General features: G+C 40.9%; 1 protein-coding gene across 1 annotated transcript; it reads left to right on the forward strand.

The window, feature by feature from the left end:
* The first annotated feature begins 437 nt into the window (after positions 1-437).
* On the forward strand, positions 438-112,420 carry fat4 (FAT atypical cadherin 4). Its single transcript, XM_067599980.1, has 17 exons — positions 438-6,026; positions 61,648-61,779; positions 67,957-68,218; positions 68,986-69,336; positions 71,683-72,605; positions 74,558-74,732; positions 86,659-86,839; positions 89,230-89,480; positions 89,753-94,102; positions 95,684-95,788; positions 96,107-96,414; positions 100,241-100,326; positions 101,833-102,012; positions 102,472-102,596; positions 104,186-104,403; positions 107,657-107,918; positions 109,864-112,420. Exons 1-17 carry the CDS (start codon positions 924-926, stop codon positions 111,771-111,773), a joined length of 14,922 nt encoding a protein of 4,973 aa, XP_067456081.1. The 5' UTR covers positions 438-923; the 3' UTR covers positions 111,774-112,420.
* Positions 112,421-144,179: the final 31,759 nt, after the last annotated feature.

Consider the following 144,179-nt stretch of genomic DNA (forward strand, 5'->3'; position numbering starts at 1 on the left):
CTTTGTAGTACCCAAATGTGATTTTAAAGTGACTTATTTACATTTTGTGTTTAATTTTATCTCCTGTTGTCCCAAGTAGCTTATTTGTAAAATATTGCTGTAATATTTCGTTTTTGTGAACATGTTCTCTTATTTTCTGAAGTATTTCCATCAAAGGATCTGTATTTTTCTTTTTGTCTTGGGTGTCTGAGTGATTTTCGGATCCTGAGTTCATTAAGACAGTTTTAACACACATTAATGTGTTATTGAAATAATTAGGAGCGCTCGGGGCATCATTACCTGTCTTATTTGATTGACATCCTCCTCTACAAGGAGACTGCGGGCTGCGCTGCACAATGGAAGGGGGGGGAGGCGATGGGAGGGCGGGCAGGAGCACCGCTATCCAATGGGATTAGTGATGGGAGGGAGTTTGCCGAACTCCAGCTTTGTCCTAACTTACTGGGACTCCTGAGCACAATATGACTGAAGCTCCTGCACCGTTATTCCACGGGACGGTGCGTATGTTCTGCCGCCTGCACACACACTACACTGTTCACTTGCGCCCTAACTTTGGATAAACTTTTTACGCATCTCCAAGGAGCCGGGAACTTTTCTTTTGTTTTCTGTTTTTGAAGGGATTGTGAGAATCCGTCCTGAAAATGCTTTTTGAGGAGTTGAAATGAAGCTTCCCTGATCTGCAGGAATCATTCTCTCCATTCAGAGGATTTCGTTGCATTGAAACGCAGCGCTGCGCAGGATAAAATACTTCTGGAGTACTTTTGGACACCGAACAAGTGTGGAGAGAGCCGTTGTTGGGTTTCCCATTGAGTTTTCTCTGCACATTTTGCTGGAATACAATGCTTTAGTGACACGTCCAACTTCAGTAAAGTTGATGCATCATAGGCATGGACTCTGTCTGAGAAAGGTGGACTGGCTATCTGACCATGGCGCTCACAGGTAGGGGCTTAGGCCGGTTTCATTTGGTTTTACTGATGTTATGGACTCTGTCGCAATACTCAGCATCCAGCCAAGTCCGTCAAGAGTTTCAGATCCTGGAGGAGCAGCCCATCGGTACCTACGTGGGCACAATAGAGACCAAGCCCAGCTTCACGTACCGCTTCAGCGAGAACCACAAACTTTTTGCAATTAACGGCACCACGGGAGTCATTTACACCTCATCGGTGATTGACAGAGAGGTTTTGCAAAGTGATGTCATCAACGTCGTGGTGCTGTCCAGCCAGCCCACCTACCCCACTGAGGTCAGGATAGTAGTTTTGGATATTAATGATAATTCCCCGGTGTTTCCAGACGCGTCAATTGTCGTGTCTTTTAAGGAGGACGCCAGCAGTGGCAGGCAAGTGATCCTGGACACTGCTACAGATTCAGACATAGGAAGTAACGGAGTTGATCACACCACGTACAGAATAGTGAAAGGCAACGAGCAGAGGAAATTCCGCTTGGATATTACAGTCAATCCTAGTGGAGAGGGGGCATTCTTGCACCTTGTTTCAACCGGAGGCTTGGACAGGGAAGTTACTCCCTTCTACCAGCTCCTGATAGAAGTGGAGGACAAAGGAGACCCGAAAAAGTTTGGCTACCTGCAAGTAAACGTCACTATTCAAGACATAAATGACAACCCCCCTATTTTTGACCAAGACCAATATCAAACCAGTGTTTTTGAGGATGCAGCAGTAGGTTCTAGTATTATGCAGATTACAGCATCAGATCAGGATGAGGGAGCTAATGCTGAAATCAGGTACTATTTAGATGAAGGAACACCTTTTCAAATTGATCCGAAAGCAGGTACTATTATTATAAAAGAGGGTTTGGATTATGAAAGTAAGAAAGAGTACTCACTGACAATTCATGCTGTGGACAATGGGGTGCCCTCACTATCAGGCAGAACAGAAGCCACTATCAAACTTTTAGATGTGAATGATAATGATCCGGTAGTAAAGTTTAGGTATTTTCCAACCACCTCTAAATTTGCCTCTGTGGATGAAAATGCACAAATTGGCACAGTTGTGGCTTTGCTCACTGTTTCAGATTCAGACTCCCCTACAGCTAATGGTAACATATCTGTTTCAATCTTAGGAGGCAACGAGCAGAGACACTTTGAAGTGCACACATCTCCTGTGCCCAATTTAAGTCTGATCAAAGTGGCCAGCGTGTTAGACAGGGAGAGAATTTCCTCATACAACCTGACTGTGTCTGTGTCAGACAATGGCAAGCCTATGGCCCGATCTTCATTTGCCAGTCTGGTTATTTTTGTGAATGATATCAATGATCACCCACCCATATTCCAGGAAACACTGTACAGAGTAGATATCAGTGAAGACATACCAAAAGGCAGCTACATTAAAGGGGTTTCTGCAACAGATGGTGACTCTGGGCAGAATGCCAACCTGCGCTACTCTCTGGTGTCTGGAAACGCTTTGGGCTGGTTCTCCATCAGTGAAAACAGTGGTCTGGTTACCAGCGCCGCTTTGCTGGATAGGGAAATAGCATCTGAAATTGTGCTCAACATTAGTGCCAAAGACCAGGGGCTACAGCCCAAGATTTCTTACACAAAACTGATAGTCAACATCACTGATGTGAATGACCAAGTGCCCACATTTACACAGAGCACATATCATGTTTCCCTGGTGGAGCACGCTCCTGCCGGCACTGAGCTGGTGGTGCTGTCTGCCTCAGATGACGACCTCGGGGCCAATGGAACTATCCGGTTCTCATTTGATGCAGAGACTCCAGCCAGCGTCCAGAAGCTGTTTCGCCTGGATGCCGTGTCAGGGCGATTAAGCACAGCCGTGGAGCTAGACAGGGAGGATCAGGCCTCCTACTTACTCCACATCCAGGCAGCAGACGCAGGCAGCCCCCCTTTGCACTCCGTTGGAAAAGTCAACATCACTCTGAGGGATATCAATGACAATAGGCCAGTTTTCTACCCTGTGCAGTATTTTGCCAATGTGAAAGAGAATGAGCCCTCAGGCTCTTATGTAACCACCGTTTCAGCCACAGACCCCGATTTGGGTAGAAATGGCACAGTCAAATATATGATTACAGCTGGAGACTCATCCAAATTCCGCATCAATAGTAACACAGGAAAAATTACCACGCTTGTGCCCCTGGATAGAGAGGAGAAGACTGCTTACCAGCTGCAGGTGACAGCAGCAGATGGTAGCGGCCTGCGCTCACACACCCAGGCTATTGTGACTGTAACTGTCATAGACACACAGGATAACCCACCAGTCTTCAGTCAGAAAGTGTACAGCTTTGTCATGTTTGAAAATGTGGGCATCGGGACAGTTATAGGGACCGTGTCAGCCACAACCGTAGATTTGAACACAAATATTTCATATCTAATCACCTCGGGGGACCAGAGGGGGCTTTTTGCTGTAAACAGCGCAGGTCAGATCACAGCAACGAGCCAGATTGACAGAGAGGAGCAGGGATTTTATCAGCTGAAAGTTGTAGCCAGAGCTGGCGAGATCACAGGAGAGGCCTTTGTTAACATCACAGTGAAGGACTTAAATGATAATGCTCCTCATTTTATTCACACTGTGGAGCATGTGAGCGCAGTAGAAAACTGGAGCACAGGTCATGTCATATTCCAGGCCAGAGCTTCAGATCCTGATGAAGGGACAAATGGCGTAGTGGTCTACAGCCTCAAACAAAACCCCAAAGGTCTGTTTCATATTCATGAGAAGCATGGCCTCATCACGCTGACCGGACCCCTGGAGGTCACCACCAGTTCTTACGAGGTCGAGGTCATAGCATCAGACATGGGGGTCCCCCAGCACACCTCCAGCCTCATCCTCATTGTCAGCGTTTATGACGTGAATGACAACTCACCCGTGTTTGATCAGCTCTCATACGAGGTCATCATCTTAGAGTCTGAGCCTGTCAACAGCCGATTTTTCAAAGTGGAGGCCACCGACAAAGACTCTGGTCTCAATGGGGAGATTATGTATGACATTGCTGGTGGCAACACAGGTGATGTTTTTGGCATTTTTCCAGACGGGCAGTTGTACATCAAAGCAGAGCTGGACCGAGAGATCCAGGACAGATATAACTTAGTGGTTGTAGCCACAGACAGGGCAGTGGAACCGCTAAGTGCCACTGTCAATGTCAGTGTGATTCTAGATGACGTAAACGATAACCGTCCACTCTTTAACAGCACCAATTATGTGTTTCGTTTTGAGGAAGAGCAGAAGAGGGGGTCGCTGGTTGGGCGGGTTTTTGCTGAGGATAAGGACTTTGGCCCAAACAGTGAGGTCAGATATACATTTGAGACACCGCAGCCCAACTTTGAGCTGAACGCCATCACAGGGGAGTTGACAAGCACGCTGCAGTTGGACCGCGAGTCACTCATGAGACAAAGAGGCGCCGCCGTGTTCAGCTTCACGGTTGTCTCGTCAGACCAGGGTCTCCCAAAGCCCCTCAGAGACCAGGCCAAAGTGCAAGTTTACATTCAAGACATCAACGACAACTCGCCTAAATTCACCAAAGACATTTACCAGGCCTCTATCTCAGAGTCAGCTCCAAACATGACACAACTGCTGCGGGTCTCTGCCTCCGATGTGGATGAGAACAAAAATGGACTAGTTCATTATCACATCGCTGAGGGTAATGAGGAGAGACAGTTCACAATTGATAGCAGCTCTGGACAGGTTACTTTATTTGGAAAGTTGGACTATGAATCTACATCCTCCTACTCTCTCAAAATCATAGCTGTTGATGCTGGAGCTGTTTCCTCGTCCTCCTCATGTATGCTTAGCATTAGCGTTCTGGATGAGAATGACAACTCCCCCTCCTTCCCTAAATCTTCACTGTCTGTGGACGTCCTTGAGAACATGAGGATTGGGGAGCTGGTGGCCTCTGTGACCGCCACTGATTCAGATTCGGGTCAGAATGCAGACATTACTTACAGCATAACAGCCACAAACAACCACGGCACTTTCAGCATTAGCCCCAACACTGGCAGCATCTTTTTGGTTAAAAAGTTGGACTTTGAAACTCAGTCATTTTACAAACTCAACATCACTGCAAAAGACAATGGCAGACCACCCCGCTCTTCATCCATTCCTGTGGTTATTCATGTAAGAGATTTTAATGATAACCCTCCGATATTTACCCCTGGTGACATATTTAAATCCATCCCTGAAAATCTCCCCATCTCGGCCTCAGTCATGGTGATTACAGCTCATGACACAGACGCAGACATAAATGGGCAGCTGGAGTACTCCATTGTTCAGCAGATCCCCAGAGGAAGCCACTTCAGCATTAACCCAAGCACTGGGCTCATATATACCAACAAGGAAATTGACAGGGAGTTTTCCAACATGTTTGAGCTGACAATCAAAGCCACCGACCAGGCAGTCCCAGTTGAATTCCGCCGTTTTGCTCTAAAAAATGTCACAATATGGGTCACAGATCTGAATGATAATGTTCCTACTTTTATATCCCAGAATGCCCTTGTTGCTGAGCCAAACATAGTTATCGGCTCCATCCTGACAACAGTGGTGGCTTTTGACCCTGACGAGGGGGAAAACGGGGAAGTGGAGTATGAGCTTGTGGAAGGGGACTCAGACACTTTCATCATGGACAGGTATAGCGGGGATATTCGTCTGGCCTCCCAGCTGGTACCGGCTCGACTTATGTACACTCTTGCAGTGTCAGCCACCGACCACGGCAGCAACAGGAAGACCTCCAGAACTGAGCTGACCATAATCCTCCAAGGACTCGATGGTCCTGTTTTCACCCAGCCCAAATACATCACCATCCTGAAAGAGGGCCAGCCGCCAGGCACCAACGTCATCTCCCTGGATGCCTCGAGCCCGCGGGGCTCTGCGACCAAAGTGGAGTATTTCATCGTAGCGGTGCGCAGCGGTGGGAAAGCCGTCGGACGCCTTTTCACCATCGGCCGGCACACTGGAGTGATACAGACGGCTGCAGAGTTGGACAGAGAGAAAGGCTCCGACCTCTACCTGGTGGATGTGTACGCCATCGAGACAGACGCCAGTCAGCCCAGAACACAGCATGCTGAGGTTAGTACACTGCTGACTTTTCTATTCTCTACAGGTACTGGAAAGCCACCTTATATTTTGCTATATTGGTCTATTTGATCTGTTTGGCAGGCAGAGGGCATGAACTCACACGCTGGCATTTGTTAGAGACATTTGGATGGAATAAGTGTAATGAGATCAAGGTTTGAACTGGAAAAAATGGGGAGTGAGACAGTCCAAGTCACACATAAAACAGAGCCACCTATTGCATTTGTCTGCTCATTAATTAAATTCCTTTTTTACGCATGGGTCTATATTAAATCATAATTTTCTTGGACATGAGTAAGAAGGCCTTGTTCTTTGGCATGATAACTTTATTGTTCTCGTTTCCAAAAACATACTAACCAGAACAATTCATCTTGAATGTTCCTTCTCTAATATTTGAGCAGTCTGGGAAAGGGAAATAAGTGTTGCAGGTCTTCTGCACAAGCTCTTCTCCTCCTCTTCTGATGCACTGAAATATTCTTATCAGTGGATATGAGCTGTACAAATCAAAAAAGGGCCACTTTTAATTTCCCCGCTGTAGACATAAATCATTCCAGGCTGCTGTTTCAGGTTCAAGGCCCACAATGGTTTCCTCAGTGTCTCAAGTAGAAATGAAAAATAGAGTAATTCATAAGGTCTTCCAGTGCAGGTATGCGTCATCAGTGCCAGTATTACTTTGAGCCTTTGAGCCTGAGGCTATTTTGGCACTGGGGTGGTCCTGGGGTACCTTTATACCACCAGCAACTGCTCCACAGGCAATAAGTGACCATTAAAATTGGGTGACCTCTTAAGACTCTTGTGAAAAGATGCTGAGGGCAGAGGGAGTGAAACTTAAGCTGTCCATTGAGTTTGCAATATGTGATGTACCTTTTTCAGGCTTTTTCAGGGAGTTAAATTCTCTGAAGTGTAATGCAGGAACCCTAAACCCAGTTTTGGGTAGCTAAGGCCTAGCCACTAGTCAAATGAAAAACAAATGTGATTCTATATATGTTTTGAAAATTCGAACCAGGAGTTGAAATGCCATGTTATTACAGGCTTGATGACACACATACTGCATAAAAATTAGACTTTTCAGAGCAAAAACAAAAAAAAGGTGTTAGCCTTCTCCTTCAAAGAAATGTGTTTTGTGTTACTGCGTTTCAAAAACAGCTCATGTGAAATGATTTAAGTTTAAGATTAGAAGGATGCCTTTGACAGTTGTTATTGATGCCTTTTCAACCACTGCAGATATTGAAAGTGTAATCCAATACAGCAATCAGTTATTTGGAGACAAACTCACATATTATTGAAATCAAGGATTACTTGGCAAAATCGTGTTAGCTAAGTTAACTTAAAGGTTTGCTGCGGCCAAATGGGAATATCAAATGTTCTGTCACTTTGCCTGAAGCGAAGATGGCAATCAGCTTTCCTGCAGACTCTACTGTCGGACTAATGAGAGAATATAGTGCTTCGGCGCTCCGTTCCCAAACCTTAAACTCTAGATTGGTTTCATGCTAAGCTTGAACTTTCTCACCCCACGGAGAGATGACTTTACCATACCACCTGGCTGAGTAGTCAATCTCTCCTCTTTGAGAAGCGTGAGATCTAATAACTTGCAGGAATTCAAATGACCTTCCACATTTAGAAATATAGCATAGATTTTGTGCTGCAAAGCAAAGGGCAGTCGACTCTATGGCTTTCATTTTTATAGCAAAAATGCATACATTTTGTATCTCTACTCTGTCAATGTGACCTCAAAGCACAGTGTGGTACAGTAGTGTAAACCTTCAGACTTAGACTAATGTTTTTTCAGTGCAGTGTTTATACACCAGATACCCGGTAGCAACTAGGGGATTATTTCCATCCCTGGGGTTGTGACCCTTTCACATTCTCCATTTCCCATTCTCCCCATTGATTGGATACATGAGGGAAAGCTGGCATTTTTTTCATCTGCTATGCACCATGTGTGATGTTTTGGAAACACTCAAACAAAGAGAATTTGGCTGGACATGCTTTATCGACAATCGTTATCTTAAACAACTCAGGGCCCTGCTGGGCCTGCTGTGGAAAGAGTGGAGAGAGGGGATTCTGGGATTTTTCCTGACCTTCTTGGCATCTTAGAAAGTGTCATTGTTAGTGATTGTTGTTTAGATCTGTCATTGCAGGACTATATGGGCCCTTTGTCTCAGATCTGGGCCATGTATGTGTGCAATGGGCTTTTCATACAGAGAGTTAGACAATAATATTTGGTTGTTCTACTTCAGCAGCTTCTGAGTGGCAGTTTTGGAATGTTGGGAAAATGACTTCATTACCCAGAAATCTTTGTGTTTCTTCCTCTTTGTGGCTGTTAGGGACAAAGATGCAGAAAAAAAAAATCTTGGTAGCAGATTCGTCCATTGTTGGAGTATCCGAATTCCATTCATAGTTTTATGGAGGATGTTTTTTTTACTTCACTCCAAGTTTTGAATCATCACATCCTGTGATGTCCTTGTTTAGAGGTGGAGAGAAGGTCATCCCCCCACCCATCATACTGAGACAATCCACACTGGTTTGTATATGGCAGATGTCTCTCTATGGGCTGAAACATTCAAGTGTTGGTTCCACTTTTCACAAACTAATCAGTGATGTGACAGCACGTGTTTCCTATCAACTGGGGAAGACAAAACACCTGCACTGACTGGAGTGTGATCAAAAGTGTGCTTGAAAGCTTTAACTGTTAGAGAGAAGATGAAGGTTTCTGCTGGGATTTACCCTTGAATTCATTTTTTTCTAATGTTAAAGGAGGTTTTACATGCTTTACAATCATGCAGTGATATTGCAGATCATACAGTTTTGACACTTTAGGGTTCATATGTTGGTTTCAAACAGCAGAATGACCTTTAATCACCTTTAATTAACCAGATAAACAAGAGAACAGATGCAAAGGTCAAACTCAGAAGCAGGGCTGAAACTAACTATTATTTTCATTATCAGTTAGTCTGTTGATTAGTTTTCCAATTAATTGATTAGCCATTTAGTCTATAAAGTATCAGAAAATAGTGAAACTTGTCCAACACAAGTCTTCAGATAGCTTTTTTTGTCCAACCAACAGTGCAAAACCCCAAAATACACAGCACAATGATAAAAGACAGAAAAAAGGGGCAAATACTCACCTTGGAGAAGCTTTAATTAGCAAATGTTGAATAATTGACGAATCATTTCAGCTCAAATCAGAAGGCATATCAAATATTCTTGCTCCAGAGACATCCTGTGTGATAGGAAGGTCGGAAAGGAATTCTCCACCACAGAAATCCATAATTTGAGAATAAAACACTCTGACACAATCATTACTGGCAGTCCTGAATGGTGACCTTGGAAAAGACTGTAGCTCGTCAACTTGGAATGACAACCGTAACAATGAAATTAAATTTGAAGTCCATCAAAATGTCATTTTTAAGTTCTGAAGCTACTTATGCAGCACATTTCCCATCTCCCCTGTCAGTCAGTATGCTCAGCATGTTTTCAACACTGATACACAACCTCATTTGTAAGTTACTTTGGACAAAAGCATCTGCCAAATGAATAAATGTAAAATGTGTGGCTGACTGTACTGATGCTGTACTAGTTTTTGTTTTAATGTGACTTTCATTATACCTGCATGGTTGTGATCTATAGCTCTTCCTAGAGGGTCATGAATGAATAGCACCACAGTTATGTTACGCAGCTTTGTTTGTGGCTAGCGTTTGTCTACCAACATAAGAAAATGTTGCAGCAAACTTTTCAGAGCCACCTCTCTGAAAATAAACTCGTAAAATAATAAAGAAATCACAGAGAACAAGCAGAAAAGATTTTTTTTCTCCTTGTCATTCCCACCTCGACACTCTCTGTTTCTTATCTTCCACACTCTTACCCTCCATCTGCCTCCTCCTCACGTTCAAACCCTCCAACCCCTATAGACTGGACTGCTACACTTGTTTTCTTAAACTCACTGTGAATCAAAATGAAGTGCTGTTTTTTTGGAGAGGCCCTCAAGTGCCACATCAGTCCTTGCCCCCTCCTCTTAAAGTCATTGTTCCCCCCTTGAAAGTAAACACAGTCGGAGTGTTCAACAGGCCTTCCTTTGTTTTGCCTTTGCAGATAAAGTGCTGCACTGCCCCGGCCGCGATTCGGGAGGCTTTTGTTATTTTTTTGTCTGTGCCAGCGTCTTGCCTTGGCAGATTTAGGAGTGTGTATGGATGCCCCTGTCAGCCAGCCTTCCTCCCCTTTCCTCACCAGTGAGGGACATACAGTAGAGCTGACGGGGAGTTGTGAGATTGAAGAAAGAAAGAAAAGAGTGTTTTGGGAGGGTGCTGGACTTGTCAGACTGTGTTATTGGGAGTTGTGGGAATGAATGAAGAGGAGGGGGGGTGGGGGGGGCGAGATGGAAACATTTTTAGGAGGGTTCTCAAAGTACCAGACACAGGCAGTGTTGCAAGGTATTATGGGAAGGAAGAGGCAATGGCAGGGCTCTGGATCATGTCCTGAGCAGGTGGGAGCAAGAGCGCTCAGTCTGCCAGCCCACAGTCAAGGAATGCAGATGACTGAGGCAGATACAGAAATTAGTGTTGATTTCTGTTTTGAGCTGCGTTATATTCATCTTCCTCTTCGTTAAACTGTCCTTGCATCTCTTTCTGTGTCTGTCAGCCGGTTTTCTGTCTTTGGGAAGGCTGTTTGTTTGTGTCTGTCTCTGTGTTGTGGATCAGTCTGATTCATAAATCTCGTTAGCAACAAACTTCAAAGTCGGGCTTTCTCTTTCATTACCTCTTTGCTTTCCCCGTGTTTTGGTGACGCTGAACCTCCTCCAACATGAACTCTGAGGGAAATGTGATTAAGGCATCAGAGGCGGTGTTGAGGTTGGCTTGTGTGGAAAAGATAGAGCCTCACTGAAATATAAAACCTGTAAAGCCAGTCGGGTCAACGAGGCAGAGAGGAGAAGGTCGTGTACTGCTGGACAATATGATCCGGATGCTGGTTTCTGTGTTTTTGTGTCCGTGTATGAGTATTAATAAAAACTGAAATATCGATGACCGCAGATTCCAGAGAAAGGTCGAACAGTGTTACAGATACCCCCTTCAGCGATGCATTTAGCGCTCTTTGTCCAATCGAACTGGACAGAAAAAAGGATTTGATTACATTTGAATTATACACAAGCTTAGTATTATAATTTTATATTCCTCGGAAGGGATATTTTACAAGAACTGGACGAGGAATGATGCAGAACAAACTGCATCCTTGTGTATTGTAATTCATGGTTTAATTGCAATATTTTGAGTGTGTCTGTTCATGTGCACATGTGCTTGAGAAAGGCACAGGGTGGTATCAGTCCTCTCCTGCCATAACCTCGGTTGTAATTCATGCAGTAATCTGGCCGGACACGGGTTTTTGATATGGTCATCCAGGAAGGTGACGCATCTGCTTTCCTGGTAGGTGGTCGCTCCGGGTGAACCTGTGGGTGACCCAGTGCTGAGGAGTGCTGGTTGTCTCAGAGCGCTGCCTGTCCGTTTTTATGAGACAATCACCATAAAGCTTGGATAAACATTCGCTCATGCATAGATGTGTGCAAGCAAACGCTGCCAGAAACACACACACACACACACACACACACACGCACACACATGCACACACACTGACCACAAGTAAGGTTCAAACTTACACAAACTCAAGAGCAGGGAAACTTTAAATGGTAGCCACAGTCAAAATAATTCAGTTTCACTTAGATTATTATGATTATGTTACTGTCAAATAAGATCATCTGGATACTTTGTGATTCACATTCTGCTGAATGAAAGTGAGTCTTATGATGATATCTTAAAACTAGGTTACTCATGCAGTAGAAATGTGCAATTATTTTTTAAATTAGTGCCCTGTGACGAGAGATAACTGAGAAAAAGGCTGTAGATTCTGTATATCACTCTTAAGGGGGAATCCTACAACAACCAGAATGCATTGCATGTGTCTCGTCCAATCAGACTGACTGACTCTACTGACAGTGTGTTCACAGCCAGTCTAGCACCTAAGACAAAGCTAGCAGAGACAAAGGAGCATTACTTTACTGAGGCTTATTTTCATTTACAAAATGTTTTTCCTTATCTAATATGGATATAAATCTGGATATATTGTACCGGTGTGCAAGGATTATAAAACAAATAGTGCACTAGAATCAGTTATGTTATGTGGATTAACGAGTGCTGCACGGTGCTGCTGAATGCAGGCACAAGTTACAGATAACACAGTAGCTGTTCACTCTGTATTCAGAGTTTGCAAAGTCTGATATTATATTCTGTCAAAAAACAAAGTCAGGTTTACCAAAGCACTGCAAAGTTTGTTGCAGCACAGTCTCTGTCTGTCTCCTGTCGATGCTGCAAAGCTTCCCCGACTGCGGCGCCTCTCTTTGGGCTGCTGCTGTACCGTACCTCTGGTTGTGGCTTCCTGGTGCTAGATGGAGTGTTTCGGGAGACTCACATTTTATGGTCCTCGAAGGCACCACTACAGAAAATGCAGAAACATAGTTTGTAGTCTAATGCTGATCTCCACCAGGTGATGAGTTTTGTATCACCTGGCAAACTTTGCTGGCAAATGAGTGGTTGCAGGCAACATGGAGGGAAGTTAAACATTGTTCATTTGTATTGTAATGATACAAATCGTCAAAGTTTCCCTTTAACAGAGCCAACAGTTTATGTCGTCTTTTTATTACATGAGACTGTTTGTTAGTGTTTGTCTTTTTCCTTTCATTTTGTGGTAACCTGTTTGGAAGAGTGTTAAACTGCTTTCCACCTCGTTTGACGAGTTCAAAGTAATATTAAAGTTACTGTGTTTTTCTACAGAGTTCTTATTCACCAGGAGAGATGTAAGTCTCCAAGGTTTTAAGTGTACTTTGTACAACAAGCTGTCTCACATTTCACCGTATTTGACTTTTTTCTCATCAGGAAGCAGCGACTGGCACAGCTCATTATACACATTTGTCAAACTCAGACCTGAAAGGTCAGAAGCGGGGTCATATTCTTCTGCTGTGAGCCAAGCCTCAAGTTAGTCATGAAAGAGAAAAACTAAATTTTTTTTTTGGCCACGGGCCACAAAGGCTGTTAGATCCTACAATTCAGTCAGTTTCAGTGTATCACCAACCAATCAAATTTTTGGAAGAGATTCAGATCTTTAGACATGCTTGGTTATCTGTTTGAATAGACAAATTCAAGAGCTGTGGCATAATTTTCCAGCAATATGAGGTTATATGATAGTGTTGTCTGATTGTTTCTCATGTTTGGCATTTGTTTGAACCTGTTTAAAATCCAAATTTTTCAGGTTTAAGGTTCAGGTTTACTTGTAGCTAATTGGAAAGTTGGCTTTCAAAACAGCATACAACAGAGTCAAACATCACAAATAATGATGGATAATATGCAGAAACATACATGGTGCCTTTAAAAACAACAGTGGAGAGAGGGCTTGTGACCTGTTAGAATGAAGCATGTCTGGACTCTTCGTCACAGCTCGCATTTCTTTAACATCTGTGACCATTTCAACCAAAGAATTACGATTTTACTGTTTTATTTGAAAACATTTTAAAAAACAAAGACTAAACATCATTTGCAGGTGCAGCAGAAATGTTTTTTCAACTCTCATATTCTGTTAACCATCTTGTGACCCCTCAGATTTGTATTGCGACCCCTTGTGGGGATCCTGATCCCCAGATTGGTGAACCACTGCTTTAGTTTGAGAAATACTTGTGTAGACATGTTTTTCTACAAACATTCATTTAAAGAAGAGGTGAAAAGTTAAAAATGTTAAATATTGTCTGAACATAAGCAGATTACTTTTTCAAAATAAAATAATCTGAAACTGGCAAAATTTTGATTTGAATTAGAAACTATTAAAGAATTAGTAAACTAGATTACAAATCTGACTAGACATCCAAACCCAGCTTTTGGTATTTGGCAGTTTTCAACACATGTTGGTCCATACCCAAAAAGTACTGAGGTTTGATACCCAGCCCTAGAGCTGTTTGAGGTTTCAGGAAACTCTAGATATTGTTGTGAGATCTAGTAAAAGTGCACAAAAGTGGAAATACACAAAATCACCTTGAGATTTCAATGGCATTGTTTTGACTTTGTAGCACTCATTGTATTGTCTTTTGTGGCAAACTGAATTGTCATGGTGTGGTGACTCCTCCCTGCTGCTACTCTAAACAGGTTAAAACAAAAAAATTATTTAAACACTCTATTTTAAACTTGGTTTGCCGCTAAATTCTGTTTATAAAGGGTATATACATGTATATTAAAAGAAAACTCTTTCAGCGCTGCGGTTGACCGTCCGCTGCCTTTTTTCTTTTTTTTTTTCTTCTCATTTTTTTCCTCTTTTCTGCCTCATGCAAAGTCAACGCTGAACCTTCGGTTAGAATAATAAATGAATGCGGCCAGAACTGTGCATGCTCCGTGGAGTTTTGCATCATCGGGTTTATTTTCACATCAGAGATACATTTCTCCTGTTCTGTGACTTTGATTGTCATGCCTCATTTGGGAGGGGTCATTGCTCTGTCTTAAGCACACATGCTCTGACCAAATGTGCGACTGAAATAGTATTAATCGCCGCCGGGAATGCCTTTCTCCTTTGGTCTGCAGAATCAGGCGTGATCAAAAGGGAGCCGTTTACCGTTTTTGTAGTGGGGAGGGGAGGGAGGAGGGGAGGAGGAAGGGGGGATTTATTCAAGTGCAATCAGAAAGGTCCATCAGAAGCTGTGATCTAAAGTTTCCAAGCTCTCTAGTCACTCAGCCGCAGCAAGGTTGATTGGGAGTAGCTGAAGTGGGAATGATCAGGTATAGCTATGATTCGGTGTCGTGCATTTTCCCTGAACAAGTGCTACAAAAGGGAAATAAATCTTTCCTGGAGTATGACTACATCTCAGAGATTTCTTCATCACTTTTCTCTGCATTGCGCTGACTGTGAAGGGACCATAAAATATGCCCAAGTCTGTCCAGCTTTGAAAAAAAAAAAAAAAAAAAATGTTCCACTACTTTCACTTGTAAAACGAAGGGGGTTAGAGAGAGAAAGAGGGAGAGCGGAGGGTTGATTTTGGCACATATTCTCCGCGGTAATAATGGATCCCAGCTACAGAATGATTTGTTCTTACACGTGACTTACTGAGCGCTCTAGCATCAACAAACACTCGAACACATCCACATGCAGAAGTACACACTGCAAATTTCCATTGTTTTCAGAGCTCAGACTTCACCGTGGTGCCTCATTGCCCTGTCTCTCTGCTTTTTGTCTCAAAAAAAAAAAAGAAAGAAGAAAGAGTTTTGCTCCTGCTCTTTTGCACATCTCACTTCCCCTGGCCGTCCATCAACGGCACCTCCAAAGTGACATTTAGTGCAGTCGCCTCCTTTACGGATTCTCCCACCTCCAGGGACATCAAACGAGAAGGGGAGAGAGAGAATGTGCGTTTCTGCATCGTATGCAGTGTTTTCACATGCACACACACACACACACACCTCATCTCCCTCAGCTTGTGGTAAGACGAGCGACCCCGGGCAGGAAGGGGTATCTCTCACAGCCGGACAGATAATTTAGGAGCTAGATGGGAGATGGAGGGAGGGAGAGAGGGAGGAAAGGAGGGGGGGGGGAGCACTAAGGTTTGAGCTGGGAGGGAAGGCTGGAGTAGGGCTTTAGTGTCAGAGGCAGGAGACAAGCAAAGATAGACTGGCACCAGAGAGCGAGAGCCCATGTTATTGTTATCTTCCCTCTTATTTTATGAGTTTTCCATCAGGAGATCCACTGTAGCTCCTGCTCTGCGTGCAGCAGACACTCGAGCTTTATTCAGAGGTTAACCATATTGTGATTAAGCATTTGTACAAAACTTAGTTTTTATGTTTTCTAGATGTGTTGTTGTGATTATACTTCTTTTCAAGCTTGCAAAATCCTGTGCTTTTCCTCGCTCTCTGTGCTGCGCAGGTCTTAACTCAAAAAATAAGCCAAGCCACAGTCGATTTGCAGCTGTTTTCAATTTCGGAATTGAAATATTTCAGCTTTCAAAATGTCCCTGCATGACTTTTCCAGCACTTAATTTCTGTGCAAGTTACTAGATTTTTGAAATCATGCAAGAGGGTGTTATGCCTACCATACACTAAAAATACTTTGAGATACTGACACCCTATCACATATAAAGACAAGGTGTCATAATTTTTCAAAGACCGGGGATCTTACAGGATCACTATTGGCAAGACTACAACTAGATTCCTTTTGAGATTATTTCCTATCCTGCTCCTGGTGGAAATTTACAAGAAGAACAACTGTCGAACAATGGAGCAGAAACAGAAGCAGCTTTTTGGCCACAGCTGCCCATATGTGTGCAGTGGTTTGTTCTGAAAAAAACAGCCAAAAAAGAAAAAGAGAAGACACCGCAGAATGTGGACATAACCCTGGTTGAGAGAATGTGGGACAGCGAGGATGCTCCTCCCTGGAGTCCCCGCCATGTTTACTATCCACTTAGTTCGGTTGTTGACAATGTTCACGTCATTGAACTTCAGTATTTGCATGAGCTAAGACGAAAAACTTCTGATAATATGAAATATCAGAACGTCAAGATGTGAAAAAGACTGACTTGAGACAGCTCGGACTGAGTTTTATAACCACATTACACCAAACGATTGAGATGATGGGAACCCGCCACAACTCTAGCAAAACCCTCATGATTTTATTCCGACATCGTAATTTTGTCTGTGACAGTGAAAGCTTGAAAAGTCGTTTGGTGTAAGGCCGGCATAAATCGTAATTCTCTTCATGCGATTCATTTGACAGCTTGTTGGCCTCGTCTCGGACCTCAAACATCCATTGACCTATCTTATATGAGCTAATGGGTTTTTGCTGTCATTATAGGTTTTTTTAATGCTTTGTCATTACAAACTGGCGCTCCGCAGCCAAGCATTGTTCAAACCCGTAAAGTGGAGCTTCATTTCTTACATTTCAGTTCCGATTCCAAAGATACTAAATATGTCAAGCTGGGGAAAAGTGTATAAAATGATGCACTTATCATCGAGTATATACAGTAAGTCAGACTGTCATAATATCATACTGACAGACAATATGAAATAAGATGGGATTTCTTTTACAACTTAAAAGTCACTTAAGGGGAAATAAACATTTTCTCACTTACCTAGTGGCATCTATCCATGCAGAGTTTTATTTTCCTAGATTTTGATATATTCAATCCCATTTCAAATGAGGAAGATATCTCAAAAACTAGCCAAATGATACCGAATCTGCGTGAGTACTCGTAGAGGAAAAGGAAAATGAAAATATGCTTTGTTCTCTTTTACACCCTTAAAGTTTTTATTGAACTTACAGGTGCTTCTTATCACTGTGCAGCACAGTTGAAGCAGCTTACAAACCTCCAGAACACACAAGCTTCCTTATTTGTAACATCGCTCATACGCATCATCCTCCCGTGTGTTGTTTTTTCAGAAAGACTGTGGTTGTTTGAGCACATAGCCGGGTGGAATGTCTCGGGAAAATAGCTTGTGGTCACCGAGACAATAACTGCTGAGCGTGAGCCTCACTTTGGAGGATTATTATCTCATTCAAGGAGATTCTTGGATCAGTCGGCTTGATGTTGGCACGGCTACTCTGTATTTCCAAAGCAATAATCCTAGAGCATCTTTTTCACTGAAATATCATAGAGTACGCTGGATGCAAGGTTTTTTTTGCCTTCATACGGTTCTATCTTGCACGGTATACGGCTCAGCATGGCAGCTACCAAAGGCTGGCCCTCCATAGCAAACAAAAACACTGTGTTTACACAAATCTCGAACAACTGATCTCCTGTCAGAAACTGAGAGCAGAAAGAGCTCCTGGCTTGAAATAGCTAGCCATTTTGGTGAATGTGGCCTTCCTCTCCCCTCTCCAGTTGGGCCTGTTTAATTGAAAACAGCTGGCGAGGGTTCTGGGAAGCGATGTGGAGCGTCTAGTCAACGTGACTCAGGCTCTCGCTCGCGTTTGGGGTACCTGAGCTGCCCTCCCTGGCTCTGTTCTAAGACAAAAGTCATGTTTTTATTAAAGTTGGTGATATCTCAAGCTGGAGAGGAAAGTCTGACTGTTTTGAGCTCTGAAAGAGGCGAAAGAGAAAGCTGTGGCTCTGGTTTTGATTACATTCGTTGACAATGTGCTATTTTTGCTCTTTTTATTTCTTCTCTTTTTTTTTTTTTTTGCCCACTCTGTGATTTTCCTATGCAAATGGAGTGAAGTGGCCTAATTTCACCAGGCTCCATTGTGCGAGGATGTCGAGGTGTAATTTAACAAAGTGCTGTTCTCTAAGTCGACTTTATGGTCTTTCCTTTCAAACACTGGCATATTTAGACTTTGTTTGTATTGTGGATGGCTGTGTGTGTGTGTACATGTGTGCCTGCTCGTTCATGTACATGTCTTCAGCCTTAAACAGTACAGTTCTCGCATACTTTTTTTGCACACAAATCTAACAAATCTTGGCATCCTCTTCTCATCTTTCTGAGGTTATCCCTCTTGGCGTCTCTGGCACCGACACGTAGCTCACCGAGATGAAAAAAAAAAAGAAATTAAATAAATAAATAAGACAAAAAAAAACCAGCCAACTGAAAAATGAATCATCCAAAACTTTGTCTAAACTTGGCTGGCCCGCTGTTGACGGACAGAACGTAATGAAGACTCCCTCCTAGGACATTGTGTTCTTATGGTATTACATGGAGGGTGATCAGATATTACATTATGTCTCTATCTCCTCCAGGGGGCTTCTGTTAGTGGGGCTTCACTTACATTGAGGTCTGCAGACTGCATGCAGAAGCCTGTGGATATATGAGAGAGAGAGAGAGAGAGATGGAGAGGAGGGCTGTACAACAACAACAACAGCACAATACACGAAACCTTCGCTTAGCTCCTTCAAAATCTGCCTCCTTATATGCTTTTCACACTGCAAAATCTTCCATCTTGTAAAGTCCTCTCTCGACTTGAGTCACAATTTCAGTCCCAAATCCCCCTTATTTTCTTCAAACAAGTGAAGAAAATCTGCCAGCGCAGTAAGAACATTTCAAGTTATTTTCAATAGAAAATTAACTTAATTCAAATGTTTTCTAGCAATTAGTGTCAGCGATTTAAAAAAAGAACGAATCAGGCAGGTTGCTGGACGACAATCAAGAAAAATGAAACATGAATACTTTAAACAACTTGATTTTTATTGTAAGCAGGTTTAAATATCCTCACCGCAAGGGCAGATATTTTCCCTTGTTTTACAAAAATAAGTTTTTAAAGGGAAAACACACTGAGATCACTTTACTCATCACGGGGAGTACTACTCTAACTTCTCTGTGAAAAGTTACTTTTAATGTCGTATCTCTCCTCTGGTTCTGGTCAAGTCAGAAAGATCAACCCTCGTGATGTCATTGACATTGTTATCTGAGACTCGGAGACGCATTTTCATTTTCATTTTCATTGGAAAGTCGTAAATTTACCAGACAGGGATGATCCAATCAAAGATGACAATGAGTTGCATAACGGGAGGTTTGGGATCAGTTTCCTGGAGCTTGACCAATACTAGGGAGTAAAAGTCAGGATATCTCTGTCTCTACTACTGTAATTTGGACAATTCTTTTATAATCTGTGCCAGCTTCATGGACGTGCCGGAGAAGGACTCAATTACAGGAAAAGATGTTTTTTAAACAATTTTTTTTGCAGTGCAGCATTACTGTAGATCTTCATATCTTATCACATAGCTTTTCATTTTAATTTATTTTGTTTTTGTTATGTCTGAATTGTTACGTTTATACATCGTAGACTTTAAACAACTGCGTTGCCAATACCTTACTAAATTACCAGTCAAACCTAAAGTGAATCTGAATTTGAGTGAGAGAGGCAGTAGGACAAGAGACAGACCTTACATGTGCATGAGGAAGAAAGCTGGCGTGTGTTTGTGTACGCTGCGTGTGACTTTGTGTGTGTGTGTGTTTGCATCTTTCCCTAAAACCGCTGGAGTCTTGAGGCACGCCAGCTGCCTCGGTGCTAATCCCTCCTCTTGCAGATTTACACACGATCCTGCAGAGGTTTCATGCCCATCTGATGCAGTTATTTGATAATGAGCGAGTTATCCAATGGAAAGCAACGCTCTCATTCTCACTTCCCCAATGAATCATGTGACCTTTGACCTGAGTTGGCAGACCTTGAGCGGAAGCTTTGCCTCTTGTCTTGGCTGTTAAACAACCAGCTATGTGTGTCTCTTAAGTGTGTGTGTGTGTGTGTTATGTGATTGTGTTTCATCAGGCCGATAAATGTTTGTCTGTGTGTGAGCGTGTGCGTGTGTGTGACAGAGTCCCACAGCGCGGTAGACTGGCAGCCCGGGCGTGAACTCGGCATGCTTCCTTTATTCCTCTGACGTCTGACAAGGCTGAGGCACTGTTGGTAATGATGTGGTTATTACTTCCCATCATGCCTCGCTACAGGCCGAGCCTTAAAATAGTGCAGTATATCCTCTCTGTCCCTCATGGGCTGCCTATGGAAGCCAGCACTTTGCTGCTCCGTTATGAAGTGTTTTCACTCCACTGAGACACTTACTGACACACTCACGGAGCCTCGTTCACAAAACTGCTCTCTGGCCTCATATTTGGTTTCATCATATTTAATCATATTTTAATTTCCCTTTGGGGTTAGTGAAGTAAATATCAATCTATACTGTCAAAAATGAAAATATTATCATGTCTGCTTCTTTTATTCTTTAACATTTGATATATCTAGGATACTTTTGAAATACTTACAGATATAATGTGTCTTTTCTGTTTTTCCCAATAGCAAAAATAAGATTTAAATAAAGTGTACTGAGTGAAGTAAAATGTATCTCTTTAAACAATGAGACATTTCTAATAGCCTATAAGTATATTCTGGAGACAAACAATCAAACTAAAGAGCATTTTAGTTTCTTTCAGCTCGTTGTTTTGGCTTTATGGCCCACAACTTTACTGTTTTTGTTCACTCTCATGACCTCATTTCTTGTTGCAGAAGGCAACTGTTTTCAGAAATAAAAAAAAACCTCTGATAAAGCCACTGCATGTTACCTAGCTGGGTAACATCGTGGAGCATTTAGCCAGATATAGTATTTACCACAGGAGCTGCTAATGACCTCAACGGAACTACTAAAAGGAGAGTTAAATGTCGGACTTAAATTCATCCGGTGGCCAGAAACTTTATAAGGTGATAATATGTCAGTGTTGTGTTTACAGCTTGTTCAGGTGCAACCAAGAGGCCAAAACAACCCCTGATGAATGCATGTTTCAAATACATGTCTATACATGAATGCAGAAATGTTAATCTTTTAAAGCTAACTGCTAGGAGATCAGTTAGTAATACTTCCAAAAAGTTGTAGTTTTTCATGAAGGTATGCCTCATTTAAGACAAAAAAATCTTTAATTGTAGGTCATGAATTTTTTTTTTTTTTCAGTAAGAGGTTTATCTTTTTGAATTTCCACATGGAAATCAAAAATCACAAGAATTTATGAGACACTGCTGCTGCCATGACTGCCCCGGTCCGTGGCTTCCTCTCCAGGTGGACGGGCGGCTCTTTTCTCTCCGGCGCTGCCGACGAGGTATGAAGCCGTGCGGAGGACAGAACGAAACCGCATCACAGCCGGAACGAGACGCCGCCGTGCCCGGTGGAATCAAAGACGTAATAGGGCACGGGCGTCCGATTTCAAATCGTCTTTGAAACTCAAGATTTATTCTCAGGCTTTTATATGCGACCCCGGCTGTCGGGTTTGCATGAGACCTCTTACTCTGGCTGTGAGGAAATCGTGGTTGCCCGAGGCCTGCAGTAATGCCAGCTGTGGTCATATGGAACCAGTTTGATCCCCTGACTGTCAAATGCCCCGTCTGCCCCCGGTTTACACTTCCATATGGAGGCTGCGTGGACATGGTGCTTTTTGGTATTAACACAACAACGAATCCAGTCTTTGACAAGAGCTGGGATTGTATGTCGACTTCCTCTCTCTCCCACATGAGGGTTTGATGATTAAGAGGGCAAGTGTTGAAATATAAAGTGGATTTGACACCGATTCTGAGGAAATATTTTAGGTTTTTTCTGTCTTTCTTGAATTCTCGGTACATATCTGTTGTTATCATAGCATAATCCACAGAATTTACATGCAGATAAGTGTATATTTCGCTATTAGTCAGTTTACATTTGTTGCTTTTTGTGTGCAAGGAGTCCTTGAGAAAAATTATCAGGCGCACAGGGAGGGAATGTGTTTTGTTGTCAACAGCAAGTGGTTTGGTAGCTGATAGCCAGCGTATACAAGCAGACAGAGAACAATGTGCCACCTACTGAGAGGTAAAATTTAAAGAATCACAGCACAGCCCACACTGTTTGATTAACAAGTAATTTCTGGGAAATTCAATACAGAAACACACCTCACCTCATCCTTCAATATCACAATACTGTCATGAATTGTGACCCTAATAATAAGTATTTACATTTAAAGGACCATGCCATTAGTTTTCATGTTTCAGCCCATTTATTACAAATCACTCGTGTGTTTTAGAAATGTGAATGTAGTTTGTCTAGCAGTCCAGACAGCCATTTGTTTTTATTACTTTCCCAATTGATATAAAATAAGTATTATCTTAAGTATTATGAAACTTGCTGGGTTTGTGTAATCCATCACAGTGAGCACCGAGTCTGCACAAGGTTTTGCCAAGGCTGTATTATTGTTGTGTGGTAATTCAGTGCAAACACGAGCAAAAATTAATGCAAACGTGGCGTTCACTAATGGAAAGATTCAAGAATCATACAGAAATCGATGGAAACCAGATAGCCGCCTGGAACAGTCAAAAACATACACCCAAAAATCAACAACTGTACAACTACATTTGAAAATATTAGTTTGATCTGTTTCAAAAAATGATGAAACTTGCAAACGTACAGCGTGTCACGATCTGGAGTGCGTTATTATGGGATTATGCTAAGAAGACGAAATGAGGATCAACATCCTTTCCACACCATTTGAAAACCTCTCATCTTCAAAAAAAAGTGTTTTTGTTTCCCTCATTAATCATGCTCGTCTCACGAAATCAGATTCATATCAGTACGACACAAATTAGCCCCTGCAATCATTACCCCATTGTTGGTGTTGTTTACATTGTTGTTTTTCCGCTGCTCTGCATATATGAGTTCCCTCTCGCTTTAATTCATTCTTGCGCCGAAATTAACTTGGGAGAAGTCCCAGGATGATTCATTTAGGGTGTATATGATTAGGACCAGCCTGGAAGATCAGAGGCTCTTTTTATTCTGTAGCACCGATGTTAATTCATCTAACAACCCCCACCCCAACACCCCAACTCCCCTCCTTCTCTCAATCCCTTCCTGTCTTGTTGAGGTTTTATTCTTTCCGATTATAAGACCCCCGACGCCCTTGCACGGTTTGTGTTGGATGGAAATGAGGTCTACCCATTTCTTTAGGGATGGGATGGATAGATCAGTGGATGGATGGATTGAGGGGATAGAGACCCCAGTGTGGAGGCTCTCTCTCCAGGTCTCCATTGAGCGGAGATTACATCGCCGGTTGGTGGCTGTAAAATGCAGCGCTCTGCTGGCAGACACCAAACAGGACTCACAGGAGTCTTTTCAAACCTCGCCATTGTTAGCAAGGGATTATTCTTCGGGTTGTTATCCCATTACGCTGTAATGGTAGCAATTTTCTGCTTAGGAATTTGGCTTTTTCTTGAGGGAAATGCATGCCAGAATGTTTTTGAATCAACCATTTATCATCGGCAATTTGTAAAAATTGTAAATTACATTCCCATGGCTGGTGACTTTTTAGATGACTCCCTCAATTGTCTCCTGGATCCGAAGTGAAAAATATTTGTTTTCATTGAGATGCTGATACCCTGTATTTACATGTAAAAACATATCATGCTCCTTTTGTGTGGAGCAAAAAACTTTAATCACTGTAAAACTGCTTAGAAAATGAGACGAGAGGCAGGTATTAATGGATTCTTATTAAAACTCTGCAGAATTCCCCCAACACAATGCTTAAAGTGAAATTCTTGGAATATTTTGGGCATTAATTTTTTTACCGACGTGAACAACGGTCCTTTCTTTATTATGGAGCGGGACATCAACAAGGCTTTTCAAAGTAATGCTCTTAACAGGTCATTAAGCTTTTTTTTTTTTTTTTTTTTAGTTTTTCTGTAAGTTTGCCCAAACACTAAAACCTTGTGTCTTTCACGTCTGATTAGTGACACTTTAATAAAGTCGTTTAAAGTTCAGCGGACTGAATTTTCCACCTTTTCTAGTGTTTCTATGGTCACAGGGAAACGACCCGCATTCAGGCCTGTACGCAATCTTTTAAATGCAAATCCTTTAAAAGTAACTGTGTAATTCTGTCTATGGGGACTCTCCCGACTTGGCTGCGAGAGAAAGTGTTTTTTTATATAAGGCAACCACGGCTGTTTTTCTTTCTGTCTTCTTGATCTGACAGCAATTGACTAAGCCAGTCCTTAAGGCGTGACAAAAGCTTGGCAAAATCTTTACATTTCTTTTCCTCCTTTCTCCCCCTCCCTTCTCTAACTTTTCTTGGATGGGCCAAGGTGGACAAAGCCTGTCTTCTCTTCCACTTGATTGGGTCAGAAGGCTGAAGTTAAATGTTTGGTTCAAAATTGTCTTAGCATTCCCAGCATCATGTTTTTCCTTTCTTTTTTTTTTTTTTTTATGGCGTTCAGGGAAGCTCGGAAAACTATGTCGAATTGGCCACAATCAAATCATTTACGGTGAGCTCACAGCGAAGGAATTAATGCATTTTATATGAGGATGCCGAGTTTGAGGCAAAGTCCTCTCAGCAACATGTGAGAAAACTCCCTCTCTCCCCATTACTCTCTCCTCTTGCTCTCTCTCTCTTTCTCCCTCTGTTTTACTTATTGAAATTATAGCTGTCACCCACTTCACAAGGAGGAGAGCCAGGGGAAGCAGGTCATTGACTTGATTTTCATGGGAAGGCTGATTCGGCCATTCAGGGTCTGATAGGTCCAGTATTGACAGCCCTTTGCGCGAGGGGAGGGGAGCATGCCGCCTTCATTGTACCCACGGTTTGCTGAGGAAAAACAAGAGAGCGCCTGGGAGACAAAGACCTCAATGGGAACAGTAGCCCCTGTGTCCCCTTGCCTCTGACTGCTGCTGCTGGGAGGCTTGTGTCTTCCATTCTGGCCTCAAGTGCTACTCCCACCCTCTCTCAAACACCCCACCACCCCCGTCTCCCGCTCTTTTTTCATTCTGTCAAGTGGCTGCAGAGGTGTTGCCGTTTCATTCTCTGACCCCTGACACCCTCCCTCTGAGTCCCATCGCCTCTGAGTGCAGAGGTTGTTTGTCATCTTCATTTGTAGAAGAGGCTCTTCACTTGTATCCATCGTGGACCATACAGGGGGCCTCGCTGGTGTTCTCACTGGCTGATATCGGCCTTTTACTGTAATGTCACTTGTCTCGTCAGTATCAGTGATTATGTTCTTTTTTATCTTCCAGTACTGATTCTGATACATAAAGTCAGGGTGTAGGGTAATATTGAATACAGATCTACAGTAGTTAAAAGGATGTGTTAAATACAAGTAATTGGGGGTAATTATAGCCTACATCACTTGAGTATCTCCATTTCATACTTCTTTATACTTTCATGCTACTTTATACTTCTGCTTCACTACTTTTCACTCAACTCTACGTTTATCTTACAGCTGTAGTCACTACAGATTACAAAATATTTAACTTATCAACTTATCAAGTATCAAATAAAGTAATCAAAAGTCATCAATACTTGCTGGTGATGATGGAGGTGAATCTGTCTCCAAAACCTTCTATAAAGCCTGACATGTTTTGCAAGTAAATGCAAACCAACCTTTTATTAGCCTAATCATATTATATGATTATCTATATCATACTGAAATTAGATGCATCTAAATAAGTATTGGACAAATGCTGTTTTAAAGGCTCCACTGAACCTTTGAAAGAGCATTTAGATCATCTTAAGAAAAAGATGAAGAAAAACCCTTTGACAATATAAATATCTGTAATTTCCATTTTAAATACTGGCTGAATATAATATCAACTACATTCTAAATAATGGATCCAGTATGACACCATAGCTGCAGCTGTGTTCAAAAACATTTGAATAAAACACTGGTGTAAGGGTCACTAGTGAAGTCCCTCTCTCAAGCACTTGCACTTGTTTTTACAAGTTCATGTTAGCCAAAGAGCCCTGGCCACTCATCAGAGATGTAGTACACTAGTCTAGGTTTAAGGTTATCGGGTCGCTCTTATCGAGGCCTCTCTTTGAAGTAAGCCCTGGCTCTGTTTCCCTCCTGATAAATACTGTATGTGGGCTTAGTCTGGGCAGACGTCCAGGATGTGTGAAGGATGGAATAATTTCTGCTGGTGCGTGTTTCAATGTGTTCCAAAACAGCAAATAATATATTGCCAAGGATTGCCAAAAATAATTTTAAATCTGATTTGATGTTGAAGAATGCGGTGCTACATTGCTGGGTGCAAACTCAGTACAGTTATCGACCTCAGAGCGCCATCGTCTCACTGTTTCTACCCGCGTATTGAGAACTCGAGGTTAAATTGAGATAGTAAAAATGACACAAACAGACATTTGTCATCAACCTGGCATAATCCTGGGGTCTGAGATTGTAAGTCAGGCATATTTATGTCATACCCTAATCTGTAATCTTGCACATGGATTAAAAGAACACACCAAACAGAAAGAATTATATGATTAGAGAAGATGATTTGAGACAAAAAGTGTCCCCACTAGTCTTTGCAGTTAGTGTTTATTACAGAAAAGGGGGGTTGACCCTGTAGGTTTTACGAGCAGGAAAAAGAAATACAACTACGGAGGCTGAACTTTAACCCTCCTGACTTTGCATCCAACCTTTCAGAGCACTTTTTGACCTCTAACCTTTGGGCTCTTTGGCTAACCCAGGAAATTGCCCGGCCCCTTGACATCCAGTCAACACAGCCTTCAGTACCATCCTTTCCGACATTCGGTGAAAGAGCCGTAATGAGAACACAATGGAGAGTCTAACGCTCTGAAATCATGCAGTGTTGACAGTGGGAGATCACAGTCCATGATTTTTTTTTTTCGAGACATCAAAATGATGATAAGCCAACTGGTAACCATTAGGCTATTTGAAACTCAGGCCTGTATCCTTCAAAGAATTTCGAGAACACACACATTAACATCTTGGTTCCCTTCAGATTTTTCCCTCTTTCTTTCTTTTCTCTTGGTGACCACAGTCGATTGGCATGGCAGACTTTGTAGAGGGACTCTATCCTCCACACACCCCCCATCCCACATCCCACACACCCTCCTCCCCCTCTTCCACCCCCCCCTCAGTCTAATACTAGCTTCTTTTGAAGTGTGGATTTTCTGGAGAAGTGCTTCGCAGCCCCTCCCCACCTCCCCACACCCAAATCTGTCTATTGATGTATCAGGGCCCCAGCTTTCATATGGGGATATGGTCCCTCGATTTTGGGTCGTGAGCTCTTTATCGTAATTTACTGTATCAGGGAGTGCTTCTCTCCTGGTATGTGGGGATTGAAAGGAATGGTCATGTGCTGAACTGATTAAGAAGTTGGTGGTGACCCAAGGTTAAACCCTTGGGGAGGAGGAGGAGGAGGGGGGGTAAAAATACAAAAGCAGCCAGAGCAAGCATAGTGGACGGATAGAGGTGGTAAAATGGGTCACATGAAAGGTGGAAAAAATATCTTGTCCCACTTGAGAAGAAGTGAAACGTCCCAGAAACTGAGGTCAAGGATTCATGTCACGCACCATTGCCTCCACCATTAAAGAAGTTGAGATAACACCATTAAAACTGCCCTTCTTTCAGTTGTCATCCTGACTTGTTTTGGTAAAGACACTTTTTTCCTTATCATATTCCATTAATCGGCGATTACCTCACTCTTGTCTCTCCCCTCTCTCTGTACCTTCGCTAATTCTCATGATTCAAGGCACCACCAGACTGTTTTTGTAGCTGGCTTGTCTCATTGGAGGACTTGGAGTAAACTGAATGGTGACAGCTCTGCCTGCCAGGCGAGTTGTGTGGTGCAGTGTCTGTACTGAGTCTAGGCCTGAGTTTTTTTCCCCCCTCAGTCTTTCCCCCCTCGGTGTTTGATGAGAATCAGACAGATTTAGCCGAAGTTTGAGCAAGCACAGAGGCCGGCTCTCTGCACACTGCTGCTGCCGCCATGCTAATAGTGGCACAGCCTGGGACCACTGAGATTACGTGTTACCAGGCCGAGATGTCACAGGCCCAGGGGGCTTTTGTGGCCTTCAAAGGGACGCTTGGTCAGTCGTTTCCACCATTAGTTAACACGCTGACTCAAATGAAACAATACAGGGTAGAAATGAGGGAAAGGAGTCATGAACTGCGACACATCACCTCAGCCAAAAATTTTCTTCTTTCTTTTTCCATTTCATTTTACAGCCTATTGACAGGACTGTCCTAGAAACTCTTATTGCAGGATTTCCGCTTTCCCTTTGACAATTAATTGAGGGCTGCTGTCCTTCCTGGCAACGAAGTTTCATTAAAAAGCACTGACCCGTTTTGATGGTTAACTTAACCCAGCTGAGCAAAGCTTGCTCCAGCAATCAGATGTAACGGCATATTGTGTTTAATTTGGAAAAAGTGTGTTAAGGACTCGTTTCTTTGAGCTTAAGTTGTCGTAAGGGGAGGCGGATCGGAAACTTTCTCCCTGCCAAAATGGTGGTCAAAGTCGCCGTTTCTCTGCTTCAACAGCGTGACAGTAGCCTTATCAAACTTTTAATGATTTTCGCCACAGAAGTGAAGATGTCTCAATGCTGTCTTTGTAGGAAACTCTGTCAGTCAGTGCTCGGTGAAAACCATGAAAAATTGAGCTAAGTGGAATTAATGAGCGAATGTTACCCTCGAGGCCCGAGCCGCCTCTGTCTTTGTTTGTTAAAGGGAGTGTTTTCACTGCAGCCCTTTCGCCCTGGCATGGGGCTTGCCAAGATCTCTTGGGTCCAACAGGTAATTCCCAGGCATTTCCCCTTGTTTGGCTAAGGGAAAAAAGTAGCGTCTACCCATTCTACCCATCCGTGTATGTTAAAGTCATCAGCCGGTTGAAGAAAAAAAAAAAAAAAAAAAACAGAAGAAATTGAGGTCGCTGTGTGCAAGCTCATTACTTCATTCAGAAAAGATGTGTCCCATCCTGGGAAATGTTTTAAAACTCAGACATGAAGCAAAAGGGATAGAAGAGGCCTGTCGTCTAAATGGTACATTCTTTTTTTTTTACATCTGTCACGATACATTTAGCGTCTCGTAATGGGAATAAAGTTTACTCAAGGAGGAGACGTGTATGTATTAATTGTCTGTCTTTCCGTTCAGTTCTGTGTACATCTGAAGAATAAACAGCACTTTTGATTCTGCTCTGATCTATTTCAGCTAAAAGATGACCTCTCTTACATAAAATTGCGCCATTAATTTTAGCTGTCTTCTCCAAAGACGTATCAGAGTTCTGTTTGTCTGAAGCTTTGATGGTTTGGCCTGTTAGAAAGTTCTGGATGTCTGTGGTAATTATGTTCATAGCTAAACATCCCTATCCTTTTGCAGATTCCCTCGTCTTTCACGGGGAGAAAAGACAGACTCAGTGTCTTAATTATAGTACATAATAGTATACAGATTGTACTATATATTCATTTTCACAGTATACAAGCAATCAGTGTACTTTTCTGTTTTACTTTTACTAACAGTAAGTGACACAATTATGACTTTCAAACAGAAGCGAAGAGAAAGAACATGGTTTTCTTAAGATTTAATGTTTCTACTTTGTTTTTCTGAGATCTTCTGTAGCTGTCTCACAACGATACACACTTAGTTTTAACTTTTTTCATGTGACTAGCTTTTTCATTTCTATTTTGAATTACATTGTGGGACAATAATGCCCATCAATAGATTTAGTCTGTATATTGACATCTTTGAGTTTACTTAATTATGTCACTTCCAGTGTGAATACACTCAGGGCTATGACTAACAGTTATTTTCATTATTGATTAATCTGACAATTATGATCTTGGTAAATAATGATCAATTAATTACTGGTTCAAATAAATTTAAGAAAATAATAAATACAAGAAAAGCAGAAAATCCTTATAATTTAGAATCAGTAACCAGAAAATGTTTGTTTTTCTGCTTGAAAAAACTACTTCAGCATTTCATCATCAAAATAGTTTCCAATTATTTTTCTGTCAATCGAATCGTCCCTCGACAGCTATAGCAACCCTCAATGACTCATTGATCACCACAGGTACTGTACGTGGATTCTTATAATTGTGTGTGCGGTGTATATGTGAGCAAAGTGTGTGTGTGTGTGTGTGTGTGTGTGTGTATGTGCACGAGGTCGGGGTGATGCTTTGTGGGTCTTAGTGGGGATCCTCCCGGGCCCCAGTGGGAAAACGATAAAAGCCTTGTGTGACACTGAATCACTGGCCTTTAGAGGATTTCCACGGCCCTGAAAGGCAACTGTGATAATTCAGGGACAATCCTACTCCGGTGGTCTCCCCATTGGCGTCCCTTAATAACTATATTAGCAATTAAGAGACGAGGCTAAGCCACAATCGGAGCCTGCAGCCGCCCTCGCAAATTGTCCCTCCTTCCTTAATATCCGCCAATATAACGACTGTGGCCGGGTTTAATGGGCTGTGAGAAGACATCATCCATGTACTCTTTAACCCTCATTCATTATGGTCTCACCATAATAGATAACAGACTCGAGATAATGTCACTTGCCGATATAAAGCCATGCGCTGTGTTTATTTTCAGTCGCCGTCCCTCGACAGTTGCGCAAGATAATAAATGAGCAGATTATGGAACAGCTGAGGGCAACTGAAATTTAGAGGTTGAGGTTACAGATATGGGAATTTACCCCTGATTTCAACACCTTTAAGCTCGGTGAGTGATGTGAGGCCCAGGCAGGATCTCATGAGGGATTCTGGGAAACATTCTTTCAGACAAGCCTTAATGCAATTTAATTTTGTCAATTTACCAAGAGGATAACCCAGCTTTCATTCCATAATCACAGTAAACCTCACATGTGCAGGTTTCTTCAGGCTAAATTACAAGCCTCCCCTCACGGCCACGATGATCTGTCAGCGTCCATACAAGGCTCCCCTGGGGGTTCTTAGCATGTTTTCACAAAGCTGTTTTTGGATGAAATCCACATATGTACAGTATATGACTGGGCACTATAATTGAACAGTGTATTTTCAGTACATATTTAGAGTTAAAGCAATGGTTCCCATCCTTTTGTGGCTTGTGTCCCCTTAAAATTAAGCAGTGTTTACTTGCAATTACTCCTCAAATATCTAGGAGTTGTGAGCATTTTCTGTAAAGATGATTTTCCTTCATAAACCTTTTACATAGTTTCTTTTGAATTATTTTTACAAGAGCTTAGATGTAGACATAAACTGACATAAGGTTAATCAATTTCATGAGAAAAAAAAAGCTACTATTATGTTTTTCCCTTTTTTATTCATATGCTGTTAATCATTTTGTGATCCCTCCAATTTATTGTGTGAGTCCTTGAAGGGTCCGGACCCTCAGGCTGAGTATTGTCCTAGTTTTAATTTAGTCTTTGTTTTTATATTTTATTCAAGTATCTATCTATCTATCTATCTATCTATCTATCTATCTATCTATCTATCCATCCATCATGAACATATCAACAACCTAAGACTTTAAGAAAACAGTTCAGTAGTTAATATTTCTAAGTAGATGAATATGTGAGACATAATCACTTCTATCTGTGAAGATTCGTTTAAATGAGCTACTGCTGCTGTTGCACACAACTCTGGTTGTTTCACAGTGTCTGGAAGAGAAAACACCCTGTGAATCATGTACCCACAAAAACATAGCAAAATCCACCACAAAACTTTGGATGATTCGGGCTGCAGGCGCATTGCTATTTTTTCTTTCTTCTTTTTTGGCACTTGCCACCTCGACTCTCCTCCTCCCCTCCCAGCGTCTCTCACAAACCCTGTGGTCAGCGAATGTTAAGAAGTTATGGATGAGCATACTGATTCCTCTGATGAGCAACCCCCCCCCCCCCCCCCCACCACCCCTCCTTACTCTATTCTGTCCTAATAGGAAACAGGGGAGATTCATCCTCCAATCCGCCGTCCACCCCCGGAGGCCCATGATTGGGGATGTGTATGGTGGGGAGAAACCAGGGATGACAAATAAAGGCTGAACTCTTGAATGGCAAGGTTCTGCTTCCCGTGGCTCTGTTTGCAGCGTGGACCCCGGAGGCCATAGCCCCTCCGCCCGGGGGGTTGTCAGTTACTGATGGCACTGTTGTTGGTTCCAGTGTGAAGGGGGCCGAAGAAGCCCCACCACAATCCTGCTTGTTAAATAGCATGAATTAATGAAGTGGCGGAGCTGGGAACTTCCTACCCCTGAGCGACTTGGGGGGAAAAAAAAGAGGGCCACTTCCTTAGCATTTCTATGGGCCCCCAACTTCTTTTCATCCTGTCGGCTTTTTCCCCCCAAAACCCCCAATTTTCCCCCCAACCCTCCTACACCCTCAAAAACTTCTTTTTTTTTTAAGTCCTTTAATCCTCGGGATTTATGCTCGGGTTGGGAACAGCAACTGATAAGCGGCCTCAATAAGCAAAAATTAAGATGGCTTTTGCAGAGTCGTATATGTAAATGCAAATGTGAACAGTGGTCATGGCTAACGGCATGGAAAGTTAAGATGAAAGAAAGTTGCAGATGCGAATGTTTGTGTTTCTGCTTTTTTTTTTTTTTTTTTGCTCCCTCACTGAAACACATCCTGCAAACTTTGTTCTAGTCGCTCATTTTACATCCCATTTGTCTAAAACTTTGTCTCTTTTCAAAGCAACGGCTAGATAAAGTTCTGTGCCTCTGAATTCAAGTGAAATCTTAAAATAACCTTCTGTTAGACTCTATAAGGAATAAAAAAAATTGCCTCAGCAGCAGGACAGCATTCCCATGGTGCAGCAGTCTCCATTTTTATTGCCATTCTACCTTCTTAATATATGTTATTTATGAAAGTCTTTCAGATTTCGTTGCTGGTTTATTAGTCTAATGTTACTTATGATGTCAGTCTTCTACACACCTGATTTACAGATAGGCAAAGACACAGTAACACTTTTATAGAACTGTAAACTGCTCTGGTGATGCTGATGGATGGCAGCAGCAGTACAGTACCTCTAGTGTTGCACATGACCACAGGAGGGGTCGATTTAAAATTCCCTTCAATACCAAACCAAGGACGATGTTTATCAACCCTTAAGTGAAATAACCCAAAGACAAATGCCACCTGTGGGAAAATCCTTCTTTTTAGGATTTTTCTCTTGCTGTTTCATGAGAATGCTGCACTCTTAATGGTCCATGAGACTAATACTTGTTGATTTAATGCACCCTTAAAACCCAAAGTTCACACATAGCAAGTGTAGGATTGCTTTGAGAGAAGATACACATGGATCCAAACACGCTAACACCCCTTGTTCTTTCATTCTGGGCGAACGAGTCAATTTTATGGAGACAGATTGGCCTTGAGACTACGGCTCTACCTAGACCTGGCTCATCTCAAAGTCCTCTGCAGAGGTCCCTGCAGTGAATCACTTGGACTCAGACCGAGGCTGCTTTGCAGATAACACAGATCCCTTTGAGGTAAAGGCTGGTTGGCCGCCAGTTCCCTAATGGGAGCGTGTTTATACTTTGGGTTTTATCTGCTGTGAAGGGCCCTCCACCATACAAAGGCTGGAATTCCACTCGTAAAAGCTTGATACTGCAGCACAAAATCACGTAAATAAATAAATGAAAGGAATAATCGGTCAAGGTGGGTGGAAAGGCAGCAGTACGCCCGTCGCATGCAACAAAAAGCGTATCGATAGTATCTCCTTTCTGGACCAGACATACATGCAGGGTCCACTTTTCCATGGAGGAGGAGTGTAAACACGACCTCAGAGCCTCGGCTCGCTTGCTCATTTTAGGGGCAAAACACTTTAAAAACTCTGATCCCGAGCTTTGATAGGGAGGTTTCCATAATGCCTTTCTTCCAAGAGAGCAGCATTTGCGTGGCGACTCCTGCGGGCAGAATAACTGATGTAGACGCTTCAATGTCTGGCTGCACCAATTTTGAAGGCGGCCATGTAATACAGTTATTATTGAGTGATTATAGTTGGCTGTTTTGGTAATGCACAATTATGGTTCATTCATTGAATGTTATTTCAAGCGTATCAAATCTATTTTCAGCCTCATATAGAAGAAACAACTTCCCTGGTTGGTTGGCAAATAAACATTAACACTTTTGTGCACAAAGCCAAATGACTCTCTTGCATGAAAATAATGCACTTAGACCAAATTAGAATCTGAGTCATTTAAGTTACCAAGTGAAATAGACGGGATAATAATTTCTTGTGGTGGCACTCCTGCAGGAACAAGAATACCCTGGATTGGGCTGCACCAGCTATTTGTAAAATCATTACTACTGTAGCATTACATCTGTGTGGAAAGTCCTAGTGCGTAAACTAGTAGCTGGTTTCAAGTGATCTATATTATATCAGATTGCGTCAATAAAACTGAAGAAATAACTTAACCGGGAAATACTTAATGAAAGTTATGTGCAGCGCCAGTCAAACAGAAAATCACTTTAGCAGCACAAGTTGTAGTTGTAACTTCCAAAAGTAGCTTTAGGGGACCTTGTTTAAACTGCTAGTCCTTTGTAAATGTGATGTAATTGTGCAACCTGTTTTTAACTCAGTTATATGTGAATATCTGCTCATTAAATACTGTTTTAAGTAGGCTAAGTTTGAACTTTCAAAGAGCTAATGCAACTAACTCTTTGAACTTTAGGGCGATGAGTATGTATGCATGTAAAAGAAATACTTATATAACTGATATATAATATCAGATATAATCCTAGAACTGTCAGTGTGGCATTCAAAATCACTTTGCAAGGTACAGCATCTGATTTACTCAATTCCCCAACCAGCTTGTTAGCTATAATATCACCACGGCACCCCAGAATGAAATAATGAGCAGGTCATAGACTCTTCCCATGGACAAAACACTGGGAAGTGACCAGTTTCAAGCCAGGCACAGAACTCCCTCCCTATCTGGCCCGAGCGCTGTGCCCATTATCTCCCTGCCGTATTTCCCAGTGAAGGAACCCCCGTGGTCACCGTCTGACTCTCATCCCCCTCCGCAACAAAGACCAGAGGAGCTGCAGGTAGCGATGCTAAACTGGGTCCGGTTTTTTCTCAATAAAAGGAACGGAGGGCCTCAGTAAGCGCCCCTTTGAGAAGTTTATGAAATTAACCAATTAGGACCTGCAGGGTAGTGAGATAGAGACAAGAAAGGAAAAGAAAGACCCTTCTCTGTTTCCCTCTCTCCCTCCCTTTCTTTCACAGACACACACACATACACTGCCCACTCTCCCAAAGCCCAGCATGGATTAATCACTCTGTCTGGGCGAATGAATGGACGTTCACATCTCTGAGGCCTGTTATTTACAATTAAGTAGTTAGACAATAAAACTCACGCCATGGAGTCTGCTCGTTCCTCCCCGGCCTGCTCTCACCTCACCTCTTTGTCGTTTTATTTTTTCCTCATTTTTTCTGTCTGCCCTTTCTTTGTCGCTCTCTCCTCTCTCTCTTTTTTTTTTTACCTCTCTATGTTCTTTTTCTGTTTTGTTTTGTTTCTTTTCTCATGCTTTTCTCTCACTAATGTTTACTTTTCTTTTTATAATCTTTTTCTGTCTTTTTAAGGTCTTTTTTCCCCTTTCTCTCTTCTGCTGAGAGGGAGCAGAACCAGATAATGAGGCGAAGAGAGGTCTCGGGCCATTGGCGTTTGATGGAGGAGAGAGTTGCACAAATCTTGTGTTTTTATGGTGTTAAAATTGAGTTTTTATTGTGTTTTGTGGAGTCATATGAGTCAAATCACTTGCTAGTAAACATATCGATACACTGACTCAGCCACAGACACGACAGCAACTCTGCGCAAACACACGCCAGTGTTTACACAGAACCAGAACTGTAACTTCAGTATCAGTATGTATCTGAATTGATTTCATTTAAAGTTGTTGCCTGTTAACTTCTCTTTATGCCTGAAGTATGTTTCACTGCTTATTTTGCACTGCATGCAACTAATTTTCCACATTTTTAGAGTACAATGTTTCCTGAAAAGGCTGTAGTTGTAGTAGAGAGAGTGTACTGAGACCATATTTACTCATTTGGATTATCTTATGTGGAAGTTGTTTTTGTTTGAGTAAAAGAATAGATAAAGAATAAATAGCTTCTTCTCACGGGAGGGAAATATGCTCTTTTGTCTCCAGCTGTGCTGCTTGTGTGACAACACAGAAAAGAAAGAAGATGATGAAGATGATTGTTATCAAATATAAAACATCCAGTAACACTTCAGTATCTCTACGATACCACAGTAAACAAGAGGAAAACATATGCAATATGTTACCACAGCTAATACATCTTTATTTCAATGTTAGTGCAGGGATTGGTGTTGGCTGGATGTCTTCTGTTTTCCACCCTTGATACCAGTTTGATCAGCCAGTTTAGCTGCAATGGAAACCATGCAGTCCAAGAGAGTTTACAGCAGCTCCTTCGTGCAATGAAAAAAAAAAAATCTTTGAATTTCTTTAACCTCTTCAGTTTCTATGTATGCAAACTGGAGTCTGGAGGTGAAATTTCAGAATGCAGAACACATTAAGTGACGGCACTATATCAGTTTTAAGAAATAAGTACTGAATTCAGTCTTTGTCAGCTGTACATAAGTACTTATTTTGCACACACCCCACTAACAAACACAAGAGAGCAAATCAGAAACACAAACACATGACGAAATCAAACACAGACACGTACACAATTAACTCTCATTCAAACCCTTGCGTTCAAGATTGCACATACACACACACACACACACACACACACACACACAAAGGACAGACGGCGACTTGTGTCCAGCATTACAGTCGGTCATATCCCCCTGAGACTCAGCATTTACTACAAAACAAATAACAGGAAGCCTTGCTGGCTGTGCTGTGAGAATTCCAACAATCCCCACCCTTGTGTTTCGTTCCTTCCCTTCTTCTGCTGACTTAACTTTACGACCTCCTTCAGCCTCGTGTCGCCTCGGTCAGACCAGGCCCGCAGTGGTTTGACACTAAGCAGCAGTGCTGGGCATTGTTTCGATCACATTGTGACTCAGGGATTGTTTGTTTCTGAAGTATTTGCCTAATTTAGAAGCAAAGACCAAAGAAGGAAAAGTATTAGAAGGAGTCAATTTACGTATTTCGGCAAGTTCCTGATAAAAAAAGACAATAAACCTGAAAGAAAACATATCTGCACTCTGGATTGTTACAAGCTTAGTAGTTTATTTAGCAGTGTTTCAGCTTCAGCTGGTCTTTGTCAGGGTATCTTTTTTTTTTCTGTTCTGTGTGCTATTTATTCCTATTGCAGAGCTAGAGTTTGACTTGGAAACTCTTTGTACATTCTCAGATCTTCCTTACTTGAGTCAGACGCATCTTTTTTCCATGTAGAGTTCTTCCAACTATTTTGTAAAAGTGGTCTGCTAAAAGCTTTTCCTCCTTTGAAGCATCGTTTTCTGAGATGAAGAAATCCGCCGTTTGAAAACTTCTGACTAAATTACTTTGACATCACAATAAACGGATGAGTTACTGGCTTATTTTGTCTATTATAAATAGTAATGTGATTGATAATTGAGCCAGCTGTTGTCTCAAAAGTTACCATGAATTTCAAATAATATTTTCTTTAAAATTAAGTGTAACATTGCGTCGTTAAAGCTTTTATTCTCCTCTGTTAATCTTCACACATATAGCATGTCTTATATGAGCGTATATAGCTCCCAGTGGTGTGTAACATTGGTTTGGTAGTAAATCCCACATACAAGTTGTAAAGCTGATTTACAGACATGATGGCCACAGTCGGTTACAGTTTGAACTAAATCTGGCTCAGTTCTGTTTATCTTCTAAATCTGGATGCCGGAGAACGTTTAATTAGTGTCAATAGTGGTTTAATTATCCCATTCGTTTTCATGTCATAGGTTATGGGCAACGTGCTGCGCTGCATAAATACACTTGTGTTACACTTGTGGAATGTGTGGAAAATGACCAAGATATAGTACCCTAGAATTTGACATCCCCATACTCAGCAAATAGATCTTGATCAGACTCAGGGAGCAAGTTCATTTTTATACTGTGTAGTTTTGTTGCTTTATATTTAATTTTAACAGAAACCAGGCCTATTCTGACATAGTTTTTAATCATAATAGAGCAGCTTGGATTTGGAAATCCTGATGTTTCATACTTCAGCATGAACCAACTTTGGACAATGTCATCAAGATAGAAATAAACAGCCTGGCCAAGCGAGGGTGGAGAGGTTTGGAAAACTGATTACAGGCCTTCGATTTCTAGCCCACACTTGACCAAAGAATCAACATATTTACTGTATAACGTTTCAGGAATAGATGAAAAGAGAGACCAAACAAAAAAAAAAAAAAAAAAAAAAAGAAAGAAAGAAAAAAGAAGTAAGGAAAGACAGAGGGAACGTGTTTAACAGAAAATAGCATCACTCTTTTCGATTGCCAGCACCCGGGCGTTTGCCAAACACAACATCGAGGGGAGTCTGTTGCAAAGAGGAGTTCACTCCTCTCTGGGATGGATTACATTTACAACCTTTGCTGAACTCTGCCAAAAAAGAAGAAAAAAAAAGGATCACTGTCACTCTCTTGGAGGCCATGGCAGCATGGTGCAAACACTCTGCCCTTATCTCTCAGGGCATCCTAAGTCCTTCACTACCTCCTAAAAGTAGGCTTACTACATTTAGGGTATTTGGGGTAAAGGTTATATCATATGTGCATATACTGTACCCTGCCCTATGTTTGACTTATAGAGGATAAATGGCATCTGTAATCTGTGTTTGTTTTTATACGTGTGTGCGCGTGTGCATGTGTGTGCAGACTGGTGTGTGAGTGTAGGTGAGATAATGCAGAATACGTCAGCCGGGGCTTAGATTAGGTTTAGACCATGCTGAGTGATTCACTTCTGGGTTATCTTAATTCTTTAAGATAAGGTGGACAGTTCTCAGACTCCCACACTCTCACTATTTCTCCATGCTCTCTGCCTTGGATCCTACCTGCATGTGAATTAGTGTCAGCGATGGGAATTTGCTATCCTTGCAGATAATTGGACTCAAAAGTGTAGTAAGCAGCAATACTCGGACAGTAAGGTAACCAGTCGGCGACTTATATTCTCCAACGTGAGCCTGCGTGGTCACAGAGTACACAGTATTCATTAGTCTAGCCTAGCGTTCACATTTGGGTTTGATTGCCTTGCATATGCTACAATGGCCTCAAATGGCTCATATTCGAGGCCCCAGCCAGTGATCTATTCTCCAAAGACAAATGGCAAAACTGTAATACCACTTACTTTCTTAACCTTGGCCAAAGTATAATGAACATCTGCAAAAATTACACATCTTAACAAGATTTTCCTAACGGCTCTCCACAATTTTACTTGACGTCACTTCAGCCCCCTCCCCTGCCTTTTTTGCCCCAAAATTCACATTGTGCCCTTAAAAACTTTCCCCAGCTCCCACCCAGGCGTTTTCACTTGCAGTGACAGACACCATTCATTAGCATCCAGTATTTGTCGGTGCTATTCTAAACAGAGGAGATGAAGCAAACACCCAGGAGTGTCTAATGGTCTCCCCAGCTGTTGATGCACTAATTGCGGAGGCCTCTGAGCGCTGAGTATCTGTTTTTAAGGCCGTGATGGATCTCTGAGAACAGTTGTAGATGAGACTGGTCGCAGATGAGACGATGTGTATGGAGTTCGGGTGAGCGCAGAGAGGCTAGCATATATCACTCTCCGTTTTTGATAAATAGTTTCCTTCCCCAAACACAGCTGCCTAGTCAAATTTGGATCCTTTTTTTCCCCCCTTTGCTGCTGCCCCAAGAATAACGGAGACATTGTGGATAAATGTTAGTGTCCAGTCCCACCTGAAATCACTCAGTAGTGTATTGAGAGGTGCTGTAGGCCTGTGGGATACAGTGTGGGATGCATTATCCATGTCCGCCTCTGGAACACCGCTTGACCGTCCTCAACCGTAAATTATCAAGCAGTAGTCCCATCTGTTGACATGCCTTAAAGCCTTTAAATTATTTCCTGAGAGAGATGTAAAAACATGTAGATGTGTCAGCTAAATAATAATTTAATAGTTGCAGCTTATGTTTAGACTTTCAGACTTAATTTTCTTGTATCTAAACAAGTTTTGCATAAAGTAAAAAAAGAGTACTGATTTACATTTGGTATATATGTCGTCTCTACATTGCCTTGATATGGGTTTACTGCCCCATACCTTCATTCTTTTACTGGTTGGTCCCGGTATGCAGTATTAGTAACAATGCAATGTAGCACTTGCTGCCATTTGTCATTGTTTGAGATTAATCCAAAGTACCTCACAGTGCCATGGGACCTATACAAACCTGCCCCAGTATGCATGACATACTCACTGAACTACAATGGACCACAGCGATTCAGACACAGTGAGGCAGTAATCCAAGTTTATTCATCAGAAACATCAACATTAATTCACTATTGACATTAATAGGAAATTCAGCAACACTTATTGAACTTATCTCTTCCTGCACAGCTCTAAATAAGAAATATAGTAGCCAGTATTTTTCACAATTTCACAAAAACTATCTGCTGATGAAGACTGTCTTCATACGCTTGAAAGCCCTTGAAAAAGCCACACAGGTGACTCTGATTTGGGATTGTTTTGTCAAATTATTATTTCCATGGTCAAGAACGAATTTTCATGCATAAGTTAAGTTTATTTTTATATTTAAATATCACATCCAATGCTTTAGTGGGCTTTACAGGCCCACAGCAACAACAACAACAACAGGAGCAGCCCAAGGTCTCTAAGTAAAACTCCTAAAAACTAAACAAAAATGAATACTGTTAAAAATAATGTTAATTTGGGATTTGCATTACATCTTGAGAGGGTGTCTTATCCAGTTTAAGTGAAATGTTGTTGGGTAGATAGATTATTGATCAATTTTCCCATCCATAGCCTACACATAATTGACATTTTGTGCCTTTTTTGTCCCCTTCAAGTGCATAAGAGCAATCCAGCTGTATAAATGTATTCACTTTTTAATACTTTCACACACTTTATCAGTATTCAGAGAGCATTGTGTGAGCCTGACTAAATGTCCTGCTGTTGCATTGATGCGATGAACGGAAAATGACATAATCTTGCAACTTTCTCAGAGAATGGGATTGTCACCAGAGCAACGGAGAACTATTTACGAATTTTGCCTGTCAACGCTGCGTTCATTAAGATACTTTGTTGGCAAGAACATTCACTAAGTGAGAGAAGATAAGAGGGACGGTGAAAGAGAGATGGTGACATGCAGACAACATTTTGATGTGTGTGGTTATAGGAGAAAGTGAGAAAGGGTGTTTGTCTGAATGCAAAAAGATAAGGAGAGAGTGAATTTGATGCTGTGAAACTGCTTGCCAACTGCATCTGCTAACACTATCAAATAACCCCTCCGTCTGCTTGCCTCTCACACCTAACAACTCTCTAACAACTCTCTTGTTAAAATTCCATTCATGGATCAGTCCAGTCACACATTTCTCACACAGATCTTTGGTTTAGCAGAAAACAAACAAACAAGCAGTCATTGGTGTGAGATTATGTCAAAATCTTCTCACGGCACAACAAAAACCCTCCAGTCCGTTTGGTGTTTGTTTCACGTGAGCATATTTGGCTTTCTAGTAATGAGTCTGGTCTTTAAAGGTACCCAGCAGGCCAGGAGTGCTTTTGACAATTCCATTCCCCGTCTGGCTGACCTTAATCTGGATTAGTTGATTTTCTTTCCTTGGATTAACAGTTTGTGGTTCAATTAAACATCACGCAGCCCAATGAGTTTGAATCATGGTATTACAGAGTGCCGCAGGGAGCTCGGAGTGTAGCTGAAAAAGCTCCAACTTCAGTGTTTCCTCCGTGGGAATCCAGGCTTCTGCTGTCCGGCCAAACCATCTGGCCTGGAGAAATTTTTTTGGCCTACCAAGTTTTAGGGCTATCATGCTATGCAAAGGCATTCCTAGACAATGTGGAGACATACACAGAGGCGGTAGCTAACAGTTTAGAAAGACTGTCTCTGAGTGGCAGTTTAGAGTCTTAACTATGAAAACATTCTGAGTATAATTTTTTTTTTTTGCGTGAGTGAAACTTTATGAATAGAGACAAAGAATCACACAGAGGAGAGCCTGCACTCACCCCAGCTATTTCTTAAGCTAGTTTAGCTAGCTTGCGAACATTACATTCAAACAAGCTATTCTAGTCTACAGCTGTCAAAGTAAATTTGGCAGTTAGCTTGCTGTTATTGCAGTATCATATCCACTGGTTATAAATAAGTTAAAACATGCCTTGACATTCACATTTTCAGTTAAATTTTGATAGTATGTGATTAAATTTCCTAGTGAGCTACTTGTGCTTGGAGAACTATGACTCTTCAGCTTTGCTTTTTAGCGTTTTTTATTTCTAGGACATCAAAATAATATGAGATTAGAAGTGCAGCGACAGGGAGAAAAAATATTTTGAAAAAGATAGTTAAATATGTTAAAGAACAGCAAAGTGTACAAAAAATGCTTGTACATCTACAACAAACTACGGTGTGCAAACAGAAAATCTACAGTTTGAACCTGGACCGGCTGGGAAAACATGAGAAGAACCTGAATGAGAAACACCTCTTCAATAAATAACATTTAGGTGCCCTTGAGAAAGGCACTTAACCACTCATTCAAGCCACAACTGCTCAAATAAAGCTTCTTAGCTGCCAACAGTAGATGGCTACGCTCACTCTGAGCAGCTCCCAGGTGTGAATGTGTGTAACTATATGACTGTGAAGGAGGCTACTTGAATGTGTACTCAGCAAATCTCTTCTCTGGGTAGAAAGATGAGAATTCAGTGGTCCACTGACGGACCGAGGCTTATGTCAGATGGAAATTATATCACCGTAATGGAAAATAAACCTCTCGCTGTGACAGTCTGGTGTGCTATAATTCACAGAGAGGAGACATACGCTACAGTAGCATTTATAGTATATAGTTAGAAATATATCTCTATTTTTTCGTAACCTTTAGGCTGTTTTTTATGAAGGTAATGTAACGATTGGACAAAGTAAAACTGGAGAGATAGTACAATTGTTTGACTGATAGAGCATATTGTTTTTAACATTTTCATATTGCCAACAGCTTACATTTCCTAACAACTCTTTTCATGAACATGCTCTATTCAGGGATTCTTTAAGAACTTAATTCTTTTCAAGCATTTGTTGCATCATCTAGACCCTCATGAGGCTCTTAAAGCAAGCAATTTAGTGTTGCACATCCACAAAGTAAAGGGCCTTGCGTAAAACAGGATTTAAAAAAGCAAAGATGCAAGAGATACCTTGACTTTAACTCCCTAGAATGGCTCAAGGTTGAAAAACACTGGATCCTACATCCTGTGTTATAAAATAACCCTGATGACATCATTAGGGTTTAGAAATCTCTCTCCATAGCCACAGAAGACATTATACTACTTATACTAAACTGTTCTCACAGGCTTAGTACTAAAGAGTAAATATGTGTAAATTCAGCGCCCCTTAAAAGGTCACAAGAAAAGGTATTACTTCCTTAATGTGATGCATTTCCTGTTGAAACAGGATGTGAGGACAGGACGTAACACAATGAGGAATTAGTCTTGAAAACTAACCAGTCAGTTGACCGAAGGCAGGGGGATGGGATTGTTCAAAAAGATACAATGGCTTTTATTGGTCAGATTTTTTAGTTAAGTGGGGCATAAGGTCACATACCATCAAGATGTTAGCTACCATTTTTCAAAAAGTTAATTTAAAATCTAACTAATTTATTAAGGGTTAGCAGATACTTTAACAGTAGCAGGGAGATTGAATAGTGCTTTTAAAGTGTAGAATTAACCTCACAAACATACTGAATACTTTAGAGAGAATATTCGTCACATCAGCATTGGACTATTGATATGTGTGGGCAGCTGTGTCTCAGCAGTTAGAGCAGGTCGTTCACTAAATGCAGGGTTGGCTCCTTAGGACCACATGTCAAAGTGTCCTTGAACAAGACACTGAACCCAACGGTTATGCCAGCGCTTTGCATTGTAGCCCATGTGTATGCAAGTGGGTAAATAAGAGGCAAAATTGTAAAGTGCTTTGGATAAAAATGGCATATAAACACAGTCCTTTTACCATTAACTAAATGTAGCATGATATCTGATATTCAGTGATATCGGCTCAACATATCGGTCTAACTCTCACTGGGACACTGTAGAACAAAGCCAGCAGGACAGCTGACTGAAGGACTGAAAAAACGTGTGAAGGGGGAGTTCACAAGAAAAGAAGGGGAGGTTAAGAGGAGGGGAGAGTTGAGGGAGAAAAGGAGCAGGAGCAGAGAGGAGAGACAAGAGGCCCGATTGACTTTAGGGCCTCACTTGTCTTTTTCTGGTCTCTCAATTGCTGCCCTCATTCCCCTTTTCCACTCTCCAACCCCCTTCTCTCTCTCTGTCCTGTCGTGCCAAGTGGTTAGTTTCGTCCATGCATGTCAGGCCGCAGCAGTGGGGGGGTGGTAGACGAGTGGAGGTGGAGGTGGTGACTGTTCCTGTCGGTGACTAGATCATATGTGACACTGTAAGCCCTTTTACTCTGGCGCAGCCCTTCTTAAATCCTCTTCTCTGCACTGACTGACAGCAGCCAGACGTCCTCCGGCTTAGAAGCTTTTTTCCCCCCTACTGCCCTGGATGACGTGCAACCGTCAAACCAATGCTTTGATTTTTTGACATATCGTTCACGTCCGGTCGTCTGGTAGTGATACTGGCACGGTTTGTGGTCATAGAGATTTTTTTTTTTCTGAAACTGTGTCATGAAAGTGGTACTGACAGTTTGTGGGTAAATATTGCTTTCGTTACGAGGATTCATCGTTGACATCCTGTTAAAACTGTCCCAAACACTAACGGGAAAATAAAAGCAGATCTGATTTTATAACAATGTACACAGTCAGGAAGGATAAGATCTTGTCTCTTTGCGTGTTTCTCAACAAGAAATTAGTGTATTTGTGCTATCCAAAGCTGTTCACTCCAAACACATTTCATAGAGATTTTGATTCCAAACACAATGTGCCTTTCCCTGGAAGCGTTGTTTAAAATGTTGTGTAAATATTGAATTAATATGTCATTTGTCAGCAATCTGTTTTATGTGTTTGCCTGGGTGTGGAGTGAGCTTAAGATACACTGTATATCTTATATTTCATCTCCACATTGTTTGCCTCAGATATTGATAATGACTCTTGAGTTTGTTGTGGCTGATGTTGCTAGACTAAACTATTTCCTCGCTAGTAAACACTGACTTTGTCTGACTTTGGTGCTCATCATTTAAAGAAGTCCTTTGTTTGAGTGATTTCTGATTGCTGGTTTCACTTCCCAAGTCAGGAGAGGACAGGACAGCATCGCTCTTTTGTTGTCTGAGTGTTTCTTTCGGTCAAATTCCCAAATACCCACAAGTCCTGTTGTCTGGGCGGTCTGTCTCTTTTTCAGGGTAAAAGTCTGGAGGATTTATTTTAAGCAAGAAGTGATAGAAATGAAGAACAGAAGACATTCCCTCTCTCTCTCCTTTTCTTGTCCTGATCCACAAAATGCATGTCAGAGCTGCAGGAGAGGTCAACTAACAAATGACACCCTTGTGCTAAACTGGGGTTTTGACCCCCAGAGTAACTGAGGGCTTCTACAATGCAACTGCTCCAAGGAATTAATCATCACCTTTTGACCTCGCGGGCTGACCCTCTAAACCCTGGAGAAAACCTAAAGGTGTTATGGATGATAGTAGAGACAGACAGAAAGGAGGAGAGTGAGAAAAAAAGTCTTAGAGTATGAGTTGCTTCATCTCTCATGGGGCGTCTATGGGGCCTTTATGAGTCGGCAATTAATAGTCTCTGTAGGTTTCCTGAATGGGGAATTGAGACGAATTGTCTCTTGGCTATTCAGCTGCGTTCAAGCGTGCCGCCAGACAAAAAAATATAAAAGAAAGAAAGAAAAAAAGCAGTGGCTGTGAAGGTGAATTACCCATAAGGCTGTTTTTGAAACATTTCCTTTTTGTTTTGCAGACACAGGCCCTCTGGGAAGACCCCCATACACTTGTGTGCACTCACTCACTTGTACACCACCCAGTGAAGTGACCATTTTTGAAAGCCAGACATCTGCCAAAACAGAGCCCACTTTAAAATAGTGATCTTTCAACAGCTCTTCTTATTGATAGCTGTTTAGACCCAGGAGTGGTGAGAGAAAACAGATCATATTGATGCTGACATTTGTTTCTTCATGCTTGACGTCTGAAGTCAAGAAATTATATTCACGCATTTCAGTAGCCACAGAACGACATGCTATACGTCAGTCGTCTTTGCTTTAAAGACAGTGAGGCATTGATGTTACGGCCGGGCAGTAAATCATGAAGAGAGTGCCTCAAATTATGTGGAACTCTAAAGGAATGGGCTGTAGCTCCATGGAGAAAGTTCTGGATTGCATCCGTTAAACGCAAAGGATGAAGCTGGGAATTGCTATGAACAGTGGGAGATAATGAAATGTGCAGGCAACATGGGAAGGCCATTGAAGTTTTTTTAATCCGCTAATGATGTCTTAGAGCCCTAGAATTCGTCTTTGGCTACCGGATTTCTTCCCATGCTATTTTGTCTCGGGGGCTGAAGTGCATACAAATGGCTTGTTAATTAAGATGGATGGTACATCTAAAAGGCCCATCTTCATGATAATAAGAGAGAGTTAAACATGTGAAGCCTTGTAAGACCTCCTTGTAGTGTGGAAGTGCATATGGAAGTATGTGTGAGGTATGAAGGGGGAGGGTGGTTTTATACACGTATGAATGAGCATGTCATAGCCCACGGTGTGATTGGTGCATTTTCACCCATTTGTATCTGTGTGAGAGAAAGAGAAAAGAGACGCACAGCTATCTCAAGGCCCTCCAGTCTGTTTCCATGAATGGCCTCAGCAGGGGGAAACTGTCCCTCATTGTCAAGTTATTTGGCAGAAGCCTTTTTTACACCACCTCATGTTAAATTCATCAACATTTCTCTGTCATTTTTTTTTTTTTTTTTTTGCCCCTCAGAATGTCTTCAGATCAGGTTTTCTTGGCAAACTGTTTCCTGCTGAGGTCTAAATGGCCACGGCAGATGTATGGTGTACCAAAAAGAGCATTAGCTTTCATGATGATCAAACAAAAAGAAAAAGGTTATTTCTCTGATCAAGACTAACCAAGTTGAATTATGTGGCTTTAAGGGTTTAATTAGACTGGCCTCCTTTTGTATCTATTTTAAAATTGCATTAATCAAATTTTGACCACTAGGGGGCAGATGAAATGAGGAACAGGCTGACAGACTGTTGACCTGTAAAGTTGTTAAAGGGCAATATTATCACCCATTTGAAATTCTGTTTATGCACACCATATGAGTGTGAGTCAAATATTTAATCTCCCCCTCTTCCTCCTCCTCCTTACTGCCTAAGAAAAATGTCTGTTTATTAGCTTGTTATCATGTTAGCTGTTCGACTTTCTTCACCAACCAGTGGCTTACTTTGTCTGTCTGTGATTTGTGTTGGGAAGGTAGCATGCAATGAGTTTACCAGTGTTATTGCTAAAACGGTTTAATGTTTGGATTGATGAAAAATTGATTAATGCAGTTTTAAAGCCCCAGGGTGACTTTCATTCTAAAATAAGTTTTCATTTTTACCTGTTTTGTTGCTACCATCTACAGGATGTAACAGTATTTAGCTCAATTTGAAGGAATAGTTTGACATTTTTAAAAGAAATCCATAAACAAACAGAAACATAAAAATGACAATTTGTGGTTTTAGGGGAAATTTTGTGCTGTAGGCCTAACAATGTTTTGGTGAACCACAGTGACTTCCAGGAGTCTTGTTGTCACAGTGAGGTTGCCAGGCAACTAGCAAAATGCTTGGTGAAGGGATAATATCTATTGTTTATCAAGGACTTGTTTTTACATTTCTGTTTGTGTTTTCAGTCTTTATGCAAAGCTAAGCTAACCACCTGTTAGCTCTAGCTCTGTACTTAATTTACAGACATGAGTATGGTATTGAAGCATTAGAACTGCAACAATTAGTTGATGAATCAATTAGTAAATCGACAGAAAATTCATCTGCAGCTATTTTGATAATTGATTATATATTTCAGTCAGCTCCTGTTAAATTAAATGTGAGAATTTGCTTTTTTTCCTTTTGACATATATGACAATGCATTAATTGTCGAGAATTGTCCATTCTGAACTAGTGTTGTGAACAGTAAAATGGTGCATAACTGTAGCATCATGCAGGAAGAAAGTTTTATCCAACATTAGCAAAAGTGCAGCACATTGCAGATGTAAAATCTTAACTTCTGTCCAATTTGCCAAGTTATCACAAAAGTTACTATCTCATTTTTAGTTTGGTCAGCAGGAGCTTTCGGTGGCAGTTCCTGCTCGAGCACACGTTCGATCACTTCACCCCCCCCGCTTTCACATACACACACACACACACACAATCTACCCACCCCCACTCTGTTGCTCCTCCCTACGTTAATGTTTTCAGGGGTTTTTCACATAAACAGCGGCTGCGGGGGGGTGCCTAGAGCTTTTCACACAATCCAAGTCCTGTTTTGGATTAAAGCTGATTTCTACACCACCCCACACACACACACACACACACACACACACACACACACATGCACACACATGCACACACAAACATCAACTCATACTGGCACATACACGCATATATAATTCCTGACTCATTATCCTCCACTCCCCCACTCATGCCTGTTTAAATGAAGTAAACAGCAAGTATCATCTTTTTTCAATTGTCACCTCAACCCTGTTTTCACCATGATGCCAGCTGCCAGCCAGTGATGTATTCAGTTCACCTTTAGTTCAAAATTAAATGCAAAACAGCACTTTATGATGTGAGTGGAGACTGGCATTCTTTTGCGACTTGCAGAGGATTCTTTCCTAATATGCAATGTGCAAATGTACTGACTGTGGAAACCTGCACAAGCCTAATTTTCGTCTTTTTCCTGAACTGAAAGGGGACAGGTTTTGAAGCTATCTGGACTCCCAACTGTAATGTTAACCATGATGGAAATAAGATCTAATGAAATCAGTCGCAAACATCATTACAGTAGGCTAATTGTTTAACCTAGATTTCTTGGTTAAAGAATTAGCTTACTGCAAGGGGGAGATGCCATCACAGATGTGAATTATTAATAATTAGGTCAAATACAGACAGAGATCTTTCACTAATGCGTTTTTCATCCCACCAGCTTCTGTAAATCTCATGCATTTATCACTGGTTGACAGAAAGCATGAAATGGATGCCATAATAGTCTTTAAAGCCTCTCGAAGCCCATTCAGAGGTCTTGGAAACCAACATTGGCTTTAGAGAAAGATGTCTGAAATGTACTGTATATCACTTAGATTTAGCATTTATCTGTTAAAATCCCACTGATGTAAAAGCCTGATGTTACAAACTGGGCCATTTGGAAGAATCTCCACATCTTGCATATATTTATGATAGCTCCAGACAGTTCATATCAAGTTTACATTAGAAGAAGACAATACTGGCCAAGATTTGTGGATGTGATGGTGTCACGTGATGCAACCTGCAAAATGGCCGCTTGAAGGGGAAGCTCTTCACCATCACCTTAGTTTTCAAAAAACATTTGGATTCAGGAGCCCCTGATTTCTTCATGATTCCTCAATTAAGGTATCGTTTTATTATAAAGTTGCCTGGGGATCTCCCTCCCCAACAACATATTAATTTCTGATCATGCTAGTGTTATACTCAGCTTATATCTGTTTACTCAATCAACAAAATCTTGTAGATGGAGGCTGAATTCAAGCCTTCTCATGGATGAGGCAATTAAAACAGCACTTGGAGACCAGATTAACCTGTACTCTGAAACTAATTTGTCTACATCCCCGTCTGTTGCAGTAGCCTGGGAAACACTTAAGGCCTTCCTGTGAGGCTGGTTAATACAGCAATCTGTCTATAAGAAGAGATCTGGCCTTGCAAAACAGCTGGAGTTAGAAGAGAAGATAAGCCAAATTTACACAGCATATGTCCAATCAGAATCTTCTTCAATTTACACAGTTAAAATATGAGTTCAGTAATCTCCTAACCCTAAAAACTGAATTCTCCCTCTTTAGGACAAAGCAGAAACATTTTGAGGAGGGGGAGAAAGCCAGGAGGCTGCTTGCTAGCTACATCAAAAAGCAGGAAGCTTTAAGTATAATGCCTGCTATTATGGGGAATGAAAGTACTTTGAAGACTTCTACAAAGGAGGGGCTCTCTGCCGCCAACAACGACTCAGGCACTCATAACTCTGACACTTAAAAAAATAAGGATCTAACAGTCTGTCAAAGTTGTAGACCAATTTGCCTCATAAATTTGTGATGCAAAGATATTGGCCAAAATTTTGGCTAAAAGGTTAGACCAGGTTGGGTCTATTCATTATGCGTAATTCAGTTGACAATATTAGAAGATTTATTGATATTATGTGGCATGTGCAAGACAAACAGAATCCTATGGCTGCCCTCTCTCTAGATGCTGAAAAGGCATTTGATAGAGTGGAGTGGCAATACCTGTTCTTGACTTTAAAAGCCTTTGGATTTGGCAATAACTGTATTAACTGGATTCGTCCTCGGTATACCGAGCCCAAAGCAGCTGTTATAACAAATGGCAACCTGGCGTAAGGAACACAACAGGGGTGCCCTCTTTCCCCACTCCTTTTTGCCTTGGCATTGGGAACCTTTAGCAATTTCTATTTGTCAGAATTCATACATATCAGGAATTACTATTGACTCAACAATTCATAAATTAATACTATATACTGATGACATACTGGTCTTTATATCGGACCCTGAAGTGTCAATAAAATCATTCTTAGCAACAATTGATTCTTTCTCTAAATTATCAGGATGTAAGGTACAGTGGTCCAAGAATGAAGCCTTACCTTTGACAACATACTGTCCAAACACACTTTTTAGGCTTTCAGTGGCCACAGAAAGGAATCACATACGTTCTTCTTCAAGTCTTGTTTCCACTTAAATTATCAGATTTGATTGAAGTTAATATAGAACCTCTCCAAGGGTGTTTTAGCACAGATGTTGAAAGGTGCTCACCACTTTATCTACCATTATGGGGGAAAGCCAATGTCATTAAAATGAATACCCTTCCAAAATTCAATTATATTCTGAAAGCTCTTCCCATCTCAGTCCCTTTACACTATTTTGGAAATTTTGAGAAACTCTGCATCAAATTTTTATTGGACCCCCAGAAAGTTATTAAGACTTAAGCTGAGAGAAAACTCCCAATGCTGGAGGTGCTGGGGGGAGGGCACTCTGCTGCACTGTCTATGTTGTTCAGTGATACAAGAGTTCTGGATAACAATTCATGATTGTGTCCAGAGGATTTTAGGTACACAATACCCATGCTCAAGCAAACTTTATGTCTGAGGTGATCCATCCCCCCTCAAGTCCTTGGCTACCCATGATGCCAGTTGGATTCAGACAGTACTTATGATCAGTCAGAGACTAATAATCAAAGAGTGGAAATCACCGCAACCTCCTTCCAGGTGTGCATGGTACCAGCTTGTAGGTAGAGTCACCTCTTATGAGAGACTCTCCTACAGTCTGGCATTCAAAGTAAACTCCCATGTAAAGAAATGGCAAAAGTTCCTTGATCATATAAATGGTTCTTAAAGTTGACAAACCCGGGCCTTGATATCCACTGGCAAACATAATTTGTGCTTATATTAATTATTTTTTCCGTCAATTGTTATTGTTAGTTTATAAGCTGCTTATCTTTTTTTCTGATGTAGTTGTTGTTGCTGTGGTTTCTGTGGATTTGTTTTTTTGCCTTTGATTCTTTGATTTATGCTTTTCATTAATAACATTCCATCAAGTGGTTTTCCATAATTATAGTATGAAAACTCCTTATCTATGCTAACATAGTGTATATAAAATGTTAAGAGATAAATATTTGTATACCTTGTTGCTGCTCAACTAATTAATAAATTGCTGATCGAAAAAAAAAGAAGACAATACTATTACTTTTCGGACCTCACCGGTTGAAGAAGCATTAAGTCAATATAGAAACACCACATTAGAAAACTACTCCATTAGAAGTAAAAGTCCTGCACTGACCTATTAGCAGTAAAATATACTTATGTAGCAAAAGTAAGTACTTATGGTGAAGAATGGTCCATTTTAAAGTGCTAAATTGTGGTCCAGGTGGTACTGACTCTGACTTCTTCAGTATACTGTTGGAGAGTTTACACTCTAATACTGTGTTTTGCAGTTGTTAGATGAAAATTGAAGCTTGTATTTCCAGTTTTGGGGATTTTATCCCTTTCATATCAGTTGATGGATTACATGTTGCACTACACACCGGGGAAAATTCTCTAACCTCTCTTTTGTAAAGCATTAAATGAGCTTATCTCATGTTGAATATGAAGTGTTTTTTCAGCAAAGTTAGTGGTAATTACAGCCAACAGAAGCAGAGGAAAAGCTTTTTTTCTCTAAAATGTTGTGGAGCAAAAGGGTCAAGTCTCCAAAAATGGAAATACTCATATAATGTACTTGACAGTGCACTACTTGACTAAATGTACCTAATGACCTCCCACTTCTGGATGTTGTTTATATCTTAGCTCTGTAGGTTTTCAGTATCAGAGTTGGCCAAAAATCCAGCAAATCTTTATGTTTTGATGTATTTCGAGGGTCTTATAAACAATTACAATGTGCTGTGTTTGTCAGTTTCTCTCCTTTCCATGGTCTGTGAGGTTTGAATGCCGTAATTGGAGGTAATTGTGGAGAAAGTGGAGTGATAAGGCCGTAGACTCACGCAGAATCAGTGGCACCAACATGGAGACCGATAGACGGCTGTCTCCGGTTATGGTCTCCTTCCATTTTTTAAGAAGTCCTTAAAAAAGACATACAACTGATAAAAATAAAATACATTTTTTTCTTAACATCTTCAAAGCGTACTTTTCACAAATAGGCTAATTATTTTGTTTTTTACCTTTCATCTCACAAGAAGGAGAAAATGCTTGTTTTGATGTTCTTTTAACCTCCTAATTCAGGGATACAGAACATGCTGCATTTAATAGGCTATGGTAATTTCAGTGATGGCTTTGAATTGTGCTCTGGCTTCAAGGAGAGCTAAATCTTGTCTCACTTCCATTAGCTGTACTCTGATCTTGCACAAGGTCTAATTAAACTTTCCATCTAACTCTTTCAGGTAAGAATAATGGGGAAAGAGTTATGGCTGTTTATAGTGAAGAAGAACCCCAGTTTGTACCACTCATGGCCGGATACAGGACCATTAAAAATGGCTATCCATCACGATTTGTTTCCACTCTCCTGTGTGCAGAGATCTCGACGAGCCCAGGCCCCCTGTGAAACAATAGGCTGGTCCAGACAACCTGGTGGGTTATTCGTTTTGTTGGATTATATATCCCACCAGAAACGCTCAGAGGGAACCTCGCTTGGCAAGAGTTTGCAGGGGGCTTGAAGGGGCCTGCTGTAGACAAACAATCTTTTAACAGTTGGTGAAGTGGTCCACCGAGAGGACAGTGATCCCCTTTATTAAAACCACTTGTCTGACATTGTCTCTTCTCTCTCTCTCTCCCCTTGTTGGTTACATAAGGCTAAGGTGCTTTGTGATCGTTTGCAGGCTCTCCTGTTTTGTTTTGTTTTGTCTGTCTTTCTCTTACTCACTCTTACTCTTTTTTTTCCATGGGGCTGCAGAAGATTTTGGGGGGACTTGAGGGGGATATGATCGTATCCTGACTTCTCTCTTGCATAGTGCGTTGAGGTTTGGCTGACATCCAGCTTTGTCTGCTTTTTCCCGGGCACGTTCCCATCTCCGGCACGCTCAAATTCCTGTCTCCGGAGCGCGCGCTCACTTTGCCGAGCCTGATGACTGCGGTTGGAAGATGAATTATGCTGCAGGCATTTGTTTGACAGATCGAGCCAGTTGCAATTGCACACGTGTTAAAGAAGCTGTATGGAAGAGATCAGTTTGACCTTGTCTTAATTATTTAGTTGTGTTTCCTTTTGTTGTTAAAAGACAGGTCCACAATGGCACTTTTACCAGTGTCCCTGACCCACAGAGCCCATGAGTTCTTAAGCCCCATAAATCTGGAGCCAAGAGTCTATGACTTCCCATCTAAACAGTTGAAACAACCACAAGAAGAAGTAGAGAGGGAAGTGAAGATGAAGTGAAATAACGATGGTCTTTGTCTGTGTGTCTCCGGAGTTGCAGAAAATGAATTATGTTGAATGTGGCGTTTTATCACCAAGGACCCACTTTACAATTTCTCTTACATAGCACAGCATTCATCAGATGTGCGCAGATCATGCCATACGGTTTTCAGATTAAGAAAGCCAAACACAGACACAGGCCTGGGCTTTTTCTAGACGGTCGGTAATCCATTTCCAAAGTAGAGAGGATGACAGATTCCTTCATACAGTACAGTGGCTCTTAAATAGTACAGGAACTTTGGGGAAAGTATGATTTTCCAAGAGAGAATTGCAGAGAATTAGTTAGAAACCCCTGGAAGCTTGATCTATTGTTGAAGAAGTTGTGGGAATTAGCTAGGGTGTCCTTACTGACCTGGGTGCGGTTCTTCGAAGGGTTCTCAGTCAGCGGTTGGAAGGGATGTAACCTGAATATGAGAAAGCTCAGTGATGACTCTCCGACTCCTTTTGGAAAGCACAGCAATTGGATCCTTCATATTTTTCTGCTTCTGTTGGAATACTCTGCTAAGCAGCCCAAGCTGTACCAGCCTTCCCTTCTTCTCAGTCTCAAAGCACTGTCCTCACATTACACAAGGCCCAGCTGAAGCATTAGACCAGTGCAACCTTGGATAACTATCATGTCATTGTAAACAAACATTGCATTATACGTCAGATTGGATTAGTTTTGGCTATTTATTTATAATACGGCAATAGAATCAGCATGTTTCAAAGCCTTTTAGTGTTGACTCTTTTTTTTTATGGCATTGCAAAAATTCCTTTGTGCCGTTTAGCTGTTTATACTGCGCCAAAGCCTGAGTAATTTCTTTTAACAGCATATGATTCTGGCTCTGGCTCTATGATGAAGTGTTATATTTGGAATTGCTTTGTGATCCCAGTTTTTGACACATTTGGTCAAACTTAGGCTCATGTGCACATCAGTGAAAAATGGATGATGCAAAGTGGAATCATTCAATCTCAGAGGCCAAGTATAATGAGAGCTGGAAGTCGATGCTTCCCCCAACCCTTGACCCTGAGTCGTCAACAGCATTTGATGAGATATTTAATCATTTTGAATGATTATTTCCTGCTTGAGGCGCACCCTGCTCCAGTTTTATGATCATATGAGCTCAACTTTTACAGGCCAACTGTTGCATCAGATGCATTCGGAGGTCACATGTTTTTTTTTGTTGTTTTTTTTTTTTTTTTTTTCAGCAAGGTCTGCTTTGGAAGAAATGTTTGTGCTAATGAGGTGAATTTTAAACTTTTCACTCAAGAGTTTCATGATGTTCAATGGAGCAAGCATGCACTGTATTACTCATCTGTAATGTAAACCATTGTTCACTTAATTAATCAGACCCTCTACCGGTTATTAAAAACAACTGACTCTGTAACTGACAAAATATGTGTGTAGCCTACATGGGATTTTGCTCAAATAATAGATCTCTTGCTCCTGCAGTGACTCCCCCCCCCCCCCCCCCCCCCCCCCCCTTACCCTCCCCTGTCTGAGGACTTGGCAGACCTGCAAGTATAAGACATTTAAGTGGGAAACATATGCAATCCTGTGCTACTTCCACTTTTTAGATGTGGGCAAAATGGCAAAAGTTGTTTGTGCCTCGAGGGATGCAGGTCATGCTTTTTACCTTAAGCTGTAACCATAACTCCTACTTCTTCTCACCTTGAATATTACACTGTGGTGGGATGGGAGACTTATTTTGGTATGTTCTGTTACTCTTGAAGGAAATGTCTGTACTTTGATGTCTGCAGTCTTCTTTTACTCCCACGAGCTTTTCACAAGTCTTTTTAAAGATGCCAAAATGTGAAGTGTCAGCAAGTGCTTGACGCATCAACACTGGTTTAATGATTTTAAAGGGTAGGTTCACTCAAACTATAAAAAGCCATATTTTCACACTTAGGCCTAGCCATGGAAATAGTTTTGGTATTGTGTGCCAACGCCTTTGAAAGTTCTGTATGGGCAGAAATATGTGTCAGAAACTGAATTTGAATGGTTTATATTTTAATTTGAATTGCTCAACTTGAATATTTGCATTAAAAAATTGAATTTGAATCACATAATTTGAATTTGCATGGTTTAACTTGAATAATTGCATTGAATCTGAATAGCAAAATTTGAAATTGAATTTATTAGTTTGGAAGTCAATGCCAATAAACTTGAAACTGAATTCAGCTGCTCTGAAAGGGAAGAGGAAGAGCAAACGAGTGCAGATTCACAGAACTCTTTCTAAAAGGAGCTCTGTGAATCTGCACTCGTTTGCTCTTCCTTAATGACCGGATGTGTGTCTCAGTAAACTGAAACTGAATTTGAACTGCTAGAACTGAATGTGGAAGTATATAGAGAGTTGAATTTTCAAGTGAGGATCGAATATAGTCTCAGAGCAAATTCAATTCAATAATTCAATAATGTCATAATATTGTAGTCAGTTCAAGTTTATTAGAATTCAGATCCAAACTAATAAATTCAATTTCAAATAATGCTGTTCAGATTCAGCTTCCCAATGCAAATATTCAAGTTAAACAATCAGTTTCAGATTGCGATTCAAATGCAATTATTCAATATGAGCAATTCAAATTCAAATATTTACTTACTTACTTAAAACCCGTGACCCCACTTTGGGCAAAGGCTCTCAAGGCATCCCGGTCCTGGGCCAATTTCTCCAGCTGTCCCCGTGTATGACCAGCTCTCTTCAGATCTGCCTCCAGGTCACAGCGCCAGGTATTTCTTGGTCTGTCTCTTTTCCTTTTCCCTTGTGGATTCCAGAAGAGGGCATGTCTCGTGGTGCTGGATGCAGGCTTGTGAGGAGTGTGACAAATCCAACTCCAGCGTTTTCAGAGGATTTTTTTCCTCTGCAGGCTGCTGTGTTTATCGCTGCCTTAGTTCTTGGTTGCTGATAATATCTGGCTAGTGAATTTGTAGGATTCTTTTGAGGCAGGTGATAGTAAATGTTTAGATTCACTTCATGGCAGTGACAGTTGTTCTCAAAGTCTCTGCTCCATACAGCAAAAGAGGCTTCACAGTGGTATTGAAAATCCTTTTTTTGAATTTTTCAAATGCACCACAGACAAAAGTCCATTCACCCTCATTCATACTGGGGTCACTGCAGAAATGTATATTTGCAAGACACCAATAGAAGCTTGAAGAAAAATGTCTTTTTGTAATATGAGTGAATTGAGTGATTACATAACATGAGCTCCGACGTCTAAATTATCCCACCTTTCATTCCTTCGTATATCATATAAGCTCTGGGAATTTTGCAACAAGATATAATTTATTACTGCTCTGTATGAGCTCCAGTATCAACTTTTTGGACAAATACCTTCCATCACTTAAGGTCTCATAATCGACAGCACTCAGGAACCACTTGACGCGTGAATCATTCATACCTCCCCATAAATAATAAAACTCTGGCAGCCAGTTAGCAGCACCTGCAACTTGAAACAGTAGTTCATGAAACACAATCTTTTACCTTGTAAACTAATGTGTTTCACCTGCCTCGGCTGGGGTGCCTGGATCCGCTGCCTGCCCGCCTTGAGCCGCAGACAGGTGGAAGGAACAAAACCTCTCTTCCTTCTTCTATCAGCCTCCCCCCTCTTGACCTTGCTTCCTCTTCCTCCGATGAATTTTTCACCAAAGCTCTTTGATATATTCCTTTCCCGTGGGAGCATGGGTAATGCAAACTGGAAGCGTGAGGCGTAATTATTTCTCAAAACTGCACTTCTACCCTAATTAGTTCACTCCTCAGAAGTGGGCCTTGCATTATTTACACATCAAGGGGACACACAGGGTGGGAGATAAATATTCATTGTTTGTTGACTTTGCCCCGGTCCCTCAGCTCAGGCGCAAGTTGAGTTGAGAGCCGCTGTCATTGTGGCTTGTTTATGCGACTTCTGCATCGCTGGTGCCCAGGCTATAATCTGTCTTGTTCTTCTGTAATTATCTCCACTCATGCAGACACGCAGACACCAACTGAGAGCCGGTTTAATAAGTGGACAACATCCTCAGCCAGGCACAAGCAGATCAGATGAATAAGTGTTCAGTGATGAGATTTGTTGTAATTATGACCTTATGTAGACTGCTACAGTTGGTGTCACAGCGGTAAACAGCACAATGCATGTTTAATTCAGTCAGACTCTGACACCGTTTCAGCCATGTCTCCCTCAAGCTTTTTGTTCTGGGTCATCTTTAATGAACTAAGTTTTTTCCACAACGAGTCAGTGGCAGCTGGTAGGAACAGTTTCCTGCTACTGTTGGTTGCAAAGTAGAGTTACGGGACATGTGAAGTCTGTTTTTCCTGTCAGTAGGGTATGAATAGACTGCTGTATGGGATCACCCCCACTTCGGTTGTCCTATGGCCTTGAGGCCCATTGTCTACTCTGTGAATGCACACAGGGAAACTCTTGCTGCCTTTAAAAAACTGCACCCATTGTGGACATGTGACAACTGTTCCTTTCCCATTTCCTATTTCATCTCATGTAGCTTCGTCTGTATGTGTTTTTGGGGGTTGTGAAAGAGAAGTGGGGGCATCTTGTGATGCCTGGCACAAGATATTACCATAATCACTGTCAACATTAATGGAGATCCTATCACTGGAGAATTTAAACACGGCTTTTCCATATTTATAGAAGCAATAAACAGAGAATGCGCAGCAAAATGTCTGTTATGATTCAAAAGCGAGCCATGTTTACTGACTTTGAAATGCATATTTGGGTTAGTGGATGAGGCGGAGGGGATCGCAGTTTAAGTTGTGGGATATGAGTGGAAATGTAATATTGCCACACTAGACACAGAAATTTGAAACCATAAATGTCTCACTCTAACTGTCTCCAGGGTTTCCACTTTCTCTCACACATTAGCATAGTGGAGCTTGTGTAACTACTTGTCATTGTCTTTCTATAGGTGGTTGATTTGATTCCCATTGAATTGCTTGAATATATTTATTGGTTCTTGTTAATTTCCTTCCTAATTCTGTTTCATGCTAAACATTTGGCCCATCCACATGGGATTAAAAGACAGTTGTAGATAAAACTTAAAAGATACAGGACATCTTCCAGTTACGCATATAAAAAGATCCCAACATTTAGTTATACACTATATGGCTGAAGGTATGTGAGCATCCAAACATTACATATGTGATTGTTGAATATGTCATTCCAAAACCAAGGGCAATAATATACTCTTATAATAGCCTTCATTCTCCTGGCCTTTCCAAAAGATTTTGGAACCTGGTTGCAGGGATTTGCTCCCATTCAGCCACAAAAGCATTAGTGAGGTCTCCCGCTGATGTTCGGCGATTAGGTTTGGCTTGCGGTCGGCGTTCCTGTTCATCCCTAAGGTGTTGGATGGGGTTGAAGTCAGGTCTCTCTACAGACCAGTCAAGTTCTCCAACACCAACCTCTGAACACCATTTTTTAATCAACCTGGCTTTGTGTATGGGGACACTGTCATGTTGAAAAAGGAAAGGGCCTTTCCCAAACTTTTAACACGAAGTTGGAAGCACACAGCATTCTGATTTCCCTCAAGTGGAAGTCAGTGGCCTAGCCCAAACCATGAAATACAAAACCACACAAGTATCAAGTATGTGGAAGAAGGATGTCCACGTACTTTTGGCCATTTAGTGCATCAGCCACATGCTAGGTCTGTGATGTAGGGTTCTCCAAGTGTGGCTGGACAACCCATCTTTAAGTGGGCTCCAAATGGTCTTGTGTGAATTGAGAAATAGTTAAATGCTACTTTAATTTGCTTGAAATCACAGAATTTCTATAAACAATGAATCTAATCATGGGTTTCACTCTCACCACGACTGTCTGTCTTAAATTTAGATTATCAGAACAAATCTCACTGTATGGGACAAAGTTTATCCACATGGGGGGTCTGTGGTCTACTGTAATATGTGTTTATTTTGGTTTCTAAGACATGAAAGTGAAAATCCCTGAGCTGCAGTTAGTTTGCTCTACTGTTACACTCACAGTAAGTCTCTGTGGAAAAGAGCCTCAAGTCAATTTGTAAATTGTACAGTTTCCATCCCGCTCTAGTGACAGTGGGGTATATGAGGTCTATGGTAGACCCACAATGCAGATCTCTAAGTACATCAGTTTATGTAAGATGATGTTGGTATTCTCTGTACTCCTTTGTTTTACAAAGACAGAGAGCTACAGAAACAGTGACGTTGAGAAAAAAAGGGTTTTGAAATTTTAAGGTTCTTAACCAAACTGTGTAACATTTATATTAGTTGTAAAACCTTAATTATATGCTTGTTAGGCTAATTAGTAATCATTGTCACAAACCTTACATGAAGCCCAAACATAGATTTATATGTTCCACTCCATGTTTAGACAATATAAAGAGCACAGGGACAACGTATCATCTACAAACTAAATATTTCTTCTTCTGTTTTTTTGTCTATTTGAATGAGCTAGTTCAATAAATTCATATTAAGTTAAATATATATATAATGTGTACATGTATTACACATGTAATTTAAAGGTAGCTTAACCACATCAAATCACATTAATTCCATTAGAGTAAGAGGCTGCAAAGATGCAGTGTTACATTTTTTTCACCATAATGATAATATTTCTTGGCTTGGATTCTGTTGTATTTATGTGGCATTAGAAACTCAAATGTAAAGATGCTGGAGCATCAAAAAAAGAAAAGAAAAAGTTGGCAAATTAGCTAATCTTAATCTTCTGGCCTTAACAAGCCGGAGAGCAGTCATTATAGTTTGGTTGTCCTAGTTTTTGCAAGTTTTGCTGTTTTTTCCCCCAAATTACACATTTCTATGGCACAATAATTATTATATCGTAAGATAAGATATCAAAAAGTCAGATTCCTGTTTTAAGTCCAAATGACCAAATATGTACTGTGTTTCAGACTAGTGGACTAGTTTTACTGTTATGTCTAAATAAATGATCTTTGGATAAAACAATAATTCAGTCTCCTTACTTTTTCGCCTTTAGAGTCAATAAACTACACCTCATTTCACAGTTTTTCCTCTCTATATTCTTTTTGGAGTCAGAGAATGATTACTTTCCCCTTCTAATGCAGCTTCATCATCATCTGAAATCCAAGAAGATGGACACGTTTTTTTTTTTTCTTCGCAGCGATCTTAACATCTGTTGCAGGCACAGTTTGGCAGAGCTTTAACGGAAACTGTGGTGTTTATTCTTCCTCTGCAGGTGGAGATCACGCTGCAGGACGTCAATGACAACCCGCCTGTTTTCCCTAATGATATTCTTGATGTGACCATTGAGGAGAACGTTGGAGATGGCTTCAAGATAATGCAGCTAACAGCCACGGATGCAGACGAGGTAATGGCTCCCCAAGTTTCTATTCTGTCTGACAGTGTTTTTGTACTTTTCTGCGCCCGTTTTCCACTCCAGTGCTTTCAGAATTGACGTCATGGGAGTGATTCAAATTAAAAATATGATATGCTCTAATTTTTTGTTCCTACAGTGTAGAAACCACTATAGATTGAAATGGGTTTATGAGACTTATACAGATTTCAGTGTTGAAATAAAACTTCTCCCCCCTAAGCTGACATTTAGTATCTTTGAGTTGGACTATTTTCATGCCAAAAGTGTCACATATTCAGGACAGAAAAGCCATTTAGACCATGTTAGAAAACTAACTAAACTTGGCCAACCTGTTACCTTAATTATGAAGGAGAGGGTGGTAAATAAGTACAGATATATTTAAACAGCACTTCCTAAATTAGTATACCATTAAAAGAGTTGTGGAAAAAATATCAGACAGTGTAGGAACAAGCAGAAGAACAAAATGGGATTAAAGCAAAAGCATCAGTTAACATCCGGCTTCAGATTCCTAAATGGACCAAACAATTCAGAGACATACTGAGGGGCTTCATCACGTACTGCATGAGACCAGACAACACATTCAAAATGCTGAAATAAGGCAAAATACTACATTAAATGTCATTGATTTAATAGGACCTTTGCATTGAAACACATGAATAAATACCAGCCTTCCTTATATAGCCTTGCATGTGTGCATATGAGCAATAGAGTAAATATTAGAGAGTATATAGAGGTGGTCCATGGTGGGTTTTAGATAAAGGGTTTAAGAGCTATAAAGCAGTTTTAGAGGTTATAGTTATTAGTTGGACAAGTGTATATGGTGTCAAACACATCATTAGAGTAGTGCAGAAACAATTACTTGATGAATCAGTTAGTCTTTGACAGAAATTCATTGTTTTAGCTTGATAAGCAATTAATCATTGAAGCAAAAACACCTTTGGGTTGTTCGCTGTTAGTCAGACAAAAAATGCAAATTGAAGATGTCACCTTGGGCTCCTGGAAATTGTAGAGGACATTATTCACTACTTGGTTACCAATTTGTCACTATTTTGTCAGATGACACCTGATAGACTAAACAGTTAATGGAAAAAAATCAATGAATAATGAAAATAATCATCAGTTAAAGCTTTACATTAGAGTACAGTTTGCTTTAGAGTACTGTGTCACTAGTTTAACCATTGAACTTTATAACATCCTGATAACACACAGTGACACAAAGTGGCCAAGACAGATTAAGGTCTCTTTTACTCTAGCCAGTAACATAAACACATGGACCCACACTTTGAATCAAGCTGTCTTGTTACATTTCTCTCCTCTAGCCACACTCACACACACACACTCACACACACACACACACACATATAGAATTCATCCTTTTGTCTCTCAAGTTTTGATGTTATCTGAGACGCGTTGAGGCCACTGGTGTCACAGAGCCTGGAGGAGAGCGATTGATTTTTCGGCCTGCTGCGTCTGATAGACCTTCTGCGTTCCCCGTAGTTCACATTACATCACTGGCATCACTTTCAATTAGTTAAACGCTCCATCTTTAGCTGCTTTAGGCAGGATATTGACATTAAATCCTGCAGTGAGAGAAATGCTGGCCCTGCCGACATCTCCAAGGTCTGCGGTCCCTCACCGAAGCCAAAGGACATAGTTGAAGTGAATGGAAGAAATCAGGCTATTGAGGGGAGAGAGATTAGGATGAGGGAATATTGACTCAAATATAATGGTAACTTATGAGGCCACACGTCTTTTATTGCACAGCTGTTGCCTCACCACCATCTATTCTCTCTGAATGTTAGAAAAGTCAGACAAAGTCACACTTCTGGCCATTTTTCTTTTATCAGAACACAATATTGACAGTAAATCTCAGACCTGGAGGCAGGTCAGTCTTTTCAGTAGGGAGATTTTTAAGGACATTATTTGATTATTTTCTTTTTTCAGCGCCAGAGTATTCACAGCTTTGATCTTGAAAGGTTTAGCATATGGTATTGAAATCAAACTGTTCAGTTGTTCACTTTTTCCTCATATCTGAATTTAAGAGGAGCTTCGGTCTGAGCTGCGGTCCATAAGCTGAAACTTACCGTAAGGCGGCACACATTTGGTGAGGAATGAAAAACTGATTTTGACATGCACATATACAGACATCATATGCATATATGTCTTGCAAAATGATCAAACCAAAGGACTTCTTGCAAGATTCTGCTTTTAGTCAGAAAACATAGAGACACATAAAGAGAATGTAGAGGAGTCTTTTAGAAATTACAGATTCAGGAGATGTTTACTCCAAACTTCAGTGCTGCCATGAATAGGTTGCTAAATAGAAGCCTGCACCTCATTCCAGCTCCCACTCGGAGCCAGATATAAGGCCAGCCAAGTCTTTGCCCACATCCTTACGCAGGAAACTTAAGTTACGCTGACACTAAGCGTACGGAACGCATTGGAGCCCTTGCTGAGAAAGCCACATGTGTGAGCCAGTGCAGAGTAGCCAAGAGTGCAAGCTGTTGGCCAGCTGATGGGCTGAATTCAGACATCATTATGATCCCATCCAATTTAACAGTGCTACATGTGGGATTCATGTGTGAGGGTATTAAAATGCTGTTTCTACGCATCCGTTTTTTGCTGCGCCATCACCACAGCAAAAAGAAGGAAGGGGTTGCATTAGGGTCGAAAGAAAAATCAATATGTAAAAATTTGCTCTCTCTAATGCAGGCTAGGCCTCTCTGAAAATGTTTCTCACCTCATCTGAAGGAAATATGCTGCCTTTTGTGCTTTTTTGGAAAGACCTTGAGTGTTTTATTAGAATTCTGACCTGATGTGGAAAATATGTCACAGGTAAAAAAAAACAAAACCTTTCTTAATGAAGAAAAGTGGAACAATGGGTGTTTTAGGAGCGGTCTCTGAAAGTAAGCGTTGCCTCAAAATGAACAGTAATGTGTTCCAGAGGCATATACCTACTGCAAGCATACTTCTAGCCACTCCTTGCAGTTGTGAATGCATTCGAAACACACCAGCAGTGTAGCCGATTTGGCCATCTCCGCCTTTCAAAGGCTTTATTTTTAAGCTCTCAGTGACAACACATTTCTTGTTTTTCAGGAGTCTGTGTTATGATTGGCTTGCTCACTCGGTGCTGTTGCATACAGGAAGCTCACTATCCCCGCCGGCGCTGTCTGCTTCGCACCTCTCACTTCTCATAGGAACTGTGTGCTCCCAAAAACCACTCATCTGCTAAATGAGTTTCCTTCTGCTGCAGTCTGGTACTCTTTGCTCCCTGGAACGCTGCTGTTTAATTGGTCAGCCCTCTTTTTTTTCGCCCCCCCCAACAACCCACTGTGTCTTTGGAGAGCTGTAAAGTAGTCAAACTCTTGAGTGGAGGTCAAGAGGGCGACCGTTGTTGGTGTGCGAGTGTGTGTTTGTGGGCATGCAAGATCTTAATCACTGATGCTGCTTGAGTAAAGAGAGAGATGAGACTAGTCAGAAAGATGGATGCATTAAATTGAGAGTGTAGGTATTTTAATACGTGTGTAAATGCTCGCCCGTGTTGATTATCTGCATGGTTAGAGGTGTGTGTGTGTGTGTTGGACTGCGGCCTAGATGGACCCCCTGCTCGGCCTCTCCCACCTTACTTGCTCTGCCTTTGAACCCTATCAGAAAATTAATTGGCAAACCACGGGTGTTGGGTTCCGGACTGCGGCCCAGGTGGCTGATGGGATTGCCAGATCTGGAACCACTGATTGATGACAGCAGGGTCCTTAGATGAGCAGAGCCTCACTCCGTCCTCCTCTTCTCCCCGGTTTTTACTGGGCCTGGATCTCAGAGCGGGACTCTGGTAATGCAATGAGAGACAAGGTCAAGAAGACGGAGGTTTTATCTGTCGTAAAAACGGGCCATGGGAAAGAGATAAGAGCAAGTCATGAACTTGGCCTTACAATATTGACTTCACCTAAAGCTTTTGGCGACTGGCTGCCAGGTTCAGACTGTTTGGTGCATTAGCATTTATACAAGTCTGTTGTAGCAGAGTGAAAGGAAAAGAAATGCTTCACTTTATTTTGTGACTGATAGAACTTTCTCTTGCATCATATCTGATCTACTCCTTAGACACTTTCCAGGCAGAAGAAGGCATAGATGTGTCAAAAACCTTAGACTTCTGTAGCTACAACAGCATACAGTGGTTAATCTAAAAGTGAAAGCCTTAAAACACATGAGAGGTACAGCAAGCATGAGTATTATTTATGGATTCACATTTACATATAGTCATTTTTTCCAGTGTTTATATAAAATATTGATAAGTGCAGCTTTAAACATGCAGCTACAAAAACACAAGAAGCAGCAAGTCAGTCATTTTCAATGGAAACCTGCTAGGAGGCACTAGCCTCAGAGATGTAAAGATGCTAAGTGGCAACTAGCAGCTCAACAACAGGGAGTTGAGAAAACTGTAACTCAAGCAAAGCTAAAAATATTACTAAAAATACCCAGCAGAAAACTGCCTTATATCTAGTAGGAGTTGAATATGTAAAGTGACTTACATGCTCAACAAATGCATACCTGAAAGCTACAGCTACTGCACAGTCAGGCTAGCTCAGGCTTTCTCTCATTACCTATCACCTACAGATACTATATTTAAAATACGTTTTGTCATGCGAGCGCTATTGCCCACCAAGGCAGTAGATGTGTTGATATGCATAAATGCAGAAACAGCTTAATGCAACTCTCTTTATAAGCCTTTCCATTGTCCGGGCAGGATCAAAAAGCACCACACAAACATCAGGCATAGCTGAAAGAGTCTCTTTTAGCTTAGCTTTTAACCAGCTGTAACCAGAGCCCTGGGTTCATCTCACTGAATAGCAGTAGCTATTTGATGTTGCTTTTTCTTTTTTTGGCAGAAGACACAGGGTGAGACAGTTGTCTGATCTTCTATTGTCCCTGGCACAAATATAAACGTCAAGCTCTGTCACCGACCTCATTCAGTTGTCATATCACATTTAGTGCTCCTCTCCTATTCCAAAGCCTCTTGCTATAGCTATCACATATGTTGTTGCGCTTGTACTTGTCCAAGGTAACAGAGGATCTATTTGTTGCATTTATAGAGGAACACTATAGCCCTCACAAGTTCAAAGACTAAGAGATTCTCAGCTTTTAGTATGGTGAGATAATTCAACTTATTACTTTTCAATATGTTTTTAGAATTAAGTGATGTTTTAACGTTACTGTAATGTAGAAACTTGCATTATTGTATGTTCTTTTAAGGATACTTATTCCCTTTTCTACAGACTCTTAAAATAAATTGATCTTTTTTATCACAAAACAGTTGAAATAACGTTGATGCATTAATTTAAGAGAAGATAACATAGGGCTTAATAACAGACATAAATTACAATGATAATAATAATAGTTTTTTTTTTCTTTCTGTTTACCTCACAAATTCATACGCTAACTATGACAAAGTTTCACACAAATGTCTAATAGGATAAAATGGTGAAGTGATGACATTTTATATCCAAAAGGTCAAAGGAGGTGATATTTATAGTTTATCATAGTTTGTAGTCAGGTGTTTTCTCTTACGGTCGTGCGGTTCAGTCAGTTGAGTATCATCCCTTTACATCTGTTTTCTTCTTCCTCTTCTTTTGGCATCACCATCTTGATTTTTCTTTTCAATTGCACGGTCTTTTTGATGGACCGTGTCTGTGAAGAAGTCACAGTGAAGGGTTTCATTCATGCCAGATAACTTGGTAGTTTAATCTGGAGACTTGACACGTGACAACATGTGTGATAAACAATCTGATTTCCTACCAGATAGAGTTGCTTTGATGCTTGTAATTATGATGCTCTTCCTCTCCGTAGCCTTAGAACTTACATTTGAGACAAAGTTCAACAAGGTGCATCTAACCTACTGACCCTTTTTTGCTTGGTATCCCAAGATCCTGACTTAGAATAATGTCCTAGACAACCTAGCTACCAAATACTGATGGGTTTGGTTTGCTGCCTGACATGAAGTCAGTCAATTTACGGTTTTGTGCCGTAAACATGTTTGTAGATTTGATTATGCAAATTATTTTGAATTCATGTTTGTATGTTTTACAAGCGAAAAAAGCTACATATTAAATATCATAACCACTAAAAGTAGCTGACTGTATTATAATCAGCTGTTTAATTTTCTGTCTTTCTCCTCAGGGTCCAAATGCTCTTGTGACATACACCATCATCAGCGGGGCGGATGACAGTTTCCGGATCGACCCTGAATCCGGTGATCTGATCGCCACCAAGAAGCTGGATCGGGAACGCCGTTCAAAATATTCCCTTCTGGTGCGTGCGGACGATGGAAAACAGTCGTCTGACATGAGGCTGAACATCACCGTCAAGGACGTCAACGACCACATGCCAAAGTTCTCTCGAGCAACATACTCATTTGATATCCCTGAAGACATGGCGGCAGGTAAGGTCTTAGTATCACTCAATGAAGCATCCAACTGCTATCTACACAATCACAGTATTTTACAGTCAAGAAACCAGAGACGTACAGTAGGAGATTTTAGGCAGTGAATATTTTGTCCTCTGCAAAAGGCTTTAGACTAGACTTAGACAGCTCTGTTAAGGTAATCAAGAGCCTCACATTATTAGGAGCAGATCTTTTGCAGTAGTTTCTAAGAGTTTCTTTTTCTTTTTTTTCCATTTTTTGAAGATTTTATGTGACCCTTGAAGCTCTCCCAAATCCTCCGTATCTTCCTTAAGGGGAAGATCAAGAGTTTAAGAGATCAAAGGGACATTAACTGATATTTGATTTATATGGAAATCCATCAGCAACCAGCTGGATTTACAACAATGCTGACAACTGTCTGGCTAAGATCCTTTGTCCCTCTAGCTGCTTCAGTTATAAAAAAAGATATATATATTTTTCAATTACATAAGAAATCAAAGACTTAAAATTATTATCAACTATAAAACACATTTTATCATTAGCTGTTTGCTCAGTATGTTCATATAGAAGCCATCATTAAACACCAATGAATAGAATTTCAGTTCCAAAATAGTACAGACCAAAAAATTATGTTATTTTAGCAACTGGCAGAGTGATCCCTGACTCACTGGTATTAATAAAAACAAACCTGATAACCCCTGCAGAGATATTACAGTCAATTTACACTATATAGCAATAAAATGTAACTTCTCACCTCTGTGTTACAACCCGTCTGACTCTCACAGGCTCCATTGTGGCGGCGATCCTGGCCAGCGACTCTGACTCAGGGGTGAACGGAGAGGTCACCTACTCGCTGGAGGAGGACGATGAGGACGAGACATTCCTCCTGAACCCGGTGACGGGAGTTTTCAACGTGACGCGTCCACTGGACTATGAGACTCAGCAGTACTATATTCTGACCGCGAAGGCGCAGGATGGCGGGGGGCAGGCCAGCACGGTTAGAGTGTATTTCAACATCCTGGACGTGAATGACAACCCGCCCATCTTTAACACCACCGTGTACAGCACATCCATCTCGGAGGGCCTGCCGCCTGGATCCAGTATTGTCACTGTCGGGGCCAGTGATGCTGATGATGGTATGTACATGTGGGATTAAAATATCCTAGACAGATTGATACTTGAGATGCTGATATCAATATCTGAGAGAACTATAACCTATGAACTATAAAATAGACAATATTTATTTTAAAAATAACCACATAACACAAACACACCCTATGCATTGTCATTAAATTAGTGTGACCATATATTTTGCAGTTGATCAACAGTAATAGTAAACAACTATGAATATAAGACAATAGCACATTTTGAACAGAAACTGTAAATACAATTATTTTGTAGATAAATAAATAAATGTATAAAACTTGAAATATATGAAATGGTGTAAGTGTAAAAAATACACAAAAACACAGTCTATAACATTAAATATTTTCTATCAATTTCTATTTTACACATCTGCCCACGTCTATGCTGACACTGATATATCTGTTATATATCTGTGACAAGTCAGCTAATATATCAATCAGGCTCTGATCAATATATAAGACATGTTAATTCTCCTACTACTAGCTTGTGACTGAATGATTTTTTTTTAATTTGTAAGGATTGTAATATTTTTATTTCTTTGTAATTGTTATGTGACAGTTTGACAATCATAACATGTCACTTACAAAAACACTGACAAAATGTTAACATGACTGTGGCAAATTATATGCTATATGCATTCAACAGTACTGCCAACGTTGTAGTTAGACCATTATCTTAGACTGTAGTTAAATGAAGTTAAATCAGGGTTAAATATCCCAGAGGCATCACAGTATTTAAAGGAAACTGTTCTGTGAGAAAGTTTAAAGCTGTAAAGTACTTATGTAGCGTATAAATCAAGTGTGAGTGAGCTGTAGGAGATTAATTTAATGTAGGCCTGTCATTTTGTTATGACAGTTGGTTACACAGAAGCTTTCAAACCTACATTTTATTTTTCATTTATATTTTATTTCACGCACGAATGATTTGATGAAATACAACATCCTCACCATATGATTAAGTGGGGTTGAGTTATTTCTACGTTTCAGGTGGTGGGTTTCATGTTTGTGAAGTGCCATGTGGTATTTGAACAGTCACCGCTGCTCTCCTCTGCTGTAATTACCGCTTCATCCAGGCCTAATGTGGTTATTGTGACCTACATTCCTGGGAAATATGCTGCCTAGTTCTCAACCAGAGTCTGGCTTCTTCTTCCACTGTCCACATAATCTGACCGCGCCGTCCTCTCAGATATATAGTTGCTACTTCCCACTGTCAAAATAAAACACCGCCATTGTTAGCACTTCCTAAGCCCTGACCTGTGACCCCCAGACTTTGTCTGCAGACGAAGTAGCCTAAACTCGGATGGAAGTAGCACTCATGCTTTTGATAAGGGATTACTTGTGTACTGTAAATAAACGCTGGAGTGTGGGAAGGTGCCGGCGCTTTCCACATGAATACCCCGTTGAGTTGAATTACAGACGCTCAATTTAAGCTCATTTTAACCCCCGGTTCTAGAGGAGCACTGCGGATTAGGCCAGATTTCAGGGTTAGATAATTTACTGCATCCATCCATTCAGTCATAGTGTAGTTGTGTTATTTAAATAAATGTTTCAATTGCGAGGAATTTTCCAAAACTGCACAGCCGCACTATCAGTTTCGGAAGTGGTTTGCAGTGGTGTTTCTCTTTTGATAGTAATCTGTCATGCCACATGAATGGATCGTCCAATTGGAGGACAAGAGTAGCAGCTAGAGCTCCAGCTGTTGTACACGCACAATTTGTGGAAATGGATGTTGATAACACATATAAGTGCCTTATTCAGACACATACAGCATATGTAACAATCTCATCTGGAACAACGGATGCCAATCAGTGTTCGACCTCCATTATATTGTATTATCTGTTTGTTATCTGGGGTTTTTTTTTTAATTCGAGGTCATTTTTAAAAGGTCCTTGTAGATTAATTTCTTTTTGTCACTGTGTCACCAACCAAGATTTTATTTATAAATACACTCTTACTCTAAATTTACAAAGTAGCGCACGTAACAAGACAGACGCTCCCACTAAATTCCTGCTCCTGCATAGATTTATCCAATTTGTACAAATTAAATTTTTCTATAAGGTGTTAAGTCTCCACTCAAGGAAAGTAACAAATTTAGGCATTGGAGCAAAATACAAACTTAATTTAACAGAGCAGGAATTAGCACTATGTATAGATGTTAGACATGCTGTCTATCTCGTTGTTGTTTATCTTTTGATTTAAAGCACCTTAGACTGATTGAGTTGTCAAATGTTGATAACAGTTTACAGGATTTGTGAGAGTTGAGGATCAAAAGTTTGGATAATTTAGTCATCAAACATTACTGTCTTCTGATTATCTACCTCTTGGCATGTTTTCCAGGTCCAAATGCCCAGCTCCTCTACAAAATTGCATCAGGTGATCCCCAGAGTCACTTTGTCATCACCAAAGAGGGAGTTCTCCAAACCAAGAAGACCTTGGACAGGGAAACCCAGTCCTTCTACAACTTGGTGGTCACAGTCAACGACCTGGCTCCACCTCCCATGACCCGCTTCACCAGCACTGCCCAGGTGTCGATCATTCTCCTGGATGTCAACGACTGCCCGCCGACCTTCACCTCCCAGAAGATGACCTACATTCAGGAGAACACGCCGGTGGACACAGTAGTTTTCACAGCCCAAGCCACCGATGCCGACAGTGGCCCCAACAGCTACGTCGAGTACTCCCTCAGAGGACCTTTCGGTAACAAGTTCAGCATCGGTACAATCGATGGAGATGTCAGGCTGGTAGGGGAACTCGACCGAGAGGAGCTTTCCAACTACACCCTCACAGTTGTAGCTACTGATAAAGGCGAACCTCGGCTGTCTTCAACCATGGATGTGACCATGATGGTTCTGGACGTTAACGACAACACGCCAAGCTTCTCACAGAATATTTACGACATTGAGATTGACGAGAACACCTTGACCGGAACGGACGTTATCCAGGTGTTTGCCAGCGATGCAGACGAGGGCACAAATGGGCAGATCCGATTTTCTATCTCAGGAGGCAACACCAACTCTGATTTCAGGATCGATTCGGTCACAGGGGTGATTTCGGTGGCCAAGCAGCTGGACCGCGAGGCGAGGTCGTCCTATTCGCTGGTTGTCCAAGCTGCCGACCGTGGTAGCAGCCCAAGGGTGGACCGTGCAACAGTCAATATCGTGTTGCTGGATGTCAATGACTGCTCACCTGAATTTGAGCTTTCTCCTTACACCGTAAATGTTCAAGAGAACCTGGAGAACCTACCAAAAAACATTCTGCAGGTCAGTATGTTTGCTTTTTCTCTTTTGTCAAGACATTCATTGAAATTTAAGCAGTTAAAACGTCATTAACATTCACAGACAGGACCTCCAGAGTGAAAAGAAAGCAGTGTTTTGAATGACAGTCCTAAGACCTTTAATGAGCTAATGCCTTAACTAAATTTGTAGTAATACTAATTTAATAAGTGTAGGTATGTGATGGGTATCAGTGCACTAAACCACTGACACGGTGGTCTTATTTTGCTAAATGCCATGACAAATACCTGACAGAAACGATAAAGAAATGATATATGACTGCAATTTGCTCTGCACAATTAGGGCTTTATAGAATTTCACTGAAATATGAAACTTTGCTAAATTGCATGACGAGGCAATTAACGTGCTAACCACCCTGATGACTTAAATGAGCCATATATAAAAAATTGAGGGAAGGACTGATTTCCAGTGACAGAGCAATTCCATTTTCTATGGCTTGTGTACCTTGTCAGGAAATGAGAGCTACAGTTATGTGATGGGAAAAGGTCCAGACCTGGTGGGTTTTGCCACACAAGCACACACATCTGTACGCTAACCTGTCTATGCTGGTGTGAGGCATGCAAGGCAGGAAGGGCTGGGAAGCCCACAATGCATTTGGGCACACCAGTGAAGTGGGATAGTTTAATGCTGAAGCATGAGGGGAAAATGAGACAGGCTAATAGTTTCATACTCGGAAAGCCATTAAATGAACGTCTGTCCTTAATCCTCAGAGCAGCCTAAAGGCTAGAAGATGCGTTTCTGGTTTTCTGGTGACTTTCTGGTTTTCTTTTTCCTGAGAAAGTCTGATTAGACAAAGTGAATAAGTAATGATCTTCCTTCCCTCAACAATTACCTTCATGGTGCCACTGAACACTGTGATGGTAGTTAACCCTCAGCTGCCTCAGTGAGGAATGGCGGTTTAAAAGGGCTACTCTCAGCCAGGTTTGAGTCAGTGTGGTTGTCTGAACTGAGCAGGATTTTCCTTGCAAGCGTGCTCAACTAAAGCCTCTCTTGGAATAATAACAAATCTAAAATTCTACTTTGCAAGAATGTAATTGTTTGATTTTGGTACATGGTATATGTGTGATGGCTTTGGTATTTCAGCATTGCTCTTCCCAAAGATCACCTGTCAATTTAGTCAATACTGTGAAAACACAAAGTTTGTCTCCAGTGCTGGAAAGACTCAGGTCCTTTTACTTTCTTTATACTACTTTATACTCTACTATATTGAAATATTGCACTTTTTTGTTCACTACCTTTATTTATATTATTTATAATTACTTGTTCATTTGCAGATTCAGATTTTGCATGCAAAACATATAATAAACAAATAGAATATGATGTCTTATTATATATTTAACTGCCTAACAGTACATAAAGTAGTTAAAATTAGCTCCACCTTGACAAATTGTATGTTATGTTAATGCATAAATAATAATAGTAATTAAATAATACAATTAGTAATATAACACTCTGAAAGTGATCATTCTGCAGTATTGTTTTACTACTTGTTAATTTAACTATATTTCTCTGATGAAACTATACTTCTATAAATTCATTTAAGTAAAATCTAGGTTGCATTGTGGATTGGGCTATTGCTAAGTAAAGGATCTGACTATGTCCCCCACTTCTGTCTCGATGGGTTTTAACAATCTGTACAGCATATGACATCCTCTATCCATGCTCTGTAAAGCTAGGTAAGGAAAAGTCAAAAAATATATTCATCAGGATTTAAAACTGACATGACATGAGGTTTGTGTTTCTGTAAGTTCTGATGCTGCCATACTATCACAGTTGAAGCTACTGTATCTTTCCAGTTTTTCTATTAATTCCAGACAAACTGTTCATCTGGTGCTGGAAATGGAAAACACATTTTATGTGCAAGACAAAAAAGAAAAGTTTAGTCAAAATCTTTAATAGCCCATTTCTGTTTTTACCAGGTTGTTGCCAGAGATGACGACCAAGGTGCCAATGGTCAGCTGAGCTACATGCTCAGTGGTGGGAACGATGAGGGTGCATTCAGCCTGTCATCTAGCGGCCAGCTGAGCCTGACCCAGACTCTGGACCGCGAGGCTCAGGGGAAATACATTCTGCTGATCACAGCCACCGACTCAGGTATGACTGCAGTGGAGGTTTTGATCTGTCATGATTGAGCCATCTTGAAACGGTTAACAGCTTTTAAGTAAAAGATGATTTTAGTATTGCAGTATTATGTTTCAGTTTATAGCGTTCCAAAAATCAGTTGTTTATGTCTGAACTTGCACCACATTAAACTTGCTCAACTTATCATCCATGATCTGACGTATCTGGTGTGGACTGAGTACCATGTAATATGTCCTTACATGGACATTGTTGAATTTTAGCAAAGCTCCAACATATTTTGTAATCAGCCAGCAAAACCGAACTGAAAAAGAATATTTTCATAAACTAACAGCAATGTCAACAAACAGCATTTTTGATTTCACAGTGTGCACGGGGCTCTTTTTGTGTGGCACAATAACCTAAACATTCAGGAGTTTTTAGCTTGCAAAATAGTGGGTGTTTTTTGACCTATTCCCCAGAAGTCCTTTCAGCGGGTTCGATTGAATAGCATCCTCTGTTTATTTGGATACAGTGGTAGAGCTTGTTATAGCCAGATAAAAGGTTAACTTGTTATTGCATAGAGGCCAGTTAATGTGCAGTTAAAGGAGTACATGCGTATCCCCGATGCATCCAAATCACATGGTATCCCAGTTAAGTATATGTTTCCCCGAGCTGCTCTGGCACGGCCGTCATGGTCTGAGGGTGGTTCTGTTTCATTCCTGGACTGACCATGTGACCATTCATAACGCTGTGTATTTTTGACTGTGCACAGGCTTTGGTGAGAATTGGGACAATGTTGTATAGAGTATCTTGTTTTTGAAAAATGTTAGGTAATTTAAACAATGTGCAATTTTGTGGAAGATGGTGATTTTTTTTATTATAATTGAGTACATTTATCATAAACCGTGTAACAAATTTTCATTATGATCAAGTCCAAGTAGCGAAAATGAAGTGTATGTTTTCTTCATGTTATGTTTAGATTTTCTTGCTTCATATACTGTTTAGAGGTTTGTGCCACACGGACAAAGTTGCCCAACAAGCGAACATACTAATTAGGATTCGATCCCTTTTTGTACGCTTCACAAGGAGTCCATATTTAGAGCCCTGACAACAATTCCAAAATATTTTGACAAGACGTTTCAGTACAATGTTGGTAAGAGGCAGAAAGGAGGATTTGGGGTAGAATATCAAAATATCAAAAACCCCATAATCATAGTACAGGCCAAATTACCCAGCAGCATTTTCTCACATTTTTGAGGCCTCGGCTGAGACAGTGGGGGAAATGGTTCTCCCAGGCGCTATCTGGCAGGAAATGTTGAAGGTGGACAGTGCAGACATGTCTCCAAGTCTGCTGTCTACCATGACCCATTTTCAACCGCAGACATTCATCTTAACATGTTAAAGTCTGCCTTTATCTTCTGGTATTTGACTAGTTCTATTCCAAAACACCATGTTACAGAGAAAAGAAAAAAAAGAGACTCAAGAGGATTTATCATCCAGAGTCTTAAGTCTGTAAAAGTATTATTCCGTCAGACTAGGACTTAAGCTATCTGTCTGTCAAAGAGCATGTTGTATTGTCATATTTTTGGGGGTCAAGCAGCAGCCTCTTTGCCTAACAAACACTCAGTCATGAGCAGAAAAGATCATTTTGAGTTTTAACACAAGTGCTGCATGTAATATGATCCGACAGATGTGTCTCAGTCCTCAGTTTAGTTTTTTTTTTTTTTTTTTTTACTTGTTCTGTGAGTAGACAGACAGACTTCCATGTACTGGGGAAGGGCTTTTTAGCATTTTCAGTGAAGGTAAACTCATTAATCGTAGCCTGAGCAGAGCTTCAAGACCCTCTTTGCTGTGCTGACTGAGATCTGTCAAGAAATGGATGGAAACAAAAGAGCTTACTGGGTGCTGGTTCTCATAATGGGTTCTGGCTTAGGCAAACAGCAAAATTTGGCAGACTTCTGTCATTATTTGAAATATTGAGCACAGCCCCTGTAATGTGGCATCCATACAGGCTGTATAAAGGTGTTTTACAAGGAGTCTTGTTGAGAGGAAACTTAAAGATCAGACCTGAGATATTTATGTTTTTTCTCTTTCTCTTCCTTGTTTATGGAAAGCTGTTTGCAGCATTTTTGAGTTAACTAGATGTGCAGATTGAGGGAGATTTTTTGGGGGGCTGCAGTGTCTCAGACTGATCTTACTGCTGGGCCAACATCTGGGATCAACTGCAAGCAAATCAGATTTGTAAACCACTGCTCAGCAGTTATGCCCCCATGGAAGAATGTAAATCAATGAGATCTCCAACAGAGTCACACAGTAAAATAGTTAACCACGCAGTGTTGCTGGAATGGCTTTAAGTGGGCATCTGTGATTGTACAAAACATATTTTTGTGTATTCCAGCTGGTCGGCTTTGTGTTCTTGCAGCTGATTAACCTTTTATGAGCATCAAAAAGGTGTGTTAGCGTTGTTTCCATTCTGATTCTAAATCTCTTCCTTTGAGTGTTCATAAACATTAAGACACAGCTCACCTTCACCTTTTTCCTGTATAAACTGCATTCTATAGATGAATTGAGTCATCAATGTATGGTTGTTATTGTTGTATTTTTGCATTTTGACATGGATATTAATCTGTGGAGTATTTTGTACCGGTGTAATTTTGGTTTTAGGGATTTCATTCTTTAATGTCAACATCTAAGACTGTGTTGGAAGTACAGTGTTCTTACTTTAACATACTCTGGATTACATACAAACTTTGGATTCTGTGTCTTTTGTAGAATCCTTGAATAAAACATATTAAATCAGAATTAAAGTATTCAAGCAAAGTTTGAGAAAATTTAGATTAAGACTGAGGAGCTGAGATGAATTTTTTTTTAATGAGTTGGTGTGAAAGATTATGCAAAGGTGTGTAAGTGTGCGCTGTATGTGTTTCTGTATTTATCCATGCATGTCTGAGCATTTATGCACACACATGTATTGTTTGGTTTTTTTTGTGTGTGTGTTTATGCATTTGTATTTGTGTGTGTTTGTGTTTACTTGAGAGAGTTTGTGTGAGTCTGCGTGTGGTGGTGAGAGCGTCCTCAGGGCACATTGACATGCACCGCGTTTGGTCACATTTATTAAAGCGAAGGCACAGTAAATCCCTTGGCCCATGCCTATTATGGCGGATACGGTCGCATAGAAATCCCATGTCTTTCACATCCCTCCAGCACATCACTCCATAGTGCCGCACTGTTTGTATATGGCCTTTTGGCCGGTGGGTGAGGGGAAGTATTTGGTGTTCTGGGGGGGGGGCTAAACGACCGCTTAGCAGATAAAGAATTTTAATGACCATCCCTATTTAAAAGCAGGATCTTTTATTCTCTTAAATGGCTCCCATGAATCTGGTGTGTAAACCCTCCAGTCTTCCTGAGTTTTTTTTTCCAATGACTTGATAAGTTAAATAGGGATATGTCAGTCTCCAGTCTGAGTTACGAATAAGAACAACAAGTAGAACTTTACCTGAGCGTATATCCGTCCATCTCTGTCTGAAAAATGGAACAAACTAAGTCCTGTACGAACATTGATAACACGGTGTTAAAACGTGGCCAGAACATTGCTAGATCACTGTCCAACGCTCACCACAATAAATCTTTAATGGGGTCCATTTCTGAAGGTTTCAGCCAGTCTGCAGTCTAGTGGCAACACAAGACTTAGCCAAATAAAATATCAGGTTCCTCAAATGAACTTTAACAGAGCAGTAACATTCTGGATCAGCTCTTAAAAAACTTTGCAGTAACAATGTGGTCTTGCAGAGTTTTTTCCTATCGCCTGTTTTCTCTTTTCCACTCCCTGGTACACCCTTTAACAATTGCTGGATCTGGATGTTTATGTAAATAGCTTTGGTAAGTAATAGCAGGTTTTAAAAAGGTGGTGTGGGTTGGATGATTAGTCCTTCAGCCTGGCAAGATACACTTTTTAATGATGTTTATTCTCTCTGTTTCTCCTGGTTAGCACATCATGTTCTCACAACGCTAATTTTATATTGTAACTAGTTGTAGCTGCCCATAAGTTGCAGTACTTTGACTTAAACAATTTTCCAAACTCATATATCAGCTTTATATGGTCCATGTATGAACATTATTGAGCTGTTATATGAGAAAGTTATACTCCAAGTGTATGTTTTCCACCTCTCACACTGGTTATGATCTGTTGGTATTGCTGTGTCAACAGAAAATGGAAAACAGTCACTGAATGGTCCACAGATGCACTGCTAAATAGGGATTTCCAAATATTCAACAACACAGCAAATAAAAGCGCTATTGTAATAAAAACACAAAAGGCAAATCACTTCATAAAATTTCACCACGGGCCCTAAAATAGGAGAAAAAAACAGCACTTTCAGTCTGAGGATATGCCTTCCTTGACTGCTTGCAAACCGCCAAACCCTATCTGTAACATATGGGGAAGGAATTATGCAAAAGCATTCAGACGCAGCACTCCATAAATAACTGGGAAGCTGTATAACATTTTAGGTTTAATTTGACGAATGCTCCTGACATTATTATTAGAAATATTCTCTCCTTTTTACCGGGTAGCAGCTTTGAGTGTTCTACTGAGATATCCCTTTCACTCTTTCGCTTGTTAACTGTGAGAAAACCTCTGTTTACTCTGTTATGTTTGGCAAACTGTGCAATGGGACAGCTCGCACCCTGCACTCAGCTCCACCGAGGCCATTCATGGGTGTTGGACGGGGTCGCATTAAAAGAAGCTTTGTCGCAAAGCAACAGGTTCTCAGAGGCAGAAAAATGTCAATTTTGCCTCGATGGCGGCCAATTCTCTCCCCTTCTGAGTAATGATGTGTTTTATTTACGCTGTCCCTTAAGAGCACAATCTAGCCGCAGTCCATAAACCGTAATTAACCGTTTAGCCTTAAGCTTCAGGCTACAGATGGGCTGTCTCGTAAATTTACACATTCATCCGTCTTCCCTAAGTCAACCTGTCCTGAACTTTCCACTTTAATGAACCCAGTTGTTTGAACATCCCAGCTTTATCCTTCCTGTGTGAAGCTCAAATCTATTCTGGTTTTCGATAAAACAATTGTCAATCATATATTGAAGGGAAGGATTATCTCTTGTGCCAGCAGAGACACTCAAACCTGCTTCTTAGCACGGCTTAGACTGAGCAACTCAGGGCAACTTGCAGCCTTTCCCAGGAGATTGGTGCTGCTGTTTTCTTCAGATCAACCCCCCGCGTGGTTCTCACAGCAGTGTCCACCCTCATAGCAGCTGCAGTGGTCAGAAAACAGATAGCTTAATCGTCATTAACACATGTATTTGTACCCCCTAAGGTTCAGAAAGTATGGCCACGGCACCTTCTTGGAGGTTAATGTCATTTGTCCAGTGGTAATGTACACTAATAAGGTGCTTAGACCCTGCCATATGTTTACGCTAGACAATGCTTTCTGGGCTGAGAGGCTTACAGAGAAAACTGTCTGTAGATCTTTAAGATGGAAGAGGAGGCAACAGATGGTCAGCTGGTCTAGTTTAGTCTCAGGGTCTTGAAAGCTTGTTATTTTGGACGCTGATTCTTTAGGGTTATTTTGGGTTCTCCCATTTTCTCCATACGTGATCCACGCTGAAATGAACCGCTTAGATCTGAGCTCAGATGCGGCAATGAAATATTAGCAGACAGAATTGAATGTCATTCCCACCGCTAGTTTAACAACCACTTTAAGTTCCTTAGGATTATTGTGAAATATCAAACAGAGGGCTCTGTTTTGGTTGCCCCAACTGTGTCATTCCCAGATCTGAAGGGAATGTGCTGTGTTTAATTAAATGGTAATGGTGTTTCTAGATTAAATTAAAGCAGGGAGGAATCCTCCTGTGGTTTGAGTGCTTTGAGCTCCCCAACAGATTGAGTTGCTGCTTTGTGTGAAATGAGATGCACTGACGCCAGTGTCTTTCTACTTTATCCCACAGTGTAATGGCTGCTCATAGGATAAAAAAGCAGTTATCTGAATACCATCAGTCTGATGTCTTCTCTTGGTAAAAAGTTTTTAAAAAAAAAACCCTCAGTCTTGGAGACAGGTTATCATCGGGGTTTAGCTCGGACTTATCCTTTATGGTATCCATACCACTTCAGAGCTCAGTGACTCCAGCACAGCTCTCTTGGGCAAAACCACCTCATGGAAACATGGTACCACAAGGTCCACTATTTTCTTTACTGATTGAGGGAGCATGCTTCTCTGGACCCAAACCCCATTTCCTTGTGTGTGCAATAATAACCAAGACGAATTTAAGTCAAATATACACACACACTTACTCGGCTGGACTGTAAGCAATGAGTGGCATTTGCTCCCAAAACAATTTCCTGGCTACAGCAAAATTACTTGTGTACAAGTACACAGTTTATCTTGAAATTCGAGTGATGGTGTTGATAACTTACCGGCATGAGTGATGATGTGAGACTGTAATCACCGGGAGAGTTTCATGGCGGTTTGCTTTCTTAGTGACCTAAGATTAACCCCTGAAATAAGATTATGCTCATAGCACAAACTTCTGACAGAGGTGCGGTGGTGGCTCGATTGCTCTGATCTGTTTTGGGCAACAAGTGATCCACAAATTACAGGTATTTAGGCATACAGGAACAGGAATGTAAATATTTCAGTTTCTCACACTCTCCTGATGAACATACATAATCATTTGATGCGTATATTTTGAAGAACGTTGCACTGTATAGCTTTGGTTCATGGAGACTAATGACATTAGGGCTGATACAACAGGCAAAAGAACAGGCTGTGGTTGCAGAAGCCTTACAAAGAGTGTAAAAGTTACAGAATGACTGCAGAGAGAAAAGGAATAAAGACCAATGGAAAAAATACTTTTCTAACCACAGCGCATGGCAGCCACCGGTAGGCAGCTGACTTCCCTCTGCAAATTTCCACCAGCTCTCTTTCCATGGCAAAATTATGTCATTTGTCGTATAGCGGTGGGACAGATTGTGCACTGCCAGATTTAGGCATATTTCCTCACCATATCCCCACTGCTCCCCCTTCTTCGGCTTGAGCCACGGCACATGAGGTGACACACGCCTTGCCTGCAGTCCTCTAAATCATTGACCCTGACACTCTTCCTTGCGCTTTGCCAGATTCCAGCAAAGACTGTTTGGAGGAGATGCTGGCATTTCTCAGCACTCTTGGAGAGCATTCCTCTCCTGTTGAGTCACTCTCTTCAAAAATAGAAGAAGGCGATGGAGGTTATTTTGTACATAAAAAAAGTGTGCAGGGATTGTTTTTCTTACTATTACAGGTATGGTATTCAGGGGAAATTCAAGAATCGGAAACAGATGACATGCTCAGCTGCGATTTTGACCTCGTTATTTAGCCGCCGCCGTCATATGAATCTTAAGAATGTCTCACCCTAACCATAACTATTTGAAACAACTGTCATTTACATACATTTGCATACCTGCCAAGATATAGTGTTCTTTGATGACTATATCTGTCAGTACACGCGATGTAACAAGATAGATCTGAACTATTTACACATCGGACAGCAGGTTTGGGGGGAAACAGCTGCCAGGGGTTATGTGATATCAGTGAGCTCCAGGAGGCTGAGAAGGCACGTCCTGAGGCTGCACGGAGACGCATGATGCTGTGAGAAGTGATACACCGAAAAAGATGTGAGAAATGCTCCAGTTGAACACACTCCTGTTGACGATGGCGGGGTCAGCAGAGGTTCAGGGTCGCAGAGAGGAGCGTCAGGAGGCTTTGGGGAGTATTTGAGCACAGTTTAGGTCTTCACTATAGGAGGTAGGGAGCCTTTACTCCATGCTTACTAAGGATTAGCTGGGGTAACAGTGTCCTGTGCCTCAGAGTCCCTGTTGCGTTGGTGACAGAGGCATTGCAGGTCAAAGGTGGCACAAGTGTTGGCGGATGAGGCTGTCTGTTCTCCCAAGGCAGTAAACAGGTTGTGATATCACATCCTGTGCAAAAGTGAAATGCCTTGAAGGAGGGCAGTGTAATAAACACACACACACACACACAGAGAGCTATCCTTGTAGCTCGGCCTGCTTCCGCTCTTAGTGGGGAAACAATGCTATTGAAATGCAACAACCGCACACACTGTGGAACAGAAGGCAATTTGAGTTCAGAAAAATATGGCAGCTGGCTTGATATTCAAAAACAAATATTTTTCATTCTCTCTGTCTCTTGGTAGAAGCTAATGGCTTTTATAGACAAAGCCACTGAGCCTCTAAGAGCCACTTATCGGCCCAGCAGCTCCAGCCTGCACAGAACATCTTTGATCAACAACAGTCTTAGCGAGTTGCTGACTATCAAGCACACTTTGCCTGGCAGCAGCAGCTCTGTGCCGGTTAACTCAAAGTGATACAGACACCTTGCTGACTTGGATCGCTCCTCAATTAAGAGGATCAGATCAGGAGGAGCAGGAGCCACTCTAATCTGTTGCCATGACAACCTCCTGAAAGATGACTCATGTCAATTCAATCACATTGAACGTGTGACACCGCAGGCTTGAGCATAGCCGGATTAGACAGCCGCAATCAAGTATGATGTTAATTAAGTAATCCTGCTGACTGCATTTGTTTGGGCACTTAGCCGCATGTTGTGGTTATTTGATTACATAATAGCTCTATGTTAATACTGTATAGACTGGATGCTACCTAAATTGCATACCACAATTTATATTTTCTGCTTGGGTTGTGTTTCTACTGCTGTTAATTCTTTGCATCTAACACCAAATGTATCATTGGATGTCCCTGTATAAACCGCCCATGATTTTGGAATATCTTGTTTATAAGCAGTATTCACAAATATTTGTAAAGGTGGAAATACATAATCGCCTCAAAATTCAACATTGCCTATATTTGGTTATAAACACAGGATCTTTAAAAAGTCAGCAAGGTCTTAGCTAGAGCTGCAGAGGACATGACTCACTTTGGTAATGAGTCACTAAAGATTAGTGTTGGATGGTTTTGGGCCTCTTCTGGGATAAAAAATTGTTTACCGTTACCTCTGTTTGTATCATTTATTTTGCTTCTGGAATTCAGCTCTGTTTATTCTGAATGCTCATGTTAGCCACTTCTGTTCTGACCAGAAAACCCGGATAGATGACAAGCTTAAGGTCGAATGTCTGTTTATTATAATAAAGCCAGGCAGTGAAGTGATGTTACAGTAAACTATCTCAAATCTCATTTTGTGAGGAATCCCCTGCCCTCCTGAAAGAAGCTGCGGTGGTATCCAAACCCTACAATAATGTTCGAATTTGTTATATTCATAACGAAATTCTCCACTCTGCCCACAGGGTGGTCAGACTTTAGCATCAGCAATTTAACAACAGCTGTAGAGCTTGTAAGGGGGATTTCATTTCTTGCTCAATGGTTAATTATTATTCTTTAAGTCTGTCTCTTGCTAGTCCTTTTGTGGAAGTGCAGGACTATATTGCAGGAGCGCTGCTTTCACATTTGAGAAGAGTTTGCCTTCTTTTGTTAAATGAGAACACGCCACCGATGTAGCTTTACAGACTAATGGATGGATTAAAACATGTTTCACAATCAATGCAGCAGAACCAGATATTATATTGTCTTTTATTCCATGCAGTGTTCTTCCTACATTACCCACAATGCATCTTAACAGCCAACACATCAGTTAGAGATTCTGAATTGTGTTGTTAGTAGCGGCTAATGTAGCCTTGAGCAGCAGATGAGGAGCGGGCTGCAGAGGTCTTACCTTGCGAGGCAGCTGGATGTTTCAGACCAATCAGCATCCTCTGAGGATTCTAGTGTGATCTCGTGAATCCAGCTGCCTCGCCATATAAGGTGGTCATAGACGGCGATAGACGGATGATCACAGGCCAAGTATTTTTTTGAAAGTGCCCGCCCTTTTCCAAACGGTTTCCAAGGATGTCTTCTCAGACGGTTCTGTGTAACAAACCATCTAAAGCATCAGGTTAACAGAGGTCTGGTAACCTGACCTCTTTCTAACTCCACACCACTAGACTTTTATCATTTTCAAACTTGTAATCTGTAGCCCCAACTGACTTTGACTCAGGTGACATCACTTGAGGCAGTTTACCAGAATAACAGAGCTCCCCCTGGAGTCACAAAAGGCTTTATGCTACTTTTTTTCACATATGTAGTAATACTCCTCAAGACACTGATGTGTAAAGTTGGAGTTCAGCTTTAAATGAAAAAAGGTGTTTTGTAGAAAATATTACATATTTCTCAAAGGAAAGTATTGGAAAAAGTATAGTTTTTTGTCAGTACAGAACCTCAGATATCTTTTTGGCATTATAATTTAAACAATTTTAAGAAATACCTAACCTTGGTATCTGTACAAGAAGTTCAAATTCACAGTGCTAATGTCACTTTTTTCACTACTATCTTTTGGTGACACTCAGTAGGACATTAAATAGTCAGATTTGTTTGTCCTGTATGTTAAAATCTGTTTACAGACTCCTGACACTAGAGCAAGCTGGACGTGTCAATCTCAGTGATCTCAGATTCAGTCTACTTCTACCATATCATCTCAGGAGGTTTTACTGGAGAAAAGATAATTAAGAATTGGCACAAAATATAATGAGCATGTTGCCCTGATTTTATCACATTTATAAGATAATCCAGGCTGGCTGAGCAACAGAGCTGTCATGTCCCTCTGGCTTTCTTTCCTGACCCTCCACCCACTACACCCTCTTCTCTCAGAGTCCTTGTGTTTTGATTTTTCACGGCGCCGCATTAAGAGAGAATTTTGGTGGCCACCGTCCAAATGTTTTTTATTATCTCTTATTAATCCAGGCCCCCACGGTACGCAAGTTCAAGCATCTGATGTTTTCAACAGCTGAGTACACAGGCACAGGAGACAAGAGCTCAGGATTGTGTATGTTTTTATTTTGGGTGTATTATAGTTGACACATTCACATAGATTCCTGTAGAGAGCAGCAGGAGGGAACAACTATGTTAGAGGTGGAAAAAGTCTCTCATACCTCTTGCAGATCTCAGTTTTTCTCAATCCTCAGGTGCTCTCTGCCCTTATAAACAATGTTAACATATGCAAATCATTAAGAACTCAAAATACCTCCAAGCCTTCAAAGATGTCCCCAAATCCCATGTTGTGGCTCTCAGTAATGAGGCTGAACTCCTGTTTATGTTTGGAATATAGATCAGGCAGTTCATCGTGCCATTTATGGAAGGATTATAAAGGGCAGCTCAAGCAAGGCAGATGTCTGAATCTTTTTCTTCTTCAGGTTTTTCTGCATTGCGGCTCGTTTTCATCTGCTATTGATTTAAATCCATCCCCCGGGGCCCAGCGAGCCCCGTTTCGTCACCCGCTCTGGGAGAAGAACGGTTAGATTTTTGCTGAAAATAGCACTTCTCCTTGCTCAAATTCCACAGACTAACTCACTCTGTGCCGTGCACCTTAAAATAGATACCTCGCTGTGGAGATTAAATCTATGAGTGTCCAAGACCCCAGGAAGGACGCCTGAAAGATTTGGTTTCAGAGACATTGAGTCCTTTTGATGTGTTCTGCACTGATGTGTGTTGATGTGGCAGTACGGCCAATGGAAACCCAAACCAGTGGCCAGAGACATTGGCTTGAATTAAATTCAGCAGGAACACTGTGGCTAAGCAATCACAAGAGCATGAATTGGTTCAGTGTGGATCTTGCTGCGAATGACAAGTCATGTACAATAAGTCGCCACGTGTGTTGGGACAAAATGGGACTCTTAATAGTGCCCACATGTTACTGTTTCCCTTCTACCATCTTGCTGTGGCACAATAAGTAGCTTCTAATTCTGTCAGTAAAAAAATTCTCCACATTCAGGTCTGTCATCTGAATGGAAATTGTAATGAGTTGCTTCTGTCCACGGAGGCAGTTTCTCCTTCAGTTCTTTTTAGTGTGTTAGCTGTAAGAACAGTGAACTGCTACCATCACTAATGATTATTTTTCTCATCGTCTGTCTTCAGGTTCTCCGTCTCTGAGCGGAACAGGGACGGTGACAGTTCTGGTGGACGACGTGAACGATAACGTCCCAGTTTTCACCTCCGCCACCTTCCATACCACTATCATGGAGGACGCCCCAACTGGGTCAGATGTGCTATTGGTCAACAGCTCTGATGCAGATGTGAGCGTCAATGGGGTGATAAGGTACTATAAAGCTTTTATTTTATTTTTATTTATTTACTAACAATTGTTTCTGGAGAATGCCTTGTTATATTGTATATGTGTGTACATATATATATATATATATATATATATATATATATATATATATACACACAGTATAAACTATATAGGTCTGCTTTAGTTATTCAGGTCAGTCATTCATTCATTCATTCATGTGGAAAAGCACTGTTTGAACTTCTTTATAATTTATTTAGTACCATCAAAAGACCCACATATGATACATAAGTGTCCTGAAATCACCAGATACAATAAAGTCTAAAGTCAACATTTTATGTTTGCTTAATAAACAAAGAAAACTTAAAGTTTGTGCTGAAATTGCAATCTAATCCTCCTGAAATCCCTAAAAGTGCCTCAATTTTTAATGACAGGATGAAGAAAGAAGTAGCAAATGTAGAAGAAGGGAAAAAATCATACACCCATACCATATTAAATACACAGTTTAATTAGTTTTCATTCACAAACCTCTATAGGGAGCAGTAAATAGTTTGCACTGGGTGTTTATTTCAAATTTGATTTTTTTATAAAGTATTTTGTGTGCACAAGACTAATGAAGCCATTTTTTACAATTCAGAAGAGATCTATGTCACACTGCACAGTTCCAGTAACTACTGTGAGTAATCAGGTCAGTTTTAGTTTGATTTGATTCCCTGGTGTGAAATACCCTTTCAAGAGCCATACAAGACTGGGTTTTTGCTTGCTTCACGCCTTTAGGGAAAAGTTTTACCTCATCACCAGCTTTGTGAAATTCCAGGCCGATGTAGCAACTGATGACAGGAGTATAGGAGCCGAGTGTAGAGTTTTAGTCAACACCCAAAGTCATTGTTTGGGCTGCAATTCTCAAGCTGGACGACAGCTTTTTCACACTCACAGCCTCCTCCATGGGGGAGCTTGTAAGAGCTTCTGGTCGGCCTCTCTCAAGTCGGACGCTCACTCAAGTCTGACCCCTCCTCTCTCCTTGGTAACCCCACTGGTTACACATTGGGGGGTACCACAGCGCGCTCCAGTTTCCCAAAACATAGTAATGAGGATATTAATTGTCTATGACAGTACGAGTTGTGCCCATCAGGGGTTCCAGGGGGTTCGAAGCCCTTAATGGAGACCAGAACCGGTTACCGTCAGTTATTAGTTTCAATTCTCACAGCCCATTAACTTGAAGTCCTAAACCTGGACTTGTTTCTGAACTGCGTTCAGACCACAAGTTCCTGTGGACAGTGTTTGTTGCTGCAGATGTCTAAACAAGCTTTGCATCCACTCTGCATTCACACTTTGTTCTGTAATTTGTCGTCCCATCTCTGGAGGGGGATGCTTTTTCAAGAAGCTTTTCAAAATATGCAGTGATGTGTACATGTATGTGTCAGTTTACATTTGTGTCTGGGTCCTGCTGGAGACTTGTGAGATAGAGGTTGAAACATGATATTTGTTTGACAGCGAAAAAATTGCGGCCCCTCAGTCGAGCTGATGAGTTTTATTTTAGGTGGTGTATGTGTATGTACTGTATGTCTGTGTTTATTTGTACTGTATCATGTTTTTAATGACAATTTTTAATGTTTGATTTTTAATAACTACCATATTCCACAATAGAGTAAATTAAATTGAGTAAGATACATTGAATAAAGGATTCTAGAGTTTTCCAGCTTCAGCAGAAAAGGCAACCTTAACCACAGGGACTTTTTATGAGCTTTAAAGCAGAAAACAGTGGCTGCATTGGATAGAATATGATTCTGAATGTCTCAATTAGTTAACTACTGATCTGATGTTATGCCAGTACAATATGGTGACCATTATTGGGTATATTTATGCATGTTTTTCCTATTAAATCTGCTTTCTTGAAGCTTGAAACAGTGACCTCTATGGACCACATTGTGACAGTACTAAACAAAGCTTTGCAGTAATTGGCAGTGCAGCAAATAATATGTAGAAATTGTTGTAAGAGGATGATATATTCATAATGATAATGCCATATTTAGCATCTGATATTCATAATTTACAGCTCTAATAAGATTTGCTCATGATGTAGAAATTGAATGAGCTTCATATCCACCAAATAGAAGTAACTATGAGGATTAAAAGAGTAATAAAGTGTAATTTCACATTTTTTTATTAACTTATTTGAAACCCAAAATCATGAAAATGTATGCAGGTGCAGAAAAAAATCCCCTTAGGTGCACTATAAGTCACCTTGTCTGCATTTTCTTTTCCCATACACACTTATGGTTACAGAAAGTTATAGAAGATATCACCTACTTTGAAAGACTTTATTACTGAGCCAATACATATTCAACTGGAAATGAACCACGGTCCCTTGTTCATCAAATTTCTCTGAAACCTGTCCTCCTTTATATTTCCTACAGCTACAGCTTGACCGGAGGACACGGCCAGTTCTCTATCAACCCAGCTACGGGACAGATTATCACCAGCTCCCTGCTGGACCGAGAAGACAGGGCCAATTACCAGCTGCTGGTTGTGGCAACAGATGGAGGTCAGCCCCAGGGCTTGTCCAGCTCCGCCACCGTGTCCGTGACGGTGGCCGACATCAATGATAACCCTCCCCGCTTCCACCACCACCCCTACGTCACCCACATCCCTGCCTCCACTGCAGCAGGTTAGTACATGCCATGCTGAAAAATGTCATGGTTTGCAGCTATTTTCATTGTTACTGTACTGAGTACATCACATATTGAAATAAGGTTTTAAGAGAATTTTTTCCATTTTTTTTAAATTTTACTATAGATTGGGGCCATGTTACTTGTCTGCATTTATGTTTACATGAAATTTTGCAGATGGCACATTGTCACTGTCTTTAATATGAAAACAGTCACACACAAAAAATAATAATTTGAATCAATACTTAATTATTATCATTTTTGTTTTCAGGGTCGTTGGTGTTTGCTGTTACTGTCAGTGATGAGGACTCAGGTTCGAACGCTCAGCTGCACTACTCCCTGATGGGGCGCAACTCTGAGAAATTCAAGATCGACCCTGTCAGAGGTGCCATCACTGCCAATGAGAAGCTGACAGGAAGCTCAGAGGTTACCCTCACAGTTCGAGTAAAAGATGGCGGTGCTAACCCCAAAACGGATACAACCACCGTGACTGTCCGCTTTGTGACTGGAGGAAACTTCCCTCTCATCAAGCTGAAGGAGCGTGCATTCACATTCCCTGAGAGCCAGCCGACCAACCATGTTGTTACAACAGTGACCGGATCTTCTATGAGGAGTGGACCTCCGTCATACTACATTGCCAGTGGCAACCTGGATAACGCCTTTCATATTGACCAGCGTACAGGTGAATTATCTATCAGGCATCCACTGGATTATGAACACATTCAGAAATATGTTCTCTGGATTGAGGCCAGAGATCAGGGCTTGCCACCTTATTCCTCTTATGAGAAAATTGACATCAATGTGCTGGATGTGAATGACAATCACCCAGTATTTGATAAGGATCCCTTCCATGCTGAGATACTGGAGAATCTGTCACCACAGCGGGTGCTTATGGTCTCTGCAGTGGATCTGGACAATGGACCTAATGGACAGCTGGAATATGCCATCATTGACGGCAATAAGGAGAATAGTTTCACCATTAATCGAGCCAATGGTGAGATACGAACCACCAGGCCACTTGACCGGGAGAAGGTGGCTCAGTACTCTTTGAAAGTCAAAGCGACTGACAGGGGGTTGCCACCCAAAAGCACAGCAGTCAAAGTACTCATCAATGTACTGGATGTAAATGACAATGCCCCCAGGTTTTCCAAGATCTTTAGTGCTACAGTGGCTGAGAATGCCCCAGTGGGTTACACTGTCACCAGAGTCACCACCACGGATGAGGATGCTGGTGCAAACGCCATTAGCCGATATTCAATCACAGATACCAGCCTTCCATTCAGTATTAATGCAAACACAGGAGATATAACAATAAGTAGGCCACTCAACAGAGAAGACACTGATCATTACATTGTCAAAGTGTCTGCTCATGACTCTGGCTGGACAGTGAGCACAGATGTCACCATATTCATAACAGATATCAACGATAATGCCCCTAGATTTAGTCGTCCATCTTACTATCTGGACTACCCTGAACTCACAGAAGTGGGCTCTCTGGTCACACAGGTATCTGCCACAGATCCTGACGAGGGTTTCAATGGCAAAATATTCTATTTCATTCGGTCCCAGTCAGAGTATTTCAGAATTAACTCCAGTTCTGGAGAGATATTTGTGAAGCAGCAGCTAAAATATTTGAATTCGACAGGTGCTAGTAGTTTAAATATCAATCGCCACAGCTTCATTGTCACGGCCTCAGACCGGGGAGTCAAGCCTTTGATGAGTGAAACAACAGTCATTGTAAACATTGTAGACAGCAATGATAATCCTCCCGAATTTGATTCACCTAGCTACTTTACACCTGTCACTAAAAGTGTCAAGGTTGGCACCAGACTGATTAGGGTTGTAGCTCATGACAAAAAAGACTTTGGCCTTAACTCTGAGGTTGAGTACTTAATAACAGGTGGAAACAGCTCTAGTAAATTCAAATTAGATAAAACAAGTGGGTGGATTACTGTTGCCTCATCCCTAACATCTGATATGAATAAAGTTTTCCTCATTGACATCACAGCTAGTGACAGAGGAAATCCTCCTTTGTCTGCAAGAACATCAGTACGAATCGCAGTCACAGAGGAAAACCACCACACACCGGAGTTCTCACAAAGCCAAATCTCAGCTACAGTACCTGAAAGCCTTGCTGTGGGAACAGCAATAAGGACTTTGTCTGCCAGAGACAAAGATAAAGAAATGAATGGCCTTATTACATACAATATTACTTCAGGCAACGACAAGAGTCTGTTTGCACTTAATAGTAAAACTGGAGTGTTGTCCCTCGCTCAACCCCTGGACTTTGAAGAAAAGCAGCAACATGAGCTTAGAGTTTCAGCCACTGATGGAGGTTGGATTTCAAAAACCAGCTATATCACTGTCATAGTTCATGTGACTGACGTGAATGACAACCCTCCTGTGTTTGATCCTGACGAGTACTTCCCCATTGTACAGGAGAACGTTCCTAGTGGTACCACTGTAGTCAAAATGAACGCCACAGACCATGATTCAGGAGCTAACGCTGTAATGGCCTATGTAATACAATCATCAGACAGTGACCTCTTTGTTATTGACCCAAACACGGGCACCATCACCACCCAGGGCTTCTTGGATTACGAGGCTAAGCAGGTCTACCATTTAACAGTAAAAGCCTTCAATGTCCCAGACGAGGAGCGCTGCAGCTTCGCCAATGTCAACATTCAGCTAAAGGGAGCCAATGAATATGTACCCCGCTTTGTCTCCAAACAGTACTACTTTGAAATCTCTGAAGCTGCTCCAAAAGGCACAGTGGTCGGGGAAGTGTTTGCCAGTGATCGAGACCAAGGAGATGATGGAGTGGTTTACTACCTCATTTTCGGGAAGAGCAGAAAGAAAGGCTTCGGCATCAACAAGAAAACGGGCCAGATTTATGTCACAGGTACTCTAGACCGTGAGAAAGAGGAAAAGATTTCACTTAAAGTGTTGGCCAAAAACGCAGGAGGCATCCGCGGGGCAGATATCGACGAGGTGTTTGTGAACATCACAATCCTTGACGCTAATGATCCTCCTGTTTTTACCCAAGAACTGTATGATGTGCAAGTTAGTGAAGGTCTCTCAGCTGGTGGTCTGGTTACCTTTGTGAGTGCTGAGGACTCAGACTCTGTCCCAAGCTGGAGCAGATTTTCATACTCCATCGCACCTGATTTTGATAAAAATGTTTTCACTATCAACCCAAAAACTGGCCAAGTGTCTGTGGCAGCAGAGCTAGACAGAGAAACAACTCCTGTGTATAATCTAACCGTTCTTGCTGTGGATACTGGCACACCGCCTGCTACCGGAAGCACCACTGTGATTGTGAATCTGGAAGATATCAATGACAACGGTCCAACTTTAACAAAGGCATACGCTGAGGTAATGGAGAACCAGAGAGCTGGCACTGCAGTCACAACACTAACGGCCTCTGACCCAGATCTACCACCCAACCAAGGTCCTTTCTTATACAGTCTCCTCAGTTCTGGCTCTGCTAACAGCTACTTCAGCCTGAGTCCAGCTGGAGTTCTTACCACCAGTCGGGAGATCGACAGAGAACAGATCAGCGACTTCTACCTCTCTGTAGTGATCAAGGACTCTGGTGTGCCTCAAATGTCCTCCACAGGAACAATTCACGTCAAAATAAATGATCAGAATGACAACCCATCAGAGTCGAGGTCAATGGAAATCTTTGTCCACTACTTTGGAAACATGTTTCCTGGCGGTTCTTTGGGAGATGTCAAACCCCAAGACCCTGACATTCAGGATAGGTTCCACTGCTCTCTTATTCCTCCCTCCTCCGGTCTGTTCAGTATCCCAAGTGGAACATGCAACCTCAACTCCAAAGCACGCTCAACAGATGGAACCTTTGAATTAACAGTCCGTAGCAGTGATGGTGTCCACGGGTCAGTCAGCAATACAGCTCGAGTCCTCTTCATGGGCTTCACGAATGCCACAGTGGACAACAGCATCCTCATCCGACTTCATTCTCAAGGAGTCACAAACTTCCTTACCAACCACTACCTCAGCTTCTTACGCATTGCCAACTCTCAGCTAGCAGGACTAGGCACAGGGGTACTGCTTTATGGTGTGTTTGAGCTCAACAACCAGACTTTCGTGATGGCAGCTGTGAAACGAGGCCAGGGACAATATGTCAACCCCAGCGGTGTGGCCACATTCTTCCAGAGTATCAAAGACATTTTATATAGACAGAGTGGAGTGCAAATAGATGCGGTGGACCATGATCCATGCACACATAACCCGTGCCAGAATGGAGGCAGCTGCAAGAGGCGTCTCAGTGTCGGGCCTGATATGAAGACAGAAGAAAGTGTCCCAGTGATCCTTGTTTCCAACCACCCCCTGCAGCCCTATGCCTGCAGCTGCAGGCCAGGATACACAGGAGCTCTGTGTGAGACAGACATCAATGAGTGCCAGCCTTCACCCTGCCACAATGGCGGCACCTGCCACAATCTGGTGGGGGGTTTCTCCTGCACCTGTCCTGAAGGTTTCACCGGGATGGCCTGTGAGAGAGATGTCAACGAATGCCTTTCCAATCCCTGCAAGAACGGGGCGCTGTGCCAGAACTTCCCCGGCGGCTTCAACTGCCTCTGCAAATCCGGCTTTGCAGGTACTACACACACAGGAGTCACATTTTATGTCTGACCACACAGCCACTGATGTTAGGCTCGGAAAAAAGCATGAGGGGACACACACTGACACTCATACAGTAATGTACTCACAAAAGCAGCTTTTGGTCCAAGGAAAATATTTGCTTCTGAATCTTTCCAAGAGGTGTTGTAGCCATAGCATACAAGCATAACTGCCAAAAACAGTTTGGTTTTTGGATTACTAGTTGGGGGGTATCAGCTGTGATGCATATCAGCCTGCCATGTTTGCTTTAATAAAAAGGATGATGTGAAGCTGACCCCACTCAGGACTTGAGTGTAGACTCCACACACAGTTCACCAGTATCACATTTCATTGTGTGCCTTCATGTGCACACAGCTATGACCACACACAGATACATTTCTAATCCAACTGTATACAGAAGGATTTTTTAATCAAGGATTTCTCATTTGGCTCTGTTTTGAGTTGTATGACAAATGAGCAGCTTTATAAAAGATCCAATCAGGCCTTTTAGTTTGGAAATGTAATGAATACACTGCATTATTACCCTTGATAAAAGGGGAGTGGATTTTAAGTGTAATTACTTAAACAAGTCATTTGAATCCTGTATGCTGTCCAGTCACTGACTGCAGCATCTGAAAGACATTTTCAAAGCGGACCGTAACAGGCGATTTACCTCAAGTCAAGTCATTACTGTCCCTTTTTATTATGACGATAAAAAATGACCACAGATCTTGAGGTTTCATCAAGATAAATGACTCTCCTGAAGAAATGCACCTATTGACTTACAGTAGTTTGCATGCCCCCACAGTGAACTCTCAACTTCCTGTTTTCCCCGCCTGGTTTTTGGCAGCAGAATCAATCTCCATTAGGCAACATTTCTTAGGATTTACAGCCCAAAATATATTTATAACATTTCATTGTCAGTTTTTTTTTGTATTGTACCATCTGCCCTGTCCATTATTGTTATTATCAAAGTCATATGTCTGATTCTGTTATTATTATCAGTGTCACATTCCTTATGTTTGCATGTTCATGATGTTAAACTGCCTATTTATATTCATGTACAATTCATGTACATCGTTTTGTCTTTCTGCACTGCAAAAAAAGATTGCCTTATCCAAGTGTAATTTGATCTTGCAATGAGTTTGAAAATCTGATTATTCTTAGTGCGAAGAATCTGCCAATTGTGTGAGATCATTTCTTTTTTCCTATGAAAGTTTCAAGATGTTGTTTTGGATCAAATGATGTCATCTTGGACAAGAGATCGTTATCTGAAAATAGCATCACTTGTTTCAAGACATATTAGAAAAAGTGAAACTGCACCAAAAACAGGTGAAATTACATTGTCTTATTATGTCCAATATGCTTTTTTCCAACTAAAAAAAATAACATTTTAAGACTCAGTGCAAGGTTAAATGATTTGTTAGAGCCCAGATCTTTTTTTTCTGCAGTGCATTTCTCAACTGTGAGGTGATGAAAGGTCTGCATGACTTGGCCTTTGGGGAAAGCGTTACCCTTGGGTTTTCCTGTGTTGTCTGCCACCCCATCCATTTTAATTTGTGTTGTTCTGTGAACCCAGGCAAAACGTGTGATTCCATCATCAATCACTGTGAGTGTAACCCTTGTTTTAATGGCGGGTCCTGTCAGAATCGGGTGGATGGATATTACTGTCATTGTCCATTTGGTAAGTAATAGTAGGAAACTTAGGGTATTAGTGAGCTCCGGTAAATTGAAAAGCAAGATGGACAATTTCAAACGTGCTCAATCCATGATTTCTTAAACAAATGTGGACACTGTCATTTTATTTTGTGTCTCTTTTTTTTTGAAGATAATAAGCAAATGGCAGTAATTTCTGCTTTGATATTGCTATATTCAGAACATACTCTATGATATTGCCAAATAGAGACCCTGTTTTATCTGTAGATATTTTTATCACAGCAGCACTGTGAATCATTCATTGGCTTCCTCTCTGATTTCTCTTTTGGTCTGTTTTTGTCCTCAGGGGTTTTCGGCAAACACTGTGAACTGAACAGCTACGGCTTTGAGGAGCTCTCCTTCATGGAGTTTCCGTCTCTTGATCCCAACAATAACTACATATATATCAAGTTTGCAACCCTGAAGAGCAACGCACTGCTCATGTACAACCACGATAACCAAACCGGAGACAAGGCGGAGTTCCTGGCGCTGGAGATCTTCGAGGGAAGGATGCGCTTCTCCTTTAACTTGGGAAGTGGAACTTATAAATTGATGACCATGATAAAAGTTTCAGACGGACAGTTCCACACAGTCATCGCCAGGAGAGCTGGGATGGTAAGAACGGCTATTTTCATGGTAGAAATTAGCTCATGTCTTACATATTTTTCATAATACATTCTTGAAAAACTCTATGGAACATCTTCATAGTTCCTAAGGGTCTAGTAGCAAAACATTTAGGAAAATCAGAGAAATGCCACATTATATGGACTACACGTGGACTTCACTCTCAAGAGCATTTATGTCCTGAGCTTTTATAGCTGAAAGCAGCATCCAGATTGGCCTTATATTCTTTTTTGCACCATCAGATGATAATTAAACTCTCCCAAATCACGGGTAGCTCAGCTTATGGCTTTCATGGTTTGTAATTATATTTTATTGCTCGTTGTGATTTACAATACAAGGATCCAAAATGGCCCTGAAGGTTGAAATTCTGTCTCCTGTGCACTGAATGAGAGGCTTCTCCCTGCCAGCAATGCAGTGGCAAGGAAAGAGGGAAAAAATCCAGCCAGGCCTTGTCAAACCTTCTATAATGTAGCTCTCCTGCTGGACTTCAAATCTGTCATTTCCCACCGTGCGCTGGGAGTTTCATAGGAAGCTGGTAAAATCGTTAAATTGTCAGTTTTGAGATGGTGCAGAGTGAAGGGATGGAAAGGAATACAGCACACGTTGAGAACTGTGATTCTATATGCATTTCGTGCCCTGTGAATATTACGCGGAGATGGCCGTGTAAGGACTCTTGGAAGAACGAGAGAAAAATGTGTGTGTCATGCCTGAAGTGCCAACTCCCTCAGGCAGTGTAAAGTGAACCTGATCACTATGTTTGCAATAGATGCTGTGGGTTATTTCAGTGGTCAGGCTAGAGGTCTGCTCTTAGTTGCTGCGCCTGAATTCTGAGCCAGTGTCAAAAAGCAGACAGAAACCACAGACATGGTCATGCACTGCTTCATCATGAAGGCACCAAGTAATCAAAGGCAGCAAAAAGTTCACAGATACTGTTACAATCGTGATTATCAACATCACATTTTAATCATTTTAATCATCAAAAACAATAAATGTGACACAGTTTGTCCCAGTCCGGTGAGTTTAACAAAACCTCATGTTAGGTCAGTCAAATATGAGTTGAGCGTATAGACTGACATATGCACAAGGAAAAGTTCTTATATTATGATAGGTTTCAATGTTATGCGTTTAAAAGCTTTTTTAAAGCCTGACAGATCTTGACACATCATTTTAGCTATTGCCATCTTCAAAACAGGCAAAATATCAGTATCAGAATTCAGAGAAACATACAGTATTGGATCAGTATTCAAGCGCATGTCTTACAGTACTGTAGCAGTAGTGATTGATGCCATTGATACAATCTCCAAATTTATCAAAAGTGTCAGACACTGTTGGAAATCAGCTGATGAATACATGTCAGATTTTGCAGTGTCAGTATTGTTATTATGGCACCTAAAAATTTTTTAAATATTAACACAAGAGGAAAAGTTTGACATTAAGTTATATGCTAAAAAAAACTTCTTGCTAAAGCAAAGTGCTCTTGTGCTTTGCTGTGCTTTAGAGCACAACAAAGTTAAATTCCATTCCCCTCCATTGTAATAAGGAAGTCTCAAAATCTGGACCAACAACTATCTGCATAGCTAAATACCACAGGGGTAAGTAGGAGAATAATAAATGTAATTTGGGTGAAATGACACATATAACAACAATTAGTGTCATCATGTAACCCCTAATTGTCTGGAGAAGATCATTGTTAGGAACATCCGAGCGAGAGCTCAAGTCAGAACAAACAAACAAAAAAAAACAACCCTCAATAGATGCAAATTTAGACAGATTAGGTCTCGCTGTAGCTGATTAGCACCAGCAGCAAATCATCAAGCTTTTGATTAGCTGAATTATTTGTCCTAGAAACAAGGACAAAACAAATGCGTAACAGCAGTTACTCAGTGCCTACACCACAACAGAGAGCAATGCTATGGTCCTTCCATTATATTAGTCATGGGGAAAACAATGATCTCCAGTGGCTCTTTCTTCCTTTCTTCCCCCAGTGTTAGCCAAGCACAAAAACACGCTCCTCATCTTTTCGTGTTACATTCGGTATTAATTTTCAAGGGGTTCTCTTGAAAAACATTTTCCCCCCACCACAGTGTGAGACACTTGACAGTGAGTGCAGTGCATGTAAGGCATGCCTATACTGCCTTTGATCACAGGAAAAGACATTAATAAAATGTTCATGTGGTTCTGACATTTTTTATGGCGCTTCAGAAGGAGTCACGAATGAGTCCGAGAGATCGTTTTGTCACCGTGTTGGTGTATTTCTCTTTGTGTTTTACTGTAATTTGGTTGTGTGTATGTTTCCAAGTTAGACTTAAGCGTGACTCAAGTGTACTAAAGAAAAAAAAGAGTGTGTGTGTGTGTGTCTGGAGTGAGTGTGTGTGCTTGGTGGGGTCGTGCTCTCCTGGATGATTTGTGTTGGAGATCCGGGCCAGTGTGGTCCGTGTTTACTTAAGATCCAGGAGAGGTGGAGCGTGATTGCCCTGGTTTTTCAACACTTTCACACACTTTTCCGGACAGTTTCCTCACCAGCCCATTTCTTTTCTTCTTTGTAGGGTCGTTCCCTCTCAGAGAAGGAGAATAACCCACATCTGGCCAATAGATTTAGCGCCATTAACGGGAAATAGGAAATGTTTACTGTAAAATATGGCATTTTTATGCAACCCCCCCCCATCGACCACTGTGATGGAATGATGGAAAATAATTGGCCTATACATTCATTTGGCGGACACTAATCATTGAACAGGACGTAGTTATACAAATAATTTTATAGGTAGAAGTTAACCTCTGTGGGTGGAACCATGACCCATGAGGTGGAGTGAAAGTTATGCTTACAGTGCATGACAATATATTTAGTCTATGTCTGGTTTAGACACTCACATTTAACAATCTGTCAAAAGTAATGTGATTTTTAGTTCTAGAGATATGGTCAGTGTCTGCTTCTGGGGATTTTAAAATTTAGTCTAGATACATACTGTACATGTAGCTCATACAACCTACACTGGACTTATTTGACTTTTTTTGACTTTGACTTATTGGACAATAATTGTGAAAAATCACTGTGACAAACAAAAAATGTGATATAACACATGTGGCGTTGTCGTGTTCATAAATCTTTCTCAACCGTTAATAATATTAAACATGTTTGATTCAGTCTGTGTTATGAATCTTACTCCAGCATGGAAATTTCTTTATTAAACTGTGAAATAAGTATAAAATCAAAGCCATATGCTAAACTGGCAAACAGGCAAAAAGGAACCACGACATTCCTTTTTTGCTTTTATGATGTTTAATTGCTTGATCTTTAATTGGCGATTTAACTACCTCATTTACATAGCTCAAATATAATAAAATACTGAGTTAATAGCAACAATGCTCCACCATTAGGTTACTTATCTCACTATAAATTGTGTTTACTCGGGCTCCTCTCACTGAGATTGAACGCAGCCAAAGAAATTGTGCATAAATATTCATATAACTAAACTCCAGTCAGCTGAGCTACACAGGGAATCAAACAGTTAACTGTTGACAGTGTTAGCACTGTACCAACACAAGTGCAATACTCACATGACAATACTTATTGAGAGGAAGAAACAGACTGACTGACATTGATTAAGTGTTTGATGGGTCAACATCTGCCTCAAACAACACTGACTGACACAGCTTGTTGGACTTTATGTTTTGCAACCGCAGTCCTTCAAAAAATTCTCAAAATTGAGACTCCTCCAGGAGCAATAATCATCTCAGGCAGTGTGACTTAGCAGCAGTCGGTCTTGAAGAGAATCACTTGTGACATGTATGTGTTGACGCTCCTCTCGTCACGCAGGCTGCATCTCTGACCGTGGACCTGTGCGGCGATGACCAGGAACCAGGCTACTGTGCTGTGAGCAACGTGGCAGTTCACACTGACTGGTGAGAAAAAAATTCACACACAGCTGTTCCTTTTCTCTGATGTATACATTAAAATAGTGTTGACAGTTTCAGTTCCAAGTGCCTGGAAAACTCAACAAATAATGACATTTTCCATGTCTGGCGAAATAATAGTAAACCAAAAGTTTTTATCGACCTTTTATGATCATATTTTCATAATTCTTTGCCAGACGTTGTTTTACTTTAACTATAAATCAAAGTAATTGATCAACATCTGCACCCTGCATTGGCAACAGTCATTTTGTGCAGTGAATCAGTTCTATGGAATCAGCAGTTTGTTTGTTTGTTTGTTTTTTTTATTAAATACATATTTCTTACCAGTGTATGAAAAACTAGACTTGAAGGAATTTCTTGCGCTTCAGCCCCGAGGGGCCTATTGAGTTGTTTGCAGTGATTGCTCAACTTTTTCTCAGGAACTGCTGATTGTGACCAGTTAAACCAATGAGGTTTTTTTTTTTTTTTTTGATTATAAAGTAGTTTTATTTTCATAGGTCCAAAGACACCAAATTATCCAGCGATTAATAAGAAAAACAGAAAAGATTAGAGGAAAGTTAATACCAATGAATGTCATTTTATTAAGCAGAAATGCCCTATTAACTGTCTCACACCATACCAGAGTTCTAATATTCAGTGCAGCCAGTTATACAGTAGCCAAGCTGCACTAAAAAGACTGTTTTCTTGACACTGTTTGGCTCAGCCATCATTCCTGCTTCTGTAGCAGCACTGCCTCTGAGAAATGTTCCTAAAAACACAAAAACTCTGATCTGTATTAACTATAATGAAGCTTTACTCAAGCTCTACTTTTATATTTGTCACGATGAACTCCAGTGTGCAATATGACAAAAAAACAAAAAGATTAAAGAATCTAATGCCGCTCTGCACAGCTTTTATTCTCTGTGTTTGCAGCTTTACTGTAAAAGTGCCAATTGTTTGAATTCTTATATGGAATTCTCATACATATTTTTACAATGATAATACAAAAATGACTCAAAGTTGAAATTAAGTCATCTGTTGTAAATATGTATGACGTAAATCTTCATTAAATTACTCAATGATCACTGGCTTAACACGCAGACAGTCCTGTGCCAGGCCTTGTGGGATGAAAACTTGAGACTATGTGTGTGTTTTTGTGTGTATTTGGATGTGTGTGTGTACAGTATGTGAGTGCGTGAGTAAGAGGGAGAGATGGATTTGGCAGATGAGGACCACAGAGGTCTGCAGAAGGTTTATTTTGTAAAGGTCTCTCGGGACCATGTTATTGTGAAACTCACTGACCCGCAGTGTCTTTCTGTGTAAGTATGTGTTAGTGAGTGTGACTGTGTGTGTGTGTGTGTGTGTGTATTCCTCTGAATACATGTGTTTGCGAGCATTTGGATTTCCGTGCATATGTGCTTTTTATGTCTGCAGGCATTTTAGTCTTTGTGTGCTTCTGTTCATCCGTCTTGTGTGTGACTTTGTGTGTGTGTGTGTGTGTGTGTGTGTGTGCAGGATCCTGGACGTGCAGCCCAACAGGCTCTCGGTGGGAGGCGTCAGGTCAATAGAACCCGTCCTTCATCGGCGCGGTCAGGTCGCCACCCACGACTTTGTCGGCTGCATCATGGAGTTCGCCGTCAACGGCCGCCCGCTGGAGCCCAGTCAGGCGCTGGCATCGCGTGGCATCCTTGACAGGTCCGCGCCCCCAACCACACCCCCCTACTCCCGCTTTCACCCTCTCTCTCCATCTTCTCCCTCTTCTTCCCATCTGTCCGTCTTCTCTAACCTCCTCGACTCTCGCTGTGGGACATCTGTTCACACTCTCAAACCCTCTCGAGAGTTTTTAAAAAGATGTCTTTTTTTAATACAAATGGAAGATTTTTGACGGGGGGAAACCAATTGCAGAATTCCGGAGAAATTTTTTTTTTCTTTTCACTCTCGCTGGTGAATAGTGAGGACAGATCTTTTAATATGCTAATTCTCTGGGGTTCTTTATGGGGTTTTTTTGTATCGCCGCACAGGGAGAGAAATCACAGCTCATCTGCCCCTTTTTTGTAGAGTTTCTTTTTCAGCTGACCCCCCGTCTACCGACTGTGCGGATGACTTGTCAAACTGACTGTCTGATTGTCAGTTTGTGTATCGTTGTGTCTGTAGATGTCCAAGACTGGAAGGAGCCTGCACCGCCAGCCCCTGCAGACACGGGGGCACCTGTTTGGACCACTGGTCTTGGCAGCAATGCCAGTGCGTGGATGGCTTCACTGGCAAATTCTGTGAGAAATGTAAGTACATGCCTTTGAAGTGTCTTTTTATTGCTGAGGTTGCACTTACTCAGGAATATTCTATCATGATTATTTATGATTCTTCCCTCATGAGTCATCGAACTGCGTCACGTAGCTTTATATAGGACACACTGCTGCATTCTGAGCTTTATTTCAAAGCATTTGCGTATTTAATTATATAAATACTCAGACTCGACATCAGAGAACGAAAACAGACTGAAGAAACCTTTGAAGCTCACAAAAACTGCCTCAAACTTGTAGCTACTGTGTAAGGTGCTACAGTATGTTTAGCAATTTTACTAATAATCAATACCACATTTATTTTCAAGCTTTTATACTATTACTGGAAAAAACAAACTAGATCATTACTGAGAAGACTGGATTTGACTCTGTTTGCCATCGGGTTTGATTTTGTGGTAAATCTGTTGTTTTGCTTTATGGCACGAAAAGTACAAGAGCACTGCTCTTCAAATACAAATGGAGCGTGTCCACTCTGAATCGTGTTTTGCATATTCAGGAAAGAAAAAGTTTACAGGAAATGTCTAAATTTTGAGAAACACCAACAGTAATAATTGCAGTTGTTTAAAGAGGCTGTCAGTCATCTTCACAATGGTCTTATGGTTGCAGTAGTTTGAGCAAAGTATCACAATTAATTCGATATCGATACATTGAATATTGTTGTTAGGGTTAGGGTTAGAAGCTAGCTAGCTAGCTCTGTTGCTAACCCCCTTCAGTTAATCCACAGATGGTGGTGATTTTATCGAAATTAATTGATTAAACTGCAGAAATTCAAGGTGCAGGTTTGGGCTCATCTGAAATCCAATCACAATTTCTATTACAATAACATTTTTCTCCATGTCACTGTATTCTACTTTCTTCTGTGTAGTATATTGATGGGGCATTGATGGAGGTAGGAGATGGCATTAACAGTGTAAAAGATCCTAAATAACATTTGAATTCCATCCAATACTTCAGTGTTAATCATTGAGGTCCCTTAACTTGTACATCAATCCAGTTAAGGGTCTGTTTATTGAGGCTACAGCTTGATCTTTCTTTACACTTAAAATCTTTCTTTGTTTCTCTGTTTTATTCATATTTTTGTTGCTCACATATTTTGTGCTTGTTAGGGAAAGGACTAGGTTAACCTGATTTTGGTAAAGTTTATTGTGAGATAGAAGCATTACTAGCAAAACTTATGATTTACACAGCTAATAAATTAACAATAAATCCACACTCTTTGTATTAAATTAAGCAACAACCAGAAATCTTTTATCATGCTTACATTTCAGGCATTTAAGTAAGTTCTTTTCGTAAGCCACCTTCTATAAGAGACTATATGTATGAGTCCAGTGGTCTGCTCAAGGGCACTAAGGCTGGTCTTGGGATGGGATTGACCTACATCTTTCAGTTATGGGAAGGTATTTGTAACCACTGGTGAGAATGTAAGGACCAATTTGTGGTTATGGCAGTCAGATTAGGAAAATCATTGGGACCTATCTGTCCTCCAGCTGCAGATTGGAAATATATGGTTGAAGATCTTCCATCCAACTTCAGACTGATGATATTCTCTGTCTATCTTCCTTCCACAGACATGACAGCAGACACTGCCCTGTCATTGGATGGCACCGGCCGCCTGGACTACTCGCTGAAGCAGGGCCCGAAACGTGACGTCCTGCTCAGACATTCAATGCAGGGCTTGACCTCAGACCCCGCTGGTCCCAGCAGCTTAGAGGTCAAGTTCAGGACTCGCAGCAAGAGCGGCACTCTGCTGCATGTACAGGAGAGCAGCAACTACACTACTGTTAAGGTAAGAGAGAGAGGAAGGAAGTGACAGCAGAGTGTATGCTGACATGTGGCAGGACACATACATTAGAAACATAAATTTTCAAACAATGGCAGTCTGTACACACAATGTACAGACTGTACTGTACTATACTGGCTCACATGGTATAATCATCATAATGTACATCCCCATGCATTATTTCCATCAGAGCAGCAACACAATCATAGGCATAAACTTTCTGCTTTTAACCAAACTAAATTCAGACTGATTGTACTTCTAATAAAACAGAGCTCCGGTAGAGGTTTTACAGGAAAAGCCTTAAAAAAAAAACAGGGAATGGCTTATATTCCTGAAAGTGTTCATGGGAGGAAATCTGGAGTTTGCATTATCAGCTCACAAGAACAACAGCAAATTAACAGGGCAAACTGGAGCAGATCAGACAATAGGGAGGCTTCCTACAAAAATATATTAAAACATACTTGTCAGATAAGAGAAATGTTAACAAAGGCCCAACCAAAAAAAAACTGATCTACTTACAAGTATTGTGTGCTTATCCAAAGCCTGATTTATATGATATATATATGATATCTATATCCATTCTTCTGTGCAGTAGACCTACATTGTTGATCAAAAACTATTAAAAGCACGTCTTACAATTTACTCCATTGTAAATGGTAGATAAATTTAGTTAATCTATCAACTTTCCTAAAGTCAAGAGGTTGTGACATGTAGCACAACAAGCTCTGTAAGCAAAACCGCATTCCCGCACATGCTCAGTGTCATCTGCTTTTAACAGAACTACTGTCTGAAGACTGATCGCTGTTATTAGTCTTTGGAGCCGTTTCTAAACAAACTAACGTGACCAAACTCTTCGGGGTGAAGGAACATGTCTCCCGGTGCAATGGTGTGGCTCATTGACATGTTTTAAAATGTTTCTGGACAACAACAAAGCTCTACGGCACTGAGGAATTAGATCAGACTTTGGAAACACACACAATATATGTAACTAGATCAATTCACTCTTGGCTCGGCTCTGCACATGAGATTTGTTGAAAATTGGAAAAATATAGAAAATTGCTAGATATATCCTTTAAACCTTATACATCATTGAGGTTCAGTGAAGAATGAGATCTATGCAAATAATGTGAAGTGAAGTGTGAAGTTCAGATTCGTATCCAAATTTAGGATACTGTGATACAGGAGATGCATCCGCCATCAATCACTAGGAAAAGCACAACAAATTGCAGCAGAGGAATCAACTGAGTTTGGCAGTCGGTTCGGGTTTGGCTTTTTCATTTAGCCAACTGGCCAGCTAGTTTAGCAAAGCAGCCAGTGTCAAGTTAGCATCAGCCACTGGCCATTTCCAAATCATGATTAGTTTCTAGGCAGTGCCAGCATAGAAATCTGCTTTGTCTCATGCATATGATGACTTCAGATGACAGGGCCGAGGAACTCCAATATGGCTGCCAGATGATATGTTGCATCACTTAAAGCTTTGTGTCTGTTTCTGTGTGTGTGTGTGTGTGCACGTAGCAGGAGCACACACACACTGATACTGAATATTCGGATCGAATGCCAAGAATAGTTTTTATTCTGTATGTATGCAAGCTTGAACAGGATGGTGTACAAACATGTCTACATATCTGAACATTGTCATCAAATCATCATCCCCCACATTCTCTGCTAGTATAAACTTTAAGAAAACTCTATGGGTCTTTTTCAGCCACCTCCCTTTAGTCCCATTCCTCTTTTTCTCTTCTCTCATCCTGGTCAGCACCCCTCCCTCCGACTGATCCTGGGCAGCTTCCCAAAGAGGCCTGAACACTCATTCATCCTCTTCAATTTTCCTTTTAAACCCCTCCCTCCACCACCACCACAAGCACCAGCACCACCACCACCACCACCACCACCCCTTCCCACTTTTTTTTAATATCAGGCATGCTTTGCCTCTCCCCCCCTCCTCTCTCTCTTCTCTTATGATTTTGTTCTCCGGATCTGAGCGGCCTCTGGTGCTCATTGAATCACCATCACGGCTTCCTAAACAGTCCAGAAAAGTATTATAAGTGCTATGACGCCTAAAAAAAAGTCGAGCAGCAGGGGAATACAAACTGTATATGTACATATGTTGAGAGGGAGAACTATATATACTGAGATATAAAAAACAAGATGTTTAATAGATAAACCTTGTGATTGGTTTTCCAGGTTTACAGCACTCCGTACTTTTTGCTCGGGGGACTTCCCGTTTTTTCCATTTTAAATCAATTCTTCCGGAAGCTACTTATCATTGCTGATTTTTGGGGGTCTTTGAAAAAGGAGGATTACTTTTCCATCGAAGTGGGGAGTACACATATGAGATTGCCATACACAGTGTAAGCCACAAATTTGTTGTTCATGCCAAAGTGGGCTTGATTAATTTCTTTTGAAGACGGCACTGTGTCCTTTCTTTTTTGGAGAGAGTCTTCTTCAGTAGGCTTTCGAATGAGCGTGTTTTCTCGTGGATCATCTTCGGGCTGAATAACATTAGCTACACACAAATCGTGAGACCATGATTAACTGCAGTATGTCCCACTGGGAGAGAGATTTATGAGCTTCAAGCTGCATTTTTGTTTTCGATCTCTGACCTCAACACCAGAGACTGAATGCACTGCAGTGGCAGTTTTGTGGAAACTGAGAGGAGACTTCCTCTCATCACTCATGATTGATGCTGACATGATAAGTCACTGCATTAATCTGGAAAACAGTGTTTGTAACCCTAGTTTATGTAGATTCACCTCAAAAACATTCCTTATCATATGTTTGAAATTAAGAATTATAACAGTATGCAGATTCAGCGGGTGAGCGATTCATCAAGCATCTTATCCGCTATCTGTCTGCACAGCCATCCCTTATCTGTCATAAAAATGCTGTTTAACGTGCATGTTTACATTCACTTTACTTACTTAACTAAACATAAAATCCTTTATACACAAACAGTCTGTGCAAAGCTGCTCACAGTACAAGTATTGTCCAATGAACATTTTAGCAGGAGGCTCATCACTTTCATCCAAACTGATATATTTCAGCAACTATTGGATTATTAGTCATTAAATTTAGAGAATTTAGTAATCTACTGACCTTTCTGGTAGTGCCACCCTGTTTTTTAGTGAAATGTCTCAACAACCATGAAATTTGGTACCTTAAGTTCCCTGGTCTACTTTAATATTTTTTATTATGTTCAATTACTCATTAAACCATCATCAACTCTGTATTAAACCTCAATTTCTGTTCCCTCCCTCAGCTGAGGAACGGCAACATCCACTACATCTCAGATGCAGGTGTCAGTGGGAAGGTGGAGCGAACCGTGGGAGACGTAGTTCTGTCGGACGGCCAGTGGCACACGCTCCAGCTGGTCAAGAACAGCTCAGCCACTGTACTCCATGTGGACGGCAGCCACCCCAGGGTCATCCAGCACGCCACCCAGGACTTTGGAGGACTCGGCGTTTTAACCTTTTCCCTGGGAGGTATCCCGCCCGGACCTGCTCAGCAGAAAACCGCAGCAGGTGAGGCTCGAGGTTGTATGGGTCGGGGAGGAATGGGACAGAGAGACACTCATTTTGTCAGACTCAGAACTATGATTATAGTGGGAAAACCCCTACTGCAAAAAAACGTCATCCCTGGAAAAACCTGAGTGGGGACAGTGAAAAAGAGTTTTCCCTTCCTCATTACCACAAAAATGATATTTTGGGGCACATTATGCACATTCTTTAAATGTTCAGTGATGTTTTTTATTTTATGTACTGTATGCGGTGAGAATGGGTCATGTTCCTTTTAAGGAGCTGGTAGCGGATAGCCCGCCATAAAGAATTTCATAATTCTACATTTCATTAGACAGTTTTATTGTCCCATGATGATCTAAATGCTGTCTCAGAGGTTTTTCTACCATTTCAAGAAAAAAACGAAAACATAAGAAAACACTTTTTTAAAACGTTAAGACAAGAAATTTGTCATATTTTAAGTCTAAACATCTCAGTTTAGATATTGCCCTCTCCAAAACTAACTATAAAAGTCAAATTCTTGTTGTATGTACACTATATTTACATGTATGTGTGTCAATGTACATGTATATTTACATTCAGTGTCAAACACATATGCTGATGCTCTCCAAAAACTGGCATTTGACCAAGAAACTCACCCTCTCTTTACCCTCTGTAAATCGCTAATGCAGCAGTGTTTTAACATGTTATGGAAACCTATTCTATATACTGCATGCGTGGGCATATTCACATACAATATATGCATGTGACAAAGCACTCATGAGCTTGTGAGCCCTTATAAATCTAGTACATTTTTTTTTTCCCACATGAATTAATAGTCTGTTGCTCAAACTGCTGACCATATTTGGAGGCTGTCCAACAAGACTCTGTGGAACTGGCCTGAAATCTGTTTCTATTTGACACTGCAGAGATTTACCTACTATGAATTTACAGTAGTTGCATAAATGTTTCTTTATCATAGAATCATTTATGGACAAAATAACTAATATTAATTTAATTTGACTTTGTCTTGGAGCGACTGCCTTAAGAGGACTTTTGGTGTTTTCATCTTATTTCCATGGACTCTCATTTTAGTTTAGACTTAAATCACAGATCAGATATCCTCAAGCATGAGTTGAGAACAGTTTGGAAGAGGTGAAACAGAGGGTTTCCAGAGGGAGGTAATGCAACACAGTAAATTTCAGGATTTCATGGGAGGGAAAAACTAACATAATACGATGGACTAATATGGTAAAAATGAGCAATTTGAATGATTTGTTGACCTCTTTTACACAAGAACCGGGGCATATTTCAAAACAAACATATTCTGAGCACGCAGATCTGTGGCAGACTGCCTGTTAACCAACCCTTACCTCAATGTGTGTCTGAGCAGTTGTATGCTGTTGTGTACTCACTTTTCAAGCGCTAATGAAAAGACACAAATGGATTTAATCTGCACTGGGATAAATTCAATAAAAATCTATTTACATCGGTGAGGCGGTGCTGTTAGGCAATACACAAAGCAAAAGATTGAATTAGACACAGAGACATTCATCCAACCCAGATGTATGTCTTGAAGCTATAATGGCTCTGACGATGGATTTTCTGTTTTAGAAAATATTTCATATTTCTTCTCGTAAATTGGCCAGTGATAGATTTGGTCAATTTTTTTAATTAGATTTTTTTTTTTTTTTTTTTTTTTTGGAGGTGCTCTCCACAAGAAAATTTCACTTGTTTTTTTGTCCTAAGCTTGAACCAATTACCCGTCTAAACAAAATTCCTCTAGCTCTGATTATAGCTCCCAGTTCCTGTTATTTACTCGGAAGTGATCCAGCATCAGCAGAGATTTTGAAAACCCATCAGTCTGGTGGCAATCGGAAATTATTCCCCTCCAGGCCACTGTTATGTCCTTGTAGCTGCTGATGGCTGTTTCTTGTTATCTGAATCAGTTTTCTCTCTTATTCATTTGCAGGTTTCGATGGTTGCCTAGCCTTCGTGAAGTACAATGGGGAGAACCTGCCATTTACTGGAGAACACAGTCTCGTCACTTTAACTAAGACCAGTTCATCTGTCAAGATCGGCTGCAGAGGTCCCAACCTGTGTGAGAGCAGCCCGTGCTGGGACGGCCTGATGTGCGTCAACCAGTGGTACACGTACCAGTGTGTCCCGCCTGGAGACTGCGCTTCTAATCCCTGCCAGAACCAGGGAAGCTGTGTGCCGGATCCCCGCTCAGGTTTCACCTGCATCTGCTCTGAGTTCTACACAGGCAAGACTTGTGAGACCCTGGTGGCCTGTCTAGGCGTCCAGTGCCCTCAAGGTACCATCTGCAAAACAGCCAACAACGGCGGGTTTGTCTGCAGCCCGAGCCCCACAACAGAGGCGATGGTCCTCCCTATTTGGGCAGTGCCTGCTATTGTTGGCAGCTGCGCCACTGTCCTGGCATTGGTGGTGCTCAGCCTGATCCTGTGCAACCACTGCAAGGACCGCAACAAGACCAAAGTGCCAAAAGAACCCAAGGAGAAGAAGCCCAAGGAGAAGAAGAAAAAGAAAAAGAAGAAGGGTAGCGAGAACGTAGCGTTTGATGACCCAGATAATATCCCACCATATGGAGATGATATGACAGTACGGAAACAACCAGAAGGGAACCCCAAACCTGACATCATTGAGAGGGAGAACCCTTATCTGATCTATGATGAAACAGACATTCCCCACAACAATGAGACAGTCCCCAGTGCTCCCTGCGCCCCCTGCAATGTCCCAGAGGCAGATATTGAGCACTATGACATAGACAATGCGAGCAGTATCGCCCCCTCAGATGCAGACATCATCCAGCACTACAAGCAGTTCCGCAGCCACACGCCCAAGTTCTCCATCCAGAGACACAGCCCACTAGGCTTCGCCAGACAGTCCCCCTTACCCCTGGGGGCAACGAGCTACACCTACCAGCCTCAGTATACCCAAGCACTGAGGTCCACACCGCTCAGCCACTCCCACTCAGCCTGCCCCACCCCGAACCCTCTCTCCAGACACTCCCCAGCCCCATTCACCAAGCCCTCCTCCTTTTACCGGAACACCCCGACCAGAGAACTTAACCTGGCTCGTCGTGAGGGCAGCCCGCTGGACCTGCACAATGACATGTGCCAGCCACCACCCATGTTCAACTACGCCACCCGGCTGGGGAGGCGCAGCAAGAGTCCGCAGACCATGGCCAGCCACGGCCACACCTCCAGGCCCGGCAGCCGGCTGAAACAGCCGATTGAGCAGATCCCCCTGGAGACGGGACCTCCTGTGGGGCTGTCCATTGAGGAAGTGGAGCGGCTGAACACTCCACGTCCACGCAATCCCAGCATCTGCAGCGCTGACCATGGGCGCTCCAGCTCAGAAGAGGACTGCCGCAGGCCGCTGTCACGGGTCCGCAACCCCGCTGACGGCATCCCTGCACCAGAGTCCTCATCAGAAAGTGACTCACATGACTCCTTCACCTGCTCGGAGATGGAGTACGACCGGGAGAAACCTGTGTCTTACAGCTCCCGGGTTCCCAAGCTCTCGCAAGTCAACGAGTCAGACGCTGACGACGAGGACTACGGCGGGAGGCTCAAGCAGAGGCGGTACTCAAGCCGGAGGGCAGAAGGAGGGCCTGGTGTTGCCCAGATGCCCCCTACTGAGCAGCACTACACCCTGCCCCACAAACTGGGCCAACAAGCTGGGGGCTTCAACTGGGACAATCTGTTGAACTGGGGCCCTGGCTTCGGACATTATGTAGATGTGTTCAAGGACTTAGCCTTGCTTCCCGAAAACGCAGCAGCAAGAGACATTGAAATGAACAGTGGGGATGGCTCTGTGACCATTCTAAACGAAGGAGAAGCTGAGCAATATGTATGAGGACTATTTATTACAGTGTTGTAGAATATGGTGATGTTCTCCGTTTAAAAAAAAAAAAAAGGAAGACTGTATATTTCAAGAGAACATTGGACTACATGTTTTTCACATTATTCAAAATTTTAAGACGACTTTCAATGCAGTAAGGCAGAAAAATGGCACCTGTGTCATTACAGATTTTTTCATTAGCCACCTTGGAATAGTTTACCAGTCTCTGCTAGATCCAAACTCAACTGTACAATCGTGCATTCATCTCTCAGAGGCCTCATTACAATGTATCCATTGACACCGAATGGCTCAAAAAAGGAGAAAAAAAAGAAATCCATGTCTTTATTCAATTTAGGTCCATTCACGTTATCTTGATCATTTCTGTTCTTTATTACCAATATTGGCTCTCCTTTCCAAAAAACTTCTATCACATTCACAGCTGGGAGATAAGACGATAGATAAAATTAACACTCACAGGAAGAGAATTCCAATGGGCCGTAGAGCAAAAGAAAACTCCCGTTCTCTGTCTTTTTAGGGGTCAATTTTTAATTTACTTAAAAGGAAGCATGTGTGTTTGATCGGACTGCACCTGTAGGTGACAGGATGCAGCCCTCGGTGTGAAAGTAAGTGCACCGTTTTGCTCGCACGGTATTGTAAACCCCACTAATGTTATGATCCCTTTCCCTCTGTCTGTTTTTTGCCCTGGTGTGTTTTCTCACAGAAGACTGGCTAAATGCTCCAAGAGTGAGGATTAATCAAGTCCCCTGCCTTACAGACATTTGAGGATTTCAGTATGGGGGAGGACTTTTCCTCCTCCTTTTCTGGCCTAAGTTCAGTAGTAGAGGAGGTTTTTTTGGGGGGGGGGATAGTGTTGTTTGTCACAAAACCGAGTTAGCATTTTCTGACCTGCCAAGTGTTTTTCGGGCAACAATGATGATGATGATGATGTATGGATCCTATAAACATGACCCCAACTAAAACACTATGAACTTGTGTACATTTTGTTAATTCATGAGAAATCATGGAGTCATTTGTTGTTGGTGTCTTTGTCCATTATTTTGACATGTATGGTTTCTACATTTTTGTACTGTTTATTAACTTAAATTACTTAAGCTGTGTTTTTATGGATATTTTCATATGCTGAAATGTATGTTCTTACTTTCGGGGAAAGTAAGATTAAAGACTTATTTTTTACATTTGTTACATATGTAACATCAGTATTTTCCACTTTTGATAAAACTATAACATGCTGTATGCTTTGTACCTGTAAAAAGCCAATAACAGAATAAAAAAGTATTTATTTAAAAGCTGCCTACGTCTTCTTTTTCCTGCAGCGACTTATTAACATGCATGTAAGCGTTGCAATTCTTTAAAAATAGTCACCTTCAAGCTCAGATTACCTCCCATCCCAAATCATTTGGGTGGTAAGATATTCTATATTCAAGGCTCACTGTGGGCAGTCTTTAAATAATACCGGGTTTGAACAAAACATTTAAAAAGGCATTTCAGGACCCGAATGAAACTGAGCCCCCACACTCACAGCCAAGCAAAACATCAAGCGGACTCCACGACGCAGGGCACTATATTGCTTTCAACAATTATTTACATCTGCCTTATTGAGCAGAACCTCTTTTTTGTCATAGCTCAGTGATTTGGTATGCAACATGCTTATCTTCTCCGTCATCGGGGGGAGAGAGGCCACAAGAGAAAACGCAGGGAGCCGTGAACTCGGCGAAGAGTGACAGCCTGAATCTGGGTAAATTACTACAGGCTCGCAGAGGGGCTCAGTCCTGCAGAGAGCTCTGTTGACCGAAGGCTGTACCATGCTGATGCTGAGATAATAATAACACTCACAATGATAATGAGAGCATGGGTGGGAGGAAAGTATCTCGAGTAAATAGGAGATGAATTCAAATAAACCTCACAGCATCTCCTCTGGTGTGAAATGGCAGGGTCTGAAAGATATCAGGTAGAGGAGACGGCAACTTCAGCGGCAAACCCCCCCCAACCACCTCCTCCTCGCTATAGGTAAGCAGGAGAGGCTTGTATACATAAAGGGAACATTGTTCTACCTTATAGTAAGATGTAAAACATTCATGAGGACTGACATGAATCTGTCTTCCTGATTTTCTTTGGGGGGGGGGGACAAGAATGTTCCCTTTTTTTTTCCCCAAGTGCTGTTTTTGGAAATTTTCCAGATGGCTGCTGGACTTCACCAAATGGCAGAGGAGCTTATGATGTGTTTAAGGATTAATTGCAGTATTTATCCTAAGTGTGAACATTGCATGTTACATTGTAGGGACATGACCGTAAAGAAAATACGGCGTATGTTATTCCTGTCGAGTCAAACGTCTGCTATTTCAGTAAGCAAAACGCTATTTGTGTTAGTAATGGCACAACAAGGAACATATTACTGCATCATGCACAATCACACGTGATAAAGTGCCGTTTGGAAAACCATACAGCAAAGTAATCATGTATTTGCTTCATAAAATCATGATGATGCAGACTTCAGATCGGAACAAAGTGAGTTCCAAAAGTGTCGCTGGCTGTTGTGCTGACAAGTCTGCCATAATGTGTTTCGCAGATCTTCCCACTGAATGTACTCATCTTGAATGAAGGTGTGAAAGAGGCGCTTTTCAATTTCCCATGGAGATTACATGGAGTGCTGCCTGTTTTTCCCTCCTGAATCCACAAATGTCGTCAAAACATAATTCCCGTTAAGAAGATTTCCATGTTGACTTAAGACTCTCCCCGGTATTTATAAAAGGATGTGGCATTGAGCTGCTATTGACTTCCTTGAAATATAGAGTTCCTCCCCAAAAATCCTCCCAAAAGCTTGTCTATAGAGATTGATTATTCTAAGTCCCAGTGTCCTCATGCAGCTTCAGCGCCTCCCTAAATTTGGCTGAAATGACTCATAATTTAAAGCACATTCATCGCAGGGACGAAGAACACGTTGCTCATTGGTTGGTGTTAGGTGACTGATTTGATTTGACTTTTAAAAAATGCATGTGTGTGAGATATAGAGTCATGAGCAACAACTCTATATCAACACAAATGTTGAAATAAATTGTAAAATTGAGATATCCCACGCAAATAAGTGCTGAATAATAAATTACGAGTTAATTATTGTAGTTTTTTGGGTGTCCTGGTGACCTCTGGCTGAGCACCATGTCATCCCTCCTTACACTCCCCTTCGGTTTCAGTTAATTCTGTACTGTCAGCTCTCAAATTCATGGTCTAATGCCTTAGAAAATCCTTTTAGAAAAAAATTTACTCCTGCAACTAACGATTGTTTTCATTATCAATGAATCTGTCAATTATTTTCAGATTCAGATATCAGAAAATGGTGAAAAACTGCTGATTCTTGACCGTGGAAACAGCAATCTCAACTCAAAGTCCACGTACGCATTTCTGGATCAATTTAAACTGGGCTCTAAGGTGGGTGCTGATTTACTACCTCAACTTTTGGCCCTGTCTTGAAAAGGCTCAGTGTCAAATCTAGTCTTAAGGCCTTAATTATTTCAAATTTGTCCTCATATGTTGTATATTTTCTTAAATTATTGGGTTAAATCGAATTATCTCACAGAAAATGTGGGGCTAATATTCCAGCACATGCAGTTGCTTGAAAACACAGTTGCCAAGATGAAAAAAACATGTGCACGTAACATACATTAAAAGCTGAACGTGAACACCAAATGGCAGATGTCAGGGTCACAGTTCTCACACTTCTACAGCCTGTGTAGTATGCACCCACATCCTTAGCTCTCACCAGATCACTCAGCATGTCTCCACTCATTAACAGAGTCTTCATATGGCACCGAATCCTGATGGACAAATTACCAGTTCATCCTCTGAAGGCTTACATGTGAAACAACATTAATACTCCACAAATTATCGCCTGATCTTAGGGGCGCTCTCAATTTCACATCTGCATCAAAGCTGCAAGGCTCGCCTCCGATAAGTGTTCTTTAATGCCGTGTGTACTGCAGCCAGCCGATGCCTTTCAACACACATGAAAGCTTCAGAGAGTCGGAGTTGTTGGGAAATGAAAGGGAAAGATAGATGTGTGTGTGTGAGTGAGTGAGTGTGTGAAGAAGACAACGACTGTCCCTTCTCTGGAAAAGCGCCTTTCTTCCTCTGCAACTGTAAAACTCTGCGGTTTTACTCCACAGCATTGCGGGCTTGGATTAAGAAGAGCCTGGTCGCCACCAGCTTGAGAACATTTGTAGAAGTGTATGATGGATGCTAAACAGACAACATCGTCATCATGAGACCCCATGGGTCGAGAGTCACTGTGCTGCCAGGGAGCAGCTCTGTCAGGCTCCACAGAGGAAACACATCTGTTTCTGATCCCATGTGTGACATTCTGCTGCTTCAGCGATTTTTGAGTATTGTTTTGTTTTCTAATTCGGGGAGATGCTGCTGACTAAAGTGCTGGTTAGCTCACTGCGTTTGGCAGCAGGCAAAGCTATCACTCTGTATGGACTCTTTGGGAAAAAGAGGATTCTCCCAGCTGGTCCCAGTGGTTTCAAAAGCAGCAGATGTCCTGGTATTGCTCACAATGACCTGGATTAAAATGTGAAAAATCTTGATTAGTGATGAACCCAAAGAGAATTATCACCTGGCTCTGCAGTTCCCATCAGTTCTGCCAATTGTCAACTGCTCAAATACATCCACATGTACGTGTTCAAGGCAAAATCTGATCCAAAATATGCGAGTGGACGACATGAACAACCCGTGGAGCAACCTTAGCAACAACACTACAGAACAGATGCCCTTTTGTAGGCATGTGCAAACAATCTAACATTAGTTCGATGGGGAAGAAGAGATAACTTTGCAAACGCAGCATTCACAGCAGGCTGAAGTCATGGGCTTTTGACTTTAAGGGTGCATTTTTACACACATTCACCTTAAGTTTTGGAACTTTGACCATGTTTAACAAAGACATCTGACATTATAGCAGTATAAAAATAAAAGGAAAATCACAAAAGCATGATATGTCCCCTTTAAACATCTACACCTGCTTCCCAAACAGTCTTGAGTTTGAGTCTTCATTTCCACCGGACATGCAGACTTTATGAGACCAGAATAAATCAATTTTTTATAAATTCATTTTTATATAGCACAGATTTAAGACATTTATATGCTTTTCTGATGTTTTAACTGTTTTAACTTTTCAGAAAAATACTCTGAGGATGGATTACAAGGTCAAGATTTCCACACTGGTCATACTGTCCAAATCGTTAATGTTATTTTATTGTTCTGGCATGTTTTTTTGTCTGTTCTATTAAGTAGTTCGTGCATTTGTTTTTAAATTGTGCTGCACAAATAAATGTTATACTTATAAACAGCCCACTAGTCTGGCGGGTGGATATTTCATTCCAGCTCTTATCATAGTTTTGAACTGCAGTTTCTGAGTTCATTTGGACCACAACTCCCACTAACAATCGGCCAGAGGGGTCTGCTACAAATCATTCGTGATCCGTGGCTCATACACAAAAACATTGCATAAATGATGGTCAACAAGCACAATCACACAGGCAGGGCCAAAACCTCTGGACTAGCAATATAATATAACATACACACACAAACACACACAGAAGTCTCCGTGAAGTTAAATTTGTGTGGTGTGGATGGACTGGCTATCTAAATGTTTACTCTTCCTTTAGCCACTGCTTGGTTGTAACCAGCTGAAGCCACTTTGAAGACCTCAGCTGCAGTTTAATGGAGAGCATAAAAGTGTGAAATTGTTTTCTTTTTACAACGTATAAAACTTCATTTGAAAACTTTGCAGGTAGTAATTACGTTTAAAGCTTTATGTGTGATTACGGGTCGAGGTTGTTCTTTGAAAAGGTGGACTACTTAATTGAACTTTTGCATTTTATATCAACATCTTGATTATTTCGAACTGCAGGGGTCACTCAGGAAATGAAACTGAATGTTTCAAGACTGCAATAACTTTAATGACGACAAATAACATCAGTGCCACATGATCCTCCATACTTCTCTACATTAAAGGTGAATTGTGTGTTCCTACCTCGGTTATGGCATATTTCCTGAGGATTTTTTGCGGCTTACAATAGACTTGTGTGCCACAGGTTTGGTCCGGACAGTAGCGTTCCTTTCATTGTGCTGAGTTAGGGAAAAGATTACTGAGAACTGAAAACAATGCTGCTTTTGCTGCCAAAATCTTACTTCAGCAAAACATCCGTGATGAACTGAGGGAGGTTGTTGTTGTTCAGTCCAAACCACAATCAGAAACCATCAGCAAGAGAAAAAAAAAAAAAAAGTTTATTTTTTTGCACATGTGTAGCAGTGTGGTACAGGGATACCTCACCTCAAATTTAGATAATATCAAAACAATTCGACTGCAATGTCACACATGTTGTAAATAGGAATTCGTACTTCTCCTGCTGCACATATGTATGTAAGTTTTCTTTCATCTGAGTTTGTTTACTCCCACAGACTAGTTCAATCTAGTCTGGGTTGCTTTATTTCCATTTCCATTTTACTAAATTTGTTTGTTATGTTAGTTAGAAGGACATTGTTAATACTTTTTTTAATTTTGTTTTATAGATGTTGAACTCAGGAATTTATGGCTCTGGAGTCTTGCGTTACGCCTTATGTATTTGTGTTATATGCTTTTATGCATCTGGCTACAAGGAGAATTTCCCCACAGGGACAATGGAGATGAATTCAACTTGAGAGGATCAGAGCGCAGAAACAAGCAGGAGCAGCAGTGAGTAGGGATTCAGCTCCTTGTTAAAGGCACCCAATGGAGTTTTTTTATTGTAAACAAACAACACTCAATGTGTTTTTTTTACCAAAACACACTGTATGTGTCCTTCAGGTTGAACAAACAATGCGTTTCCTATTTAATAAAACACTTATGGAGTCCAATTTTATGATTTTGCAACCTGCATCCTTTACACTGGCTTGCATCTTCTTCCCTGCACTTGGCAGAATTGTATATTACACCTAGATGGATATGGTTGTCAGTCAGCATCAGCCTTGCTACCAAATTGCCCCACTGGCCAACCACAGTACTGCAAAGCAAAACAACATATGGCCCAGAACACATTTTCCCATAGACTGCCATTAGAAAACAATACATATGTAAAAGATTGACAGGACACTATAAAAAACAAAGGTGTCAAAGGTTTTTCCCGTAGGATGCCAATGCCAGTTGGTCAATCCATCCACCACTTTGGTCCAGGATGAAAACATCTCAAGGAATTCTGTACAAACATTCATGTTCCCCAGAGGATCAATGCTTTGGATTTTAGTGATCACCTGACTTTTCCTCTAGCACCAAAGTGAGGTTGACATTTTTTTATTTTGGCGAAATATCTAAACAACTATTTAACGGATTTTCATTAAACTTAATGCACATATTCATGTCCCCTCAGGTCTAAGTGTAATAACTTTAGTGATCCCCTGATTTTTTGTGTAATCATCATAAGTTCAAAATTTTAATTTGTCCATTACTTTGGTTTATGACAAAATACTTGCAAAACTGGCATTCCCATCAGCCTCAGCTGTACTTTTTCTTTATTTCAACTGATAGCATGGAACATTTAGCTCAAAGCACTGCTGTGCCTAAATACAGTCTCACTGAGTTGCTAGCATGACTGTACCCTTTAGTCTTCATTCTTCTTCTTCATTTACCCAGAACCAAGTACAGCTGCCTTTGTGCTTAATGTCAATTCAAATGATACAGTGACACGTTCATCAAAACCTGGTGGTAGGTACAACAAAATTCTGCTACACAGAATTACACTTACTCTTCAGACTTTTCTCTAATCTTTGCTTCTTTCTTGTGAAATGTTGTATAGTTTTCAGATGAAACAGTCCAATAAATAAAAATCGCTCTTTGATATAGCAACTCATTGATATCCAACCTGTAATGAGAGTTCACAAATAGACATTTCCTCATATAAAGGTGTCACAAGCAAAAGACTTTGGGAGCCACTGCTTTGCAGCACCACCAATGGTGAAAAACTCCACAGGGAACCTTTAAATATAGTGATGATAATAGACACAGGGATAAAATCTGCAACCTTGGTGTTACAGAATAAACTCTCTTGATACAAGGTCAGCCTAATTATTTAATTGAGCTCAAATTCATATTTCTCGTCCCTTGATTTTCTCACTCAAACTGAGATAAAGGGCCAAGAAACAAATAAACAGATCTAAAAACAGTTCATGTCTTTCTAAAGAAACCAGTCAGAGCTACAATTTCTCTCGTTGTTAAGTAAACTTTTTCGTTTTCCAGTTATTTTATAGCCTGGGTACTACAACCCACACACTAATGTAGTGGCGATGTCCGCTCTTAGCGACAGCATATTAGGAAACACAGAAACAGCTGCTCTACACTACATGTAATTACAACATATTTCCCCGCAGCCTGCTGTTGGGATGTTTATGCAACCAAAGTGTTTCTGCCTGCATGCTGGTGCGAAGGCGTGAATGTGTGTGAAGCACGCACATGAACTCTTACACACACAGGTGTACGTACACACTGTACAGTAAACACACAAAAACAGCTGTAGCTGCTCTTTCTGACCTTTCTGCTTCTCTTCATATGCTTGTTTCCAGGCCTGTTGTACCCTGGATGGTTATTAGTCATGATGACTGTAGGAAATGGCAAAGGCTAAATGTCACAATCCACAACACCAGCATGGATAATCTGTTTCCTAAATTTAAAATTGGCTGTGCTGGGTGGCTTGGGAGTTGGCAGCATTTTGATGGAGCTGTGCCCATTGTTATACTATGGAACTATACAGATCGAATTTATCTGCCCCACCAAACTGCAGTTCCACATGGAAAAGAAAATGCTGCAACATCTGAAAGGACAGCTCATTAAAACCATTAGCACAATATAGGCTTCTCATTGGCACATGACAGCCATTTAGCTGCAATCCAATCCACAGATCCCCGGTTTTGCTAACACCTGGTGGAATTTCGTAGTTGAATAGTTTGCAATAGCCTCCACTTCGCCTGTCTTTCACCCTGTTGACAGCCTTGCATGTATATGCGGTGTGAAACAAAAGTCACGTACAAACAAATGGTACTTTTTAGGTATGGAGGAATGTGCGCACACTTGACAGCTGATAGGACCACATTAATTTTCAGGAAAAAAAAAACGTTCATTGCCTCATTGTCCCTCCTTTTCTCATTGGCTACTTCAGTCGCCCAGTTCCCTTTGGATTTTCCCATGCCCTGCTATCTTTTCTCAAGTCTTAATCTTTTCATTCTGTCAGGCCCGCTCTCGGCAGCCTCCGCGCTATTTCCAAAGGTCTGGGCTTCATGCTAATTGTCTCTCAATGGCACGGTTACCTCCCACCTACATAATGCACCTTGTTTCCTCCGCTCAGTCTGGACTGCACCATTTTGGCTCATTCAAATTCAGAAGGGAGAAGGACTGTAAAAGCAATGCCTCAGGCATTGGCGATGCAGAGCAAAGCAACTTGCACAAAAAAGGAAAAAAAAAAATGATTTCTTCCCTGTTTTGAAGGAAAATTTCTGTGGGTGGGCTGACCAGTGTGACATTTTGAAGGATGAGTTGCATGTGATTGCTGTTGTGTTAGACAAAACATCATTTATCAACTATAGGTTTTCTATGCCAATACTTATCACACAGTTCATCATGTCATGCAGCAGTGCTACCGTATCATACACGTTATTTTTGAATTTGCTTCACTTTCAATTCAAGCGCCTTTGCGGCATATGCCAACAGTTTGATCTATAGTCCTCCAATGCAGTGAAAAGGCAAAGAGAGGTAAAGGTTATGAAAATCATAGTTACGACATGAATGCCGAGCCTCTTTTGCGGGTTAAACGGGAGTGCTGTCGTGAAAGGCACACATAAATTGTGCTAATTGTGTCCACGTAGACCCCAAATTGGCTGTTTTTCTTTCGCTGGAGAGATCTCAACCACTCAGGACTAAGACGACAGCCATGCACCATTAACATCTATTCAAGTGCATATTCTTTGATCTTCCCTGAGAGAGGGAGCAATGGGGGAACACAGGGGGAGAAAAATAAGGAGAAAAAACATCATCAACAATTCAAATGTGCCCAATTATTGGACCATAAATAAAAGCCTAATTAGCATAAATTGCTTCCACATTGTTGCTATTTTTACATCATTTCTTCTCCCCATTTTCTGGATTTTTTTGTGTATTGTGTGTATAGACTCCAGCATTAGAGTACTTGAGTTATGATGGAGATGCTTAATTTCATAGTTAAATTGCTGTGCTAATTAAAACTGGTGCATAAATATTTGCTTTTGCGCAGGATCCACATCTGTTTTTGTTTGGAAACACAAAGAAACATTTCTTGTTATCTCAGAAACAGTTGATCCTGATATCATCAGTGTATGATTCTGATCCATATCATGAAACTGTCAACGCAGCGCCTGTGACATTTCAAAATAATGACTTTAGTTTATCTCTAATGTCATGATCAACATCAGCAATTATTTAGCCCTGAACAATTTCTATTGACTCATAGCTGGCAATTAAATTAGAGCGCTATTGATTTTGATTTTTCTAAAATTAGGAACAGAGCGAGGGAAAGTGCTGTAGCGCTCTGTCCAGAATTACTTTCACACGTCTGCCTGAAAGGTTTTGTTTTCCAGTCGGACTTCGTGATGGTGCTCATAAAGGGCAGCCTGTCTGGTCTGTCTGGTTTGGGTTATGAAGTCACTTTGGAATACAGAAACAAGACGGCGAGGATCAGGTTGGATCACGGTTCTTTCCCAGCGTCTTCTGAAACATTGTTTTTGATCACACAAACCAGGATCTCCAGAAATGGAAACAACATTTCCCTGCTCCTCTCCCCTGTTAACCCTTAATCGACATTTATACAGCATCTATCTGCAGTATTAGTCTAGGAATTCAGTGTACTGCCTGCTGGGAATCAAACCTGCACAGCTTGGTTACAGTTTCGTCTCACAAAACAGGAAGGCATCATTATAATGTGGTTTAAAGATGGCATGGACATGTAATATGAAAACTAGCTTTCCTTTTTTGCTGCCTCAGGGTTAAAAACCTCAACACCCAGTGATACTCCACTGTCTTCTCCCACACACTTTCAACACGTTGGACCAGACGTTTGGCCTGCCATCTGACTTTAAGACATCTTTTGTTCTCTTGTGGTTTTTAGTTTAGCTTTTATTACACACTCCGATTCATCTTATTCCAATTTATAATTGTCAGTCTCGGGCATAGAAGGTTACAATAATAAGCTGTAACTTCTCTTGACTTACAATGTTTTCCTTGGTCACTGTTGATGTCATTGGGCTATTAAAATGCCAAAAAAATGACTTAATTTTAATTTCCATCCAAGTTTCGGAAGGAAAGCACACTGATTTCCAATAAGTGTCCCTATAGATTAGTGCATGGGGTTGTTTTGGGTGGTGTCAGTTATGTGGTTATAAAAAAGTAAGGGTAAGAAGTGAAGGTCCTTTTTGTTAGCTGGTTTGGTTTTCTGTAGAAAGTATGCCCTCAGGACTTTTTCTGGTACTAGTGGACAATAAAAAGAAAAATATGGCAAAATTATATATATATATATTTATTTTACTTCTTTCATCTTTTGTGTAAGATTTAGAGTTTCAGTTTGTTATTCTGGCTCACTGAAAATCTCCAGTCATATAACCTTATAAACCTTCTATCAGGCTATTTGGACTCTTGAACTTCCTGATTTTTAAATCAAATACGGAAGTAAAGATTCAAATGGCCTACAGTTATGGAGCAAATTTACTTTTTTAATTTTATATATGCTAACAGAAAATTATAACATTCCTTTTAATGCAATAAAAATCATGACCAATAACAACAGACAAAAAAGATAGAAATGTTTGACTCTTACAGCTGCACTAATCAATGTTTTCATATCAACAATAGAACAAGTGAATTATCTCTCATCTCTGCAGGTCTCCTCAACTCAGCAAAGCGTTTTAATGTCTTTCAGTTCATCATTTTGGTTTTCCAACCCTGCTCTAATCAACCTCAGTTCAAGCAGAAGCAAGCGGCTGTTTTAAGCAGTAAAAGCTCTGATAAACCCACAATACACTACCTGCCCAGCACACCATGACTGACAGACAAAGTTAGCAACTAGCTGGTGAACATAGTGGAGTATTTAGCAGCTAAAGAGACAGATATTTCCCTCAGGAGTTGATGAAGACCAAAGCACAGCTAGAAGGAGAGTGACGATTAGAATTACATTTGTCAGGTGACAAAACAAATGACTCCAATTGGATGCTAATGTTGCTCCGTGTCAGCCGTATGTGTATATACATGTCGGCGACTGTTTGCTAACACGCTAGCAGTACCAACTTTCTCGGGCAATAATATAACAAATGTGTGTGCAATGTTCAGCTTGTTATATCCAACACCCGAATTACCATGTTTATGCTGTTTCTAGAGCCACACACACTGGCAACATATCACACGCATCAAAACACTTGTACTTACTTAGTTGATACAACACAAGCAAGAATCTAGTCCGGATGTTGATGTTTATGCATCAGGATACACAACTGTCCATCTTTGATGCATGTCGGTGCTCCAGAAATGCAGCAATTTTATCGCAATCAGTCTCAAAAACAGCACATCTGGCTACTGTACACTGACTACCTCTTCTCTCTGCTATGAGTATAAGCTTACAGAGTAGATCAAAAAGAATAAAGGCACAAAAGATTTTTAAAAAGTAAAATATCCATTTAAAGATTTCGGACTCTAATTAGAAGCGTTTTAGCAACGTTTATGACCAAAACATGATTAAAGAACCTTATGGGAACCCGTCCTCTTCAGAGTGTGTAATGAAAAAAGATGGCAGAGAGTTGCCTTTGTCTATGTCCCGTAACTGAAGTCAGTGGGAGTTTGTGTGGAGGTCAATTGTGTCTGCGTCTAGGACACTGAATCCAGACCACCTCTCCCTGTTGATCAATCAAAGAAAAACAAACATTGTTCTCCCTTCGCATCAGCCACCATGAAATCATGCATAAATGGGAAAAGATTCTCTTCTCTCGACAGATGCTGAAGTTCAGCCTGCCTCTCAAAAGCTCCTATCATGGCTGACCCGCCACTGAACCTCTCCTTTCTGTCTCATAGTCACTGCCAATGTAAGCAGATGCCTCTTCAGGGTTCGCTTTCAGTCTCTTATTTATGCATGGGATGATAATGCTATCCTGCATGTGATACTTCAAGAGAGGGAAGAGTCAATAACTAATGGAATTCATGCTAAACAAGCACTCCTCTTCCATTTTAGAGTACCACCCAGGTTTTCCGCTGATACACTCACCTCTGCTGAGCACTGACTTGGAGCCCACACAGTTTGCCACAACAGCTTTAGCTCAATTACTGCAGGTCCTGCTAGATTGAGCCCTTTATATCTCCAGCTGGGAAAGCTCACTCCTCTCTCCAAGAGCAGAGAGGCTTTTGGATAGATCTATAAAATGACATCCAGAATGAAAAAAAAAAAAAACTCAGTCCCTGCCTCACTCCCTCCGTGGCTCCATAATACAAGGTTTTACAGTTTGAAAGAAGGTATCAGTCTCATGTAAGTCCTGCAACTGAATACTTTTCTTCCGCAAAAGTACAGCAAACCATAAATCAAAAGTTGTTTCCCAGAGTAATGTTATAATGAGAGGCTACAATAAGTCCACAGTTGAGATTCTGTAAACAAAATCAGGATACGTGATACCGCGTTGTACGAGTGAATCACGTGGGAAATATTTGATGAACTCTGGGATGTTTTCTTGAAAACCTGCTTTCCATGTTTCTTGATAGGTGAGGCAGACATATGCATAGCCTGTATGTTAGGATATATTTCACCAACAATACACTAAGCTTGAGTTAGTAGTGTAGAGTGGTGTTGCAGTTTGTGTCTATGTGTGTGGTTCTGTGTTATGTAGAAAATAGATAATAATAAGTCCAGGGTTTTTCATTCTGTACTGCCTGTGGTTTCATGGGGGCGATTTGTGTAGTTTTGGTTACATGTTAATAAAATAAACTTGTGCATCGACTAACTTTTACGATTTTTAACCGAGACCACAATCTTTTCCTTAACCAAGTGCTGCGAGCGCATAAACAGAACCATAAAAAAGTTTGATCGTGCTTTACTCTCTACGCACAGATATCGTCTTGTTGGGAGAATAAATGTAAAAAGTTGTCAGTGAATGTTAAATGTTATCTCATTACGTTGATGAAAAAAGGTATTCCAGGTGGCATTACAGTACATATTTGTCTAAATGTATTTGTTGTTGCAAACTAGTAGTATATACGCATAATTTCTAGGAGAAAATATGTTTTTTGTTCATCCTTATTTTCCCCTGAACCAACTTATTCAATTTTATTGTAACTCTTTCGTAACAATTGATACAATTCCACATAAAAAATACTGCCAAATAATACAACCTCAGTGTTTTCCCAGATGGCCACTGTCATGATATTCAAATGGCAGAAAGACCTAAAAAAATAAAACTATGATTTACCTCATTGAAGAAGCGCTATTTGTCTTGTATGTCCAGAATCTCATCAAGGGTCATCACAATGTCGCGATGTCTACACTCTAAAGGCAGTGTTACTCTCATGTTGCTTGTATTCTCCCTTGTAACATTAATATACGTATTAATATTACTTTTGTTTGAGGAACTTTGGCTTGTTTGTGGGGAAGCAGCAGTATATATAGTTTGCTTCCAGTAGCAAGATAGTTGAATTTCCTGACCTTTGAGCGATTCAAAAACTTCCAAAACGTAATGGTTGGAGAAAGTTTGACATCTAAAATTCCCAACGGAAGCAGGTGTGCTACAATAATGGTAATAAATCAAAACGCTAGGAATTTTGGAGAGGGTCAAACATGAAAATTACATACTGGTGTATTGGCCTGAAAACGGCAAATGCACTGTACATGTGTGCTAAGCCAAAGCCAAAGGTAATTTCCAGCTCCAGTTCCTATGATGGGCAGTTATTAACATATAAAAAAACAAGACGCAGCACATTGTTCCTTTTTACAGCAGCTGAACATATGTGTGCAGTGATTGATTTTAAATTGTGTGCACAAGTATGCAGCCACAGGAATGGTATAATTATATCATACTGTACAAAATGTATGTCAAATAGGCTCATAAGTACTCTGAGAGTAGAGCGTAAGAGGCTGCATCTGAGAGTTCACCAGGTCAGCTAAGAAGGCTTTGCTTGAATATTTCCAGGCGATTAAATTCAGTGGTGAGAGTCTTGTGAAGACCCTCCAAACTCTGCACCTGGTTCATATTCTATCCTCGCAATCTGCTTTCTTTGGACACTGCATCTTCCTCTTATTTGATTTCAGCTCTTTGAGATATAAAATACATGCTGATACTTAAAAACTGTCTTCAGGGATGGTGAGGTGAGGTGCAGAGACAGCCCTCTGAGTCATTTGGAAAAAAGATTTATTAAGATTTGGCAGCAGGGTGTGGTCTGTCAAAAGAGTTCCTACAGCTCTGAATGAGACAGAAAGCCATACAGTCTATATAGCAACAATTATGGGATCTATTAATGCTTTTTTTGTACCCACCACTCGAACAAGTCAATCTTGGACGCTGTTCAGGTATTTTTATGAGACGGTTCAAAGGACTTATGGCACCAAATTTTCTTCACATGGTTCCTGTCTTTGCTGTACAGTGTCAGCAAACACATTATCTGATAAGATGGATAGCATAGATGCAGAAACTCACACAGACCTAAATTTCCATCTGTCCCACAGTCAGGATGGTCCACATTTAGTTTTTACTACTTTGCAAACGGAGGTGGCTCTGAGGTTAACAGATAGCATTAAATTCCTGCGTTTCGTGCCATTATCTTGAGTAAGGGCACGTATAATGGGTCATGATAGGTTTACTGGTCCTCCAAAGTCTTCTCTGGCTATGAGTATGGAAAGCTACTTCTGCTGGCAAAAACAAAATAATTCATCAGAGACATGAAGATATTCAAGTAATCAAAGTTGGAGAGAGTAGATGCCGGTGTCAGCATTACCGCTTTAAGATTTGCAGAACAAGGAACTGAATGAACCGTCTTTTAGCCATAATCTTCGTTGATCCAAAAAGGGTTTTGCTTAGCATGCATGCCCTTTATTCACCATCTCGCCTGACTCCATCCATTTCCAACCTGGACGCTGTTTCACCACTTTCCATCAAACAAACCGTGGTAAACTTTGCTGTCTTTAAAAGGCAGGGATAATACTGGATAAATCATTTCACTAGAAAATAAAGTAGGAAAAAACAGCCATCAGAGGGAAAAGATGACTACCATGGTTATCCCCAATCAATCAAAGAGCCATTAAACCAGGGAAAAATCAAAAACAGAAGGTCTATTCAGATATGTTCACAGTTGGTTGACATTTTATCGAGCTATAGTTTTCCAAACATGTGTCTACCGTCCAAGTAGGAGTCAATAATCAATCAAACCTTAAGAAATGCAGTGAGAATGATTTCAAGCATATTATCACCTACTTTCACACTGCATAATAGACCCGATATAGTTCAGAATGGACACAGACACGGACAGTAGCACAGACAGCGGACATGGTTTTGTGCATACTACATTATGCATGTTTCATTGATACTTGTATTATTTCCTGTATTATATTATACTTGTACGCTGTTGTTTAAAAAAAAGTCATTATAATGTTCATTTAAATGCAATAAAGGGAAGACTCCAGGAAGCTAGGTCAGACAGAAGGCTCTGTAAGACTTTGTTTTATTGGTCATTTAATTTTATATTAATTTCCAGGACACTCTCTGAGTAATTTGCAGATATTTAACAGTTAATTTTACAGAAAGGGTGTTGCGGTTTGGTACAAAAAGTGTTGATTTGTTGGTTTAGTTGGTAAGTACCCTCTCATTATATTTAGGTTCATGGTTGTTAATTTACAAAAAACATAAATATCAAATAATAAATTAGAAACATGGCTTTGCAACATGGCGGGGTCTGTGGAAGAGGACCAGCTCCCTATTGAGGTATAAAGGGCTCAGTCTAAGCTAACGTAAACACAACAATTCTTATTTCCAGGTGATTATACACTAATTGAAGAATACTTATGAATATTATATTTCATTTCTGCCAAGTCCGTTCCGCTAGATGCCACTAAATTCTACACGCCGGTCCTTTAAACTTTCAGTGCCTTGCCCACTGTTCATTCATACTGCTAACATTAGCCACCACTGCTGCTTAGACTGATATTTAGACTTTAACTGTAAACTTTGCTAGCCAACAGTCTGGTAAAGTTTCTTCAGGATCTTTTGTGTAGGCATAATCCATACTGTTGGCGGTGATAACCTGTCGACCTCAAACACACACTCAAACCCAGAAGCTGGAGTTCTGTGTGGCCTTGTTAGCAGCTCAGGACTGCATTTCCTCTTGCTGAAGGATTTACTCTCTGGCTGAGCTGCTACTACCTGACAAAGTAAGCTGTCTATTTTCTGCTTATGCTAACCTGAATGTTGTGAGTTGGTGTTGGCTCTGTTCATTTTGCGTTTTATATGCTTTGCTCGACTTCAGGTTGCAACTATTATGAGCATCATAACACATTTCGGCCTCTATTGCTTGCTCATTTTTGCTCTCGTGCAAATATATTTGTATTTATAATATATTTGCATTGATATTAATTGGGATTTGTGTCTTTTCTTGATGTGACTAAGCAGATTTTATTTTGCTGGCTGCATTGGACCTCCATTGTAATGCTTTAATGAGGTTGGTTTAGTAATGCTGAGCTATGAAAACTCATATTTAAACGCTGTGAGTTCCCTGTGATGTTGGCTTTTTTGGAAATCTCAACATAGCTATTAACACATTAGCTATGTAGTCAAAATTCACATCTTCTCCACGCAATTTATGTTCAGCTAAGTTGAAGTACTTCTACTCAAAAGCAGTGGTTTCATGTGTCACTTTGCTTTACTCCTCATGACATAATTACATTTAAACTGCTGTTGTACACTTTACACTGCAGCTACACTGTGCTGTATCCTACATCCTGCCAACATTAAGCTGACTGTGATCAGTGTACTGATAGACTTTTTTTTTTTTTTTTGCTTTAAGCCATTCATTTTTGTACACAAACATATCTGTCATGTCTCAGCCTGTTGCTTCATATGATGTGGATTGTTTGGCTTCACATTTATCCATTTCAGTTCTCCAGATATTATTTTGTCCTGCAATAGTTGGAGATGATCTGTTGGGGAATATCCACATGGCAGCTTGACTCTCACATTCCCTTTGTGGTCTGCAGTGCCTACTAGGTCGTTTTTTGGTGCTGCCGGCCCACACACAGTACATTCTACACAATAGCTGGCATCTTGAGTTGTGTGTAATGGGGCTTTCGGGGAGAGAAGTTTATTCAAACGTTCCCCAATCTCTGCTCTGCTGAACTTGATGTATGCTTGTGGAAAGTGATGATGCCAGAGCTTAGACGCGAAATATCAACTTTGTAGATAACTATTCACACTATTATTCCATTCCACATGAGTTGGCTGCCGGGAGTAACTGAAATCTAATAATGCTTTATTATACTGCTTCTACAATGTTTCTGCTGTGCTTTGTTTGACCCTTTAAACATGACATTTTTTAGCTCCATTAAGATATTCTAGATCTGTCCTTCCCCTTTTTTTTTTTACTTTTTCATTTGTTGAGGTAAATTCTGATGGTTATAAATTGAAAAAAACACACACTGTGAAAAACCCTATTGCTGACTTTGCATTCCAGCATTCAGTAGGAAAGATGTTTTGCTGTATTTGCAGTTCTCCTTGGTCTGAGGAGACCAAGATGAAGATACCTCTAGAGGCAGTAAAGCTGAACCTATGTATAATTTTCTATAGAAACCCATTTAAAACATTCATCTGTTATACTGACACTAACTTTGCAGTTAGACATTTACACTTCGAGGGCTGCAACTAACGATTATTTTCATTTTTGATTAATCTGCCTATTATTTTCTTGATTAATCATTTTGTCTGTTAAATGTCAGTAAATATTGAAAAGCCACCAAGTTTGGCATCTTCAAATGTCATGTTTTGTCCAACCAACAGTCCACAACCCAAAGATATTCACTTTACAATCATAACAAAGGAAAGCATAAAATTCTCACATTTTCTGTTGATCGACTAATCAAATAATCGACTAATCGTTGCAGCTCTATATACATTTATACACTTGTTTAGCTGGTTATCCATGACTGGACCACTTACTATTAACACTAAATGGCTCCATCTAGGTTTTAACTAAATTAAATGTGTTAAAAGTGTCCAACAACAGCTTGAATTCAGATAATTTTTGTTCATATTACAAGTACTGGCACCAGGTTTTAACAAGGAAGAAGAATGCTTGGAATAAAACAGACTACAGACAGACTAGACAATGTTATAGGAGTGCCTATGCTAAATTAGAGGACTACGTTACTCCCCCGAGGAAGAGGGGGGCAGGACATAGATGTAAATAAATACACTCTCTCCAATGTCATCTCATCGGCTGTGGCTCATCACTCTGCAGTCAGTATCAGCTGTCTGAGAAAGTAATTAGATCATCTCCAAAAACACATTTTCAAGCTGAGAGGCCTAGCCTTCCACTTAAGAGACGAGAGAGATGTTAAAAGACATTTACAGTGAGAGGTCGACCGCAACTGTGATCCACGAAGATGTGGTCCAGTAATTGCGGATACTTTGGCTGACACTCAGCCCTTGAGATGATTTACAGTGTCTTGATGGTTTTCCCAACTCCAGGACCTTGGCGTCGGAGACAAAAGGAGTCTGTGCTGCCATTTGCTCAGATGGATGAGACGTGAATGAAGCTGAAAAGGAGTGAAGCCTGGAGTCTGAATCTGTAATCCGCACTCTGTGCAGCTCATTGATGAGGTGCAGCAATGAAATGCTTCCTCTATAGTGTGTCTGACAGCGCTGCCTGTTTGTGATATCCAGCGCCAGGAGTTTTCCCAACTGAAAAACTTTCCAGTCCCAATTATAGTCTCAAGTGATTTTGGGGATCCAGAACCTTTTCCTGGTCGAGGACCTCTGGCCGTTGGTCTGATTTTTAGTAGTTCAACATCAGTTTTTTATCGACTCGAGAAAGCACTTTGTAAGCTGTGTCCAAGCAAGAGCCCTCTTCGCTAATCTGGTTAGTGGTAAGAGGCACTCTACCAAGAACTCAGTGTATGTGTGTGGTTGTGTTGGTTGGTGTGTGTCTGTGTGAAGTTTCAGGCTGGATAAGAGAGGCAGGACATTAGAGAGCAGCCAAGAGGCCTGGGTTTTCCTGGCACACAATAGCAGGAAGTGCTGCCACACTATAAATGGAAGCTGAAATAGTGGCAAAACTCAGTCAGCAAGGCCTTTCTTGCCGTCAGCCAATAGGATTTATGTGCTTGCTCTACTCTTTTTCCAACTTCCAAACTGTGATAATGGAACTAAACAGAAAAGTCTACCAGGAAAGTTGTACGTTCAGGCCAGGCTGAGTAATTGTTAAACCAATAGCTTTGAAAGCTGATACTGACAGTGATAGTTTAAGAGTGAAGTTGCCAAATGCTTATAATCGGTGCCAAAATTCTGTATAATTTTGACCACTTTCTGCCATAAACTTTCAAAGACATTCAGTGGATTCATTATTTCCTCCATAATTTTATTCTTGGGAGGGTGGAAAATCTATCAACAACAAACTAATGAAATTTTTAGATGGGTTAGCAGCTTCTTAAGGCAAAGTACAGCCGGTTTTATTGTCAGCTTTACAAACTGGCAACAGAAAACCTGGTAAAATAAAATAAAATCCAATAAAGCAAAATCCCATCTCACCTCCATCGTACTGTACTGGCCATTGTATTGGCTGATATACTTTTGCCAAAAGTAGGCTAATTTGTTACCTAGTTTTGAAGTTTATGTAAAATCACATTTTCTATTACATCCCTGTTGTGTTAATTCCAGGTTCATTCAGCCAGCCCAAGGCATAACAGGGAAGTTCCAGTTTATTTCCTAATGGGAACAGATTAACAGATCTCTTCTGTTGGAAATTGAAACTACCACAAAAAAAGTGGGAAACTCCAGTGTATGTCCAAATCTCAGCTAATGAGATTTAATAATGGAAGCTGACATTATTAGCCAATCAATGAACAGAAATGGCATCCTTTCAGGTTCAGGATGTGTTCAAGTCATGTCAAGTCAATGTGTATTTGTATAGTCCAATATCACAAATCACACATTTGCCTCAGGGGGCTTTACAAGCTGTACAGAATACAATATCCTTGGTCCTTAAACCCTTGATTCCAAAAAGGTAAAACTCCCCAAAAACCCTTTTAATTGGGAGGCGGGGGGAACCTCAGGAAGAGCAACAGGGAAGGGAACCCTCTTCCAAGACAGATGGACATGCAATAGATATTTTTATAGAATAGACCAGATAGAAAAATTACAGTATGGAAAATCAGGATGACGAAATTATAGATAGATTGATAACATATATGAAGAATATACTGGGAGGACGTCTCAAACAACTTCCAGGTGCCACCAAGCAGAGATAGGACCTTAGCTACATGACCTCCGTCACCATGGATACCTGGGAAGAGGACAGACTACACGTACGCTCAGGGAAAAACTCACATCACACCATTCACACACACACACACACACACACACAAGGGGGAGAGACAAGGAAACCATACACGTAAGGAAGAGAGAGAGAGAGAGAGAGGTAAAGGCTGAGTCTCCTGGACGATGAAGTTCCAGATGCAAAATGTCTGGAAATGGCACCGACAGCCAAGGGAAGGAGAGCGGTCCCAGGACGGCTGATGGTTCAACAGAGAGAGGCCTGAGAGAAAAAAAAAAGAGGACATGGAGGAGAAAATAAGAAGAGGTAGGTTACTCCCTTGTGGGGAGCAACGAGGTCAAAGCCTAGTCACCAAATATTAACACTGTACAATCATTTACATAATATGCCTTTTTCACAGCAGACACTTTGACTTATCATAATGGGAAAACCTCCGGTGTTACTTTTAACATTAACAATGGCTTATCCGTGACAGTGGGCCAGCATGTACAATATCAGGCCCCCGAAACCACAGCAGCTTAATGGAAGTCAGCCATCATTCATTTAATTATTTACACCTGTGCTTTTTCTACTGTGACATGTCAAAATCTCAGTTGGCTGACTGAGCTTAAAACAGGCCGTACTAGATCCGACACACTTTTAAAATATACTTGTTTATATAAAGTTTTGCGATTTTTAAGAGGCGGCAAGTCCCAATTTGCTCTACTACTGCGTAGAGCAAATTGGGAAATTGTGAATCAGGCGTACCGCTGAAATGCCACTAAGGTCTGTTACAGGACTTAACGAGTGATAGATTGATAGATTTAGTTCTCTCTCCAGCAGAAATACAGAAATAACAAATAATTCTTTTATTGGATAGTGTTAGAGTACAAATCACTGTTGCAGACGTTTCAGCATATCAGATCCCAAAAAGTTGCCAAAAAAAAAAAAAAAAAGCTCCAGAAAACTCGACGTCTGTCAGAATCTTAAATGGACTAAAACTGGATTAAAATATTATTATTTCAGTACCAGAAACACAATGAATGTCCTGAAATTACACCAAAAAAGATTTCTAAAAATACAGTAAAGCACTCTTTTTATCCAGATCTGCAGATAAGTTTAGTCATAATAAAGCTTAAATGATCTCTGAGGGGAAACTGGGTCACTGCAGCAGCAAAGTATCTGCTAGAACTAAGAACACCACAAATACAGCAGAGAAAAGATCAAAGACGGCACAGATACAGTGTCGCTGTAACTCTGCGGCTGAAGTTAGTTTGTAGGTACTTTGTTTATCTCACTGAGGTTACTTCTTATGCATGTCAGCATCTCTGTTTTACAGTTTAAAGTTCATCACTTCTGGAAAACACATCACATCCCTCACCTTGGAGAAGTCCTGCCTGTCCAGCGCTGTGTCGCTCTCTCTCCCAGGAGTCCATGAAAAACTTCATGACCTCCCTCCCAAATGTCAAGGGTAACCTTAGTGAGAAGAGCAGGCAGGAGTCAGGAAACGTATGAAAAAAAAATGACCCTAAGATTGTCCAAAATATGTAGTCAGTTTGAGGGAGAGATAAAAACGTGCCTTCATTCACATGCTTTTTTTGTGATATCACCTTAGATTTGAGTCAAATATACAGCACAAATGTGGTTTGCAATTTAAATAACTTTAAAATTGTGAAATGTAAAATCACATCGCAGCCCATCTTGCACATCTTTGCACAATTTATTTAACATTTATTTTTAGCTGCAGAATTTCTGGGAGGCACAAAGTATGTGGGCAGAGACACCTAGAGATAAAAACAAATCAGTTTAAGAGTCTAATGTTTGGACAGCAATCTCTAAAACTCCATCATCTTGATTAACCTCCTACCCTCCGTCAACCAGTCTGCAGAGATAACAGATCATTTACAGGAGGATCTCTGGCTTCAAACCTGGACATGTTTTTGACTCCTAACACTTTATTTCCTTCACATTTTTCAGTGATGGCTCCGCCTCAGTCTTCATGTCACGATAAATCATTGTTATTTCCTCAGTTTCACACACTTTACAATTCACATCTCACTCCCGTGAAGTTAAATAGCACACTTGTGATACCAAATTATCGGAGCTTGCCAGAAGGCTTTCCCAATATAGTTGAGAGTGCTGTTTTTACATTCCTGTGCTGCAGAAGCCTATTTTGTCAGATTTCTGTATGACAACCAAGTAATTGTGCACTAAAACTAAATCCTTAAGTTGTTTTTTCTCACTTCACATGAAAAAGTCATACTCGAGTGGATCTGCAGGGAAGCTGTGTAGTATCTTGTAGTAAAAACATTGTCCGCCGGCTCTGCATACGTGAATTAAGATGTTGGCATGACAGATAAGGTCAAAAGTAAATAGAAGGACACATGGCAGCATTCTTCAGCTCCCAGTATCCTTTACCTTCGGATGGATATTGAAGCATCCATTATGTTTGGAATGTGTTCTTGCTGCTTTCACTGGAAACACCGACTGTTTTTGCGATTGAAGTTTGATCTTTGAATATGCATCGACCCTCGAGCGTTTGAATCCTCTGAAAAACTTCGATGTGAACATGTATGATTTAAAAGATACAAGGACTTTAGCAGATACTTATCTTCTTGTCATAACTCAGAGGTTTTGTATCCACTGACCAGAGCTGTGATCTCCTACTTAAACGGAAAGCCCCGGCCAGTTTCTGGCTGTAGTAAATCTCACCAGTAGCTGAGAGAGACGTGCCAAGGGCGGGTCTGGGTTAGTGGGTCAGCCTGCCAAACGCCGACTCAGCTGGCACGTCAGCCTGCTCTGAGATAATGTCAGCACATGAGAATGCTAATGGTACTTTAACAGAAAGCAGGAAATTGTCATAACATTACTTGAATGACACCCCATTTAATTTTCATCATTTTGATGTCTGCACAGCATCATGAAGCCATCTTGCAATCATCAACAGAGCGAAGAGGAGTGAATTGCCTTGAAAGCAACCTCGATACTCTTTTACTACCAACTGAAACGTGTCAAATAGGGACGCGCCGATCCAATTTTTTCTCTCTTGCGAAATATTATCTGCAGATTCTGATTACCAATCTGATACTAGTGCTCTCTTTTTTTCCAAATCTGTATACAACAATGTGTAGAAGTCATTGGGATAGTTTTGATGTAATTTAACACAAGATCTGGAAATTTTGTGGCGCTAAAAAGTGAGTTGTCAGCCCACTGTGACTTAATGAATGTAACTGATAGAGACAATGGAAATAACACTTTTGATGAGGAAACTGTATTTAATGTGGATCCATCATGTCTGTCTGGTACCTGATCTGCTTAACAAGGTCAGCGTTGGCCCAAATACTGATCCAGTGGGTTGGATCAGCGCATCCTTGGTGTCAAGTACTAAATGCTTTGTCTGATTCTTAGGCTTGTTTGCTTATTCTGTCATCAGATATCTCCTCATTCAAATCCAGAAACTTTTCTGTTTATATTCCCCAAACTAAGGTGTTAAAAATAGTGTTGGTATTGAAACACATGTATTGTTTTGGCATTTTAAAATAAACTTGTCCTACTTATTATGGCTGTACCGCTTTCCAAAAAAAATGACGTAACACAAACGAAACCCAATGCCTATTGATGTTGTTCCATTCATGTGCAGTGTTTGACCTGAGTCAAAGCTAACCTCAGATGACTCCAGACTGGTTGTTGTGGTAATGTTACTGGCAGTCGCATTTTTAAAAGGGAGCAAACAGTCTTACTCATTTATCCATGGTTTTTACATTTGTGGTGTAGATTCCAAAATGTTTCTGCACATTATTTCTGGTTTGGTGTCATGATTATCCTGCAGAGCTCACTAGTTTCTCCCATTTTGTGTAAACAAAGTGAACACAAATCACCTAGTTAGTAACAGGGCAACATGGCACACATACATTATTACATCTATTATCAAAATGTATAAATTTCATGTAGCATTTACCTGTAAAATTTGATATATGGAAATAAAACCTTCCAATTCTTTACAATGCAAAGACTTAACAATAATTATAGTGAAGCACGACAGGCTGAGATTGTTTTACGTAAAAAAAAAAACTGAGTTCTGTTTCAAGTACTGTAAGGTCATAATGATCAAAATAAAACTGATTAAATAAAAGGAAAAAGAAAAACCGTGAGGAGGAACTAAATTATAAGACAAAGTAAAATCAAAAGTTCAAATATCGGTGCACTTTTTGGCCCCCGGCCCTTCAACCTCTTTCCCCTCTCAGCATCTGGGATTAACACATCTTGATGCTATTCAAACGAGCTGATTGGATATCAACACGGAGCATGACATTATGATTGGTAATGTTGCTAATACAGTACGGGGGAATCTTGGACAGGGTGTGGAATGATAATCATTACGCCTGGTGTGACTCACTCAGAGTAAACATTAGCTTAGCCGGTGGATATTTCTGGCGGTGTGCACCTGTTTGCATGTCACAGGCTAATTCATAACTCTTTGAGCGCTGCGCCATGTAAGGAACACATTTCAGCCTTAAACAGGTCCATATGGACAAATACACTTGTTGAGATTTTGGTCGACGTCTTTCCCGACTTCTTGCTCGCCATGCTAAATTAGCTCCATACCACTCAGGCTGTAATAAGCTGTGGATCTAATTTGAGCCATAAATTTGCCTCGCAACAGCTTGCAGAGAATGGACATTCAACTCAAGGACCTAATAACTTAATTACTGCAACACCACATGCCGCTCAGTTTGTGGAGAGACATCTCCAGTGTTTCACAGGCCTCGTAAAGCTTGTGTTTAATCAGCTTGTAAGATGCTCAGGACATCAAAAGCTACCACAGTTACTCCAGCATGTGTGAGCATTTGAGTCTCATTTTGAAGCCTTGTACATTACTTAACCAGGGCTTGTACTTGCATAAAAGTTGATTGGGTCCATAGTGTTTCATTATGCACAAGTTATTTGTGTCATTTTGTTATTGTTTCATTTCGTGTCAAATGTTTTCTATCATAAAACTGAAAGTTGAATTGGTAACATGCACTCTGCTATACTTTCAGTCCAAATCTGTTCTGAATTCTCTGTATTTTCATAAAGACTCAAAATAAACTAGTGGAAAGAGTTTGACACGAAGGTGTTAATCTGAATATCCTGTTGTGTAATATCCAATAAGATGGTCCATTAATACCTAAAGTCAGCAGCTGTCAAACTACCCAACATCTCCATTTATACCCACAGTATAGTTATATAAAATCTATACTTTTTCAACTTTTTTTGACAAAATAAGACCAAGACAAGATCATCCGACACTATGTAAACACCTTACTGCATCATAACGTGCGGCTACATGTTAATTACAGTGAAAATACACCGGCACTTATTTTCACAGATGACTGAGCTCGTCATGGTGACGCTTTTCACTCCGTTCAGTCTCTTCAGTGCAATGAAAGGGGACACAAAGCGCCATCCTTCCTCAATAACTTTGAACTTGCCTCAAAACAAGTTTGAAACGCTGGTTCTCACACACGACAGCCCCAGAGGTGAGATTTGTGAATCGAGCTATAGATCAAGAACCCATACCCCCACCACCCAACCCCCCCCCCCATCCCGGAAGAAAGCGCTAATTAGCTCAGATGTCCGGGCAAATGCACACCCCGCTGCACCCCGGGAGATGGGCAAATAAGATGTTGTTGTTGTAAAAAAAAACCCTGAAAGAAAAGGATGTGAAGTTTCACATCCAATCTGGTACAATGAGCTTACCGCAGTTAATTGAATGCATCTAAATGTGGTGATTAAGAAGCATATTACCTCATACATGATGGAACAACAGCTGAACACTTTATAATCATGAGCTCATAACACGTTTTATGGCGAATAAGGGAATCCCTTCGCTTTCACAGCGCAGATGCAGCCATGCGGAAGCTTCTATTCCTGGACTGGATCCGACACAGCGGGACCACTCCAAAGTTGATTTTGATTGCACTGATCAAAAGAAGCACAGTGTCTCGATATTTCACCAGAGGAAAAGAACACAGGACTTCAAAGACTTCATACTAATCCTATTTGGATTATTTAATTAAGGACTCAGGAATATTAGAGACAAAACAAGACCTTGGTTGTCACATCGCTGGATGACCTGTAGGGATGGAGACAGGTGCAATGTGTTCATCCGTGTGACTCTGACAGATCAGGAAATTACCAGCGTATCATTCCAGACTCCATCATGCAAGATGAAAACACATCCTTACTATTATGTTTCTTTTTTTTTTTTTTTTTAGTGTGTATAAAATGCTGCCGCACAGTTATAGATTTTGGCAACGGCGTGCTCTTCCCATTTGTTATGGTTCATTGCACAGGTTGCTCTTTGTTCGTTTAATTGTCATTCCAGGGAACATTCCCCAGCTTGGTTTAGATTGGTTCATGATGGCAAAAAATAGTGGAAAAACGGGAAGATATGATCGTAACCGGGCCACAGCCACATTTTATGTTAGATGTGGAGGTGATCTCAAGCTGGGCTATTATTAGATCTGGCCCTGGGGAAACTGCTCCTTAGTTTTAGGGTGATGTTTTGACCCGAACATGGCATCGCTTGGCAGGATTAGAGGGGATGAAGGATGTACAGCCTGTGTGTGAAAAACAAATGTGGTTTGGCTGTCTGTTTACTGATGATGATAACCCTTAAACCAAACCTGAAAATCATGCTTATACTGGAAAACATGGCGCTTCACTGTTATTAAATTTAACCTTTTTTTTTTGACAAAAAAGATTGACTGTTACTAAATGTTTCTCTTTAATAGGAATTAGCTTCTCTCACTTTGTAGATGTGCAGCACAGCCACATGTTCTGCTGTTGCAGCCTGATTCCAGACGCCTGAATCATCGCCCACATCTCTGATATATAGACGAGCTCAAGAACAGGGATGTCATCTGCTAGTTAACTACATCTTGGAGAAATAGAGAAAGAAAAATGGACACACAAATTTTAAATCTGCATATTTCTTTGATTGTTGTGAAAAATGTCAAATAACTGCTCCAAACAGCTGCTACTATAGCCCTTTTTGGAACCGTCTTATCCACTGTTTCCCATAGAAAGGCTTAGAAATAGGACAGTGTGGTGGGAAAGTTAAAGCCGAAGCTGAAAAAAAAGTGTTTAAAGCATAAATCTCCTCTAGTCATAATGGATGTTTCTCCCCCGTCAGACACAAGGGGCAGCAATGAGCCCATTCCTCAAAAAACAAACTTGGACAAGCCACACAAAAGTGAGATTTATGCCTTATCAGGAAGTCTTTTCAAATATGTCTTGGTTTTAGAGGAGAAAAGACTCCAAGGATGAGGACTGACTGGTTGGTTTGCCAAATGCACGTCTTGTTAACTTCCCCACCTGTGATAAAGAACAGCACACAGGTTTTTACATGCCACAGTATCCTGGACCTGGTTTTCATTGGAAAACTCCCGCTAGCATATCCAGGTTTATCAAAACCAGGATACGATGCATACATGTGCATCACATAACTGGGACTCTCCAAAAAACCCTGATCGTAACCAGGATACTGATGCGCACGTAGAGGCACTCAGTGTCCACTGAATGACGTTGGCAGGACAGATATATCTCTCACTACTGATTGGCACAACAAAGCTAAAGAACTCCCAACAAGAACACAATTCCAGGCTAAAAGAATAAAGTGAAACAAAATTCAGTCAGATTTCAGGGTACATAATGTTTTACAACTTGGGAAATTAATCTTTTATATCAAAGACTGGCTCTTAAAAGCACAGAGCAAGTTACTCACTGATTGTAGAGGAAAATGTCATAGCAAGGAAAATAAACTGTGATTGAGTTATCACAATGTGCTGATTTTGTTTCATTGCCATGCTATGCTTTTTTTTTTCTACTGAGAAAATGGCATCAAAATGCTATGATGCAGCAAATCAAAGCCAATTTGACTCAAAGTGAAATTGCTTGGATACAACATACTTGGATTATTCCACTGTTGTTGGAACTCGTTCAAATCTCAGTCACTTTAATTGTTTGAGAGAAGGGTGAGCTCAAACTGTGGCATCTAAATTGTTCTGTGTTTACTGGCTGTTTAAACTCACCACAGACATGAATGATGAGATAAACACAGATACTATAGAGAGTGAATTTTCATCGTGGGGTGAACTATTCCTCGAAGTGACTTGCTCAAGAACACCTACTATACCTTGTTGATTTTCTTATGGGGGTCAGATATAACTCTGCCCAGTTTCTCTTCAGGTTCAAACCTCTAACCTCTCGGTCAGTAATCTCACCAACCTGAACTTTAAGCTGCTATCGAACCTCTTCTTATGAATGTCAGCTTTATCAGACAGGGACCTTTGTTTGACTCTTTGTTTTGGATTAAAAACACATTCCAGCGTGAGTGCGGATGCTTGTGGGCACCATGTGGATACAAGAGAAACACTTAATGGAGCCTGTTGTTAGTTTTCATGGGTTTGGGAACAAACCAACTGTCTGTGTGTGAGACTAAACAAGAGTACAGGCGATGAATGTGGGGGTCCAAAGGTTCAGGAGGTTTACTATGTCTCCATCCCCAAAGGCCAACAATGAACACCAAACTCAGAGCAGCCATACAGGTTAAAACTGTAGCAAAGAGCTGGTGATGGGTGGCATAAAATCAATTCCTCCACATGGTGAATTTATTAAATAGCTACCTTTAGGTCAAGAAATCTTTATCAGGCAGTTCATGCAGCAAATGTCAACAGGCCTACAACTATACAAATGCATTCAAAGAGAAAATCGCCAATCCCAGGGATCAAGCAATCGACAATCTTATAGGAGAAACATACCTGGGAAGGGGTGGGGTAAACAATATTTCCCCTAGGCTGACTGCTTTGGGGCGGTGGGGGAGGCTGCGGGGGGGGCTGACCAAAATTCAGGAGAGACTCAGCAGCTGGACATTTCTCTGTTAAGGAGTGGCTGAGATTGACACTAAAATGAGACTACCAGGTCCAACTTAAAGGTCAGTCCACCTTAAATGAGCCTAGTCAGGTTGGGCTAACCCATTGTCGCTAGCTTCAGGGCTAATCCTCTTCACTTTTCCAGCAGTTGGGGAGGCAACAGATGAGTATTTTCTTTGTCTTGAGAAGCTGCAGCATTTATCAACTGACACACTGCAGCCTGTACTGTACATTTACTGACAGACTGACAACTTACTGCTAACCTTTTCCTCTGCTCCGCTCGCATTCACTGTCACTTTTCTGCCGCTCACTATATGCACACATTTACATACTGCCCTTTTCCTTCTCTTATAACAGTACCTTTCACGTATATGTGCTTTGAAGAATGAGGAGAGGGAGGTTTCTGGGATTTTATGCACTAGTGAATGACTCAAAACAATTCAGTGTGGGAGTGATAAGCATCAGTAACCCATTGATATTAATGATTGTGTGAAATTTTAGCAGCAGTGCATTCTATTCAATGAATGTATTCATAATAGGGGAAACACTGAGGTAAAGAAAAGATATTGATAAAGCACAACAGGCAAATTTCCCACATATTACCCAATAAAGATTAAATCAATTATCATTCCATAACAACCACCATTACAAATTATGGAAAAACCATAATTCTGTTACTAAAACCAAATAACAGCAGTCTGCAAAAGGTCCTCATGTCAATGAATCCTTTATTCTTAAAATAAATCCTTTTAACATTACACAACACTGCATCAGTGAGAAAGAAAATACATTGCTCCAATTTCTGTTTGCTGCTAATTCAGAGAAAACAGATTAATCCTTGTATATAAATAGATTAAATAAATAAATGAGTGTTTCACAAAACATGACCAGGTCTGGCCTTGTCGAGGTCGTCTGTGGCCTGCTTGTTTGTGTGACTGGTGTGCAGGGAGCACTGGAGCCCAGTGCTTCCAGATACCTCCAGAACTCTGATTCCTATCCACTAACAACCCTGTTTTAGATTTACACTCATATGACTAAATTGCAACAGTAAATGTGTTTTGCTAGAACATAATGCTGGCTCACCCATGTTTTCTTTCAACATAATGAAAAAAAAAGTTAATTGGAAAGTTGCTTAAATGTTGATACTTGGGAAACTAACTGGGAAAACAATTAAGTAGTATATAAATGTGACACCAGGGTCACCACCTTGGTTGTGTTTCTTTGTTTTTCTGCTGCATCCTACAACACATTCACCACACATCCACCACTGACCTAATCTATTACTAGGGTGCAACTAACAATTACTTTCATTATCAATTAATCTAACAACTGTTTTCTAAATTAATTCATTAATTATTCAGTGTATAAAATGAAAAAATGCCCACCATAATTTCCTAAAGCTCAAGCTGATGTCTTCATGTGTTGTTTAGCCCAAAAGCCAAAGATATGCCAAAGAAAAGCAACATTATATTCATGATGCTGGAACCAGTACATGTTGGGCACTTTTGCTTGAAAATTACTTGGAAAAATGTAACTATTATATTATCAAAATAGTCAGTTAATGTAAACATGTCTTTAACATTATTTGCCATGACCTACATGCTTGGATTTAAACCCTCTCACACACACACTCACAATTAACTATTGTGAAGTGAAAAATCTCAAAATGTTAATTCTGTGACCCACATGCACTAGTTTTTAATGGGTTTATTGTTCATCTTTGTCAGTGAATACACTACACAACCCAGTCACATTAATACATGAATACAGCATTTAGATGAATTTCAGTAATCTACAAAATCCCTCTGTAAATATTACACTGGAGACTTCTTGTGGTGTATTTTATGACACAGAGCATGTTGTATGAACGGTATGTATTCTGACCTGTATTGCAGGTTAAGATAAGTCTAAACATTTACTATCTACTTGGGAAAATCTGAGGGAGTACTGTAAACATTTACA

The sequence above is a fragment of the Thunnus thynnus genome, chromosome 9 (genome assembly GCF_963924715.1).
Source record: "Thunnus thynnus chromosome 9, fThuThy2.1, whole genome shotgun sequence".
In the NCBI taxonomy this organism is placed as follows: Eukaryota; Metazoa; Chordata; class Actinopteri; order Scombriformes; family Scombridae; genus Thunnus; species Thunnus thynnus.

Bases quoted from the DNA above. Each gene is read 5' to 3' on its own strand.
- fat4 (XM_067599980.1), top strand. From the start codon at position 924: ATGGCGCTCACAGGTAGGGGCTTAGGCCGGTTTCATTTGGTTTTACTG. The intron at 86,840-89,229 runs GTACTATAAAGC...TATTTCCTACAG, and splicing joins AGCGTCAATGGGGTGATAAG to CTACAGCTTGACCGGAGGAC. The intron at 107,919-109,863 runs GTGAGGCTCGAG...ATTCATTTGCAG, and splicing joins TCAGCAGAAAACCGCAGCAG to GTTTCGATGGTTGCCTAGCC.